General features: G+C 34.7%; 14 protein-coding genes across 19 annotated transcripts; 9 read left to right on the forward strand and 5 right to left on the reverse strand.

Annotated features, from left to right (window-relative positions):
- Positions 1 to 8,271: 8,271 nt before the first annotated feature.
- LOC143464681 (thioredoxin domain-containing protein-like) lies at positions 8,272 to 16,999 on the forward strand. The gene is made up of 7 exons (XM_076962612.1): positions 8,272 to 8,484; positions 9,481 to 9,572; positions 9,751 to 9,856; positions 12,741 to 12,879; positions 13,039 to 13,209; positions 15,703 to 15,828; positions 16,371 to 16,999. The coding sequence occupies exons 1-7, from the start codon at positions 8,337 to 8,339 to the stop codon at positions 16,534 to 16,536; spliced, it is 948 nt and encodes a 315-aa protein (XP_076818727.1). The 5' UTR covers positions 8,272 to 8,336; the 3' UTR covers positions 16,537 to 16,999.
- A 3,179-nt stretch (positions 17,000 to 20,178) lies between these two features.
- Positions 20,179 to 22,652, forward strand: LOC143447363 (L-threonine dehydratase catabolic TdcB-like). Its single transcript, XM_076947431.1, has one exon. The coding sequence runs from the start codon at positions 20,247 to 20,249 to the stop codon at positions 21,225 to 21,227; it is 981 nt and encodes a 326-aa protein (XP_076803546.1). The 5' UTR covers positions 20,179 to 20,246; the 3' UTR covers positions 21,228 to 22,652.
- A 140-nt stretch (positions 22,653 to 22,792) lies between these two features.
- On the forward strand, positions 22,793 to 28,928 carry LOC143447356 (translation initiation factor eIF2B subunit delta-like). The gene is made up of 11 exons (XM_076947419.1): positions 22,793 to 24,295; positions 24,520 to 24,594; positions 24,713 to 24,802; positions 25,567 to 25,712; positions 26,648 to 26,839; positions 27,340 to 27,442; positions 27,549 to 27,676; positions 27,772 to 27,949; positions 28,026 to 28,206; positions 28,266 to 28,354; positions 28,571 to 28,928. Exons 1-11 carry the CDS (start codon positions 24,170 to 24,172, stop codon positions 28,691 to 28,693), a joined length of 1,431 nt encoding a protein of 476 aa, XP_076803534.1. The 5' UTR covers positions 22,793 to 24,169; the 3' UTR covers positions 28,694 to 28,928.
- Positions 28,795 to 34,170, reverse strand: LOC143447330 (uncharacterized). 4 transcript variants are annotated; one of them, XM_076947392.1, is made up of 10 exons: positions 33,830 to 34,170; positions 33,615 to 33,707; positions 33,082 to 33,201; positions 32,681 to 32,782; positions 32,119 to 32,262; positions 31,755 to 31,850; positions 31,321 to 31,428; positions 31,073 to 31,186; positions 29,494 to 29,592; positions 28,795 to 29,385 (listed from the first exon to the last, which is right to left on the reverse strand). In XM_076947392.1, the coding sequence occupies exons 1-10, from the start codon at positions 34,131 to 34,133 to the stop codon at positions 29,096 to 29,098; spliced, it is 1,470 nt and encodes a 489-aa protein (XP_076803507.1). In that variant the 5' UTR covers positions 34,134 to 34,170; the 3' UTR covers positions 28,795 to 29,095. The 4 variants fall into 4 exon arrangements, with proteins under 4 accessions (XP_076803507.1, XP_076803515.1, XP_076803498.1 ...); XM_076947400.1 differs by having other exon boundaries at positions 29,506 to 29,592; positions 31,321 to 31,437; XM_076947383.1 differs by having other exon boundaries at positions 31,321 to 31,437.
- A 6,581-nt stretch (positions 34,171 to 40,751) lies between these two features.
- LOC143451273 (uncharacterized) lies at positions 40,752 to 47,524 on the reverse strand. The gene is made up of 4 exons (XM_076951716.1): positions 47,404 to 47,524; positions 44,125 to 44,304; positions 43,734 to 43,850; positions 40,752 to 40,829 (listed from the first exon to the last, which is right to left on the reverse strand). The coding sequence occupies exons 1-4, from the start codon at positions 47,404 to 47,406 to the stop codon at positions 40,809 to 40,811; spliced, it is 321 nt and encodes a 106-aa protein (XP_076807831.1). The 5' UTR covers positions 47,407 to 47,524; the 3' UTR covers positions 40,752 to 40,808.
- Positions 47,525 to 48,517: 993 nt separating this feature from the next.
- LOC143448356 (large ribosomal subunit protein bL21m-like) lies at positions 48,518 to 51,360 on the forward strand. The gene is made up of 5 exons (XM_076948061.1): positions 48,518 to 48,683; positions 48,977 to 49,125; positions 50,017 to 50,180; positions 50,478 to 50,634; positions 50,842 to 51,360. The coding sequence occupies exons 1-5, from the start codon at positions 48,541 to 48,543 to the stop codon at positions 50,901 to 50,903; spliced, it is 675 nt and encodes a 224-aa protein (XP_076804176.1). The 5' UTR covers positions 48,518 to 48,540; the 3' UTR covers positions 50,904 to 51,360.
- An 8-nt stretch (positions 51,361 to 51,368) lies between these two features.
- On the forward strand, positions 51,369 to 56,253 carry LOC143448338 (1-acyl-sn-glycerol-3-phosphate acyltransferase epsilon-like). Its single transcript, XM_076948037.1, has 8 exons — positions 51,369 to 51,505; positions 51,661 to 51,770; positions 53,338 to 53,449; positions 53,870 to 54,031; positions 54,144 to 54,264; positions 54,546 to 54,651; positions 54,822 to 55,028; positions 55,123 to 56,253. The coding sequence occupies exons 1-8, from the start codon at positions 51,405 to 51,407 to the stop codon at positions 55,359 to 55,361; spliced, it is 1,158 nt and encodes a 385-aa protein (XP_076804152.1). The 5' UTR covers positions 51,369 to 51,404; the 3' UTR covers positions 55,362 to 56,253.
- Positions 56,254 to 57,201: 948 nt separating this feature from the next.
- Positions 57,202 to 61,878, reverse strand: LOC143448347 (splicing factor YJU2-like). The gene is made up of 7 exons (XM_076948049.1): positions 61,735 to 61,878; positions 59,643 to 59,743; positions 58,990 to 59,134; positions 58,769 to 58,900; positions 58,499 to 58,680; positions 58,251 to 58,371; positions 57,202 to 58,150 (listed from the first exon to the last, which is right to left on the reverse strand). Exons 1-7 carry the CDS (start codon positions 61,756 to 61,758, stop codon positions 57,839 to 57,841), a joined length of 1,017 nt encoding a protein of 338 aa, XP_076804164.1. The 5' UTR covers positions 61,759 to 61,878; the 3' UTR covers positions 57,202 to 57,838.
- A 1,852-nt stretch (positions 61,879 to 63,730) lies between these two features.
- Positions 63,731 to 66,545, forward strand: LOC143467194 (GDP-fucose transporter 1-like). Its single transcript, XM_076965021.1, has 7 exons — positions 63,731 to 63,970; positions 64,087 to 64,181; positions 64,271 to 64,467; positions 64,750 to 64,833; positions 65,020 to 65,195; positions 65,298 to 65,495; positions 65,617 to 66,545. Exons 1-7 carry the CDS (start codon positions 63,812 to 63,814, stop codon positions 65,782 to 65,784), a joined length of 1,077 nt encoding a protein of 358 aa, XP_076821136.1. The 5' UTR covers positions 63,731 to 63,811; the 3' UTR covers positions 65,785 to 66,545.
- Positions 66,546 to 73,740: 7,195 nt separating this feature from the next.
- Positions 73,741 to 78,603, reverse strand: LOC143470287 (uncharacterized). 3 transcript variants are annotated; one of them, XM_076968340.1, is made up of 4 exons: positions 76,008 to 78,603; positions 74,741 to 74,821; positions 74,343 to 74,464; positions 73,741 to 74,186 (listed from the first exon to the last, which is right to left on the reverse strand). In XM_076968340.1, exons 1-3 carry the CDS (start codon positions 76,149 to 76,151, stop codon positions 74,363 to 74,365), a joined length of 327 nt encoding a protein of 108 aa, XP_076824455.1. In that variant the 5' UTR covers positions 76,152 to 78,603; the 3' UTR covers positions 73,741 to 74,186; positions 74,343 to 74,362. The 3 variants fall into 3 exon arrangements, with proteins under 3 accessions (XP_076824455.1, XP_076824445.1, XP_076824438.1); XM_076968330.1 differs by having other exon boundaries at positions 73,741 to 74,183; positions 75,984 to 77,937; XM_076968323.1 differs by having other exon boundaries at positions 75,984 to 77,926.
- Positions 78,604 to 78,745: 142 nt separating this feature from the next.
- On the forward strand, positions 78,746 to 96,332 carry LOC143470261 (uncharacterized). Its single transcript, XM_076968297.1, has 13 exons — positions 78,746 to 79,089; positions 79,250 to 79,355; positions 83,162 to 83,331; positions 85,013 to 85,161; positions 85,855 to 85,973; positions 86,142 to 86,323; positions 86,443 to 86,642; positions 86,721 to 86,835; positions 87,115 to 87,306; positions 92,440 to 92,562; positions 93,421 to 93,605; positions 94,376 to 94,477; positions 94,766 to 96,332. The coding sequence occupies exons 1-13, from the start codon at positions 78,853 to 78,855 to the stop codon at positions 94,923 to 94,925; spliced, it is 2,040 nt and encodes a 679-aa protein (XP_076824412.1). The 5' UTR covers positions 78,746 to 78,852; the 3' UTR covers positions 94,926 to 96,332.
- LOC143470271 (monocarboxylate transporter 13-like) lies at positions 88,303 to 92,123 on the reverse strand. Its single transcript, XM_076968299.1, has 5 exons — positions 91,500 to 92,123; positions 90,098 to 90,238; positions 89,007 to 90,017; positions 88,646 to 88,936; positions 88,303 to 88,488 (listed from the first exon to the last, which is right to left on the reverse strand). Exons 1-5 carry the CDS (start codon positions 91,699 to 91,701, stop codon positions 88,334 to 88,336), a joined length of 1,800 nt encoding a protein of 599 aa, XP_076824414.1. The 5' UTR covers positions 91,702 to 92,123; the 3' UTR covers positions 88,303 to 88,333.
- LOC143470279 (uncharacterized) lies at positions 96,195 to 97,782 on the forward strand. Its single transcript, XM_076968312.1, has 4 exons — positions 96,195 to 96,330; positions 96,444 to 96,614; positions 96,833 to 97,094; positions 97,175 to 97,782. The coding sequence occupies exons 1-4, from the start codon at positions 96,258 to 96,260 to the stop codon at positions 97,278 to 97,280; spliced, it is 612 nt and encodes a 203-aa protein (XP_076824427.1). The 5' UTR covers positions 96,195 to 96,257; the 3' UTR covers positions 97,281 to 97,782.
- A 5,161-nt stretch (positions 97,783 to 102,943) lies between these two features.
- LOC143451951 (uncharacterized) lies at positions 102,944 to 108,187 on the forward strand. The gene is made up of 8 exons (XM_076952741.1): positions 102,944 to 103,143; positions 103,349 to 103,539; positions 103,631 to 103,695; positions 103,916 to 104,103; positions 106,094 to 106,298; positions 106,522 to 106,602; positions 106,706 to 106,829; positions 107,068 to 108,187. The coding sequence occupies exons 2-8, from the start codon at positions 103,356 to 103,358 to the stop codon at positions 107,664 to 107,666; spliced, it is 1,446 nt and encodes a 481-aa protein (XP_076808856.1). The 5' UTR covers positions 102,944 to 103,143; positions 103,349 to 103,355; the 3' UTR covers positions 107,667 to 108,187.
- The last annotated feature ends 2,514 nt before the right edge of the window (positions 108,188 to 110,701 follow it).

The following is a 110,701-nucleotide window of genomic DNA, read 5'->3' on the forward strand; positions in this document are numbered from 1 at the left end:
GACCGTGCAATTAGTGGCATTATGTAGTTGCTGATTAGTAGTTTGAGGAGGCAGGAGCGTGATCATAAGAATCGCTGTTATTGTTGTACAGCTGACTGCTGTTTTTAAAAAACATCCTGCTGTTGACTGTATATTGCTCAGTACAGTAAATGACATGTTGCTATTCACGGCGTAATGGAAAGCAGACTGTCATTGCTTGAGTAGCACCCTGCTGTTATTAGTTGCTGCTGAAAACTGGACAGCTCACCGTCTGTTTCATTCAAAGGGTGTTCAAGACGTGAACATAAATTAAGCTATCCTCATCCATACAGCCAATCTTTACATATATGTATTTAAATAAACGAAATGTAAAAAATCCACACAATATTCTTTTGATTGATGCCCACAGTATTTTTTGGAAGATATTATGTGAAGATAGATAAATTTATAGCATTAGCCTGGAAACGATTGAACTAGTGCACACTTTTCTAGCCGTTGCACATATGCACACCCGAGATCTCGGCGAATCCTGCCATGAAATACAGACCCGCTGAGAACCACGTACTAGTTTTTATAAAGTGTAAATTAATTAAAAATTAATCTCCTTTGACTCAAGCTATGTTGTGCACCAGACATGTCCGATTGATTGTATCACCCAAGCGTTTTTACAACTTTATATTAGGCTCTTCGTCCTTGCTTTGTCAGCTCTACTTAAAAGTTTGCTTTGAGTGCACCAGATAAATGCAGCCAATGAATGAAAAAAGGTATCGCAATGCTAAAATTTGCACCACACCAACGTAATATTTATAACAGAGAATACAGTATAGGGAAAATCTGCATAAATCCGATGAATCAAAAACTTTCCTGTATAGCGTTTGTCGCCAACCGATAGCCTAGGCCTAGTTCCGAAGATACTGATACAAACGAAATCAATGAATGACCTGCCAAGTGCAAAAGAGACCTATAAACGTTTGCATTTATACTGTTCTTAGTTTGCATTTATTTACTTTTTATTTTTTTGTTATAGACAGCTAATACTTTTCCAAAACAAAAACAAAAGCGCAAACTTGTCCGAGATCAAGAGCAGTGAAAGCATTCGATTGAGGATTTAAAAAACCTATTGTAATGCAATGTAGATAACAATACAAATTTTAGTAGACTTGATCAAACGTAAAATGTTTATCATAAATATGATGAAACTTTTTTTGTTGAAGGTGGGATGCAATTGTCTGATCAGTGGAAAAGCGTTATTAGTTTTACTTTTGTAATTTTTGCATATTCTTATACTTTTTAATTATTTGTGTGATTTTGATCTTTCTAGGCTAGGCAATTTACAGGGTTTCATATGGGAAAAAGATTCTCCATACAGAATATACATTGATGTACAACACTGGCCACTGAAGCAATTTTCATTCATCAGTTGCTTGAACACACCACCTGCTCGTCTGCTTAATTTTTGCTTTTTCGATTTATGTTTTATGGATTTAACTAATTGTAGGTTTAGTGGCCGTGCTGGTTGTTACCAAAAAATATTAACGTTATTTCTCTTGAGCACGTTTTAAGCTCTTTCGGTTTTGTCACTTTTTTCTGTTCATTGGCGCGTGTTAGTAACAACTGGCTTGATTTTTCGTCCCCACCAAGCTTTTGACGAAAAATAAAAAGATTGATTGATTGTAATCAAAGTAAGATCATTACTACTTCGTTGATTAAATGTTTACTTGCACTTTTATCTGGTTTAAATACTGTTACTAGAATTCCATGAAAGCTATTTGCTAAAATATTTCAAATCAAAATGTGAAACGTATTCTTTAAAGCTAAAGCTAAATTTAAGCTAAACCCTGATTTCAAAATACTTCACAATAATTCTACTGGACGTGATAATTAATCTTTCCTTCTTCAAAAAAGTTGAAAATGACCACTTGCTTCAGCATCAAAATAGATTATGCGATGCCTATTAATAAAAAAATAATACTTTGTTCTGTCTTGTGCACCGTGCACCATCTCACCTAGGGTCTAAAACAGGGGCGGGCAACTTCTTCGGTCGGCGGGGCTGATATGAGAAAATGAAGTACTTGGCGGGCCGGATTCCTGAATCGATACATTAATCGTGTATCGTGGCCGACCGACATTAATCGTGTATCGTGGAATCGTATCCTGAATCGATACATTAATTGTGTAACGTGGCCGAAGGCCACGTTATCATGTAAGACCGGAAACTGTCTGCGGGCCGCTCAAAATCCCGTCGCGGGCCGTATGTTGCCCACCCCTGGTCTAAATGTTTGTTACATGTGTTGATTCAAAGTACAGTAATAAAAAATCGTCTGATTGTTTTGTAATTTCAATTTCGTTATGGAAAAACACGCCATAAACCAGCTCAAAACGTTAATCGGTCATTTACGAATTTTGTTCTGAAATGAATAACTAAAACGCGACAAAGCGTGCATGTTAACGAAAAAGAATTACGTTTAGAAAAGAGTTAACCAAATTTTCTATTATATGCTCCAATCTTTCATGCACAAGTTTCAAAGCGCCAAAAATCTACTACTTGTCACTTATTTTCATAGACTGATCATCTCCAATTTAATGAAACAACAAAGTTCTTAAAAATACGAAAAAATATTATCGATAAAATAATGCGTCTATTTAGGTTATTTAGGTTGCCTTGGAGTTCAATTCGACAACATGTTAAATTTCTTGTGATTATAATCGCATAGTAATTAGTACGGTGGCTTACAACTATCACAGCCCACGCTTTTCGTCCAGCTAAAAAGAAATTCTAAAAAGAAAATCTGACACTATGAGTTTAATTCATGCGTAGGAATTAAGCCAAAGATATTTTTATTTTAAATCTTCCAACTTTGCATGTAACCCTGCGATATTACCATAAGCGCAAACCGATAAAAGCTTGCTCATCTATTAAAACATTAAAATCCCAATGTCAATCACACTGTTAAAAAATTTTTGTAAAATTTACCCCGTCTTGGCAGCACTTTTTACAAAAATTATTGGAAATTTTTCTCTAAAGACATTGTAAATATAACTTACTTTCTTCGCAAATTTTCAGATGTTTACCTGTAAAATCTACGTAGCATGGTTTGTAATATTTACTTACAAAACATGGAATTTTTGTTGGTTTAATGGAGAAAATTTTATATGGTTAGGTGGTATTTTTGATATGAATTTCATTGCGTGATTAAAATGCCAACACACAACTTTTGCACTTAAAATTGAAAACAGACCTTCAAACACATTTACACAATTTATTTTGCATAATTTGAATTACACAAAACTTTTTTAACATGAAACACATGCCCACTAAATGATAAATATGGGAAACACATTATGAAGTAGATCATATCACATGAAAAACAGTGGTGTTTAAAGTAGAACCAAAGCATTTACAGGAGTCATTCAAAATAATATAACAATACTAACTTATATAACTAAGTTGATGTTTTTCATTGATTTAAACTGTACATGTATCCTATCCACGTTCGGAGTCATTTAAATTATTTTTCTTTATATGTCGATCATAGCAAGTGACAAACCAACGTTTATTTATTCAAATAAATCGTTTATAATCCCTGACACAGACTGTATGTTAGTAAAGTTCACGAGTAGCAAATAACTACATAGATATACAAAGTTGAATACTCAGAATTTAATCCTCGCACTTCCATCTGTCAACTTTTATGTTTTACAGAATTTGCATTAGTATTGTAATTTTGTATTGTTTATTTTTCACTTCTAACTGTGCAGAGCAAAAGTTACGATTTTAACCATTACAGTAAAAGCACAATAAAACACATGCTCACAAACAATTAACAAACAAGGCACAATATAAAAAGTCCAAGGGCTTAAAACATACAAGATAACAATAAGTTAATACAATTGTGCTATAACATGACAAGTTAACGTGGCCACCACATCCAAAAAAATAGTTCCTAATTTTCACATACTTTTACACAATATATTTCAAACGATGCAGAAAGTAATGGGAAATGTAAAACATGCACAATAACATTGAAGACACTGATATTAAGAACCGAAACAAAATATACCAAGTAACGTTGATTGATTACAGAGGCAATGAATATCTTTAAGTCCACAACAAATGGATGGTAATAAAACCGCACGAAAGAAAATCCATTCCAGGGACAGGAATCCTGTTTCTGTAGCCAAAAGATGGCACAGTATTGAAGCTCACTAGCGTACTAAAAGAAGAACAACAACAAACAGATAATAAGTAAAGTAAGCCTATTGCCATTGGAAAGTCATGTCTCTGCGTTTCCTTGAACTAAGCTATTATGTGAGGATAATAGATACGTCGACTACGGCTTTAGTAAAGTAACTAACTAACATGTATAGAACTTAATTAGTTTAGTATAGCTGAATAAAACAAGTATAAATTGCCATGAAACAAACAGTAAGTACGGTATGTTTTCTCTCTTCCCAATAAATATCTTTCAATTCATTCACCGTATACAATTAATAGTAGCAACTGTTACTAGAATTCCATGTTCATACGTGTCATCCAGGGAATTGATGGACAACACTTGAGTCTAAGTGCAAGGGCAAAAAAGACTTAAATTATGTGACTTACTTCATAAAAAAATATTTGCAATAATTTTATGATATTAACTTTAATATTTTAATGTTAATTAATGTTTTGTAATTAATAACAACGTTACCACTTCATTACAATACCTACCAAAGATTATTCAAATCGTTGTGTACTTTCCTACTATGAGATTAAACACCTATTGCTTTAGGTTGCACCTAGGGGAAATACCCTTTAACGTTAATCGTACTGTAAATTGCACGTCATGCCAAAGTTAATAGGAAAACAAAATAACTTAAACGATCTTACAATCAACCAACGTTTTCTCTTACTCGTAACTTTGTGTCATGCAGTTTTGCTATAAAGAGCAACGCTATCTGTATTGTATTGTGAAAAGTATGGTGCTAATCTCCTTGTAGACTGGTTAAACAAGAAATACGCTCACAAACAATGAACGAACGGGCATTTGCCATTTCATTGGGCAGTCACTATTTCACCCGTAAAAATCGTACATTCAAAGTTTTTTCCGGAGTTTCTTGTTCAATGTATTTACTAGTTACGTACGATACCTGCAATGTATGGAGACATTTATTGGAAGGCTGCCACTATTTCACCGGGAAAATTCTATGTTCCCAGCTATTTTCACAGTTTCTTGTTAACCTAACTTAAATGTTATGACTAGTAACCCAAATCTACTTTCTAATTTAAATCTCACTCCAATAAAAAATTAAATAATTAAGATCAACTTTTTGCATACCCATTCTCTTTAAGCTGACCACTTTCCTTTATCAAAAGGCTGCGTGACTTACATAAGTTAAATGAAGTCACTTCGGTAAAATATAGTCACTTTGCTATAGGAAACCACAGGAATTTTCAGCTGGACTGGAAATTTAGCACCGCATTAGCGGTTAGTGGGCAGTTAACTCCCATATAGGCTTAGTCGGTAAATGGAAGAATGACAGGTTACATTGTTGAATCCAGACAAAAGTACTGTTTATTCTTAAGAAGAGTGATGAAAAGTGTTGTAAGCCTATTAGAAATGTATATCATGCTAGATTCCAGAATTTATCAGGAAAAAAATATTCAAGCTTTAGAATGATTAAAAGAACATTAACACAAGTTGATTGATTCTGAATTTGTGCTTCATAATCTCTCTCAGGCTATATGTCTGTTTTCGGTTAATGGCTGACAAAAGTTATAGTCGCTAGGACTTCAGGCTATTAACCAGCCAGGGTGCACTCCAAGAGGCACTGTGCCCTTTATTGGCTAAACATTGTTGCACAAAGACGTGTATTGGCTTTTACCGCTTGACCGTAGGTCACGCCGAAGATCTTTGTACCTTACGTTGAATGAACTCTAGCTAGCCAGATAAACTTCTGAGCCGCCATAATAGAAAGTATGGCACCTGCACACACGAGTTTCATCAGCATGAACGCCAACATTTTTTATCTTCACGTTGATTTATAAATATTAAACAAACAATTTAGGCTTCAATGCACGCCATTGGTGTAAAAATATTTGTGAATCTATGAATAAATTGTATGAAATATTTACTTAGCTTATACTGGTATTATTTTTTGTTGGATTTTTGTCTAAGCTATATTCTGCCTCCAACAAGCTTTCAAAAAGGTTGCATGTCCAGTTTAGAAACACTCCAAACTTATCAGTTAAATTGTAAATTAACTAAAACTATATTGTACTAAATTAACTTCTCCGTATATTTATTTATTTAATATTCCAGAAATGGAAATATTTTTTAATTGCTAAAAATAGTAGGAGTGTACTCTTTTTTATGTAGAAAAGCAGAAGCATGAGTGAAGTTTTATTTTCATTGATGAGCGAGAGCATAAACAACACTCTTTCTGAAAGTGCGGTTGCCCAGCTCTGCAAATCACAAAACAAATTGCCTGTGTAACCAAAGGACCTCCGCTGCCACCATAACAAAGGGCAGGCAGAGGGCAGCTGCCCTCATGCTACCGGCACCCTTGATTATAAATTTTTTGATGCTAACTGTTCTGAGCAAGCAACTTGTACTGATTGGTTTTACAGTAGTTTCACAGTTACAGTTTTACAATAGTTAGCCACACCTGGGCACAGGCATTCTCACGCTCTTTTTTCAAAGTAGGAACGAAACAACAAGCACGCTCCTTTTTGAAGGTTGTTTGCTCATTTTATACCGATAACGCTGTGAAGGTACAAAAAGGACACAAATCATTGGATTAAAAAAATTGGCTTTTGGACAGCCGTATAAATAAAATTTTATGTAGTAAAAAAACGACTGCTTTGAGACTAATTTCATGCACAATCTTTTCTCCACAATGTTAAATGCGAAAAATAAAATGCAACACTAAGCATGTAAGAACCATATGATGGCGGCTTGATATAAAGGCTTTGTTTTTAAGCTGATTACAATAGTCGGTGAGGCTGGTGACTGATGGTATAATAGAGAAACCCATACACATTGGCCGAGTTGCCATCAAAGTGTCGTAAATTGCTTCTTGTTGCTGTCATTTTTGTAAATTAACCAATATATGCTTTGAAAGTGAAGAGTATTAATTGTTGAACGTCAGCATCTACGACTCTAGAAAGTTGTTAATCCGCTATGGGATCTTTTCAAGTTACAACCGCCATCTTGTTGTGGGTGGCAAGAATTGGCCACGTATTCAGACGTCATTTTGAAAAAAAACCAGTGTCTAATATTCAAACTGCTGTAAAAATAAGAACTATACAACATATTTTTTCATTTATCGCGTATTTATTTATTCAAAGGAATTCATATGCTACTCACTTGAGAGAAATATTTACAATCCGATTCCTAAACTGCCTGTAATTTAAAAAAGAATCAAAGTCAGTCGACAATTTCTATTGTTAAGTGTAAGCAATGGAAAAAATCTTACCACACAACGGTAACTCGGAAAAGGTCTGTTAATCATGTGGCAGGTTTGACCAAAACAAAACTCTTCAATTTGGAATTTTATGAAATTTTCTAATCTTAACAACAAATCATGATGAGCAATTACAGTCGCAGTTAGACACACAGTTTACAATGTAAATTTATACCATACGAATTTTTGAAAAAGCGCCAGAGAAAAATATTTTTTAATTGCTAAAGAGCGTGAACGGTAAAACGAGCATGTTTTTTTTTTTATAGAAGAGCGAAAGAAGTGATGCTCTTTTTTTCATCAATGATTTTTAAAAGAGCGGTTGCTTAGTTCTGTAGTTAGCATTACTAGTAGTGGTTACAAGCTTAAACTTACCCTGACACCAGACTGCTAAAATTGTAGTGTTTTTGTGTGTAGACTTGACTTCCTGTGTGTGTACTTTTTTACGTGTCATGTAGCAGTACAGTACCATTTCTTGTCAGGTTTGTATCAAATAATATGGGATTCCACAAAATAAAGCGGCACACAACATATTAGCACTTAGCAGTGTAGAAGCTTTGATTTTCAAAACAGCTGGTATTCTGCATGTGTATTACAAAGTTAGCTGTCTGGCTTTTACACATTTTTTTTAGAAAACTTCTTAGTTGTTTACAAGACGATTAAAATTTTACTATAACTTCAACAACACGAGTTTATTACTAGTGCAATGCAATCTTTTTAAAAACTTTTTTAAGGTGCTAATTTCTGAATTTACGCTAAACATTGCCATTTAATATACATTATATCTATCACAATGTAAGATGTTTTTCAAACTTCCCAGTTTCCAAAATTTCATAGATTGGTGTTGCTCATGTTACTAATCTTTAACTAAATATTGTGACTTTGCATTTTTGAAAGCAGACAAAACAGTTATTATGAAGTTTATAATTTGTTTCATTGTGACATTTTTGTCTGTTTTTAATGGAGGCACATCCGAATTTGATCCAAATGCTGTTTCACATACAACCAAAGCAGAACTACTTTCTATGATTGAGGAAGAGAAAGAAGTCTTGGTTTATTTTTGTAAGTTCAATATTCTTAAGAGGTTTAACAAAGAATAGTAAACAAAATTTTATGACATGCCACAAATTGGTTAAGTGTTATATTACTATTTGCTTGTTGGCAAAACAGTCTGCCAATTTGCTAGCAATGAGCAGAACCAGTGAACTTTTGATTTTGTTTTATTTCCTGCTTCTTATAGGTTTTTGCTGAAGTGCTCTATTTTGTATAAATTAGTGTGCATTTTCGTTATTAATGTTTATTGGTAATCAGTTGACAGCATTCACATTAGTGACATAGGAGATGATAAAGCCAGTAACTACGCATGTAAAAGCAAGGAAAAAACCCTGGTCCAATCTCAATACACATTAATATTAATGAAAATGATAAGATAGCATGTTTCAATAACACACATAAATAAGCCTATAATTGCGAGATAATGAGAACGATAATACCTGTTGATGATATAATGACTTGCCACATGACCAACCATTTGGCAAGTGCTTATGGTCAGAACTATGTTTTACAAAGCATTGTAAGTTCCTATTTTTTACAATCATTGCATAGTTTTGTTTACAAATGGATTACTCAAATTTTATTTTGGGAGGAATTCTATTGAGACAAATTTATATAAAACAGGTAATTGCCTAGCCTACCACTAAATACAGGATATTTTATATTTCCTAAAGTATTTTGAAAATGTGTAGCCCTTCTGTGCACTGTACAGCGATTCACTTTTAGTGTTATTATCAGATGTTACATTGCCAGCTAACTAATTCAGTCAGTGCCACCTGTCCATGCAGACTAAATGTAATTAAATGATTTTTTTAGCTGAATGAATGGTTTCCATGCTTTCCATGTCCCACTACAACATATTTTTATGATTTCACATCCAAAAAGTATTTTTGAACCTTCACAACGCATTACCGATAATGTTACAAATATCTAAAAACTGCTTTTACGGTCTATAACTGTAAAGAAACTCATTTTGTTAAAACTACTTCGTGCTACATTTGCCAGATACAAATTTTGAAGATTGCCTTCAATGCAAAGAAAAAATGCCACAATTTCATGAAACTGCTGTCTACCTGGAGAAGTTAGAAGAAGGAAAGGTTTCAGGAAATTTTCTGTTGTATTCTTTTGCATATGCATCTTTTTGCTGTGGTCAAATTCAAAAACATATTCTTGTTTACCCTGCAGTCTTGCTTAAGTTGTATTATTTTAATGATTAAGTTTTATTAAAATTTTATTATGCAAAAATTAAATTTGTTAAGTTTTATTTTTCTTCAGGTGAAGAGCTACAAATTGGCAATTAAGTTTCCAGAATATGGTGTAAACTCATTTCCACAACTTATTTTTTTTCATGGAAAAATACCATTTCGGTATGATAAACCAGGTAATCCTGCAATCTGCAAATGTATACTGTAGATCAGGAGTGTCCAAATTATGGCCCACGGGCCGAGCACATTTTTCTTATTGGCCCGCGTCCATCGTAAAGCTCACACGTACCTTTGTACCAAAGAAAAGTTAAATACAAAGTAAACGTTTGAAGTTTAAGTCTAACAAACTCTATTTTAATAAGGCTTATATGAAGCTGTTCAACTTCAAACTATTCAGGTGCAAATTATTTTTCCCAGCATTTAGTGGTAATTATTAACTTGCATTCGTTGAATGTAAGCTTACCTAAGTTACAGTACGTTATTGGGCAGATGTTCTGTAGTTATGTAAAAATTATATGTATCACAAGAACTACACAATACTGTAATTTCTTATGGTCCCACCTGCCATGAAACACTGTAGTGCCTGTACACATTAGTTAACTGTTAAATACTGTCATGTGTTACATCAAATATAACAGAACCAAAGGAACATTTCGAATGCAAGTACATAAAGCAAAAATATTCATTGTTATATAAGTTTTAATTAAAATATACTGAGAACCAGAATGACTGACAAGAATTTATGTGACGTCTTTCGTATCGCATCACTGCTCCCACGAAGAACATTGAAATATTGCCATCCTTTATCCGTCCATTTTGCTACAAAATCATTTGATTAATTCTTCTATGGCTTTTTGTTTTATATAGCGCTGGGCAGCGTACATTTTGCGTTTGTGGTACATGTTAGAGTTGTAGGGCAAGCGAGTCACTACATTTGTGTGATTTTTATTGCTTTGGATGATATTTATCTCAGCCTAATAATTAAAATTTTCAGTTAGAAAATGTTTATCGGTATTTATTGCGTTGTAAGCAAACCAGCGATCTTCACACATAGTGACTGGCCCGGACACTGGTTAACTAGCACATGGCCCTCAGTGAAAAAAGTTTGGACAACTCTGCTGTAGATACATGTTGTATGCTTTGTTTGTCTTTATTCTAAAGCGAAACGCAAATACAAAAACAAGTTGGTCTTAAATCAAATAGTAGTTGTCAGTCAGTATACTAAAGAAGGGATTTTTACTAATATGCAGTGGTTAAGCAGTTATTGCCATAAATAAGAGGCAAAAAACGCAAAGTCATTGTTAATTTTGACAGAGATAGTGGAACTTATTATGTCACTAAATGAAAAAATGTGCATGATTCAGATGTTTATATCAAGTAGGAATGGAATATTTTTTGTGACCACAAGTAATAGTTACAATTGTCGCGAACTTAAGTGCATAGCAGGAATATTTTGCATTAAATAAGCCTGAGTTAGCTTACCTTTAGTGTACTTGTACTGGTGAATGACAATCCTTGATTTTTGGTGCAAGTCTAATCCGTTACCTGCAAGTGCCTCAAAGACAAGAATGCTTGACCAGTACATGTACTGTCTTCAGTGACATTTCTAAGCTGAAAATAACCATTACCTGCTACTACCTATAGAGACATGTTACTTAGCTTACCACTACTAGTACTACCATACCTAATTCAAACCCCAGTCATCAAGTATGTTGTTTTTACATTGTGACACCATAATAGCTGCCATCATCATCATCTTCCATTCGCCTGGTGTTCAGGCCTGGTCTTCATCCCGAAACAAATTCAGGGTCAACCAGTTGTCTGCAGCGACGCCTCCACTTTCCCCTGTCGATGGCATCCTCGATCTTCAAACCTCTCCTTCTCATATCATCCTTCACCGTCTCTTCCCATGTTTTCTTTGGTCTTCCCCTTTTCACCTTTCCTTCAATCATCTTATGTTGTACTCTTCTTATTAAGCTCTCCTCATTCATTCATAATAGCTGCCATCTTGGTCTTAAATTTGTAGGTCAATTCTGTTTATAATTGCTTAACCGCTACACATTATTAAAAATCCATTTTCTAGTATACTTACGCTGGCAACTTTGGATTATGACCAACTTATTTTTTGTACTTGCCCCTCACTTTAAATATTTAAATATGACATTACAACAGTGTAGCATTTGCAGTATTATTTTGAAATCTTGGAAATTCTATATGATAAGAATGATAGATGGTACAGTAGTGACAAAACATGAAATTGTCACTCTTGACTTGTCTTGACTAATTATTATTTGATTGTTAATTCAAATAAGGGCATTGTTTGTTTATAATTAAAACCCTTGTGGCATAGGAAGAAGGTTGGAATTGATAAATAGTATTTATTCACTAGGCGTAAGAGTTTATTCACATTAGCAAAACCTATCCAGGTGAAGATTACGAATGAACTGCGGTTCTTGGTTTATTAACCTAACACTAGTAGTACTGTACTAAGGTGACAAACAAACTTTAATGTGACAGTTAATTTTTTGTTTTTTGGTTTATTTGAACTACTTCTTCATTAACGTTTTACTGTGCTTTCGTCTGCCACAGTCTGATAAACTTTGTTTGCTTGACCTTTCGAAAGCTTGTTTAATTTGTAACCAATGGTATACTATATATAGTTGGAATCTTACCCTAAATTAAACATGAAACCTGATTTAAACTGGGCAATGATTCCTCAACACTATAGTCCTGTCATCCTGTGTATATGTTCTGTTGGTTGCATTTTAACTAGGTCTTCTGCAGTTAGCCACAACTATACTTTGCCTTAAACCAAGCTTTTTGCTTGTTATTTTGCTCGAAGAAAATTAACACTAATACCATTGTAACCAATTGAAGGAAACTTATTTTCATTTGCTTACTTCAACGACTTACACTTACTACATTTGCTCCCCTTTTTTTACAGATCATGTGTTCAATACAGTTTGGTCTGCAAATGTAATCTGAGTGACTTACATTAGTGGCCAGTGGTAAAATTAAATTGGACCACCCTGTTCTGAATTATGTTGGTTTCTTTTAAAGATGAATTTACGCCTGACAACATTTTGGATTGGGTTGAAGAAGCTAAACAAACACCTCTTCCAGAGCTTAGTGACGAGACCTTTGAACATCTCACACAGGCATCAACTGGAGCAACAACGGGGGACTGGTTGATAATGTTGTAAGTTAGATAAGCTGACATTACTGCTGTATGATTGTCCATAAGGACATACAGATTCTGGTGGTCATGTAATGTATTAACATTGTTATGCTCATAGCACCAGGAAGTATATTATGTTTTGATGCTGGAAATTTTTCATTCTCTCATTTTCACCTTTAGTGCCAATGGGCAACGGCCAGAGTGCATGAAGCCAAATTTACCTGATCTTGCAACAACTGCTGCGAGATTGAGAAGACGAAAAAATGTAGCAATTGTTAACACTAGTGTATGCCCCGTCATTGGAAAAAGATTTGAAATACATCCCCAAAATCACTGTGTAAAACTACTATTGTAAGTTGATTTTTATTTTAAATACAAGGTGTGTTTAAAAAGTATAGTATCTTTGAGTGTAAAATCCACAATATTATGAATCAACTTTATTATATATCCTTCAAAAAACTCTCCTTGGCAGTTAGCACACGTCTCCTTGCCATTCTACCATTGCTAGTAACATCCTTGAAATGCCTTCTATGGTATCCTATGAAGATCCATTGTTGCTTTTCTCATAAATTTCTTTTGTTACTCAAATTGCGTTCATTTCAGCAGTGTTTGCAACTTGGGAAAAACCATAAGTCAGACAGTGCCCAAGTTGGGGGAAGAAAATCCTGACAAGAAAGTTTGGATTAAGTGGTATGGGCAGAAGAATTGTTGTGAACTTGTCTTTCCTTCACCGCTTATACGTCTGAATACTTGTGACACACATGCAGTTTCACAAAGCCGACGTAGAATTTCCGAGTGATATTTATTGATTGTCGGCTTGACATTGCGTATTCCAGATAAGCAAAATCACTTATAAGAAATCACTCCCGGGTTACAGAATCTTCATATTGTTGAGAGCAGGATCAATTATATCCACCAAGTAATCAAGTTAATTTAAATGTATTTATTTGATTGGCAATCAGCCTTTTTAGACTTTTGTGACGAATAAATCGAGTAATTACGTCAAAACCCGGGAATTATTCAATTAAATAATCGATTTTATAGGATTTTGGTCAATTAAGTCAAATAAACCGTTTGACTATCACCCAGTTATGGGCAGAAATGTTGTAATATTCTTTGCAATAAAACAAAGATTCGACAAGAGCACACTACACATTTTCCCGACATCTGATAGAAAATGACGCCCCCTGCTAGTTAAAAAATATCCATACATGCGCTGAAAAGGTGTCATCTCCGACCGAAATATTTTGCCCGCACAAAATTACTTGTAATCAGTCAGATAAGTTTTGAACACACCTTATATTGTTTTGAATTTTTGTGTGCATTAATATTGAAATAGCTTAGCACATCTTTTTGTTAGCATAAAAAAGACAGAAGTTCCAATGAAGCATGCAAGGGGTAATTTGTTAACATACAGGTACATAGATTGTTCTTTCTGCTAATGGTGAATTGAAGGCTATGGACAATAATTTAATTGTCCATATTTTAGATTCAGATAAAGAAAAATTGTAAACCATATAGACAGAATGACTGACATACATACGTATTAATTTACCGTTTAGTGCAAGCTGACCTAACACTTCATTCATTATTTTTGTATAAAAACAATTTTGTTGGAATACAGCATATTTATATTAGCGTATTTTTAGTTGTAGTTAGCTGACATACACATAGTAATAGCTGTGTAATTAGACCAACTGAAAATGAACAAGTTATTTAACAATTTCTTTGTTTTCAGATAGATATGGTTAAGGTTTATAAATATGGACAAACCAATGAAATTTGGAAGTAGTGTGTATTGCCATACTCAAGGCTTTCAGAGCCAGGATTGAGCATAGTGATAGATATATAGTGATAAGATCTCACAATTATCAAGTTTATATTTTTATAAAATGAACTGTTTGTTTGGAATTTCCATTTCCACTACTTCTAAATACAGGGGAAGCTGGTTAACTCAAAGTTGAAGGGTCTGGTCAAATTAATTCCAAACATCTTAAGTTTCTGGTTACCTAGAATTGACAGCAAATAACCGTGAAAATTGGGCTGGGTTATAATAAATGCATTTTAGTAGTCAATCATAGTGTAACAAGAGGGTTTCTTTTAGATTATTTTTGATTTAAAAATAAAAAATTCATCTAAAAGTTTGTTATGGTTTAATTTAAGTTTAATTATGGAATTAAACGTAGCACCGGTAATCTCCAACTGTTGTTACCATTTAGGTATGTTACCCAAGATCTTGCCAGGTCAGCCCACCACGTTATTGTAATAAACTGGTGAAGAACCTAACCAAACCTGTCTAAGATCACCTTACATTTAAGTGTGAATGCTTTTATCTCAGTGTGGTTGCTTTAATTGTCCGGGTTGCACTTTTTACTTTTGCATGTATCTTTATTATATAACCTTTTAACCACATGGTTGTGAGATCCTTGGCTTGTGTTCTTAAATGTTATACACTGGTATCCATGTGAGATTTTTATGGTGAAAAGTCATTAAATGGTAGCAATATTGATTTGAACATTTTGATCGTCAATTAGCTGAAATCTTTGAGAGCTTTGAGTTGTTCGTAGTTATTTACATGTAATGTAATAAGGAATTTGCCAGGACAGGTAAAGTTGTTTTGAGTTATTCAAAATTTTGAATTGACTTAAGTCGAGTTAATGAGCTTCCACTGTATTTGTTTTGCTTGTAATGATAGAAATATCAAGGCATGCAATTATATCTGCTTCAGAAATGTTGCTCTGAAAGGCTAGGCTAAATACCATGTATGATACATTAGTTTTGCTACTTTAAACATTTGTTAAATGATAAGGATTTTAGTTGATTGAATAACATTACCATTTGCAGTTTCCATCGCACAGAAATGTACCACTATGATAAAACTGATCGTTCTTCAGCAGCATTATTAAAGTATGTGTTGCAAGATTATTCAAAGGATGAAGTACTAAAAATTCCACCACCTCTTGATCACAAGTAAGTTGTGTGTTTTATCAGTATGCTATAACATACTCTAATATTGAAATGTTTGCAATGCAGCTAAAGTTTGCTCCCATGTAATTGGTTTATGTGAAATGTTCAACTTTAATATACTAGTTAAAAGAGTCTCATTGTTTTTGTCACTAAGCAAGAGTTTATCTAATATAGATCTTGCATATGTTTACATACAATCGACACTAAATACTTACATTTCATACATTTTTTATGTTCACATTGGCAATACATTCCAATTATGTTAAATTCTTTTAATTTAAGTTTGAATGTGTGTACCAGCGTTTCAAATAATTTAACTCGGGTTTTAATCACTCATTTCTGAACTTTTAACTGAAATGTGAATATGTATAGTTATAGTTGAAAAAAGCATGTTTAAAACATAAAGAATTGGATCAACGACATAGAAAAATGCAGTATTGTAGTTATATAGAATGGATTATTTATAATACATTTTGAAGCAGAAGCAGTTGCAATAGTTTTACAAAAGCACCAATGGGTTTTGTAGCATTTTTTAAATTTTTTAGAAATGCTGAGCTTGAAAGTATGATCGCTGCCTTGAAAGCGCATTTCTTGGAACATGCCAACATCAGTCAGCTGACGTTTTTTAGTGGTGTTGGATTTGGCTTGCTTGGTGTGTTTGCTGCATTGCTTTTCATCTTACGCAGATATCGAAAAAAGAAACTCTTATAGAGTACACATACATACAAATCCTGCAAACTTTGTAGTGATTTTAGCTATAAGAAAATAAGATTTTGAAAATATTTCCTGTGCTATTCGATATTTAAGCAAAAAATTTGTTGTAGTTATTCTGCTTATTATTCAATTGTTTAAGGTTTTTTTTTCTTTTAACGCAAATCAAAGTTAGCTGCCAGTTAAAATTATATACAGTATTCTTTAGTAGAACATAAAACTGCCACAGTTATTTGCAAATTTTTGTGAAATTTCCATTGGTACTTTCTGCAGATTAACATTATGTTTGACTTTTGGTGATATTTCTGCTTTTGTTTACGGAAGCTTGCATATATATCAGCAAAATTTGTTCATTCTAAACACAATTTATTTGGAGACCGTGTGGGACTCCATTGTAGCAGAAACTGTTTTGAGTGTAAAACTATTCCTAAAGTGCAATACAGCATGGTGCAAACTGTTTAAACACTGAGTCTTAAAAAATAATCTTAGGCAAACCCTACCGTAATTAGGAATACCTACAGTTTCAGCAGTCAGCAAATCACTTTGTTCACAGGCCTGTCTCGTTCTGGTCAGGTGGGCCTTTAATCAAGCTCAATTGCTTTAAATCATGAATTACTACATGTTACAAAATTCGACAAGAATACAAAAGAAAACAAATAAAGTGTGGTGATTGTAAATATACTGTAGCAACGATGATAATTACCGCAACTAAGACAGGCAAATGTGCTGAAAGAAGGCCTTGGAAACAGAAACGTGCATTACAATAGTAAAATTTGAGAAAGATATAATTTTAACATTAGCACAGCTACCAAACCCACATAGGCTACAAATAAATACACAATTTGGACATATTAAATTGTATTGTTTTCGTCATTGTCTGTGGAGGAACGAAAAATAAAATTCTAGCCATTATAGTGTAATAAAATAGCAATTCCACCAGCAAACAATGAGCGGTAAAAAACAACAACAATACACTAATTAATTAAGATTAGTGCATCTGAATGGTGAAAAGAAACCCATCCCAAAGATCGGAATCCTGTTTCTGTGGCTGAGGTGAGGGCATGATAGCAGGGCCCTCTGGTGCACTAAACTTATTGATTATCACAACATTGCACAATACATTTCATTAATAAGACATTAGGAATTCCCACGCCTCAACTATCCTACAGAAATTGATGATGTGTTATGTTACAATAACCAAACTAAAAAAACTTTACACACACTGAGCCGATGCGAAGTAGCAAATTTGTTTGAAAATGAAGATGACCATGGAAGCAAAATAATGAAACCAGACCATTGATCTCAGAATTACCTTGAAGTACCCTTACTGACCATGATTTATAGATGATTATTTGGATTCTGTCATGGTAGTTCACATAGGTGAAGTCTTGGTAACCTTGAAACAATAAATAGTTGGAAGGAAAGGATTCTAAATAAATATTAACACCATTACTATATTATTTAAGTTTGCAACAAAAACGTATGAACGATATTGTGTCGGAAACTTAATAACACTATCACTTTTCATGTAAATGGTGTTTAACAAAACCCATAAATTTAGTGTGTTCCTTAGTTTGTTTTATTGAGAAAGGTAATAAATTCCATAATTTAGCTATTCAAGGATTTTTGGATTATGTTATTTCTACAAAAAGGCAGAAAGAGATTGTTTTTACACCAATAACCATAAACGCAGCAAACAATATAACGCAGGTGCGTGAGGTAGTAAGTGATTATGTCATGGACTCGTATAGGGCAATAACCATATTTGGGCCACAGATACACACTCAAAGCAAGGTGCAATCAAAAACTCTTAACTATTAATAGAAAGTAAGTAAGACACTCAGCACGTTGTTAAAGACATGTTGTGTGGAAAAGACGACAAATTTTTTTTAAGTCGCCGATTAAAATCGAAGTATTATAGTATAGTACGAGTCGTGCGAGCATGAATTTCTTTGTGGTCATATTACGTTTCTGATATCTATGTGGCTTTACTCGTTTTAGGGGTTTTACCCTTTTAATAAATTTTACCTATAAAAACCACAAAATAACATGTTTCTTATGCCGATTACAATAGTTCTCTCAGTGTCTATCTCCGTGCATACCTTTTATTCTCAGGTTTCAGAGAACGCTGAAGCTTTTTCTTTGTTATAGCTTTTATCCACAAGCAGAAGTGTTGCAGAGTCTATATATAACAGGGGCGTTCAATAAGTTCGTAGCCCAACCATTAATCATAATGTAAAGCGTGGCAGCAGTACGCACGAGATTCATCAACATGCACGCCAAATATTTTACTCATCACGCTGATTTGTAAAAATAAACAAAATAAAAACTTGTTTTTTGAATGAAAGTTTATAATAAATGAAATGAGGCATCAGTTACCGCCAAAACTTGTGTTTTTGCATGCAAGATTTCTCATTGAAAACTGGAGTACTTTCCGGTTGGGCAATGAAAGAGTTAAATAAAATAAATTTTTCTGCATAAGGTTACTCTTTATTTCTCTATGTAACTTCCATTCAAAGCGACACATTTCTCAAATTTCTTTTTCAGGACTTCTTAACTCTTTTAAAAAGTCCGCTAGGAAATCCTCCACAACTCCTTTTAGGGTATATTTCACTTCCTCGACATCTTTAAGTTTGCTAGCTCCGAGTTGTTTTTTCAAAGGAGAGAACAGATGATGAGGCATTCTAAAATATTGTGACCGTGATCTTTGGATGATTCCATTGACGTGAATAAACTTTGCCTTCAGGATCAAAGTGAGGGACCTAATTTTTATCTTGAGTAGCAAGTCTGTCAATAAAGTGCTTTGGAACTGCTTCACAGAGCATAGGGTCTCTTGTGAAACCTGCTTGTCTTTATGCTTAAAAGTGTACAAACGAGGAACCTATGTTTCAGAATCCTTGAACATGTTGAGTCCATCAAGTAACATATATTCAACTGACCCAACAGACGTGCTCATTTCAAGCAATATTGCAATTCATGTGTGCCTGTCTTTCTTGACAAATTTCTCAACATCTTTTACATTTTTCTTTGTCACTAAAATGGATGGGCTTCCTGCATGGATCTTCATCAATGCTCTCTCGACTAGCTTTGAAAAGAGCTATCCTTTCTTGACTGCGTGCGAAAGAGCAATGCCTCCTTATGTTGGCACCAGCTCCTCATGAATTTGCTTCAGCTTTAACAGCACACTGCTGAACAGAAGACAGTTTTTTTATTATCAAGCGACAATAATTTAATTTAATTAATTTGATAATATTTGTCGAATATATTCAGGTTAGTGTTCATAGTGGCACATCCCTAGTGGATTGGAATACATGAAATATCCATCAAACACAATTTAAGTTGATATCTACACCTTCATGGTTGGGCTATGAATTTATTGTACACCCTCTGTATACTATATAGCCATACTCCAAAGACTGACATAGTCGTACTCAAAACTGTTTTTTATTTGCTTCAGTGGTGTGCTTTAGGTTCTTAATTTGGCACTTAATGACTTGGACAGAACTTCTGCGTACTCAATTTTCAATTGATTTAGAGATTGTGTTAGTCAAACTGCGTATTGGAAATAAATTGGTTCCATTTTTTGAAAATAAAAAAACAAGATTCGCTACTCCCCTAGTTACGATATTTATTTTAGATTGTATTTAATTGATTTTTTTTGCAACTAGGTAATATACTTAATTAAACTGTTGGTTTTCATACTGTGTGTTATGGAGAGAACAATCAATATACAAGACATTCATTCATCAATCAAGCAAGCATATCATAGGATCAAACCATATGTGTATCATACACCATTAGTTCATTCACTGCCGTTTTCAAACAATACAAAAGTTAATGTTTATTTGAAACTTGAGTCGGAACAAAAAACTGGCTCCTTTAAGGTGAGAGGATCATTCAATAAACTTCTTGGGGAGACTTCGGATCTCAAGCATGAGTATGTCACTGCTTCTACAGGAAATCATGGTATGGCGTGTGCTTTAGCATTATCAACTCTTGGGAAGAAGGGTGTGGTCTTTGTTCCGATCACTGTAAATCCAGCCAAAGAAAGTTCATTGCGAGAATATGGAATTGAATTGCGAAAGTATGGTGACGACTGCGTTAAAACAGAAAGAGAAGCCAGACAGTATGCCGTCGCAAATGGAATGGCATACATTTCACCATATGCAGATATGCAAATCATTTATGGGCAAGGCACTATTGCAGAAGAGTTAGCACAAGATTTATCACACATAGATGCAGTGTTTGTTACTGTGGGAGGCGGTGGGCTAATATCAGGCATAGGGTCATATTTCAAAGTATTTAGCAAAGAAACAGAGATTGTGGGATGTTTGCCAGAGAATTCACCTGTGATGATGGAATCTGTAAAAAGTGGCCAGATTATTGAAATGGTATCCCTCGAAACATTGTCAGATGCATCTGCTGGAGGTATAGAACAAGGTTCACCAACGGTTCCTATTTGTCAAGTAGTGGTGGACCGATGGGTGACAGTTTCAGAGGAAGAGATTGCAAATGCCATGCTGCTTGTGCTTGAAAAGCATCATAAGGTTGTAGAAGGAGCAGCAGGAGTTGCATTAGCTTCTTTTTTAAAATGTACTAAGGAATATGAAGGAAAAAATGTTGTGATTGTTCTATGCGGCTCCAATCTGTCTATGGATAATTTAAAGTTTGTTATTAGTAAATCTAAATGACTTTTTGCTTTGTTGTTAGTAATTGTTTCACTGTTCAACATACCATTCACGATGTTTTTAGATTGGTCATTAATTCTGAAATATATTCTCATTGCTCATATCAAATATCTATGCATCAATCAATCTTGTCAAAATTAGAGATGTACCGATGCCAATATTAAACATTGAAAAACCGATATACCGGCCACTATATCTTTTGGTTCTTTTTTGCCGATGCATCGACCAATGTTTTGTATAACCTTTCACTTTTATCTGAAACTACTTTTTCGCCTTTTATTAGATCTCTTTAACGAAGAATGTTTACTCACAGTATCAAAAAAAAATTTCTAAATGAAACAGGTATACTTTATATACTGATGTATAAGACTTTATATACTGGCTACTAATGCAACGACATAAATAATGAATAGAAGTTGAATGTCAGCCAAAAGCATCTCAATTATTGGTACATCAAAGCTTATGATTTTCAACAACATGTCAACAGACTTGAACAATTACTTCGTGTGTAAAATTCTTTAATTTTGTTGTTTTAAGATGATCCCGTGTGATCTGTTTATCACAAGAACAGAATTTGACCGACAAGATCTAAATTTCTATTCCACATATTTGGTCGGGCGTATAAACGTAAAACACCGGTAAGAATCAGCATCGGTACATCTCTAGTCAAATGTATTTTTTGTTTAGTTTTTTATGTTCTAAGACTAGGTTATATGCTGTAATACAAAATGGTTAGATCCTAATTTGTATCGTTTTAATTTATTTTTCTGCTTGACAAGTTTTCCAATTTAACTAGATTTGTTCCATGTTCGACATACGCACATGATATCTCTGTAAAATGCAATATTGTCATGGCATCTTACCCAGCTTTAATTTTTTCTAGGAGGATATTTGACTTCTTTAAAGCTCCAAAACAGTAGTTTCAATAAGAAACATACCAAGTCATTGATTATGTTTCAGTTTGAAAAAGCTTTTGGAACAAAATTATTTGAATCTCGAGTACTATTTAAGTTTACAGTTGTTTGAGATTTTAGTGAGATGTTTTTAAAAAGAGTCAGAAGCAACTTATTTTCTGCCAGCAATGATATTTACATTATAACTATTTAATATTTAAAAGTGAGAAACAGTTGAAAATGAAGTTCATATATCTCTAATTGAAATGTTCTTTATCTGCTGTGCTCAAATAATACATTATTTGTTGGTTCACCACTGCATTCGCCCAATTTATGTATGTTCTAATCTCTAACAAAGTTTGTAATAGAGTGTGTTGTGTGTTTAAGCAATGCAATTATATACCAGTTCACAATTGTATAAATGTTATAAAATTCTTTATTACTAATTACCACACAAACGGCCTTGCTCTGATAATAACGTGGCAACCTATTTCTTGTGGAATGAACATTTAAAAAACGTTTTGATTTTCATTTATATTCAGTTGGAAGTTTAATTAAATTGCTTATTTTTAGGACATTGCAGCATGTAACATCTTGTGTTCTCAAAAAGGCTGTAGTTTAAAGCATGGCTGCTTTAAAGCCTTTAAGTCTTTGTTTTCTTGCTATATATATATATATTTGAATCTATTTGGTATTATAATATCTCGGATCTATTATCACAGATGATAGTAGAAGCAAAAAGGAGATCAAAACAAGCATTGCTCAGTCAAAAAGAGCCTTTCAAGACATTGCATATATACTTCAAAACAATAACTTGCAATTTACAACCAGGAAACGAGTGTTGTCACACTACAGTATATTCTTCTTATCCTAGAATATGGATGTAAAACATGGATGCTAATCAAGGCAACAAGAATCTATCTAAATGCAGTTGATATGTAATTACTTCGCAAAATACAGAGAATCTCCCAGATGAGCCATAGTACTAGCTCAAACCGGTCAACTTTGAACTCTACCGAACAATATCATGAGACAACAAACAAGCTTCTTTGGCCACATCATGAGAAAAGGAAAACTAGAACGCACAGTGTTCTGCAGAAAGATTTTATAGGGAAAACGTGCACACATAAAACATCTTTTTATTTTTATTAACAATCTAAAGAAATATCTTCGCTCTAGGGTTGTACTATCCGGATATCGGTTTAACAATGAAACGAAGCAATTTTAGCTATCTGATTTTCGGAAAAAATTTTGTCAGTTAAACAGATAACAAATGCGTAAGGCTATTTGTGCATTTTTCCCTTTTTATGCCTTTTTAGCAAATTTTGAACTCCTCTGTTTTCTGAAACAGAAAAGTCTACCAGTAAAAAAGTGGTGTTTGACTCCATGTTGAACTTAATTTACAGCTCTTTGTCCTCTATTAGACTCTACAAGACATTAAATGTTGAAGGAATTTGTTCTATTATGTTACAAACAATACACAAATCGATTGAAATGCGCAAGAAGCATCATGCGCAGAGGACTGGACGGTTTTATAAAGAAACTAGTTTGAGATCGATTGTACACTTCTGAATTCACTAAATGTAAAAAAACTACAAATAAACATTAAGAATTTGTGAAATTTTGGACACATGAGGTTTTTTCATAACAAAACTACGCCATACTTGAACGTTTTTACAATCGACACATTATGTTTCACTAGAAATTAGGATAAAAAGGTTGCTTTGTGCTTACCGCTTGTAATCTGGTTAGCTAGAACAGAAATTTCTGGATATATCCGTTATCCGGATAGTAAATATTATTGATATCCAAACTATCCCTACTTCACTCCGCTACTATACAAATTTTTAATTGACAAATGGAAAAACATGTCCACGACCACGAGGGCCTAAGTCTGGATCAGATATGACACGTGAAAAAGAAGAAGTATTATATTTAGAGTTCTTCATTTGTGATGATATCAGATGCCTTTTCAATTAACCCTATCATTAAAGTTTCAAATTTTATTTGGATAATTTAACTACAGCAGTGGTTAACTGAGCTAACTGAACAATGCAATCTGCTGATGTTGGTGACCCAAGTAAAGCAAACAAAGCTGTAAAGAAATCGGTTAAAAAAGAAAGAAGAAAAGAGAAGATTTCCAATAAAGGAGATTCCAGCAAATCCCAGCAGCAACAGGTTAGGAAATCAAAAAGATCATCTGCATGAGAGTAGGAATTGGAATTAGTATCACTAGACTGCTTCAATGCTTGCGTTTCATTAGAAAACGTTTTATTAATCAGATGTTTTGTTTCAAACTACCTATAACCATTCTCAATGTTTTCTGTTTCATTTTTGTATGGATTTGAAAATCAGCTTTATTTTTGGAATGTATATACATTGTGTTACTTTAATTTCTGTAGAGTGTTCAACAGTTTGATGGAGCTGTGGCTCCTAAGTCTAAAGCAGAATTACGAGCTGAAAGAAGGGCAAAGCAGGTTAAATTATGTAATTTTGTGTGATTTTGTATTATGTGTGTTTCAATTTTTATGGAGTGACAAAACTGTCGAAGTGTTTGTTATATTTGCATGGTACAATTTGTAAAATTGCAAATAGGAAGCAGAGAGGGCCGCAAAAACCTTAAAGAAAGAGGAGCAGGCAAAGAGCAACAAGGCAAAGGGTCCTCAAGTTTCTGCCAATCTTCAGGTTTTGATAGAATTAGGAAACTTTATCGCGTTTGACCTTTAGATAGATAATTAGATAATTACTGAAATGTTAATTTCAACATAATAACTAATAGTGATTCACTTTGCTGGCATTATGCTCTAACTTTAAAACCAGTACGTCTAAGTTTGAATAAATATATTTGGTAACTGCTCTTGTTAAAGTATTGACTAACAAATACTTTCATTCATATCTGTAAGTTTGTGTTATTTACCCATACCACTATCCGTAAAAATGCTTCATCATCATAAAAGTGGATATAATTCCTGCACTTGTGATATGGCTAACATGCAATGCCTTTCATATTGCATCAAATTCATATCCTTTGTTGAACTTATACACCTGCAGCATTTTACCTTGCATAGCAATTTTCAGTTTGAAATTAAAAGTAGTGTTTCTCTGAAAATAATTAAATAATTTTAGCATGTTGCAAAAACTGCAGTTAAAGCTTGTTATAAATTTAAAGTATATGTTTGCTGGAGTTAAGTTAGTAATGTTTACGACAGTGCGTGAAAGTTGGAGCAACTTGTAATTCGAAGCAAAAATAAAATAGCCAAATTATTTTTATACACACATGTAGCAAACCTTTCATATCTGTCACATACATTCTCAATACTGATGATATGCAAGTAAATTTATACTGTGTATTATGAAAACATTTTGGCTAATCTATTCCTGCTTTTCAATGTTTACTAATTATAGTTTCAAAATAATATTTTATGTTTAAATATGTATATTACACAAAGGTTGATGACCCAAAAGTACAAAAGAAAGCTGCCAAAAAGTTAGAAAAGCAACAAGTCCCACAGAGAACTGAAGGCCATAAAAAAGTCACTTTGTTTTCACATCTTCATCAGTATGAAAGGAGTGTGTCAATTACAAAAGACATTGGGTTTGTGAATTTGATCTGTTGAACTAGGTTGCGTCAATTGCTTTTTACGTTGTACCATCAATGTTAAATAACGGAAAACGTGGTTAATTTACCATCAACAGTTTATTAACCGTATAATAAGATAACAGGAGTGGAAATTTAGGAATGCAATGTACAATTGTACAAAATGAAATAAAAAAAGCAGAGTTCAAAATTCAGACTGCATGAATATACTGTTTTCAATTATACATGCATGGTGTAAGGGTGTTCCAAAATTCAGTATACACCTTTATATACTCTCTTAAAAATTACCCAGAAAACTAAGTTTATCCAAATGTTTAACAACAAGAAAGGAGTCATCGAAGTTTTATTTGTGAGGTTTCCCATTAGTTTTTGAATACCTCCACTTGAAATCTCCACTTTTAACGACTTTCAGTCACCTTCTAACGTAGGGCTCATCTATGTTTTGCAACATCTCTTCTACAACCTCGCTGCAGTAACAGAGCTTGTTTCCAAAAATTTGCTATGGATTAAGTAAATATTTGAACGCAATGAACCAGTGTGAAAACCATAAATCTTTCCATATTTGCGTTGGCTGACATCAGAGACCGAAAAACTTCTTTCCAGGCAGAAATTTGCAATGTTGTTTTAATGGCACTTGGTAAACCGTGTAAAAAACTGATACCAAATCACTAGTCAAATTCTTGCGCACTTTAAAACTGATCTGTTTGATTTATATGCCAACAAACCTTCTTCGAAGCCAGCGTTATAAAATGACACTGGTCTAAAGTTTCTACAAACGGTACTTAAAAAAAAGAAGTCTATATTGACTTTTGGGGTGCACTATGTATCATCTGTTTTGGTTGTTCCACCATTGTTGTGAGATCACATTCATGTATCATAATTTTCTCAATATTGTATTACAGTACTGCACTTATATACAGTGGTATGTTTAGATTTGGCTCCACCGGTATTCATCCAGCTATAATTAAACTCGGATTACAATATGCTGAGGGCATAATTACAGGCTCCAATGCAAGGTGTGCAGCTTTGATGAATGCAGTCTGTCATCTTATTGCTGATTACGAAACTCCACCACAGAAAGAGTTGGCCAGACATTTGGAGTCTAAACTTAAACCAGCTATAAGGTACCTAGCAAACACAGATGTTTAGGAGGCATATGGGTCAAAAAATAAGATTTCTCTGATTCTGTTAGAATCTTACATATGGCTTTAAGAAACCTGTTTATACCAATCAGAGGGAACCATGGTTGGTTTTGATTTTTAAACTGGGAATTCCCCTAGCTGCTGGCATGTTTCAAGGTTCCAGTTGATGGGATGTGGAGATATGTGTTTATAATATCAGACAAGCCTAGTTCACATGCAAAATGTCAGGGATCCCCATGCACGATTTTTGAGTAATTGCATTTTTAATAATTTTACAACATAAAGAAAGAAATTGACCCCCTTTTGAAACCCATACGCCTCCTTCAGGGCCATATCACAGCATGTTTTCTGTGTATCACTGTGAGGAACAATTTAAAAAAATCCACGATGGGAATCCCATCAAGGAATATTTTGGGCATTTGATGGAGAATTTGCGTATCAGGCTGTGATTTTTAAACATTGCTGTTTTTCACTTTTTTCAGCTTTTTAAACCAATGCAGACCTCTTTCAGTATCCATGGGAAGCGCTATTAAGTACATGAAAATCAAAATAACTAAAATTCCAAGTGACATGAGTGATGATAAGGTAAATGTTGTTAAACTTACCAAGATAATTTGGAACATTGATATCCATTAGCAAATTATAGCCAGATAAATATTTACCTCCTTGATGATGATACAACTGTTTTTAGGCAAAACAAGAGTTGATTTCCGACCTGCAAGCTTTTGTTCACGTTAACATTACGCTTGCAAAGCAAGCAATATCAAACTCAGCTTGTTCCAAAATTAGTGATGGTGACGTTGTAATGATATATGGCAGGTAAGCGCTTTGTTTTTTACAAAACATAACTCAGTGGAATAGTAAAGTGACAACATAATGTTTTTCAAAAATTGTAATATTCATCATCATTCCAGTTCTTCATTAATCATCCATGTACTCAATGCTGCATTCAAAACCGGACGAAACTTCCGAGTAGTTGTTGTGGATGGTCGTCCAAAATTATCTGGTATAAGGGCTTTGCGACACTTGTGCCGGGCTGGCATAAAATGCTCTTATGTACTTATATCTGCCGTTTCCTACATCATGCCAGAGGTAAGCTCTATTGTAATTTATGAGATGCCAGGTATGATGGAAGAATTTTCATCAGGTAATCTGCAATATAACTCAGGTAACCAAGGTATTTCTTGGTGCACACGGCCTTCTCTCCAACGGTTATGTAATGGGTTCCGTTGGTACTTCGCTAGTTTCGATGGCAGCGAAAGCTCGAGGTGTGCCTGTTATCGTCTGCTGTGAAGCTTATAAGTTTTGCGAACGGGTGCAAACCGACTCTTTTGTGAACAATGAAATAGGTAAGTTAACATTTCCGTTTCCCTGTTTTTCGATCATTTCAGCTTCACTGTTTGTGTAGGTGACCCGCGTGACTTGCTTGCGACCGATGGTTCATCTAGCGGCCCATTAATAAAAGAAGATGCGTATAAAAATCTAGATTCATTAAAGGTGATATTCTTGTTATAGGCTGCTACTTTCTTCGGGAATTATACATTTTAGTGCATTACATTTTTTAATTATACATTTTATAGGCAACAAATTAATTGCTATCTTTCCTTGTAAGAGTAACTTAACCAGACATGATAATAACTAATCAAATCTCTTTGCAGCCTTGTTGATAGTAGATTAGTGGTCGATTTGAATAATCGTTTTTTAAAAATTTAGGTTCTTTATTTGACATACGACGTTACGCCACCGCAGTACATGGCCATGGTTGTCACTGAACTCGGAATGCTTCCTTGCACCTCAGTCCCTGTTGTTCTTCGGGTGCGAAGTTTCGATACGTGACAGTGGCTTGTTATTCTCTTTGAAATTTGCTTTGTTTTACTGTACACGGTGTTTAAAAATTTTGTGAACTGGGCCTGCTGGAAATGTAGTATGGAAACGAGTTGGTCGTATGATTATATTAGTCGAAAGAAAGCGGACAACAATTTCCGCTAATAATTGTGAAGGCGCATACGTGGCGAAAACTTGGTTGTTAGGTCGTGTATAGCGTTTAATACAAATCAACAACCAAAATTGTCATGCATTGAGTAACATTGTCGCTACATTCGCGTACCATATCCAGTATCAAGAAAATGTAGGCTACTTTAGATGTAAAATTGAACGCATTTTTTACAGTACATTTTCTTTCAGCAGTAAAAGTTCAATACGGTTCAGTACTACAATTAAAACTTCTTATAAGTTAACTCAAGCACATTTGGTGTCGGATTGTGGCATTAAGGTATACCCATCACGCCTACGAGCCCGCTGTCGCCCGTGAAACTCCTTATAAGCCCCAATAACATACCTAAAACAATTTCCTAAACTGCCACAATAAAGTAAAATGAAAATCACGATGAGAATTAAAAAAAATGAAAATATCCACATCGGGCTTAAACTCGAGTATTCCACCATCTTGTTAATTTCTTTTTGCAGCGTCAGAGCATCTTCTTCATTTACAACCTGGTTATCATCGGACGTGTTTTTGATTTCTTCATCTGAAATGGTTTTAATTGAAGCAACATGTAACGTTTGTTAACCAACATGATATTTCATGATCATTTTTCTTGTTTCTGGATACAAAAATGAAATCCATATGCGGTTACCTTTATCCTCACCATAATTGGCCCCATCGGAATCATATATGGATTGCTCGTCATTGTCGTTAGGAAAGAATTTTTCGGATTCATTTTCAACCGTAAGCTCTTACAACAAATGTTTTATAAAACGTTTATATGGAAAAATGACATAATGAAACAGGCCCACTGTAAAATACACATTACTGTCTACTCGGAACTCGCAATACAGCCCTGATAATAACGTGGATGATGGATCTTTAGGTAGGATTAAAATCACAGTTAAAAAACTAGCAATTTTTAGACTGGAGCGTATTTCAATTTTGCAACTATCATTTTACAGGCTAGGCGAACATGCTCATATTATATTGACTATGTGATTGGCCAAGGTTTGTAGGCTAGTTGCAAGATAAGGTAGAAAGCAATGCCTATAATACGAAGGGATTTTCTGTAAATTGTGCTTTTCAACCCATGTCGACATGCAGCATTATAGACTCTTTCTTATGTAGTTTTACTTTCATTTTCGTTTTGGTCATTGCCAAAAATGCTACCTAGTCCCCACCAAGTCTTGCATTAAATTGCTTATCATCTGAGGCAACAGAGTCTTAATATAACGCATTTAATCAATAAAAGATGTTTGCACCAAATGATTATTGCACCCAGGTCTGTTTACTGAAGTTCTAAAATCGCAATATTTTGACCGGTATATTTTTTGATAGGTTTACTATTCTCGTTTTGTACGAGGGAAAAAACAAAACCGGTAGCATGGTGGTTAGCGAATGGGCCCGTATGGTGGAGCTTTTAGGTTTGGGGTTCGCATCCTGTTTATTTTAGACTTTTTATTTAAAATTATGTTGAGGTATTTGCCGTCTTAAGTCATGAGCGGTGAGAGTTTGAGTCGGAGCGAATTAGTTTTAAACAATTTTAAAGTTTGGAAAAAATAGTACGTTATATCATTTTCAGTTGAAAATTATTATTTAATTCAACAGACCTTTTCCGATTTACGGCCGCCATCTTGTTTATGGTGACAAGATTTTTTCAATCGCCTGTACTTAATAATGGAAATTGTTGAACCACTTTGATGTTTTTTTAAATTGCAAGAGCTTTGAACATCGGATTGTAAAGATTTTTCTGAAGTGGGTAGCATATGAATTATCTTTACACAATAAAGAAAAAAATTCGAAGTATGTTGCCTAATATTTATGATAATGTTAATATTTATGATATTAGACAACAATATTTTAATACTAAGCCTGGCTTAGTAGTTATCACGAGAAGTGAGAGGTTTGGTCAGAGGAGATTAGTTTTAGGTTAACTTAAAGTTTGGAAAATTTAGTATGTCATTTTAGGTTGAAAATTTGCTTACATTTCATTTCACAGACTAACCTATAACTTCCATTTACCGTATTCGTATTTTCCTACTTCGGTAAATGGCGGCCGGTAAGATAAGCGTCAACTTCATCGGTCGCCAGTTACCGAAGTAGGAAAATATCAATTGTGTAAACTGTTAACTGTTTACTAAATTAGCTTTTTCCAAATTTGGTAACCGACAGCAAGTGAAATAGATGCTGCCTTTATTTTATTTTCGACAATAATTAAGCAGAGTTACCTTCGTCGTCTGTTGCAATATCTTCGTAACTCTTTGTTTCATTTTCTTCAATCTTATCATCGGTTAGAAACACCAACTCATTGTTTTTATATTCATAATCGTCACCTTCTCCATCTGAGGCAGTAGAGTTTTAATATAAGACATTTAATTAATAAACCATGTTATCACAAAAAAGTATAACCAGGTGTCTCACATTTCTCTTTCCGATCACTATTTAGTTCATTTAGATAATGATTGAGCTAATTTACCTTCGCCGTTTGTTGCAATACTATCGTAACCCTTTGTTTCATTGTTTTCAATCTTTTCATCGGTTAGAAACACCAACTCATTGTTGTTATATTCATAATCACCACCTTCTTCAGTTCCTAGAAAAACAGTTTATGAGATATACTATAAATTGTATACAATATTCAAACTTTTAATAATTTTGTGATTTAAATTATAGCTTAGTACCCATATTCTATTGGTAAGCAAACCTCTAGTTTAAATATTTTGTTAACTTTAAAAGCATGAATTAGCATAATGGATATCATCACGTCAAGTAAAGTTTTAAAAACATTAATCTAAAGTTAGATGTTTAGCGTATTCTAAATCAAAAAGTTTTAATTTATTTTGGTGTTATACAAATAATGTTTGCTGATCAAATGCAATATAGCTTATGTAAATACAACAAGGTTTTGACCTTCGTTATTATTATAATCATTTGATCTGTTATTTGGTTCACCACCGTCTTGATTGAGTAGAAAATCGTTTGAATAATAATCGTTCGAAGTGTCCTCTGGAATAAATCAGTATCTTATAAAGCAAATTTTTTTACCGATTCTAAAAATTGACGTGAAAACACTGGTGAAGGAAGTAAAGTTTATAGTTGCTAGTTCAAAATAATAGCTGTTAATAGATCAAATCTATTTGCTGATAGCTTGGTTTTAATAGACCTGTATATACACAGAAATGCCTGATGAGCGGTTACATCAACAAGTATCGCGCAAAGAAAGCTTCCAGGCTTAAATTATTTTGAAAAAGCATGGCCTATACAATAGGCTTACCAATATTATTTGATGCATTAAATTGGTCGTAGCTTTGAGTTGCTGATTCACTTGTAGGGCTGTTGATGTTGTTTGTTAAATCTGAGATCAAGTCATTGTTCTCGGTGCTTTCGTAAGACGTGTCCTCCGGATTGTATTTAGACTCTAAAATAATAAACTTTCATCCTGTTTTAGGCTTTTACAGAGGTCTCAGCACACAGAAGTTGCATTTATACAGGAAACAAAATTTTTCTTCCAAATATAAAACAAAGCGGACAACAGTAGGTTATTTTATGTTTTTGTAGGCCTGCTTCTAACGCAGTGGTTCTTACGGCAAAAAAGCTTTTCATTGCTTTTCCTATTCCATAACTGTATAACCTTAGGCTATAAGTAGCCTACTTAACTTCCCATATATCAAGAGGGAAATTTTATTCCGTAGCAAACCTTTCACATGTTACAAATATGCTGGCGCAAAATTTCGACCTGATAAAAGAACAACAGTATATGTGTATGTGGTCATCCCACATTCTGAAATATTAAATAATGTTAATAGTAACCTATACACAAAGTGGAAACAACATACCTTGTGGATTGGCAGTGGTTTCACTGTAGCTTTGGACGGTTGCTCGTTCGTTTACTTCGTCTTCAATGTCGTTACCGTCATCATTTTCGTAATTATCATATGCTATGTATTATTTATCATATTTTATCATATCCCTTCATCATATGCTATGCATTATTAGGTTATTGGACAACGCAATCAAAAACTCAGTAAATTGAATAGCAGTCACAATAACCATTCACTCAGGCAACTGAAATATAAACTCAAATAACTGCTGCCTTAATAATTAATCTGCCATATGCTTGTTTGAATTTTCAATTTTTTCCGTTACTATTTTCTGTTTATTACTTAATTGTTAACTAATTTGATTAATAGGTTATTGGCAGACGAATATAGCCTATATAATTTATATTATTCAACACCTGTTTCGTTGGCTGTCTCATAATAGCTTTCAGTTGTTTCAGTACTATTTTCTTGGCTTTCATCAATAATAGTATCAATTCCATCATCTTCAAAACTGGAAATCTTATTCTGGAGATCTTCTATTAATATAGTATCAAAAAAAACACTTTAATAATAACCTGTGCAGTGTTTAGCAACAACGGTTATGCCTATGGTATAGGCCTATGCTAGTACGGTATCATTAACTTTAACCTCGAATTGCGAAAGGTGGTTAAACAGGGGATGATTTCTCTTCCCTCAAACCCCAGTTCAAGCTAGCCGTTGTGTAAGTTCGGTTTGATATACGTATTTTTCATTTGTCTTTTTGATGATTTATATTGTCTAACTTGTATTATAATTAAGAACTGTTCATCAGGGCCACTGAAGTTGAACACGATTAAACATCCTTAATGACTCGTCTAAAGGCATTACGAAGGTAGAGCGCGGTTGGGTATCAAACACAAGCAATTTATAGGCTACGTTTCTATTACTATCACCGCGGTTGGTTTAATACCAGAATTCTCTTCCTCTTGCTTATCTGGTTCACTTCCTTGTTCGTAGTTAAAAGCTGGATTTTCATCCGATTGATAAGAGTCTTCAGTAACACCTAAAAACATTAAACTTATGCATAATTGTCACTTAATGTAGGCCTATTACTTATGCTAAAAGTTAATGGTGATGTAAAATAACATATAGCCTATGCTTCTACCGTCGTTTGTGACAAAGTACCTTCTAAACTTTCTTGAGTCCTGTTATCATCCGGGTTAAAATCATTTGGTATTAAGTTCGGCTCATTTGTATTTTCTACTAAATTTTCGTCCACTTCAGGTTCCCGGTGTTTCGTAGTTTGGTATGATTCATAAGACTTTGCTTCAATTGTTGTATTTGGAGGAAATGTAAGTGAAGGATCTTCGTTCCCTATATCTTCGTTTATCTGATCATCGAGGACAGCATTGTAGGGAAAGCAGGTTGATAAAGGAAGCACAAAACAACACACGCCCAGCAAATAAGCATACAATTCTATGCGATACATTTTCAGATGTATTTCATCCTAAAAATAAGCAACATAGCTAAGCCTGATATATTAGCCTATATAGGTCTATGTTAAATTAACTCTCTTAGCAGGCTGAGTAGCAAACATTAAATTCGTTAATCTGTTGAGTATTTTCATTTTTATGGCCAACACAACAATAGGAATTTCTGAGCAACAACAAAATTTTCGAAGTGCTTTTTTTCTCTGCCTCTATTTCACCAGAAAAGTCGTACTTTCGACGATATTTTTACAGTTAGTTGTTAACCTAACTTGAATGTTATAACATAGCAACTTAAACCTAACCTAAATCAACCATTTTCACCTAATTGTAAATCTAACTTTAACTAAACCTTAAATAGCTGAAATCGACTTTTTGCATACCGATTCTCCTTATTTAACCGCCTATGTTTAACGATGGTCTACGTGACCTACTTTCAGTGAAGTAGTCACTCTCTAAATATATTACTACAAATAAAGAAAAAGGTAAGATATAACCTTCCACTCAACATCTTTTAACTTCACACTTTTTGTCTTCTAAGTCTGTGTATAGAGTTAAAAGTAAAAATAAATAACCAAAGTAAAATAAGAAACAGGATATAATTTGGCACTCTTAAGGCTAACTTTATATTTTTCGACGCGAGCTTTCGCAAGCATAAGCTTGCTTCTTCAGGTGTATTGTACTGTGATTTCACAGGTACAGGTCAGATAATGTTTATTTTCAGCATAGGAACGTCACGTATGACGATGCATGAACTGCTAAAGCAATCTTATTTTTACCACAATTACTGGTACCGAACTAGGTTAGGGCCAACAGCCAAGACTGCACGTTAGCATCTACATTAATCACTATAAATACACCAACGATAAGCTAGTGTGAGCTAAAATGTACTTCCTGTTATACATTTAACTACGCATTAATTATAATTATGAGTATTTTTTGTCGACCACATGAAACATTCTATCCATACTTGATCTAAATACCCGAGTCATCCCTATTTTTCCACTTATTGTGAAGTACAGTAGTAAGAACCGCTATCTACATCGTAATTTAGCGATGAACTTCGCGCTTTTCACCACTTCTGTATGGCAAAAACTGCTTAACCATTACATAATATCGCAAGTCTTTTCTCCAGTGTAGTTACTGACAACTACTCTTTGATTTAAGGCCAACTTGTTTTTGAACTTGCCCCTCACTTCAAATCTGACTACCATCACGAATGACTACCATCGTGACTACCATCACAAGTGCTGACTACGGTCGCCTTGCCTTCACGCCCAAGGGCTTCGCTTTCTACTCAGCTATGATGCCGTTAAAGTAGATCAAACTAATTTTCTCACAGACAATGTATACTTTCTTTTCCATAAGTTAGATTGAAGATGCAGGCGTTGTCCTTATTAGTTGACAGCAGTCCAGAAGCTTATAAAAAAATTTAAAACACACTGATCTATTAGTATGAATATCTTGAAAATAAAGGAAATGCTTTATTGTGCATAGGCAAAACCTCGACTTTGATCACGTGCAAGTACATAAATTTAATTCTTTGCGCTGCTAAGTGGATTAATCTTGGCTGAAAGTCGGCACTGAACAATGAAGATTAACTATACACAAATCGCACTGTAGGCCTACCATCAATAAACCCATCTGAATGAAGCGTCAAGTTCTGCGAGTTTAAGTAAGACCAGTTTTACCGGTCTTTGGCGTATAATACATCATCACGGTTTTTCGCACACTGCATTTCAGTAAATAAAATCACACAAGTCTGACTTTAGCCCTATATACCGGTGCATAATTAACGTTTGTTGGTGAAGCTAACAAATACAATCAAGTCATAATTTACTCCTAAATTTTAAACTATATTATCGAGATTTATCTTCGCTGTTTTGTATTTGTTCACACCGTGATGAATGATAATGGTTTTACAAAATTACGGATTCCCTTTGTCGTTTATATGGGGCACTGCCGCTTCAAATGAAACACTAAAACTAATCCTACTTGCTGCAGATTAAGTTGCCTAACCTGCCCTGCAATAAATTGTATAAAATAAGAATTGTATTGAATGTTTTTATGATAAATTAGTATCCTTCCAACATTCAAAAAATGCAAGTAAAACATAAGTAAAAACCTTAACAAAAACCTCGTGAAACAAAGCATATTAATCGATAAAATGGATTTGTGCTAATATATGTTTAAAAACTGCAACTGTGTCCTTTACAAATCAAAACAGCTTTTCGCTGTTGACTGTTACGAAAATCTGATCTCGCAAGTCTGTATATACTTACTTCTAATGACAAAGTAGTTTGAACGATTGAACCCGGATAGCGCATTTCAGTGTCAATAGACTTTCCTGCCTTCAACAAATTTTACACCGCGTCTACAAAACGTGTATCACCATTGGAAGTTTTCTTTTTTCGCGTCAACTGAGTTACGTAAAAACTGTCCCGCCTTCTTCTCAAATATAGACATACATTAGTCACACGCTCACGGTAAATCCTGCTTTTAGGGGCAATTAGATGGCTTGAGTAAATTTGAACACAAATAAATCTATGTTCCCATGTGTTGGTGAACAAATTAGATTGTATGAAAAATAGGTGGCTACTTTATTATTTTCTAAAACGTATCCACTGCGATATATATACTTTTACTTGACGTTATAACCAGAATAAGCACATTCACTTTCAGTCACGTTTTCTAATTGTAGATACAGGCATTTTTCACCAGAAAATCTGAATCGTAGCCTTTTGTACATGATCTTATGTAAGGCAGACGCCCATGTAATTTCCGAGTCTGAGTAAAAAACTTTAAGGCATTTCATATAAGCTATTTCTTCTAACAACAAAGAATAAAAGTCACAAATACTGGGATAAGACCCATAGTATATTGAGAGAACTTGTCCTTTTGACGGAATTATACTGGCCATGTCGTTTGTACATTGGTGTAGTAGGATATTATTGATAAGTTCCGGTAACAATCCTTATTTAGTAAACTTTGCAGCTAAATGGTCTAAAAATTACAGTAAATAAAGTCTCTCTATTTTCGCAGCAATCACACAGACTCTCTTTTGGTTTTCTTAAAACCATAATAAAAAGACATCCGTGTCAACAGTAATGGCGATATGAAATGTGTGACTGCATTCCAACGGTTTGAGAACAAAATGATTTTGATTCTTGTCATTAGTCTAAAATCGTCCCACAAAGAGCCAATAAAGACCATAGGTTATGATTTTATTTATACGATTTCAAAAAATTAGCCAAGCTGTACTAATCTAAAAACGTTTTAGCTGTTAATATAGCACCATATTTCCCGTCAATCATACACAAGTCTTGTTACAAAAGGAACAGGACTGAGCAGAACGCTGTGTTTAGCACATAACCTATAAGATTGAAAATTGGATGCTGTCAGATTTTTATCTATACCCATTGCTTAACCAATTTGTTGAAATCTCAACCATCTGCTTTTCTTGTGCGCAATTTCCCAGTTAGTTATAGCCTGTATAGAACTTGTCAAGCAACCGTGTTTTATAACTCTATATCGCTGTGAACTATGAACAGAGGCATAGGCATAGGTCAACATCAAATTTTACCGAAAAGCTAAACATTAAGTAAAATTTTTGTATAAAACTGTTTTGCAGCGTTTTATTAAATCATTTCTCTACAAAACTAAGTTTGAGGAGCACAGTTCTCAACTTCTTCATCATAGACATGCTTCCATCACTCACAACATGCTGAGTTTTATAGCGTATAAGCCCCTTTCACTTTGCCACGTTTTCCCGTTTATTAATTGTTCTTAAGCATTTTGTACTGTGTTATAACGGTTAGAACACATTTCATAAAATGAATAAAAACAAACGACAAAAACAGAACAAACAAACGGATACAAATCGTTGTCCTTCGCACATACAGTATACACATTGCAAGAAGTGAAGTTGTGTGAGAAACGCCGAATAGGAAGTAAGCACAGAATGCCAAAACGTGTGCGAGTAGCCTACAAATAAAGCATGGCGCAAATTCAAAATAGTATGGAATGACAGTCTTTATCCTTCAACTGAGTAAAGTCTTCGCAGGACTTAAACCCCTAGCGTTTATGCAAGTTTCGATTGTCACATATTTATTTTCTTTGGTGGCATTGCACTCATGGCATTGCGCCCAACGTAATTGCACACACACGAAATTGCATCCACAGAGGATTGCACCAACAGCAAATTGTATCCACACGAAATCAGTGGCGTACCTATGTATAGAGTTTTCAGTGCCGAGTACAAAGGCAATGTTTGCTCCAACACTTGTTAAGATGAATAACAAAAACAAACGCGGAAGGATTTTGCTCAATTCCCACGTTTTACCTCCACGTACAAAATTTGAGAAGCGCAAATTTGGTTTTTATGCCTCAAAAAATGCTTTAAATGAAATGCATTCTAATATTTATACGTACAATAGCAATAGGCCTGATAGTTGGCATTTATGGTGTACAATTTTGTAACGCCCTACAAAACGATTTTGTAACACCCTATATAATAAATTTGATGTTGTGTAACTCACTTATTGGAACTATGATGTAAAAAATACCAATGATCCTCAAAACTGTTTTTGTGAAGAGACATGGTTCAATAAAGCCCCCTTAATATATTAATGCGAGCAGCATTACGCACTTGAACGGTCTTATACTGACGGTTCTATTAAAAAAATTCTGCCCTATTTTGGCCTCCCATATTGCTGAGTACAGATGTCCTCGTATGTTATACGTTGATAAAAAAAAACTTTGCTTTATTTGCTTGAAAGTTATATTTACTTTATCATCATAATTAGTGAAAGTAAACACAAAACGTGAGATGTATAGAATCAGTATAGAGAATGGCATATTTTGTCAGGTCCTACTGAGCTACTGTACGATTAAATATGTATTGTTTGGTGGTCGACCAACTCAACCCGGGTCAACTTGACCTCGGTAAACTAAACCGCGCTAATGCAAACTTGCGACACAAGAATGCAATTGTTTTTGAAAATTCCCCGGAGTAAACATCTTTTTAATTGCTAAAAAGAACTTAAGCGGCAGAACGAGCGCACTCTTACAAGGGAGATCAAAATCACGATTGACGCTTTTTTTCTTCACTGACAAGCGGCAGCGTGAGTGAACTTATTTTTAAAAGGTTGCCCAGCACTGAGTTTAATTTGAGTTGTAAAGTTTTTCGGCAGTGCTTTTTCTTTTCATATTCTTAGTTTTCTATGTTGTTTTATTGCGCCGTATACGCACAAATTGGATATATAGTTAATCGAAATCTGATAGTGATGATGCTGTACTAAACATATGATATGATGTGGTTTTATCACAATAATTGATTAACCAAAATCAGAGCTTCTCAACTGGCTGGCCACGAAATCTGCCAAAATGTTTCAGTAGGCCTACCATAATAATGAAATCCGTGAAGTGAGCCATTGTGATTACCCTGATGTTATTGCAAACGCAATTTAGAAATAGGTTTTTAATTCTACTGTATTCTGTGACCGAAATACATTATCAGTTCAATGAAACTTTATCAGATATACTAATGAATTTAAGAAAATGTCAGTAGAAATAACTGCGAGTTAAAAGTTGAGTAGCAATGATTTAGACAATTTAGTGTTACCGATTACGTTGTAAATATCTGCGTTTTTTTTTCTTTGCCACAAAACAAGTCATATTTCTGCTTCAATTGATACTACATTCAAGTGAAATGACGTTTCCCGATTAAATCCACTGCGTTTGACGTGTTTATTTAATTAAGAGAAATTTTTTATTGATCCGTTGTTATCTAATGTGTACAGACCGTAGCTGAGATAAATAACGCCAGAAGCGTGTTTGTAATATGGCTAATAACTTTTTTACATTTTCTTGATTGCTCCGTAATGCATGTAGCCTATTTACCCTCGAGGCCTTGTTACCTTTGTCCATTGAATTTGTGGAAATTATTGTCATGAACTGCTGATATGTTCGCGACTAGCTGCGTGAGGACAATTTCTGCGTCCCTCACAGTAAAGACGAAAAATAAAATAAATGAAGCACTAGTGATTTGGTCCGGTTGGATTATGAACTCACTGATGGAAATTGTCCAAAAACGAACCAACTTATTTCAAACGTATATGATGGCGTGGGACGCGGTAAGTTGCACCTATTTGCTAACGTGTTCTTAAGGGAACTATTTCAGTCATACTAGCAAGAACGGTGGCAAGTTAAATAAATATCCGAGTTAGGCGAAGACGACTTAACCGGACTTAATACTACAAAAAACAATAGGCTTTCCGCGCGAACGACTGCCATTTAGACAAGTTTAATTGTAGTAACATTGCCCTCGAATGATTTCAAGCAATGAAGTATCTTATCGCGCTTGGATGTGTGTTCTCAAATTAAAATGTATCGAAGTTGAATTTTAACTATAGATCACTCACTGGTATGTGGAAAAATCTACCCAGACAATTCTAAACAGCATGATTTGTACAGTGACTGCATATCGCATTTTGTTTGCCGAGTGCAAACATTTAACATTAAATCTTCACAGAACGAAAATCCAATAACTTTCCAGCAGTTTGTTTTGTCCGAAATGCCCCTTAATAAAGCTTAATTTTACAAATACTAAACACACCGTACAAGTTTTTTCAAGAGGTTTATTGTTGTGGTGGGATCGAAAAGCAACGAAGGCCATTTTAGAACTGAATCATTTGTCCCTGCAAACAATAAGAACATGGTAGTTAAATAAACGCATAAATGTATTAGCCAAAGTAAAGTTACTATTTTTGTACACCCAACTAAAACAGCAAAAAATGTTTTTGTCATTATTTTGTTGCAGTTACTGACAATCATACACAATAGAGTTATTCTACAAATGTCCCAGCTTGCTTATCCTGCATTACGTCATAACTTAGTAGTGTAGGGTAACATAATAATTCAACCAACAAAATAAGTTTATCATGAAAGAAAGCAATAATTACTGGAAAAATATTATAACATAAGATAAGGTGAGGAGAGATGATTTGGCTTGACCCCAATCGTACTTTCACTTTGTGATTATTTCTTTAGTTTTAAAGATTGCACATTGAAACTTTCTGACTTTGTGCGCATACCCCGGTGGTATAACCAACACAAACCACAGTTAATCAAATCATTTTTTACTACGTCTGCAAAAAAAGCAGCATCATGAACCAATGGGGTCAAATTGACCCCAACGGAATCACAATCGGAAAACTGAGGTTGCAAGACGATTTTCGTATATAAATCACCATAATTATTAATTGTTATATATTATACATAACATAATTGTTGGTTTATTCTAATGCTTATGCATCTTTTGTTGGAATGTGTGATTGTACTATTAGCAAGAGTACTTCAAAATGATTTTAGTTTAGAAGTAAACCAAAATTTCATAAGGATTTTAACTGATCAAGCACGTAACGTATATGTGAAAGCTTATGCCAAAACTAATAAAAATGACAGTTTGAAGTACTATTTTGCTATCCTGCATGAAATGCAAGCATATAGGTCGTAGAACTACAGCAAAATTAAAACAATGCAGCATGGGGTCAAATTGACCCCATTGGTTCACAACGTTAGTTTTTTTCGTGGTAGACTGAGGGAGTAATAACACGGAGTAGAAATGGCTACAGCAAATGCAGTTAAATACCTATTTTATTTACATAACGCTGACTATTTTCAAATTAAAATCAAATCACCCTTCTTTACAACTTAGGTCAAATCGAATGAAATCAAGAAATTTAGCATAAAAAGCCGCTCAGTTGGTGAGCTATAGTTTAAAACGATCATTACCAGACTATAGCAAATAGTCAGCGTTATGCAAATAATGAAGTATTTAACGGCAATCGTTGTGGCTATTGCTACTCCATAGTATTTGAAAACCATAACTGAAAAGAATAAGATCAAAAGTATATTGATTAATTAACAATAGATAAACAGTATATAAAAGGTTTGGGAAAATAATTTTTTTGACATTAAGTTTTTCTGGAAATTCTTGAAACGGGAACATTTTGTTTCAAAACTATACAATGAGTAAAGTTTATCATAGGGAGTTAAATGTTTTGGTGCAAACGTTTTAACTGTTCCAATTAACCAAACCAAATAAGCATTACAGCAAAACCCACAAAAAAAATCAAGCGATAAATTAAGTTGTCATGACTTGTTTATTTTCCCATTGCCTCCAGGATAAAAGAATCAAGCCTAGCAAGGTCCCAAGCAATTATCATTCTACCATTCGATTAATTCCTCTAACACGCCACAGATGACATTTCCTTTTTAACTTTCTGTGTCACCTTTATTGGGGAGCACAACTTTTGATATATATTTAGTTTTATGTTTATAATAAAATAAAGGTTTATACGTGTCGTATTTAAAATTAGCACAATAATGAACTGAAGGAGCATGTGGAAAAACAGAAGATTTTTTTAACTTCAATTAACTTGGATCGATATTGGAGTTCCTTAGCCCTTTGATATAAGGTATCCAAATTTTCTTATGAAAATTAGTGTATTCAGTGGTTATTCAGTGAGGCTTATGTCTTTTTGTGTAGCTTATATTCAAGGCAATTCATTATCCCATAAATTTCTTTAACAAACCATTAGACATTCTTAAATAAGGGTAATTAAGTTAAACAATACGTGCAGTAACAAACACGCAGTCACAAAGTCAGCAGCCGTAAACAAGGTAAGTTTCTTACATTATAATAAAGCAATAGCCAACGAGGCCTGCAATATGCAGATGTTAGGCAGGCTCAATAAACGGAAAAAAAGTTGAACCAAAGCAAACTCCAATGAACGTAGCAAAAGCAATGCTGGTTGGAATAATACTGTTTTTCTACCAGAACATTGTAGAAGTAAACTTTTTCTCGTGTCAGATTTGGTTCGAAATAACTTTATAGACCAGAAGTCGGGAACCTTATTGGCTAAGGGAGCCATGAAAGCTACATATTTTTAATTGTATTTCCGTGAGAGCCATATAATATTTTTCAACACTTAATGCAACTAACGTGTGAATTTTTAAGAAAAACCAACAATTTTAGAAACGGTAAATGTCTGAATTTAATCTTTAATAACATGCTTCTTACTGTTAATGCGACTTACAATTACAGAAAAAGTTTTATTCCAAACAATTGTGTTAAGAAATGCTAGCTTAGATTTATCTGCGAGCCAGATGCCGTCATCAAAAGAGCCACATCTGGTTCGCGAGCCATAGATTCCCGGCCTCTGTTATAGACCATACTTGGCCTCCAGGAGTAAATTACCAACTTCTATTTCTGAGCTATGGGCAAGATCAGGGTGTCTCTAACCAGGGGCCACGAGCAGATGTCTCACTAGTGAGCTATAGTGTACTGTAGTAGAAGACAAGGAAAAGCGGACACAAGTTTATCCCGTTTTTGTGCTTGCTATGCAAAATTAGCGGCGTGAAGGCTACTGCTCACACAGTTGTGAAGTAAAAAGTGTTTTACAATCGATGAACAGGTGGCCACGAACCATGAAAGGTTGAAAACCACAGGTAAGATAGTCAAGCAAATTTTCAATTTTCTACAGAGTATCAACAAGCCCATGTCAAGATGTTATATGGTAGGATACTGGTGAACGTACCTTTCTCTTGCGATCACCACCCAGTTCAAAGTGCTTGCACCTTTTAATAGGAAGCTGTTTACGACATTTGCATACGGTGCATTCCATCCTTAGCACAATCTTCTTGGTGGTTTTAGCCTAAATTACAAATGTTATCATTCGTAACTTAGTTAACAGACACATACACAAATTAATCTTTGTTAAGAAAAGTTATAATTTATGCCCTGTCCTTTTTAGACAAAATCATAGTAATGCATCCCAAGTTCTAACCTGTGAGTTTTATCAATAAATTCCAAAGCAATACAAAATCAATGTATTAAAAAACATGTTTTTGAACTGTGCAGCTATTAAAATTTAATTTTTGAAATAAATTTTTTATTTTAAGTACACAATTAAAATATAGAGATGTTACCTTTTTATGAAAAACAGGCTTGGTCTGTCCACCGTAACCAGATTGTTTTCTATCATAACGGCGTTTTCCTTGAGCAAAAAGTGAAGCTTTGCCAGTTTTGTACTGTGTAACTTTATGCAAGGTATGCCTCTTGCAACATTTCTTTTTGCAATAAGTTTTCCGTGTTTTGGGAATATTAACCTAAATGAATAATAATTGATGTTACTGTTAAATTTGAATGGAGTATCTTTTTCAGAGAAAATAACTAAACACTAATGCAGTAGTGGGCAAACTGCGGCTTGTCGGCATGTTTTTTGTGGCTCTTCTAGTCGAATCGTAAATTTCCAAAAAAATTGTGAAGACTACCAAGAACATGAACGTATGAAGTTTATGAACGTTTCTCTCTTTTTCTTTTATTTAGGCCAGCATTTCGTTTATGACGTAACAATAGACATAGAATCCGAAGAGTTAGTTAACAGCAAGTCAACGCAATTTATTGCTAAGACAGTAAGCTTTAGCTCAGTTTAGTCTACTTAAATACACTGCAAAACGAAAACGATGACATCTAATGCTAGCAAGTATAGTCTTTAACAAAGATGGGCAAACTGTGGCTCGCCGACATGTTTTTAGTGGCTGCTCTAGCTGAATAGTAATATCCAATATTGTTCATTATCGATGCATCGTTTACTGTATTTGTATTGACACAACTGATTTTGCTTACTTAATTTACACTGAATGCATTTTCTTTAGTATTACAATTATGATGTATACAGGAAGCCAGATGTTTTTGCTATTAACCTGTAAATATCCGATCAGTTTACGACGTATGAGCAACTAAAAGCTAAGCATCGACGCTTTGAGACCAAGTCGTTTGCAGCGTCATTTTCATGAATATAATGACAAAACCAAGGAACAAACTTGACTGTGAAGCCGACCTAAGATGTGCATTATCTCGAAATAAACGTTCTCAAAAACAACTGCATCCTTCACATTAATGAAAGTTAGTTGAAAATGAATTGTTGTTTTGTTTAAAGCTTTTTTATTTTGAAATGGGGTGAGGCGCGGATTTTTTAGGTACCGTCAAGGGGGGCGTGTGCCAAAAAGTTTAAGAACCCCTGATCTAGTCTTTTTTGTTGCATTTGCATCGGGCCAACTAGCATAATACTGACGTTGCGTCATATATGAGTGTTCGTAACAGATTATTTTCTTACCCGTTGGCTGCTACTTATTAGCTAGCTTGGAGTTAAAAATACATGAACAACCATGTCCTGGTCGGTGTGTCAAGTGAATGATTACTCTGGCCACGCATGAGAAGCGAAAGGCTTTTGTACCACAAGAATGTTGTTGTTGCGCTCACTGGGATGATTAACCTTTAATTGTTTTGACTCACGCAAATATCTATACACTTCCACATACAAAAATCGAAGCTAATTGAAGTCTTGGACTCTGAGATTCTTATGTCAAGGTTTCGTCGATTATCGCAATAAAAAAGTTAAGTTATGAAGCCAATTGTAAAGCAACCAACCAACCACGTAGTAGGAAATCTTTATTTACTTATTAATTATTGTATTGCTTGCATTGGACATATTACATTAGTTTATTTCACAATGCAACAACATGCGTGACACGTCGAAGGCGAGTATTTCATCACAAGAATAAAGGTGTAACCGATAGGCCAAGAAGGAGCTTTGTCTGCAAGTGGGCCTGCTCCTAGAAGTAGCTCATTTTTAACGTTTCTCCCTGACGTCACTAAAATCCAGGACATGTCCGGGAAAAATGTTTGGCAACCCTAATTCAGTACGTGACAATATCGGTACATTCATATTATTAATGTAAACGTAAAATGTTAACACGGCTCTTTTACAGTCAACTCAGACCAGGTCACTTGTTATAAACTGTAATTCCATTCCCTTATCTCTTACTGTCGTTTTCGCTTTAATTATAAATTTCCATCAGTCCAACTGGAAAATATGGCTGTTTTCAACAAGAAATGGTGCAGGCAAAGACACAGTTTGGTTTGATGGTTTGTACTATAAACTCTTATTTCTTAGCTCATTTACCATAAATTGACTCTTTGAGTAACTAACTTTGCCTGCTTTTTTTTTATCATAAATCAGCATAATTGTGTAAAGGTTCGGCATACATATTGATGAGTCTTGTGCGTGCACCCTACTTTCCATTATGGTCTGTCTATCTGCCCAACACTAATTAAGTGCATAATTTTGGTCATCAATGCACCCCAAGTGCGCTACTTAATCTAATAGTACAGCTTTCGAGTGTGCTTTGGACTGACTCTGCAGACCTGGCCAGTGTGCATTATGTTCGATGGGTATGCCAAAGGTCAGTTTCAGCAATCTTTACTAAAAAGGAAACACCGTGCTTTGTTTCGTCTGAACAAAAACAGAAGTGTAACATGAATTTGCAGTTGCCATGGTTTCATACGGTTGCACCATGACATGATTTGCCATGTACCTTTCTACTAGCCTGCTTTATTCTTCATTTTCTACTCAAAAAGGGCTGCACCTTGTCGAGCAAAAACATGAGAGGTGCTTGGACCACAAATTGCAACGCACACCAGAAATTTTGTTTCGACACCCGTAAGTTCTCAGCGCAAACTGCCATGCTTTACAGTCTGGCCTGTTATCACACCAAATTTGCATCTTTGCACACATAATTCCTCATCAAGAACTGCGAACGATCCAGTCGGGTGAGTGGCTTCACTATTAATAGAATAAAAATGTCAACTGCAAACCTGGAAGAAACCAATATGGGCTTGATTCTGTTCAACACAAACCACAATCAAGATTTAAGTTTGAGAACAATCTGTCAGCAAGTTAGACCTACGTAAATCTCATTTGTCTGTATGTTTAAAAGAAACATTTATGCCAAATAAAGATAGTAGCAAAAAGGGTTTTATTTTATATTTACTCCAGGCAAGAGTTTCGTAAAAACTTACACCCTACAGTATAACTTAGTTAGAAACAGTCTTTCCAAACAACAACAGCCAAGCCAATAAAACTAAAATACACTAGAGAAATGTGAATTATAACATTGCTAATATAATTAGTACAGGATTTGTTTACCGATTTTAATGAAATTTGTTTTATAAACCTACGAAGGTTACCAGTAAATTAGCCTAATCCTTAACACAATTTAATAAAATGTTTGTAATCAGAAAAAAATCACTCTATTCCTTATATACACGAATACTGCAATGGACGCATTTACCAACTTTACTCTTTCAATTAAAATAACCCCGTTTCAAGATGTAATAAGATAAAAAATTGCCTTTACACCTACCATTTTGCCGTTGTTCTTCAAGAGGAAAAGAAAACCAAAACTAACTTGCCCAAGACTTACACTAACCACAAGGTGGCAGTGGTGTGTACAATTTATCTATAGATATCTTATACATACCAACATATAAGTTGTTGCAATTGCAACTTAATAGACATCTTATAAGCATTGGTATTACTATGTTGTTGCTCAAGCATATTCCCACAACTCGTTCAACAAACAGAACAGAAATAAAGAAGATCATCATAGCCAGCATCAAACTCTTTGAGAACTTGCTTGAATATGCGGTTTTTTAGATCTCTTTTTTTTAATAAATGTAATGCAGTCTGTGATCACCGATACCACATGATCAAACTTCACAGATTTTGCACAAAAGCTTTGCTGGTGAATACTGCAATGACAGAAAAGAAATCTATCAAAAACTTTAGAAGAAAGATTATATTTAGAAGATAGTGTTATAAGTTGATTATAGTTATTTGGTATTATAAATTTCAATTAGATAAAATCTATGTTTTAACTTTCAAGGAACGGATTAGAGTAAAACAGAAATAGCATACATACATATTCCTTTATTCCTTGGTCAAGTTGTGTTATTGTCCGGTTTATATCGTGCTAATCGGGATCTTCTGTTATTATTGTTGCAGGATTTAGTGTATTAAGGTCGAGGTAACAAAACAGCGAGGGCGTTTTTCTCCCATTTTAGGCAGCATGCTCTTTTACATTTTATAATTAAAATTATTAATGGCGATACGAGAGGGATAATAGCATGACATTTAAAACAGGTCATTCTCTGAGGCTGAGAGGTGTTTTGCAACAGCTGAACCCTCTAGATCCGCCACCGGTTTAGTTTAGTTTTAATATAAACGTCTTCTAGGTTTGGTGGCCATGTTAATCTTCCGTTGTTGTGGCACTGCAGTACAGTAATTTACACATTGTATTTTTTAAATCCTCAGGGCTTTGTTGAATGTTAATGGCTGTACTTCTTGACTGACCATTCTACAACGAGTTTAGCACCATACTTTTTGCTCACCACAGTCAATGGTGAAAAATAAACAATAAAATACAAAATGGTACATATGCTGCAAACTTTTTTATACCTCTTGTTTTCTCTAGGGCTATAAGGAATCTGCCATAATTATAATGATTATTAGTAGTATGTTTGGTAGAATTTGCAACATTAGATGCCTATGTGGAAAAAGTTTCAGTACTTCTACATTTGATCACCTGTCATGTGTTTCACGGTTTGAGAAATACAACAGCCGAAGTATCAACTCAAATAACAAGTACCTAAGTTATTTTTGCTTTTCAGTACCTTGATAACATTTATTGGTAATGATGTAGTGTAATGATTTCACAAATATCATAAGATCTATACATATATAAGCCATTTGAACTCATTTCTTTCAGTATGGAACTAGTGATTGGGTTATGTAATGATAGAGCTTAATGTATGGTTTTTGGTTATGAAACATCATAGTTTTTTACCTTAAGTACATTGCATCGCCTTCTTCCTGAAACATTTGTTAAAATATGTTTATTACAACAAAGTATAACCCAGCTGTTTCAAACTCTCTAGAATTACATTCAGCAAAAATTATCTTGGATGCCCTTTAAGAAAGCAACACTTTGATGCAACTGAAGCAGATTATTTGAATGTACCTTCTGCATACGACCGATATGTTTTTCCAGAACCTCCAGAACTTATCTCTGAAGAAGAACATAACAGTTAGTATTTTTTACTTTTTGGCACTGGTTGCAGAGTTTGCTTGGAAATTGTCCATAATTCAATTAGTCTTGTTCAAAAATTTCTCATTTATAAATCATACAAAGCTAAATGCAAGCTTTTGTAGTCATATAACCAGATGCCTTGAGCTCATATATTGGCTTATGATCGATTAATTAAGACCAGAATTAACATTCCTTTTGGGAGTAATAAATAGCTCGAAATATTTTTCAAGAGAATTTGAGGTTATTGTTGCCCTTAAATACGTTTAAAATTATGTAAACGTTGGTACAATCATTAAACTTTCAAGATACTTAGACATGTATGTAATTTTTAAAGCATTTTACAAAAATATTAGGCAATAGGAATTGCTGCAGGTATATATACTCTTTTTCTTTGTTTAAATTGGCTTACATCTTTTTTCTTGCAACTAGTATAAATATATAAATCATCAGATTGTGTTCATTATTATTTAGCAAATGTTCTATTGCATTTGATTGTCGAGAGAGTGTTTTAATTTTTACGACTATTTCTTATCACAGCTTGTTGGTCCTGTAGACGACATTTGTAAAAAAGACGTGAAAACCATTTTCCTAAAGGTTGAAAGAAACTGGTCTAGCTTATGCTGTATGACAACCAGCAGGGCAATATGTTTGTTTAAAACAAATTGCAATTAGAAATACCAATTGTGGCTGTGTGTTATTTCTGTTGCAAACATCGACAGCCCATTTTCTCAGTTCCTATATTTTAAAATTTATCATAAGTTGCTAATCATCTGTTAGTTTTGACTATAACGCTTTAAAAATTTTTTAGCTAGGTGTTACTGCTAAAAACACACCTCATTCCAAGGTTATGTCCTACAGTGAGGGAGTGTATAATTTATTGTTTTGCAGTTATTGCTGAAACGGTTGCTGATTGCATCACAAATGTTAGCCGAGGCCGACTTTTCGCTGTTGTCTATGTGGCAGGGAAACAATACAAAGTTACGGACTACGACCTCATTCGCACGGATGGCTTTATGTCTGCCAATGTTGGTGACAAAATCAGACTAGAGAAGGTGCATGCTCTAAATTTGGTTAAAAGCTAAGTACAAATTTGGTTAAAAGCTAAGTACAAATTCGCTTTGTGTTGATGTTGGCTATTAAAATAAAAGTGTGAATAGTTTACACCATTATTATGGATCCAATTATTATTGGTTTTGTATATTTAATAAAGACATGTTCCAACATATTTCTTTTTTGGTTATTTTTTTCTGTCATTTAATAAAACCGTGTTGGGATGACTACAAGTGCTTACCTAACTTATAAATAACGCATACAGATTGTTGTCATCACAAGTGCTTTGTTTTTACAAGGTCCTTTTGGTGGGAGGAGAGGATTTTACATTGGTTGGCCGTCCCCTACTTAAACGCAGTTTGGTTAAAATTGAAGCAACAGTAATTGAAAAGACACCTGGTGTGGATAAAGTTATTCAATACTTTCGAAGAAAAAAAAGTTTTGAAAAGAAGTATAGTAAGTGACAGTTTATGTTGGCGCAATAATTTTTAATTTGATTCGCATACTTACACAACAAACTTGTTAATTTTAATATATTTTTTGTTACTTTTACTAATTCTACGTAACTGTATATAATTATATATACTGGGACAGAGCTACAACAATTAACATCTTTGCTATATACTAAATGGAAGTGGAAACTTTGATGTTTTTCTTTTATAGTTTACACACCCTCACACACCGTGCTTCGTATAAATTGTGTTGAAGTATACTCGAATTTATAGCATCAAATCATCTAAAACAGTCACTACAAAAATAATGGGATCTTACTCCAAGTTTCAAAAGAAGTATCCCATCATTGAAGACCAAGTTTGCAAGTACTTCCCTGAAAAATCAGAAAATGGACCCTAGCCGCTGCATTGGAACAGTCTTTTTGAAATTGATATGCGTTTCCTTTTGTTTTTACCGAATTCCCTTCACTTCGTCCCAGAATTAGTTAACGTAATTAATTGATGGTTGATAAAAGTAGCTCACAGCTGATTACTATTCATAGCCATTGTTCAATGCATGCACATTTGTACATGTTCAATTTAAACCATGGTTACAATTATGGCCACACACTTCTATAGATCGTTTTTTAAACTTTTTGAGTATTTAATTTTACACTGTACCACCATTACAAAATTAAAATTAAAACTGTACTTATACCAACCACCTTCATTGAATGTGGCTTTTTTTCAGCTTTTAAGTTTTATAAGTTATGGCTATATTACTCTGACCACCACATGGCAAATTTTGTGAGCAAACTAATTTCATCATTTTTGGTAATTTTGTATGTGCTTATCATTGCAACATCTGTGGTACCGTACACCATTATATTATGGAGGTATGTAATTTTAAGTTTCCTAATGATTCAAAAGAACTTTTGTTTTTTAGTGGTTGTTCTAAATCAATGCAGTTTAATCCCATTGAGTGCACTATATCATGAAGTTGTTGTTGTGAAGTCATGCCCGGTCTAACCTGCTTTGTTTTTATTGGTAGCTGGATAGTTGTATCGGCATTTTTACCTATCACATGGTTCCACAAGGTTGAAGATAGATTATGGGGCTGGTACCAAAGAATGATAGTTTTCTTCTTTGAACACTGCACTGGTAAGCAAAAAGCATTTTTGGTTAAAATGCAACAAATTAGTACAGTAGAATTCAGTTAACACATCCATCTCGGGACAAGCCAATTTTGGATGTAATAAGCAGTGATTGTAATTACTGTTTTTTTCTTTAACCTGCACTTAAACCGGAGGTCGGGAACCTATGGCTCGCGAACCAGATATGGCTCTTTTGATGACGGCATCTGGCTCGCAGATAAATCTAAGCTGGCATTTCTTAGCACAATTGTTACGAATAAAACTTTTCTGTTATTTGTAGTTTTGTAATTTCTGTACCATGCAGCACCAGAAATCGCATTAACAGTAATTAGCATGTTATTAAAGAGTAAATTCAGACATTTACCGTTGTCTAAAATAGTTGGTTTTGCTTAAAAATGCACACGTTAGTTGCATTAAGTGTTGAAAAATATTATATGGCTCTAACGGAAATAAAAATTAACAATATGTTGCTTTCATGGCTCCTTCGCCAAAAAGGTTCCCGACCCCTGACCTAAACTAACCCCCGGAGGTGAAAATGCAATCAATATATTGTTTGTAAATAACACAGGAAAATCTTCACAACGAGTTTTTTTAGGTGGAAATGTCTTCCTAAGAGGGTCATCGCTCATATTTTTGTTTTATGAGGTTTTCGTTATAATAAGCCATTATTTGTGCAGTAATAAACCCGTTATGTTTGATTCTCGGGTTCTATTCTAAGGGTGTTTGCATGATCGAGGCACTTAATCGATAGCCCTGCAGTCTTGTCACCTCCAGCTGTTATACTCAAAGAGCCCTATTGGATAGGGTAGCCGATAAGCCCAGAAGAGGATGAAATGTCCCGGGCAAGCATGCATTCTCAAATCAACCGCCCACCTTTGGGACAAACAGTCGCCATCATCGTTAATGTGCCATTGTAAATCTATATGCTTGCTACAATTGTTTGTGTTTGCTGCTAAACCCCTTATCAGCCAATGGCTCGAAAATCCAATAAAAATAATAATGAACCCTTTGAAGAATAGTTTTCCTGCATTATGGATTGAAATTGGATGTACTTAGCCAGCGGTTTGCAAACTTTTTTGAGCATTACCCAAATCTGAGTTTGGTAACATCCTGCGACCCAAGCCTCAAACAGCGTATTTTAACATACAAATGAATAATGATTTTATGGATGATTTTAGGCAGTACAGACAAGGAGTGATAGTGTGGTCAACTTTCTATAAAACAAGGTATTTTATTACAAACAATCATTTGCATCGTCTTGCCACAACCAATACTTTGGAAATCACGGTACTACACGGTAGCTGGATGTATTAACAGTTTTTTTTTATAATGGGGAATGAGAAAGACAATTTTGTCCCAAGCAATTTGGATGTAATAGGCTGTTGGATGTATTAACCGAATTCTACTGCATTACTATTGGTAATGCTATGGCAATCATCGAAGACTGTCATTTCATATATCTAAATGTTTTTGCATTAACCAATGCTGACATGTATGGAATATATACTTTCTAGTTGTTTGTTACCATTGTTCAAATAACGATATTTGTTGAGAAGTAATTTCCTCTATTGCAGGCGTTGAGGTTTTTATTAAGGGAAACATTCCACAGACTGTAGAAAATGCTCTGGTCATAAGTAATCACCAAAGCTTGTTGGATTGGATTGTTGCAGACTTTATTGCCTTGAGGTTAAAAAAGATATACCAAGTGATATAAACATTTCATAATGTATCAAAGTATGTGCAGGCTCCATAATACATATTTTGTACGTACCGCTTTTCACGTTTAGTGACATTTTGCTTTTTAACGCATAAGAAAAATAAACCGTTACTGACGTAAAGCGTCGAACAGGGTCAAGCGTTACATGATAAATGTGGAAATAACTAAACTTGTGGTTAAAAACAAATTTTACAAAATAATATAAATGTTTCAGTTATTTTGAAAATAATTCTCTAGCCACAACATACTTCTTTATTTTCACAGCAAGTTAACGTTTGGCTTAATAAGGGAGTCAAGCTTTGTTTAGTGAAAACGCTGTCAGCACAATCCTAGAAAATGATTAGGCCAAATTACAATCTGCAGTTCCATAACTTACTGTTTATTTTCAGACAAGGAATGGTCGGTAATATGAGGTATGTTTTCAAAAACAGTCTAAAGTATTACCCACTGTATGGCTTTGGATTTGGAATACATGGTGGTGTTTTCGTGAGACGTGATGGGCAGTATAATGACAGAAATATGTCTGAGATACTCCAGAAATTGATTAAAAGGTGATTACAAAATATCTATTTGTAAAATTTAAAGCACTTTATTTTCTTTTTATATTAAAAAACATTTACTTGTGCAGCTACTACAGCATTTATTCTACGCTCTTTCTTGCAGAAATGCTTCCCTTTATTTCCTGGTGTATCCAGAAGGCACCCGGTTTAATTCAAAGAGAAAAGATATTTTGGAAAAGAGCCAATCATTCGCCATCAAAAGTGGTTTAACACCATTGACTCAGGTTTATTGTTCGCATTATTAATATATTTTCAACTTTAACGTTTGTAAATATCTCCCATTTCTTTGCTTCACTTTGTTGAAGGTGTAAACATATGAATGTTACCACGTAACTGTTTTAAATGGTGGAAAAAGTGTAACTTTATATTTTGTGTTTTTATTTGGAACAATGTAGATTTTGCCTCAAACAAACTTAAATCTATAGAGATTTTTGGTAATGGTATTGTCTATGCAGAAAGTATGCATAAAGCGACACTTTTAGTCTTAGTTGCACATTTTTGGCAGGTTTTAACTCCAAGAGTGAAAGCATTTGATTCGGCCCTCAATTCACTTAATACGTACATTCATGCTATTTATGATATCACAGTCATTTATGATACATCTGGCAAAGGTGACTACAAAATGTAATGCATTGGTGGTGCAGCCTTTGGTCTATTTTGTTGAATAACTACAAAGTTGGTTAAGATGAAAGATTTAGTTTTGTCTGTTTTTGTCTAATTTCAACCTAGCTTATTTTTATCGCTTATATTAACATGTTTAAGTTACTGTATTTTTCTGTAGATATGAGACCACAACCTCCTTCAGCTTTGCAGTTTTTAGCAGGTCAATGTAAACGTGTTTACATACATTTTGAAAGAATACCAGTTGATGATGCTCTGCATAAAATAAATACTATCAAAGAAACTGATCGTGCTACCGCATCTATGAAGTGGCTTCATGGGCGATTTGAAATCAAAGAGAATATATTACGAGATTTCTATAATCTGGGTACATTTGTTACAATATAATTTTACGTTTTTTCAATAAATTTTTATAGTGTTGAAATTGTCTATCAGATGCTATACTAACATAATTTTCATAGATGAAGTGAGCAATGGCGCAACTGATGGTAACAATAGTGCAAACAGAAACAAACAACAGCGCCATAAACTAGGGAAAAGAAGCAAATTGCCGTTGTCATATACATTTCCTGCTGCAGCTGCTTTTGTCCTTGTAAATGCCTTTAGTTTGTATTTTCTTTTAGGAAGATGGATGTATTTATTTACATGCACAATAGGGATGTTTTTTTGTGTATTGTACGCTCATTTCTTTTTTAAATAAGTGTTCTGAATTATATAACATTTTAATATTAAGAAAATTGCCAAGTTACATGGATAATATGTTCAAGAGATTATATAAAAGAGATTCACTTTGCCACTATACGTGGAGATATGGTAGTTCAATGTTGTATACACATTACGCAGTTCTTTTTGCAGTACTTTTGTTTTTGTTGTGTAGATTTCAGTAATAAATAAGTGTGTTGTATTTCGTATTCTTAAAAGTGTTTATTGTCACTGATACTTATTTGCATGGTTATTTTTGCAAAATAATGTGGCCAAGGAATTAATGTGTTCTCGTACAGTGCAATAGCCAATTGATTTATTATACAGCCAAAAATATCTGTTTTTCATTTCCTAAAAATACCAATGTGCAGTTGCATTTTTTCATTCATATTTAATGCATCTTAATGGACTGGGATTGTAATGTGGTAATATTTGTTTCACTCAATCGTTCAGAACTGTACTTTTTTGATTAAATTATAAAGCAAGCCCTTTGTTGTCAAAAATCAAGGTTGCCATGGAAATTTCGTGCATTGACCTTTAGATTTCACAAGTAGTTCAACATTTAATCATTTATACATTTGCAGATAAATGCTGAAATCTATTGTCTACGCTCTTGTGATATTAAATAGATTTTCTTTTTTTGTTAGATGTTATTTACCTGTGATTGTGTATAATTGTTTTTATTAAAAAAGATCTGATCTGATAGTAGGATGCTTGGCGTTTTGTTGTACTATCAATTTTTTTGACGAAGTATTATTAATGGTATCATCAATACACAAACTTTAACAGTAAATTGATTTTGTTAACTGTGATCATCTCAAACCATTATAATTGTAGTATTTTGTGTTTTCCTTAGCTAATTATATGAAGTAAACACCATATAAAATGTAGCTGTGTTACTGTTTGTACTATACTGTGCACCCTTTTTCGGTTTATATGCACTTACTACAGCAGGTTAATAATACACATCATTCCTTAGAGTACACTATAAAACCTAGCGCTCATAGTATTTGTAAAACAAGTTTTTTTTGTAATATAACGAATATGGTATATTATGAAGTATACCAAGGGTTTTAGAGCAGCTATGTTCAATCAAAATGTTGATATTATTTAAATAAAAAGTTATTCAAAAACCTTCATACAAATTTTGATGGAATTTAAAGAATAAGTTTATACAAATTTTGATTACTTTAAAGAAAACTTGCACAACATTTTGGTTAGTTGATGTTAGACATAAATGATTTTAGGCGAATGAAATTTGGAGATAAGGCTGGAGTGGATAGTACAGTATAGCAATGTATGTATAGCAGTCTGCAAGTTTGAGGCTAAAATTATGAAATGTATAAAAAAGTAAGGATGTATAGGCACATAGAATGCAATACAACTATACTAAAATCACTACCGAATATAATTGCCAGACAGATATGTGTATTTGCAAAAGCAAGGATACGACTTGTGCACGTTTGAATAAACATGCCTGGCTATTATTATGCTTAGTATTTGGTTATGTTTTTCTAAAAAATTGGCTGGGTATGTTTAAAAAAGAAAAACCTGTAGTCCATTACATAAAAGCTAAGGCAATAAATACTGAGGCTGCGCTAAAGCTAAAACTTTTCCATGCCTTTTCTCTGGGCCCATTTCTACAACAGAAAAAAGTGTTTGTATACAGGTAGGAACAGTATAAAAATTGTGCCGTATGTAACTACTGAAGTAAGGTTTGGTCATTGATACCGTTAAACTATTCTTAACATTTCTTTTTTCTCAAATCAACTTTCTAAAATAACAACTAAAGAAAAAATAAATTAATTTCCTATTTACCAAGTTGCTACAGTGGAAGGCACACTACTTCACCATTTACTTGTACTACACAGATCGTTACCAAATGCAGTATGGTCACGAGCTGATATGACGTACGTGCACAGTACACACTTCCTGAAGGCTACTTTAGATCATTTATAGACAGGCTGACTACAAAACAATCGATCTTCACTTAAATGCCAGCTCATTCGATGTGTTTCTTGTGACCAATTATATCAAAACAACCGCTTGTTTTCTGCTTTCTTTTCATCCCTTATCAATCATAATCATATTTTCAACACAGTACAAAAAAATTGGTAAAAATAGCAATGTGAGAAGCTTTATTGCAGACAACCAGCGGTATGTATCTTATTCCCGATTGAGAACAACTTGATTTAGGCGATTGATCCAACCGGTGCATCCTCAATATTTATTGATAAAACTTGTACAGACATTGCCTCAACTCTCTGACATACAAAATACAGAAAACTTCTCCACAAAATATTGAGATATTCAACACAATTTCAGTGCTGAAGTACACATTACTCCTTTACATTTGTCCAGGTTAAGAATACTTGGAGACAAAGCACTAAAATCTATTGCTTTGTTGCTCAGTTATTAATATGAAATGATGAATATTGAGCAAATGAAGCACACTGTTAGCCAATTGGTATGTTATCAGTCTGAATCAGATCCATTGCTGGAGCCACTTCCATAACCCCCCAATAAACCCAAACCGCCACTGGTATTTGATTTGAGATCTAAAACTATGGTATTGGGATTTATAGCTGGTTCAGTTGTGCTTCCCTCTGAACTCTCATCTTTGCAATTTGGGGGATTGCTTCCTGTTTCTCCAACTTCTTTTTCAGGTTTTGATTCTAAATTTAAAGTATGGTTTGTTTTCTTGCGCACTATTCCAAGCAAAGCGGCAGTTTTCTTTCTCTCATCCTTTCTAGCAATCTTCGGGGCACTTGTTGATGGTTTGTTTTCCTGTAAAGTATAAACATAACGTTTATATTTTGAAAAGTTTGACATTATTTCAGGAGAAAGCAGAGAAAAATTAGTCAAAAATGCATTATGTATTACGTACATCTACCAATAAATCGGAAGCCGGTCTCTTAGTTGAAACATTTGCAGCTGTACTTGTAGTAGGGCCTTCATCATCACTGTCATCTTGCAATCTTCTTATCATTTGGTTGTTAAAAATTTTTCTAAACCCAGAAAATTAGGTATTGGACAGCTCAGAAAAAACAGCATGTATTTTCATTAAGTTATCCGAAGTAGTTGTCATAAAACTCGGATTGAAATCAAACATGAAAACATGCTTTAAGTTTTTACCTGATTTCTTCATTCTCTTCTTCCTTTTCTCTTGCAACTCTTTCTTCTTCTGTTTCCTGGCGATTTCGCAACATTCCATCATAGTCTATTCCTGCGTGTCGTTGATTTAGCTCACGGAGTTCTTCTAAGCTTTCCATCATCTCCATTTCACGCTTAGAGTCCCTTGTTCTAATTTCCAACATCTAAGACATCGCAATGGTTATAAAGGTTGGATATGTTTCAAAACTGTGCTTTGAAAACAAATACAAACAAATACATTTCTATGCGAACCTTCATGGGATTTGCTTCATCAGCCTCTCGCTTTGCTTGCAATCTTTTCTCCTCTTGATCAATAAGTTTTTCAGCTTCAAAGTTCCTCGTGGCCCCATGTTCCATTGAGTAGTCCATATTTTCAGGATCAGTCTTAACAAAGTTTTACACATAAATGAATAATAACAATGAATAATAAATGAATTGAACCCTGGCACCATATACTTACAGTATTTACTTACCTTGAAAGTAATTTCTGCGACACATTTTGTGCATTTAATGTAAAATCTATAAATCCGTAATCCTAAAAAATTTTCATCCTGGACTGTTTCCATTCTTGCATTAAATTTAGTCCCCTTGTATATATAGTTTCCACAGGTTTTGCACCTGAATAATATTGCACATAAAATAATAGCTATTAATTTGGCACAAAGATTATAGCCTAATGTTAGTAGACTAGTAAACGCTTCTCTTTAAAATACTGTATTGCAAATTAAACTTTATACAGATATATGTGCATTTTTATGATAGCATAAAAGAATTTGAGAAGAAGTAATACAAAGAATGCTAAATTTGTTTATTTTATTAAATACATGTTAATCTTAAAGACATGCATAATGCAAATGATTTAATGCAGTGGTTCCCAAACTTTGTAAGTTTCCAGCACAGTAATTTTGATTAAAAATAATTTAATCAATGGGGAATGCAACTTTTGTCACCTTCGAATATTGTTTAATTTACTAGGTCTGGCTCTTATTTTTATGAGGTTGCTCTTCTTACAAAATTTGGAGCTCACGATGTTCTTGGGACCACCAGTCAGTGCAACAGTGAGCTGCATCATATCCTTAGGGAACCTCTGTTTAATGAATTTTGTTTTATATTTTAAAAGGCAAACCTCATATTAAATGGGGCCATCACTCTGATCACGTATTGTCTGTCTTTTGCCCTCTTAAGCTTCGGAATCTTTGATGGATCATAATCTGGAGGATAGTATTTCTATATAAAACAACAATATATCTTATATCAGAATACATATATATACTTTAAAACTGATAATTTTGCTGGCAAATTAATTGTTGAAGAAAGGCAATTTGGTAAGGAGAAACGTAAAGCTGGGCACAACTGCAGGAGCGATGTCGAGAGTGATGCTCTTTTCAAATTAGGAGCAAATCCATGAGTGCATTCTTTTTTAAAGATTATCTGGTCATCATCCTTTTTTTGCTCAAACAACTAGTTGTCATCATAGTGTCATAATTTGCTTCATGTTGCCGTTATTTTTATAACTTAATAGATGGGCCTATATGCTTTGAAAGTGAAGAATATAGAATTATATTAAACAACAACGCCTACAGTTATGAAGGTTTTAAAAACTTTACTCGTCTATTAAACATTTGTGGCAGATATGACAAAAACAAAACTCTTCAATATCAGATTCCAAAAAATTCCCCAATATTTACAACAAATTTTAATAAGCATTTATTAAGCTAGTACAATTAGACATACGTTTTACAATGCAATCAAAGAAGGCGAAATTGTTTTTGAAAATATGTTAATATGAGTAAAAATATTTTTAATTGCTAAAAAGAGTGGAAGCGTGAACAGCTAAATGAGCTCTTTTTGTAGAAAAGAATGGAAGCACTCGTAAACGATTGTCTTTTTTTTATCGGTGAATGAGAGAGTGTGAGCAATGCTCTTTTTAAAAGAGCGGTTGCTCAGCTCTGGGAGAAAGACAAGCATATCTGGAACGGTGCAATTTCTTAATATCAGTGGGATTAAGGTATGAGTTAGTTCTGAACCAATATGGAAAATTCTGCACATATATATGACTCGGTAAGGTGCATACCAAATTTTATCAAGAACACAAAACTTTGAAATTAAACAATCAAGGCAAGTTTGCTTGCTTCAACGTCAGCTTAAAATAAATTAAGATTTGAGTAAAACAGTATCATAGCTTAAAACAGTCTTCAGCACAAAATATTTGCGATCAAGCAGTAAAGTAATATACTGTGGCACATAACGTGAACAGAAAATTTATTAACTGAAAGTTCTGACGCCTCAAAAAGGCGTTGTTCTTCCCAGGAAGCACTCAAAATCAGAATGGCAAAAAAATTCTATTTCAAATGTGGGTTGTAAGCTGAACTTAAATAAATATAAAAAGCATCTTCATCCTCACTTCAGCACGTGCTAATCGAAGCATACTTCAAAAGGTCACCAGGATAAACAAAAACGTAAAATGTTCCAAAAAGTTAATAAAATTCTTTTATGTAAATTCAGGATAGGCTACTTAGTGTGGCCTTGACCGCCGCAATACTTAACCCAAACTGGAAAGTAAGGCTATTTTAAAAGAAAAACCATGCATGCAAAGACTCAAATTTTGGAATAATGGCATGCAATAAAGCTTGAATTCTTTGTTTAAGTTTTTTTTTTGTTTACTGGTATCAGACTATTTGTGGGAAGGACAAAATTCATCGGGTCTAGTATGCAAGTGCACAACCAAATAACGTGACAATTTCGGTAGCTGGGGTCTAGAATACAAAGGCATCTTATGATTGTGCACTTGTATACTAGACCCGATGAATCTCGTGCACGCAGGTGTCACATTTTCCACTATTGCTTACGATCGAGATTATGTAGGCTTAAGTCTATTCTGAGAAAAAGTCTTACTATATCATATCAAGATGGTAAGCCTTGGCAGTTGACAATTCATCAACTACTGTTACTTTTCGATGCGTACCCTACATAGTTACAAAAATTACTTGCTTGTTTTAAGCCCTTGGGCTTTGCCACTTTTTTCTGCTCGTTAAATGTTTGTGAGCATGTGGTTTTATTGTGCTATAACTACAACGGTTAGCATCGTAACTTTCGCTCCGCACAGTTAATCGCGAAAAATAAACATTACAATACTGTCAAAACTAAGCCTACTTCTTACACAAGAGCAAATGACATAAAGATAGATTAGAAACATGATGTTATGCTTTCATACTCACGTTTAATACTTTTCTTTCGGACATGATAGAATAAAATGTTGGTCCTGATTTTCTAGTACCTTCAAGATAATTCTATTCGGCCAAATATACTTCACACAAAAAAATAACACCATATATCTCCTGAAGGGGACAGTCCCATTGACAAAATCGTTTCTGGAAAAGCATAGATATTGTATAAAAGTGTTTCTATAATATCTATGCGGAAAAGTCATTGCTAGGTATATTTTATTCCCATATGCTATGAGTCTGTGCTAGACATTGGCAAAGGTGAAGGAAAATTTTGGAGGTTAAATTTCCTTTCTTTCTTCGGCACTTAACGTGTAAAAAAAATTAAAAATATCATCATAGCTACAGATGAAAGCAGGTATATTATGTGACTTATGACCTAGCAGAACTCTCCCTATGAAATTATTTGCACACGCCATATAACGCCTACAATGTAAATTTTCACTTGTTTCACCGGCATCAGCTTTGTTCAATAATGTGTTAAAAATATGGCAAATACTATATATATTGATTTACAGTCGAATGTTGCTAACCAAAGAATAAAAATGAAGAAAAACAAAAGCATCTGCCATGGTAATTTTGAGATTTTTTTTTGCATTGAAGGGAAACATTGCAGAACCTAGCGGGCTATCTGAAACAGTCTAACGTGGCGTTTCATTTGACTGTTGCTGGGTACAAGTAGGCTATTGTTTAAATGTTTGTTGTGCAGTACAGACGAAAGACTGGAAAAGTTTTACAAGATGATAGCAGCCTACTCGCAACTAGGTTGAAAACACAATTGAAAAATTTTTGTCTCAATTCAAATTTAGTGCTGAAATATTCTATAGTGAATGGAATAAATTTTGGCAGCGTCTATAGGCCTAGGCCTATATTTTGATAGATTATTAGACTATTTTATCCGAATGCTGCAAGTTATCGAATTTAGAAAAAGCAACTTCATTAAACGTCCACTGAAGTAGGCCAAGACACTTGCACCTGCAGCCGGGTAGGGTAGGAAGGTAGGAAATACCAATACAGCAATTGCCAATTAGGTCAGTAGCCTATATTGAAATCCAGTACCCTAGCTTAGGCTATATGCTAGCCTAATTTTCAATTTAAAATGACAAAGTAGGCTAACTTTTCAAAAGTCGAAATCAATCTGAAACTATTCAGACCCAAACTCTTGCTTCCCGTAACTAAATTAAGCTAAGCTGTGAATTGAAATTTATGCGAATTTTAAATTTTATTGACATAGCCTACTAAATTTTTAATGAACTCTAAGTTGAACTAGCAGTCTATAGTGGAAAGTGTGGCACCTACACGAACAAAGTTTATCAACATTAATTTATTAATTAGATTAATTAATTACATAAACAAACAATTAGACTTCAGTGTACGTCATCATGCGAAGATTTGTGTCTTTGCATGCATGATTTCTAGTCTAAAACTGTCATACTTTTCAGCCGGGCTAAAAGTTTAAATTAATTCCCTCAGACCCAAACTGTAACGTCTCATCACTAGGCTTACCATAAATTATGGTTTGGCTGGGACATTCCCAGTTGTTAATCATTTTCAGTCAATAACAAAAAAAATTTCCATGGCATTTTTTGTTGTTGAAATTTTAAAAACATGATTTATTTTAATACCGTATGAAAAATGTAGCAGTTTGGGTCAGTGGGTTATCATAAAAATTGATCTGCTCCTTCAAAATAACTATTTTCAGTTTTAAAGCTAAAGTCATGAACAAGGAAGTAGTATACAAATGCATCACATTGCCATGCACTTCTTTACTAGGCCCTAGTTTTGAACCAATTCCAGAAATTTATATTTTAATCCTACTGTCATTGCTATGGCAATGACACGTCATCGGTTTTTAGGACAGTGTTAGCACACTGCCCTAAGTTGTCTAAATGTTATGCAAAATTTAAAATCAGTTTTCGGATGTCCATGAGTAAATGCAATTATTTAATGATAACATAGTATGTTCATAAAAATGAGCAACTAAATAAGAAAACCTCAATTATGAAGAAACAATTCATAGATTTATAGAGGAAAAGCTGGCTACCATTAGTTAGATTTTTATACTGGTGGAATGTCTGACAGTGGTGCAAAAGAAATGAACAAATCCGATGAAAAACATGCAACAAAAAAAGACTCCCTCATGTTAAAATATTTGAAAGTTGCTGGAGCAGTTTCCTTGTATTGGACTGTCAGCATCACAATGGTGTTTCTGAATAAGTATTTGCTCAAGGTACTATATTTACATTTCTCATAAATTTAATTTAAATTGTTTCAGAAATATAACAGTTTTGGTGTATTGAAAAAAAAAATTGCCAACTTTTTATTAGTTCTTATGTTGTTTTTTAGAGCGATTTACAGTTGGATGCGCCTATGTTTGTGACGTGGTTCCAGTGTGTTGTCACTGTTTTCCTTTGTGCAGTCTGTGGCAATATTTCTGCAAGGTTTGCAACAACAACATTCATGTTAATCTTAGCTTTACTACAAAAACTTACGACTTCTAACATAAATGTAAATATTTCATCATCAACAGGTTTCCGAATTTAATTACTTTTCCATCTGCAAAAGTCGATCAGAAATTATCAAGAGAAGCACTTCCCCTTACTGTTGTCTTTGTGGGAATGATTACTTTAAATAACTTGTGTCTACGAGAAGTTGGAGTCTCTTTCTATACAATTGCAAGATCTCTGGTTACAATTTTTAGCATCATTTTTACATACTTCATTCTTGGTTAGTAAGTCTAATAAGTCACCCTAAATCCCAATGTCTTACACTCTTGTCAAGAATAATTTGATTGTTAGTGACTTGGGAATTGTGAACATCCGAGTTTTTCATTTATTTTTCTGTAGATATAGAAAAGGATGTTGCTGACAAAAGTGTTATATATTGTCTCAAAACAGTTTTACTGGAAAATGAAAAATTGTAACAATAATGAGATGTATCAAACATGTTTTTAGAATTATTATTATGATTTGCACCTACTATTTATATGACTATTTTGTATCATTTTAGGCAAGACAACTTCAGCTCGTGCATTGATGTGCTGTGGTATTGTCTTAAGTGGGTTTTTTCTTGGAGTTAACCAAGAGGCATTAGGTATAAATGTACATGTTCAAGTACTGCAAATTATCATAAGAGATTAACATATAAACAGATTAACATAAGAGACTGTATGTTGTAGCTTTAGCATAGTTCAGATATTTTTTTATGAGAAATACTTCTCAACACCATTGTAAAAGTTACATTGATGACACGTGCTAATACTTTTATTATCGTATTTAGGTGACATGTCTGTTAAAGGTGTTATTTATGGTGTTGCGGCGAGTGCATTGGTAGCTCTCAATGCAATTTATATCAAAAAAGTTTTACCCGCAATGGACAATAACATATGGAAGCTAACGTATTACAACAACCTAAACGCTATTGTAATATTCATCCCTCTGGTTCTTTTGTCAGAGGTAAATCATTAAATGAGATATTTTTTATGAGATTAGTGAAGTGATGTCTTTTTCATCCTCACAAATATGCAAAAGGTATATACAGCAATACTTGTTTTGCAGTTTTCTGAAGTTTTATACTTTGAACATCTCTTTGAATTCCACTTTTGGTGTTGTATGTTTGCTGCTGGCTTTCTTGGCTTTATCATGGGTTATGTTGTTGGGTTGCAAATTAAGGTCACAAACCCAGTCACTCATACTGTTAGTGGTGTGGCTAAAGCATGTTTCCAAACTGTACTAGCCGTAATTTACTTTCAGGAGGTAAAATAGATTTATCATTACCGTAGTTCAGTAGTTTAATGCAGTTTAAAGTGTAAACTTTATAATTTCTTCAGTCTTCCAGTAAAGTGTTAAAGCATATTCTCTTATGTGACTGTTGTAGACAAAAACTGGACTCTGGTGGTTTTCCAATATGCTGGTGCTTACTGGTACTGGCTTATATTCGGTTGTTCGGAGCCTGGACATGAAGCGCCAACATGATCAGCAAAGCTCAAAACATTCAGATGAAGATAACACCAAATCAAGTGAAAAAAAGTCTTTGATTGCTTGATGAAATTGCCTACTATGTTTATAACTTCACTGGCGAACACACATGTATTTACAGCTATGTATTTTAGAAAAAAGTGAATGTGATTTATTTATACTATTATAATACTATGCTAATGGCGTGCTTTTTCTTAACCATATTTTGTGTGTAGTTCATCCTTATATTATTTGATTTTTCTTAAGTTGGATTTGCTGTATAATATATGTAGATTTTTTATAGTTGTTTGAAAACATTCAGCCACATCTAATCCAGTGAGGAGAAATATTGAAAAATATGTTACGAAATGCATTTATTTCTTGCCATTTCCAGACACTTTACTGAATCTGAGTATCATTTTTCAATAAGTTTGCTACTGCATTTGATAAACTGACAGAAAGCCCTGTTTTATCTTTTTGTTTTAACACATTGTGGTTCCACAAATATTTTAGTTATGTTCAAAAGTTATATTTTCTGGTTCAGTAACGATCTACATGAATATATACTTAAAATACAATAGTACACACTACACCAGCTAGAAGGTATTTGCATCTGGAATATTTTGCACTATGCTTTTTGGTTTAAGTTTCCAAGAAGCCTGTTAATCGTATCCTAACACAAAGGTGTGTGGAAAAATGCAAATCTTTTGTGACTGAATGTACGATTTGTATGAATTTAGTTTGGCACTTCTTTGTATCTTGTATCCTGTTTCTTACAATATTGTATTTATACTCGTTCTTGTATGTGGTTGATGAGTCATAAAAGGATTAAATGTAGTTCAATTCTGAGATATTGCGGTAATCCCAACCACGTAAGTATTAGCACTTAATGGTGACATCTAGTCGCGGGTTACTTAATGCCAACGTGTATGAACCTAACTGCTTGGGGCTATTCAATCAAAACCAGTTATTCAGCATTTCCTACGCTACATTTACAGGAAAAACAAGGTGCACATAAACAAAAAAACTTCTGCTACTCGGAAAACCGCGTTATGCTCTTGTGATGAGAAAATGTTTTTGCGGGCCCTTATTTAGTCACTCGAAATTTGTCCAACGGTCGTTAGTTCTGTAAAAAGAAAGTTTTTGTGAGCTGTAGTTTTTTTTTGCTAAAATCAAGTTTTATGTTCACAAACATAACTTTATTTCAATAATAACTACTGGACTTCGTTAAGGTTTCTCGCCTAAGCAATTTTCTGTTCTGGCGATGCCCAAATGTGGGTTATGTATGTTTTTCTAACCTTTGCTTCGTTTCAACAATGTGGTTTTCAAAAAAATCGAGCAGAAAGTTAGATAACTAAGCGTTGTCAGTTTCACTCAATTAGTTTTAACTTCATACTGGGCTAGAGTTAGCTTTTGGCTGATAGTCATGGAAACTAAAGAGTACTGGTAAATTTTTGTTTGTTGTATCATATAACTTGCTGGATTTTATAAATCGGACTATGTTTGTGCAACCATTCTTTAAACTTAAAATGTATTTCGCATTCGAAGATGGTGTGATAGCCTCCAGAGTCGTAATGGCTCATTCGAGACACTTTTTCCAAATCCTTGACTCGACTCTCTTTCTAAGAAAGTACAAAAATGATCTGACTCGAGTCGCTACTAGAAATGAGTCGACTTGACCCCAATTGTTTGTTTCTGTTTCAGCATTGAGATAAAACGAATATTTAGGGTAGGAGAGGGGTGGATTAGCCTGGGGGGGACTTGGCCATTTCTGTTACTAGTAATTCTTTCTCGCTTGTTTTGAAATGAAATGATTGTGGTGACAAAAATCTTTAATTATATTGAGCAGCACTTTGCTACAATTCAATAAAGTAAGTACACTAGATTAGTTAGGCTTCTACATTTAACAAAAATTTACTTGCAGTGTATTCGTAATGTCTGTTGATGAATTGGCCAAAACAAAGCTAATTATGTAAACTGTTTAAACGCTATCAAATACTCAAATAAAATGATAAAAAAGGTCATGATTTTATGTTTTTTTCTATTTACTATTTACAAAAAGCTAATTTGCCACTCTTCCATGTATGTTTTCTTGGCCAAATCACCTCAATAAGTCACGTTGAGCCTGCGGTTTGTTAATTTGTAAAGGCTTAAAAATTTATCGACCATGATGAAACATTGGTTAGAAAACTGGTCTCGCTTAAAATCGCCACATGCTTTATATAGCCAATCTTTTTTCGGATTACGTTAGATATGGCATTACTTAAAATTAAGCTCATGCGTTTTAATTATTTTTCTCGTTGTTTATTGAGCGGTTTACGAATTAAAAATGTCTTTTTTCCCTTTTTGGGTAACCACTAACCATGGTAAACCAAGATGGGACAATACTGTACATATAAATCCTTACCAGATTTTTGCAACGTTTAACTGTCAACCAGGCGAATGAATTACGTATTGCCGTTTCTTTCCATGGTTTATCTTTAATAAACATAAAAAAGGAATTTTTTTTTCCTTGGCAAATTATTATAGCAGGCAAGCTTTCTTAACTTTTGCATGGTATATAGGCATCAACGTCAAAGCATTTTGTTTCCATTTCAAGTATAGGAAGCTTTCATAGTTTACTGACTTGTAATGAAATGATTGTTTATCGTTCCTTTGCTTGTAAGGACGACCACTTCAATTACAAAGTTTGTCTGTAGAATTGTTGTCTGTCCTCGATGATAAATGAGTCTCAGGTCGTTGTTTCGCTTCTCTTAATCTTAGAATCAATTGTACACCATGACAACTGTATAAACTGTTTATATTGTTTCTTGTTTAAACGATTACATTAAATAAGACATTGGGACAGCTACATAATAAAGTCGACCACTTTCTAGGGTTAACTTCGTAGACTGTAACGCATTGAACAACTATGAATAACAACACACGCAATGCAGGCATGCACGACATTTTTGTCACGACTTAATACGATAAGCAGAGAGGAATCGATTACGTAACGCAATGCTTTGCTTTGCCGATTTCCGTAAACAAGTATTCTATGCGGCATTCAATTTGCAAGCAATTTTATAATATCATCACAGACTAATTTTGAAGATGTGTACTTTTCAAATTCATTTTTTTCTTTCTGTAAGGAGATTTCTAAAACATGATAGGCGCGTCGTACTTTGTGGACAAACAAAATTATCTGTAGCCTAATATATTTCTTGACAGACGGAACGTCGTGTTTGTTCTAAGACGTGTTCTAAACGTGTTTAGCGTTTTATATTTTTTCGTTCGTATCATAATAAATTTGTAACCTAGTCATAAACCTGGTCAAATACAAACGTTTTGATTCAAACTAAGTCAAATGTTATGAAAATCAATCGCAACAACATGAAGGTATAACACTAGTTCCCCACAAATAGACAGATGTGTCCCATTTTAGAATAGCCATGTTACACTGTCAATAAACCGTTAACCGTCACGAGCAAACATATGTGGTAGGCGTAAAAAATCCCTGTTTCTAGTTTTAGAATGCTATGGAAGTTTGCAAAGCAATAGTGAAACAAGTAAGCCTAAATAAATGAGAAAAACGAACACAGAAGGAGCGAAGTGTCAAAGAATTTGCCTACTTTTCGCATTTGGTGAATATTTAGGTTAATATTTGTGTGGGTGCAATCCCGTGTGGATGTAATCACTATGTAACCAACCAAACCAACATGAAGATAGCAAGTTAACGACAAAACGTCAGCTGGATTCATCTAAAAAACAACACGACTATATCTACACTGATAGCTAGCTGCTGTAATAGAATTTTTGATCGCTGTTGTCATGCATTTCCAAGGGCATGAACAAACATGAAATACTTTGTATCGGAGCAATTAAGGCCGATTGCCTTGGAAAGGAACATGAGCCTTTCACCGCGTAAAGAGCAAAGCAGAATGGACGTGGTCTTTGTTTTTTCCTCTGTATAACGCTTAAGCATGATCGTGAGATGGCGAAACAACCGAATACTCACGTCTCAAGTGTTTTGTATATGAAGTAACTAGTGCATCAATATCGGTCATAATTATAATTGGCAAGATTTGTTATTGTACTGTACCGAATTTTTAACGCTAACTTCTTCGTCATTTAGTTTTAATTGCCATTTTGAACATAGAAACATTTCAGATTTTTTGAGCTACGCTTCCGATCGTTTCAACTTCATTTTCACCCAAGGATTTCCCTGGTAAAGCGTGTATTGTGATGTAACCTTATCCTCGATATTTTTGTTGGGGGGGGGGGTGTAATATATCCCCCCCAATATTTGTCACGTTGGGTGAAATTTGGAAGTCGAAACATATTGAAAATTACGATTTATGTCATTAATGTACAGTGTGTTACCTAAAAAAATCAGCAAACTAATTGGATTTTCGAGATTAAAGCCAGTACCCCATGGTTCACTTCTTCGAAGCGGCTCACATGTTGTTATAGAGCAGTGGTTCCCAACCTTTTTTGGTGTCGGGGCCGAATTTCAAACTTGAGAGTACGTATGGAGCCGCATGAAAACACTCAAGTAATTAAGCATGAAATCATGTACCAACGAATAGCAACACTAACAAGAAAAATAACACAAATCAATTTAATGTCCGACTTGGCATTGGCTTTCAGCTTTAACAACTTTGTCAAAGCGAGGCGAAATTGTGGTTTAGGATTCAGGAGGCGATTTATGATTCACAATAAGTAGACAATGGACCGTTCACAACAGTATAAAGTAGGCTACAAGGTGTAACTGTAAGATGTAAAATGAAAAATTTGTAAACAATTTTGACCTAACGCTATAAATTTTGACCAATTTTTGAATTTTTTTGACAAGTCAAAAAATAATCGCCCTAATTAAGTTATTACAAATAGATTTTTTATTTTTTTGTGGGATTTTCAGGGTTCATTGAGAGCCGCAAGAAAGCTACCTTGGAGCCGCGGTTGGGAACCACTGTTATAGACAGGGTTGCCATCAGTCTCAACTCAAAAATAAGGACGACTAGAAAACGAACGAGGAATACCACCTTAAACAGTGTACAACAAGAGAAAGCAACCAAAGTTCCTAAAAAAAAAAAAAAAAAAACAAGACACTATCTGCATGTTCAATTTTGGTATCTCTTTGGTACAAAATGGTATCGTAAGGTGACAAAATGCCCAAAATAAGGACAAAAGTGCCCACCTCCGCCCTAAAAATAAGGACGAAAGTGAAAATAAGGACATTTCTTAGAAATAAGGACAAACATATTTTCTAAGACACGGACCTTTAAAATAAGGACAAATCTTATAAATAAGGACGGTATGGCAACCCTGGTTATAGAGTATAGACCAGAGGTCGGCAACCTGCGGCTCCGGAGCCGCATGCGGCTCTTTCAGCCCTCTGCTCTGGCTCCCGTGACTTACTTACTTACTTATTAGTTATTACTTAAAAAATGAACAACGCTCACGCCCATCAGTTGAGAGCTTGCAGTCCCAGATGAAACTCAAAGTGTCATCTTATCAAGCTAATGTAGATGTGCTGTGCAGTGAAATTCAGAAGCAAATATCGCATTAGCTGGGTGGAATAAATGATTATTTGAAAGTGTTGTGTTTAATAGTCGGGTTTTGTTTGTTGAAATTACAGAATATTCGCATGTACAAAGCAAAAATTTTAAGAAATTCTGCATGAAGTGTAGGCTATAATTACCTTTTGTTTTAGTGGCCAACTCGACAGTTACATGTTATGGCTCCGAATAGGTCTTAATTTAAATAAACTTGGGAACATTGGCTCTTTTAATGCTAAAGGTTGCCGACCTCTGGTATAGACCAAAGATGGACAAACTGCGGCTCGTCGACATATTTTTTTGTGGCTCTTCCAACTGAACAGTAATATCCATGCATTGTTTACACTTTACAGTATTAGTATTGACACTACTGATTTTGCGGCTCGCTGGTGTTTGTAGTTTACCGCAAGTGACTCTTTCATTGAACAAGTTTGCCCACCCCTGTTATAGACCAAGAGACAGAAAAAGGGCATGGTGCAATAAAAACGTGGGATATTGAGCTACATTCCTCTTGGTGGTAGGTGGCGGTGTTATTTTGGGCGACCTACCACTTTTTACAAATGCTACAAAATACCTTCCTTGTTGAATTTTTCACTGTTCTTTGAGCAGATAACTTAGTTGAACCGAGTTGTTCCTACATTTAGCGTTGAAACAATAGCCTACAGTTAGCGATTGCAACAATATCAACACGTTCTACATTAGTATGGTGCGGATTTTTACCCATCTCGGTGCAGTTGAAAGTTGTCAAAAAAAGAAACAGAGCGCTGGTAACTTCGATCTCAACCTAGGCTAGAATAGTTTCAAGACCGATAATACGAAAACGTTATTCAACAACAATTAAACATGCTGTGAAAACTAGCCAGATTTGTGAGCTTGGCCATTTTTCAGGGGTGGTTCAATATTTTAACAAGTGGTTGGATAACTTTTAGCTGCCTTTACATTGGTACGCCTTTCGTTGCTGGGTCTATATCATTCAGCATTTTTACATTATAAAAATTCTTAAATACGTAATTTCGTGAACATACTGTGGCGCATAGTGCCACAAAGTCATGCCGCTTGACATTATCCTTTTAACTTTTTGGCGCATTCCTCACATATAGTTATCATTATGCGTGTTATAGGCTATAAATGCTTGTGCTGGCAAGATGTCATGGTGTGCGAATTGTCATAATTAACCCTTATTCCTACGGAATTCCCGTGTAGATCTGATGATAATGTTATTTGTGTTCTGTTTCTTGTGTTTTTCATTTTTGGAACATTGATTGTCTTCTCCTGTTTGCACTGCCTAAGGTAGTATTCTTCTTTTGCTTCCTGTTCGTCCTTATTTTATGAGTCCAGACCGATGGCAACCCTGAGAATACACAACTCGGTTTTCATTGCTTCCGAATTACGACATTCGTACTACAACGCTCAATGCGTTAGTTCTGATATTGTGAGTCTATTATTTGCAGTCTATCGAATGCAGCTTTATTCTATGTTCTGAAAACATTAACCGTTTCGTTCAGAACCTGTAATAAATGACCACAATGACCTGTAATAAATGACATTGACAGTTTGGTTCTGGAACTGTTATGCTTAAATGGCCATCAAGGGTTAATAAATGCGCTATCAATGGAGTCAGATTAGCGAACAACCGATCAAGCAATGATTAAAAACTGTTACCAACCTCAACAAGATGCTCAGTTAGCAATGTCTAATGTTGCACGAGTTCGAATAAACGTTGTAGTTGAGATTTTAACTTACTGTTTGTCTGCAATTTGTTCTGGCAGAAAAGGACACGTAGCCTTCATGGAAGTCAGGTGAAGCGGATTTTACCACCAACCAGAGATCGCTGCAATACTATATTTCTTAATAACATAGCCTACCATAATGGCGGGTTTGCTTTGGTAAAAATAAACACCGTCATAATGGCAAATTCATTCATATGTCAAAAACGACTTTTTCATTACCACGCTTCCCAAATATTTCATTTAAAGTCTAATAAAAGGTAAAAAGTCTAATAAAACGTAATAACATAACTACCAACATAGTTTTTGTAGACATATTAAATAAACTTTGGGAATCATAAGCCAGAGGAAAGTTTAAAAATTTACTCGTTTTTCAAAATAAAAAAAGTTGGGAAGTCCTGTCACAAACCTAAAGGTTTTGTGTTAATACTGTATACTGAAAAATTGTATTTTCAATTTTAACCTCTTCAGGGCTTGTCTAAAAGCAAGGAAATTCGTCTATAACGGCTTCCATTACAATGTTAATATGCCTATTAAGTCACGTTTGGTCGGTCCCGGTAAAACTCCCATACAATTAAGTTTGCTCATAACGTCGATTCGCGTATAACGACATTTTTTTTAATGTTCCCAGACATATTCAAATTACATTTCACTGTAGATTATTATTTAACAATTTTTTGTATAGTCTATTTTTTGGGTGAGTTTCGCCAGATATGTGGTTTTCTTCACTAACAAACTTGACTGCTGGATGATAAAGTTCTTTATTGAATCAAAAGGCAATTTTGGAATGATTTATTATGGTAATTTGTTTATAACGTCAATTTTTTACAATCCCCTTCAGATAACGGTATAAGCAAATTCTCCTGTATCACATTTTGCAAAATGACTAAATCATAGTGTGAAATGTATAAACAAAAAAGACAAGTGGACAGCACAAAACACTTTAAATAAATATGCATACACATATCGCAACATGGCGACATTAAAAGACAGTTTCACAGTGCTCATGATCTTTCAGAACACAAAGCTTACCCGCATATAAATCACTTTTTTAATAATCTGTCGAGTTTGAAAGGGTGCTGAATTTGTGAACATTGCTGTCCAGTTTCATCTTGCCTTAAAGAAACTGTGCAAAATCTGCTATGTGCCCTCATTCAATCGCTCAGTGAAGCTATATAATTCGGAATAAGCCATACATTTCTCTTCACTTAGACCTGTTCCTACTAGGGAGCAAGAAAGTATTTACAAATGGGCAACCATGTAATGAAAAAACAATGCCAATGTTTAGATTTTACTAGCACCAATCCATAATAAACAAGAATATTTATAGCATATTTTTGTATACTGTACTTGGTGAAATCTAAAATGAAGCAGACCACCTGAAAGACATCACTAGACTTCATTGTTGAATGCCAATAGATGATGACGGGTTCAAATACTTCGAACAAAATCGACGATCATGTTTGTCATACTCTGAAGGGTTCAAGGTTCTATAGTAGTGCTGTGAAGTGGATACAAACATACAATTAATATGATTTGCATCTACTAACACTGCATGCCAACATGGCAAGCTCAGCGACTAGTTCACTGGGATACTGCATTTACAAGAAAATAGGAAATTAAAAAAAGACACCCCAAAAACAATTTCTTTTAATTATCATTATTTGAGTTTGATTAGTAGATAGATAAAAATTGGATTTAGACCAGTAGGCACTAGGCCACTGTATTATAATAATTTCCAAATTATTTTTACACTTGACCAAGAATAAATACAAACCATGCACATTTGAGAAGATTCTGATAATGACTTCATAACATTTCTGTAAGCACCTTGAAGTTCTGAATTAGCCAAAGGAACCTAAAAGGAAATTTATAATCTCTTTTAAAAATCTGTAGTGTTGGGGATTGCTGTAATCAGTATCACATAGGCCATTGCAGTGGTTCCCAAACTTTTCCTACTAGCGAACCCCGGGATGCAAAAATTCCCTTCTCATAGATTTCCAATTTTAAAGTTGTTACTTGATAAGCTAATTATGAGGAATTAAATTATTACTCGTGCACCTGCTTGTGACACCAACTTGGATTCTACCAGGTTGGAAACCACTAGGCTATTGTAATAAGCTACATAATAGCAGATGTTCCATTACTTTTGCATTCCCATATCTGGATTTAGTAATGATTATGCCATATTTTCTTTTCTAACACCTCATAACTACTGTCTAATCAAGGCTTCCTTCGTTGAAGAAATGCAAAACTACAAAAGACCCGAGTTACTGCTCCTACAAAGTAACAGTTACAATGCTATCTTTCTACACTTTAAAGCAAACGATATTCTAATTATATCTCAAGTCTTTCAATCACGGACAGGCAAATTCATGCATAATTATTACACAAATCTTTTTCTCCAAATATTTGATAAAAATCCAAACAGTACATAAATATAACACTAGATCATCACAGGACAACTTATTCTTGCCCCAAACCAAAACAGTAAACGGTAAAAAAGTTAACATCTTGAGGACCTAATTTTTGGAATAAACCACCAAACAATAAGAAAAAAATTAAGTCTTACAATATTTCTCATATCAATTGAGAAGTGGACTTGTGTAAGGAAAATGCTGTTCGTATGATTGTGAATAGGTTGATCGATGTATGGTTGTTGATTTCTTTTGTATCCTATTGTTATTGATTTGGTTAAAAGAAAATGTTCTGCTGTTGGTTCTGTGGTGTGTTTCTGTTTTTGTTCTGCAGCCTTGTTTTAATTAATTGAGTTTCAGATTTTTTTCTATTCGTTACCATTGTACTTTTATTGCAATAGAATCTGGGGCAACTGACCTGGATGACCGTGAGGTCTTTTCGCTGTCCCACACCAATCAATTGTATTGAATTGTATTGTGATACTTTAGTTTTACTTTGACACTCTCTAACTTATACTAATTCGTCAATAAAAGTAAACCACCTATTATATCTTTACAGTTTTAAACAAAACCCTTAGATTATATAAACATATGCCAGCCTACCACACTTATTTTCACTGGGTATACCGCTTTGCCTCTGTTTGGGGGTGGCTTTGGAAATGCTGCAGGGCGGGCTTGTGCTCTTTGTAACACTATTTTTGCTTGTTTGTTTGATCTTTCCAAAGTGTTTGAAGTCCATAACCACGCTATTTTGGAATTTTTTTCATCCATACCAAACAGTTGCTACGGCCTAAATAAGCCTAATCCTATAAAAAAGAAACCTTTAAGACATTTTTTTCGGTTACTGGTACCATCTTATAATAAACAAAAAAATGATTCTTTGTAAATTGCCAAACGTTCTGGGTGTTCGATTGACGATTGCAAAGGTTTTTCTCAGGTAAATAGCATACTGGCCTACATTTCTTTACGCATACAGATGGGGCGACCAACCTTCATACATTTCATATGACTGTATGATGATGGGGGCATGTTGTGCCATACAGATCGAGTATAGTGCAGACTTCCTATTTTCGAAAATCTACTTTGCGAAGCTTTGCATTGTGTGTCGATAACGCCCTGTTTTCAAACATCGGCTTAGCCAACCATTGCATTGCGTATCGATGACTTCCTGTTTACCGTTTTAAGTCGTGATATAAATATTGTGTCTGTCTATTTTGCGTGCATTATTATTCACAGTTATTCAATGCAGCAAGTCTACTACGATAAGCGCTGCAACATGGACGTCTTTATGCTGTTGCTGTGGCAATGTTTTGTCTAAGTGTATTTGTTCAAAGAAATTTCAATATAATCAGTATATACAGTTGTCATTCCTGTCTAACCATTGTTGAATTCAATTTGAAGAAGTTCAGTGTCAAGTTAGACAACTTTGTTGTTATTTTCACAAGACAATAAGCCGTTAAGGTGAACAATTAAGTCTGAGAAAAGCAGACAATGACCTTATGAGACTCATATATTATCACCCGCAATAAACATTTCAACAAGCAATTATTGTAGTGGAGTGGGTCAACCTGTCAAGTTAAGGTACCATATACCCACCCTTTTCATTACAACTGTTACAAGGGATATATGATCGTTTGAAGGGATTAAATATATGTTATACACACATATATATATATAACACAAATAATGGCATAAAATTTCATTTGCGTTATGTCATATATTCTAAGAAATTTTAAGACATCTTAGCTAGTCAATTTGTCTGAGACATGACGCAGAGGTTTCAAATTTTAGCAGATTAATCCCAAGGCAATCTGATTTTATGAAACAAAAGCAAAATTTTATGCAATCTAGAACTTGTGAGTTCAAATTTTTCCAGGGGATCAAGCCCCCATAGGCGTAACCCGATAAGATAGACCACTACATCTCCAGTGCTCCAACCGATCGGCTACTGAGTCAATTGTTTATCAAGAGTTAATGTTAAAACTAAGATAAAAACCAGTGATGGTCAAAAAGTAACCACTTAATTAAGTTACTCATGTAAAAGTATTCTAAGCTGGGCAAAAACTCTTTTAAAAAGAGCGTCGCTTGTGCTTTCGTTCTTCCACAAAGAAACAACCGGACCGAGGATAGTCTTTGCACGACTTTAACTAAGTGATGATTCCTCATCGCTCAAGCCCGGTTCACGAGCTAGACTTTGTGCAAGATTCGATTGCCGCACATTTTTTTTTTCTTTTTTTGATTTGTCTTCCCCTAATTTATAACTTTTTACCGGGTCGACTGAACAGCAGTATGCGTCCTTATTGCCTTGCCCAAGGACATTGTAACGGTAGCGCCACTGGCACAGCGAAACGCAGGACACGGGCCACTATATTGCAATATTAAGAGTCCAACGTTCTAACGAGTCTAACCGTTCAGTTAGCGAGCCGACAAAGTCCGGCAGTTTTCGACAAAAAATCTTGCGTGCGAAGACACAGATTTTACATGATGATAGGTGCTGAAGCCTCAAGTCTTTGTTTTTTTTATAAACTGGCGTTGGTTGAAAAAAACATTTTTCTTTCCTTAGGCTATTTATTATAAATAAGCGTGAAAAAAAAAAGTTTGGCATAAACGGTAATGAATTTCGTGCCACATTCAGGTGCCACATCCAGGTGCCACACTTACAGGCCAAGACAACACCGTACAGGTGGTACCATTACTTTAGAAGTTTAGAAATACCTGACCTGATTCATATCAGCGGGTGAGCGTTGGGTCTAGTATACAATTGCACAACCGAATGACGTCAGTAGCTCGGGTTTAGCATGTATCATACAAAGGCATCCTGTGGATGTGCACTTGTATATTAGACCCTTAGCATTATGGTACCGAACTTAACTACTAACTCAACTACCCTCTGGCAGCCTGAGGTTAGATTGAATTCAGTTTAAGAACAACTCTTCTTTAGCAATTTCTCTTGCCATTATAATACTGTCCATATCTTTAGGTCTCTAATACTTTTGCACTCTGACTTTAAGGCTTGAATGCAAACGAGAAGAAGCTATGAGGTAATACTAAAACAATTATGACATTATAATTCTTCAATACTCCATCTTGATATGGTAGTGCAAATGTAAAAGAGACCCCATCTTTGTCACAACTACATGTACAAGATACTGTATCGTATACGTCAGCAACCAGGGTAGATAAACTTAATATGGTATATCTTTGAGGTAGCCTATAATTGTACCTATAAATGAATTTAGCGATACATATATGATCAAATATACATCAATTTCAGAAAGAGGCTTACCGAAACAGACTATGAAATTCTTGTTATCCAAACTCCAAGTTTGTACTTTGGTCTTCATCAAATGTTTTTTTAGAATAGTTTAAAATTTTACAGAATTCTTTTGTTTATAGACCTAGTACAACAAAACAATATTTAATCAAAGTATCAAACATATCATTAATTTGTATTTGGCATGACTGTCATACAATGGCTTTCGAGTTTGATGGTCCTGAAATTTCTTCATTAGTTCAGCCGGTGGACTATAATGTGCATGACTTTCTTCACTGCATACCAGCGAAGAAAAAAGAGGAATTAAAATGTGTATCAGTTGCATCCAGTTCAGATGTAAAATCATCACTTTTAAACATAAATCAAAGTGATGTCTATTTTCACAAACAATTGGATGAAATAGCACTATGGTTTGAAAAGTGGACACATGCACAAGTATGTAAAAAGCTTTATATTTGAAACCTTTTTTGCTAATTTTTATTATATCATGCAGCTTCTTAATCATAATTTTGTTGTCATCCTACTTTGCTCAAATGCATAACTTCTATTGACTTACGTATTATGACTTATTGCTTCTTTTCTTCTTCTTCAACAGAGATGCTCAGTTTTAGAGTATCTGGTTGCAATTAGTGGTTTTAGCCAGTTTCAGCTGCTACATACAACAGTTCAACCAATTTTACACAGAGATTTCATGTACAATGGTAAGAATAAGAATTAAGACCACTGGTTGTTTGATTATGATGGACTCAAAACGATTTTGTGACGTCATGCATTTGGCTGTCAGCTAAGCAAGTTGGCTTTATTGATTGGCATTGGGTTTGATGAATTTTTAACATTTTTCCTGAAGATTTTTCACTGGTTTCTTGTAACTTCTGCTTTTGATCGTTTTTTTTTTAAATTTTGAAGCGAAATCTTTCATAGCACACCTTGGATACAGGTAACAGACCCTCACAATATGCATGAGAATTCCAACAAAGCATTTTATTGATGGAGGAAATGTGTAGGCCTAATGAATGACTTGATTAATTAATTATTATTTATGCCAAACGTAAACATTAAAAATAATGACAGTAATTGTCAATATTGCACTAACAGCAATTTCATAAAACCAAAGAAAATGCTGATAACAATGTCATAATTCTTCAGTAAAAACACTGCTTTCAATATACACTGTATTATGTATACCAAACATAGTTCCTATCCTCTGTAGTAACATGAAAACTGCTGCCGTAAGTCAAGACCAAAGCTCTAATCAACATTATGTCTTTCTTTGTACAGTATTTTTGGCTTTTTTGCAGTTTAACATAAGGTACATAATATTATACATTATACATACATGTTCGAAATTTAGTTACACTTTATCACTTACAATATTTGCAGATTTTAACCTTTTTGGTCAAACATAATAATCTCACCTAGTTTAACTTTGTTTGCTTTGCTAGCATTCATGGTCGTTGATGTAATCAGTGAAACTAATATGATAGTGTACGTGGTCACATAAGTTTTTACATTCATTCTGCAGTACCTTTATAGTATTCTACAATTCTAACAGCAATAGTAATGACAATATTGTATTAATTCTAACGTCATTATTATAAGACATTTTATCATGGTATTTTGACATTGAAAAATTATATGTACGTGACACAACACGCGGTTGTACCAAAAAGAGTGCATTTTGGAGATTGCATGGTTGCTTGTTCTAAGTGGTGTGTAACAACAGTACAGGGCCGTCATCAACAATTTGATTTTATTGTACAGAGCAAAGTGAAAAAATGTTAACTTGTCTTAAAAGTTTATGCAAAGCTTTTATATACATTTTATATGAGCATTATTAAATACTGTATTATAGGAAGGATATTTAGGAGAGCAGTTATTATAAGATTTATGTACTTAATCTTGTGTAAGAGTAAGATCTACTGTATTTAGTATTTTGATAACACCAAAAAAGGGATAAATATTGAAAATTCATCAAACTTAATGCTAATAAATAGGGCAATCTGACTGAGATGCCACAATGTTATTGTAAGTCATCATCATGTGAGTCTTCTATAGATAGACTATTAGTAGTTATTTAGATTTACCTACCTCCTAAAATTGTTTTATGATCATTGTTTCTGAAAAAATGCAAATCATTAGAAAAAGTTTTGCATGATTTGTTCACATGTGTAACATACAGTATTCAAAATTTTATTAAAGCACCTTGTTATTTATTGAGAATTTTATTATGTATAATTTACATATCATATACGTTGTATATATCAGACTTTGGTAGTCTAAGAAAGGTTAGGCCAGGAATGTATAATGCAAAAACGCAGAAATTCCAAATTTTGTAATTGAACTGTGGCCCCCGTTTTGTAAAATATGTTTAATTGTTTTCATTGTGGTAAACCATGCTTTTTTGCAAAGAACTGAAAGATTAATTTACACCAAGGGTCGGCAACCTACGGCCCGCGAGCCGGATCCGGCCCGCCATGCGAATTCGCCCGGCCCGAGACATATTAATTAGTTATCGCAAGAATACGGCCCGCTGTTTCTTATTGAGTTCCAAACTGCAGTGTTAGCACTGTTTGAAAAAATTGTGGTATTGTTACGCCATAAGTACGTCATACTAGTCTATTGTTACGCCATAAAACTGGTGCGAAGGCGGTAGACTAGTATCTCGTACTAAGTACGAGATTGTTTGTAGAGTAGACTAGACTAGTGGTTATAGATACAAAGAGAGATGCGACATTCGTTCTCTACAAAATAAATTCAGGCTATTCAGTACTCCGTTTGATATGGACGCCATACCATTCCCGAAAAATTTCAAATGGACCGTATTGAAATGCAATGCAGTGACGAATTGAAGGCAAAATTTCATACAAAGGGCATATCGCTGCTTGACTTTTACAAAAAGTACCTCCTTGAAAGTGGTCTTTATCCCAGCTTGACCAACAATGCAAAAGAAATGGCATCGATGTTTGGTAGCACGTACACATGTGAACAAATATTTTCAACAATGAAATTCACGAAGACTAAGCTAAGATCACGCATTTTCGACGCCCATTTAGAAAATGTTCTGGTTCTTGCTTCATCTGACTTGTCACCAGATGTTGAAAAACTTTCACAAAGCAAACAGCATCAAGTGTCACATTAATGCTGTGTTGTTGAAGTGTGAATACATATATTTTGCTCATTTTGTGATTGGTATGATTGAGATTGCAGCAATGTAGCGTAATATACTGAAGTGAGTGTGAATTATAGTATTAATGAAAATTCCTGCCCGCCAAAGAGCTGTACACTCGACATTTGGCCCGTGACTAGCAAAAGGTTGCCGACCCCTGATTTACACACATGTAAAATCTTTGTTAATCATTTTAATGGTTTGTAATTTCGCCGAACTACAGTGCTTGTTTGCTAACATTTGCCTTGAACTAAACGCGGAAAAGTGGCCTTCAACAGCATGGCAACTTGCATCACTGTGAGGTTACTGGCTTGCTGCTACAAGTTTCACAAAATCACCACAAATGCAAAGTCTACCCCGCTCAGCATTATAAAACATTTCAAAACTTTTGTTATGTACTGAAGTGTGAGTTGGCTACTTTGCTTGGGGTATTATAAGTGAGTGGCAGCAAGCCCAATTGCTATGGCTGCACCTAAGTGTTCATTTAAAGCAGGACGAACATGAAAACCACGATAATATTTAACCAAAGTAGTAGTTAAAACTTGAGAAAGAGCAAAGAGCCCCTCTTTTACCGCTACATTATTTCAAAATGTTAAATTTGGTTTTGACTTGACAATAATAAAGGCAAATTCCAGAATGCTTGAATTCAATTTACGTATACCACTTCACCATTTTAGTAACATAAGAACACTGACTGATTCTGTCCTTGTAGATATGACTTTTACAGATTATTACGGAATGGTTATACACTGTGGTACAAACACAGTCAGAAGTATACTAGAAGTTGTGTGTCATAATTGTCGGGATTAACTTGTTGTATTGTGAATAAACAATAAAAATGGATTGTGTAACAAATCGTATTAGATTTTAACGTAGAATTTTTCCAAGAGCTTGCTTACCACTTTCAAACACTTTGCGTGTCCTGTGTTGTACACCACTGGGTTAGGCCTACGATGTTAATAAAAGTTTCGAAGTATTTGTTTGTTAAGTGTGTGTGGTATTATTTTAAGTCTTTCAGTACCACACTGTAAAATGACACTTCACACTGTTTATCCCATATATCATATTACATTGTTATCTTTTTCTTTGAAGATGTTTTACAAACCCTGACAATCTAGATAACATCATTGTGGGAAGGGCATAACTTCTTATTTTCCCAGCAATGTTTTGTAAAGACATTTTTAAAGCATTTACAATTTTCATTAAACAATTTAAATGTCTAATTGTGTTACCATGATCATTGTTTTGTGGCTTAATGTTTAAGTACATACAATTCAGATAAATTTGTTTTTCTTATATTTAGAAAATTTTCTTAGCAAATGGTGTTTGCATTTTTTGCAGCCCGAGGAAGATTTCCTGACGATTCTTTTATGCCTATCAGTACTGAATCCAGCAGAGCAATTCGTCAACGGCTTGTGAGAAATCGACTTATCAATAAATATCATCGAACAAAAAGTGCTTATGTTAGAGATGAAACTGATGTCAAAACATATTATGGATTCTTGCCACATGTATGTTTAATGACATTTATTCATCTACTTTTTTGCAGTAAAGTTATAATATATTTGGTCTATTATAATTAGTGCTGCATTTAATTGACAGTAATTACGAAAATTACATATGTGGTTTGATAGAGCTGCTACTAAGAACGTTTTGTTCAACTTACTTTATCACACAACCAATTTTCTACTATATTTTGTGCACACAAAACATCGATGACTATTTTTTTTATCTGTCTGCACTCACTATGTCAATGCAAGTGAAATGCGTGTGATTTTCTGCGCTTGGTTCTTGGCCACCATTGCCGTTTTTTTAAAACCAGGCAATATCAGAAAACAATGTAGTGTGACATAATAACCGTCCTTTGGTAACTATTGCTTCGACCATAAATCGAGTATGGAAAGTATGGCAGTAATATCGCTAAACTGTTAAAGCAATATCACACTTCATGAAGCCCACGAGGAATCTCGCTTTCACGTCTCATGCTAAAATAAATCACATACTATGTTAATAAAGTTACGATGTGCAATTAATTTTGGGAAAATGTTTATCAAAAATTAAGCCTAATTGATAACGACTATAGTAAATGTTTATTTACATTTCAACTAGCTTTTTACATAAAAACAAGAATAAATGGAAAAATGCTTTATCAGAAAGGACGATTTTTTCTGAGAAATATTCAGTGATTGCCACCTAAAAGAAATGCACATTTTGCGAATCTGAAACTCAATATTAAGTAATTACTTGTGATATATATATATATACCTGCTTTGCCAATAAAGGAGGCGAATGGGTTTCAAAAAAGGGTCAATTTCTTGATGTAGTAAAAGTACTCGAAAATCTCAACATGGAGATCCCTGAAATTTTGCATGTAAACTAAGCTTGCTTGATACTGTCTCATACTGGAATATGAAAAATCTTATATATCTACTTTCCATTACATAGGCCCAAATGAAAAGTGGATTTTTGGGCCTAAAACACACATTTATCAAAGTTGCAAACTTTTATCAAAGTTAATGCACTCGAACTTGAAACGATCCAACTCCTAGAGCAGGGGTGTCCAACCAGTCAGAGACTAAGAGCCTCACTTCTTATTGTGTTAACCGCAAAGAGCCACATCATAAACATTATGATTTATGACGCTGTTTCTTATTACGTCATAATACTGCATCAGATATTGTTTCAGTTTCATCATCTTTAATCTGGGTCGAAATCTGATGTAATCACTAATCAGTCATTATTTAGCAAACATCAATTGAACATTCGCCAGTAGAGATTACTTTTCTATATTATTTATCTGCCTAAAATGGGTAAATGTGCTCTCTTTCGGAGGTTCAATATGAAGAAAAGAGCTGCAAAATACCGGGCAAAGAGCCGCGGGTTGGCCAGCCCTGTCCTAGAGGAATTCCCAGGCTAAAAAACGACACCAAGCATGCTGCCCTCTGCCTGATTTAAACAGTTTTTTTAAGCCCAATGTAAGAATCTAACAAAAACAGGAAATCTTATTTTCTGACCCAAATGCCTCCTAAACAACAGCGATCCAGTACTACCATAAAACAACCAGCACGGCAGTAGGAAATTATCTGTTCCCTTACAGACTTGTGGCACTTAAATTAACTAAATAAAATTTGAATTATGTGCAAGACTACCTATGATTTATTTACTTTATTTAAAATGCAAAAATTGTTACAGATAAAAAACAAGCAAAGTCAAAAGGAATTGTTTAAAGATCCTGTTGTTGTGGAGTCGAAACTCCGCCTTCCATCATTACATCACAGAAGAAGTTTAACTGATCCCATAGATCATATGGACACAACAGTAGATAATCCAAATGCTAGCTGGTATGTACCTATACTGTACTGTAAATGGGGATGTTCCAATCTGCAAATCAGAGTCCAAGTATCGTATTTATTCGAATAGAACTTAAAGGTGTGTCTTCTATATTTTGGAAGCATTTTGTACATAGTTTCTATTCAACGGCACCTTGTACTTTTTGCCGTAATAAATTTATTTGACCAATATCTTGTTAATTTTATGCATAATCTTGTTAACAGTTATGTACATCTAAGGGAGATTAAAGCTCTTCCAGTCTTCTTTGTTGATAAGATAATGTTTTCCACTTCCATGTAATGCACTTTTAGTTTAAATTTTATCAACGCACCTTCTATTTCAGGCCTTGTAATTAAGTAAAGACAATACTCAGTCGAGCATTGGTATTTTTCCACTGCCCTATTCAAAATTGCTAAAAAGGCATAAAATTGTAAAAGCATACTAATAACGTTATGCATTTGTTATCCGGTTAACCAACACAATTTTATCTGGATATCAGATAGCTAAAATTTCCTTGGTTAACCAGTATCCAGATAGTCCAACCCTGGTCATGACTGAGTGGTCAGGCTTGATTAAGACCAAGGTTTTTCATTTATATTCTCATTTTTAATAGTAACTATGTTGTTACAGTATTAGGACAATGCTATATATTGTACCAGAAACCTTTTATAAATCTCAGTAATTTTACTGAATTACTGGATTAGGTTGACTACAATGCAAGTTCGTCGTCATTTACAGGAAGAAATGAATGATGTTCAAATAAGTGAACAAGTGTATCCTCCAAATGCAAAAAAATTGTATCAGTGGTATAGTAGCTGGACAGGTACGCATGCAAATTTCACTGAGAAATATTTTTCCCAGTTTTGGCATCAAGAATCATTCGTGATTATGGCGTATTATAATATAGTTAACAAGTTAGCAACTACTCTGTATTAATTCGCAACAGATACTTTCCATATTATGTACAACATCGGTTTGAATACATTTGCAGGGCCACAGAGAGCAACATTTTTGCAACTTGCATTGAAAAAATTGGATTCTCGCCAGTTGTATTATTTGTCAACTTTCCTTTCTGTTAGATCTCATCGTGATGTTCTTACATTGTTACCACCTCGTCTTGCTCATCGAATTCTCTCGTATTTATCACCTGCTGACCTCGTCAACTGTGCTAAGGTATTTCATACAGAGCTTAGTTTGCATCTTTTGTGGGGACTTGGTGTTAGTTCAATACTAATTCTATTCCGTAGTGTTTTTAATATAAAACAAATAATTTTGTTATGATTTCATGACAGGTATCACACGCCTGGAATGAACTTTGTGCACACAATTTTGTGTGGAAACAAAAGTGCTCAGAAACACAGCTTGATATCCGCCCAATCCGGACCCCGCGATTTGGTGGTTGGAAATCCGCATTCAGAAGGGACACTTTATTAAAACAAAACTGGAAAAAGGGACACTGTACTATGCTACATCTTATAGGTCATTCTGACAGGTATGCTTCTAAGATTTAAATTTTTTGTAACATTTGTTGTGTTTTGCTTCTATTATTTAAGAATTCAAATGTTTTCAGTGTTTTGTGCTTGACATTTAACAATAAGATCATTCTGAGTGGGAGCAAAGATTGCACAGCCTGCATTTGGAGCATTTCAACTGGACGCTTGATTCATACTTTTGTTGGTCACCAGGTGCTTAAAACTGTTGTAAAGTTATTACATTTGGTTGCTATACACTACAGTATACAAAGAAATAATGAGTTGGAAGAATAGTAAAAAATAATGAAGTTGTGAAAATGTATTTCTGGATTGAAACATTACATACTATGAAAATAAATGAAGTTTTGCTTGTTTAGATTTGGATTTTATTCCTAATTACAGCCAGATATGGCATTTCTTTCCCTCGTTTTTGTATTGCAATTTTTCTGTAAATCTTTAAAAGTTTTACCTTAGAACTATATGTTTTTATAGAAAGGCATTTGGGCTGTTGCCATAATAACCAATCATTTGGTGGCAAGTGGGTCATATGACAAAACCGTCAAGGTATGGGGATATGGTTCATCGAGAGCTAGTTGCTTACGCACTCTGTATGGTCATCAGGGTCCGATATGGTGCATGGTATCTCAAAAAAAATTTCTAGCAACAGGATCACAAGACCGAACTGTGAGTTATAATGCATTTATTATTGTAGGTTGTAGACACTGTATGTGTTTGGATGTTTTGACTTAGTGGTTTGCTTTTTTACCACTTACAAAGTTTGAAAAGTTTGATGTTGTATATTTGGAATTGTACAGTTAATTCATGATATATAAATTTGCCCATATCCAAATAAATGGAGCAAGATAGAAATTCACATACATCTCAGGAAGTTGCCTACCAAAAAAGCTTTAAAGCAAAACAATATTTTGACCTTTAGATAGGCATGTGTAACATCATTTGGCTCTTTCCAGCTCAGTATTTTTTCCCTTATACCTATAAAGAGCAATCCTCATTTTGAATACTTGAACTCAAATGTCTCAATTGAATTTCTAACATTGAAAACCACTGTTTAAATAACAGCCATAACACATTTTTAAATAATGGATATGTGTAAGTGAACATACAATATTTTCTTTTGAAACGGCATCAAGAAAACTTCAGAAATTAAAGTCATTAAAAATAATAAAAATTATAAAATTGTATACGAATGGTACATTCATTAGTGTGCATTCAATTTCTTTTGGATCTAGTCCATACTAGCTAAGAAATCACTGGTTTGCTAGGCCTGGGATCTGCTTTAGTCATTGTTCCTTTGGTAAGACTTTTATTGCTGAGGCATGACCACAGATTTCATTGGCATACTTTACCATGTGCTCACAAACAAATTACTTTCAGTCTGAAGACAAAGGCAATTTCCATTAAAAAGTTTGAAATCTTACTAGCAAGACAAAGTAGAGTGCCACCATAATATCAACTAAATTTATACTGGATAAATATAATCGCTGTGCTTTTCCTCTTTATCCCAATTTACCATTTTGCAAGTTTAATCTCAACTTAATGGAACATACAAACGTTTTGACAGCAATATATGAAACTAATAACAATAATTAATAAAATAACACACTGCAAACTTTTGTGGAAATCATGGTAACTAACTAAAAGAATCTTTCAAGGAAAACATTTGTTGTGTTGATTATCAAGTTTTTATTGTCTATTTATTTTTTTGAAATATAATGTCAACTTTTCTTATGCCGTATTTTTGTGTTAAGTAAAAGAGAATACATGCTGTTCCGCACGATAAAAGTAAAACAGCACCAGAAAAATAAAACACAATGTTGTAGTTTCCACTAACATCAGCGAGGTATCCTGTAAATGAATGTTGCTATAAGATCATGATCATAATTGTTCTGTATTCAAAAATGTTAATTATACTGCCATGTGAGGTTGTTTGCTATACATGTATGCAAAGATCATTAGATAAAGCGATTGTATGTTGTGTTAGGTATTATGAACAAGCACTGACCTGTTAGAGGTGGTCCTGTAAGTAAACCGATACCGCAGAAAAAATGAAAAAGTCCAATTGCATGATGGAGGTGGTCTATTGGTACTAATCGTGTTAGTATGGGAAAACACCATGAAGAGTTAAGACCATTTGTAATTCCATAGACACCCATGTACATTGCCAGTGTTAGAAATCCCGTTGCTGAAGGGGCTAGGATGTTTACCAGCCCCATTACAAATTCTGCTCCTCCAAATAAAATAATTTCAACACCTTTCCTCAACCACCTTTGTGACAAACGGCTAGTTGCAAGTCCTAAATAACACCATTTAAATGAACTTCAAAATATTGAATGCCTAAAATTTTTATTGTCAATGATATTCACCTGTTATTGGTCGTATGATACTGTCAAAAACAGCAAAGATGACCAATAGGTATGCTCCTTTCACTTGGCCCAGCCCCAGTTTTTGTGCATGCACAACAATAAAAGAGGTTGGTACAAGTCGAACAAAGTAATCCAGCGACCCGGTGAGAACAAACAGCATGAAACGCCATTGTTTGAGAAGCGTGATGTAGGGATAAAAGAAGGTATAAATTCTGGTGAGATAATTTATTTTCAAAGTTCTGTCAAAGTGTTTCTCAGGAGTTTCTATTTTTGTTGACAAAAATATATTTGAAGTTCTAAGCTCTGAATCCATCACTTCAATTTCTTTGTTTGACAGAGTCTGCAATGCACTGTTTTCCTCGATTTTTGCATCAGGAACAAGTAACTGTGCAAGGAGCTTTTCATTTGTTTCGTGTAGCATGATTTGTTTTGCGAGTGGTGAACAAGTACAATTAGGGTTTTGATATGGTTTGTGAAAAGTTGGAAGTTGTGGAAGTGAAAGCGTAACAAGTTTTTCATTTGAACAACCACTTAAAGTTTCGTCCTGATGGATTTGGGTAGTAGATGCTGACATAACTTTCAAAAATTGTGTTGTGTCAACGACTGGGTATTTTAAGCTGTCCAGGATGTTTTCATCAATAATCTTTTCAACTCTATTCTTTTTTTCCTTTTGTGTCAGGATGGGGCTGTTGCAAATGTTTGATACTATTTCCTTATTCAATGAAATGGAAATATGGTCTTCATCGCCAATGCACTGTTTAGAATCACTAGTTATTTCCACTGGTCTCAATAAAGACCCAGCCACCATTAAATTCAGACATATACCAGCTGTAATAAGAATGGCTCCACGCCAGCTATACTCTTGTGTAAGGTATAGCAACATGGGTGGAAATAGCATGCCACTGGCAGGGGCACCTAATGCAGCAATTCCATATGCCAAGGATCTCTTACGATTAAAATATACACCAATTTGTGATGAACCACTGCAATAGGCAAAACCAAACCCAATACCTGCAAAATATCAGCAAGTATATATTTGTATTCAGTTGTATTGGAAGGTGTATGATGTGCTTTTTGTGAATTTTGCTTACCTGTTAAAATACTGCCAACATATGCTACTGAAATGTTCGGTGCTTGAGATATAAGGATGGTTCCAATGCAAGATAACACCCCCCCTGTCATCATTGTAACTCTTTGTCCTGCCAAGCCTGTAATTGCACTTCCCAGCAAAGCTTAAAGTTGAATAGAATAATGTTACTGGCGTTATATAAGATCATATTTATACACACTTTCGTAAAGATTTCCGTTTGTGAGTAATAGTTTCTCACAGTGTTGCTATAAAATAAAACTCATTTTTGTACGACCCTTTTACATCACACTCTGTGTGCAATGTTTTTGATAGCCGTGCACTGTTTTTAAGTCTTCATTTATGCAAGTTACAAACAGCAAGGCTTATGATAGATTGTGCCAATAAAGGAAATGCAAACGGCCCATTGTGAAATAAGTGGGACATTTATAAGGTGATTGCGTAAAATCATTAGCTTTTTGTTCTCAGTATGTTTGCTGCGGTTGTGCAAACAAACCGCAGCAAACATAGGCGACTTATGTAAAACGGCAATTTTTGTAAATCAATTATTCATTTTTGTTTGTTTTTCTTTGGCTGCTATAGTACTTAACTTATGTCTCATATATATGTTAATACTCATGACTCCATCTATGAAACCAAGTTTTTAAAACACATCTCAATAACTAGTAACCTACCCTTTTCGGAAATGTCAACATATTTAATGTTTTTTGTTACATTCTTTTTTGAAAACCAATGTTTATATACATGGCAATGTGTTAAATCCGCACGACTGAAGCCAAACACGTCGCGTTTGCAAATAAAATTAAAATAACACAACTGGTTTAATTTGAGCTTAGAAGTGAATTACTTTGTAAACTTCAGATATAAGGAATTTGATAGTTTAATTGGCTAGAGATTTTACAGTAGGATTCTCAAATTTAGTTTGGAATTCTGTCTGCACTAGTATGTTTTGTTTTCATGTACGCCTAAGAAATTTTGTTCTTGTCAGAGTTTAAACTGCAGTTAACAAACATAATAACTGTCAAAATATTACACATATACAATCTGAAAAAATACAGATGTGTTTGTAACACATATTTTGAGAATGTGACATGACAGTTGAACACCTGCATAATAAGGCTTAAACAGGAATTGATTTCTTAACATTATATGCGATATATCGCAAAAATTCAGGCTATAGACATTTCATTTATGTGCAGTTTTGTCACCTTCACCTATCTTAATGCAACATGTTTAAATTAAACCTTGAATATAGCAAGTTATACCAAATATATCATTCCGTAATATTACCAATAACTACATCGTGGAACCCCTGATATTACTTCCAGAAACCCACTTTGGGAACTACTAGTCTAGGGATGTGGGGGAACTAAAAGATTGCCGATAGTGTCAGCCGGTAATCTTACTTCCACAAGCCAAGAATCCGGTTATAAGCGAGGTAATCCATGATGTTGCTGAAATTGTTGATTGAAAAGTTTCTTGAAGATTGGTGAACAAGACACTAATTCCTCTAGCAACTGCCCATGCTATAGCATAAGTAAGAAATGATGTAAACGTCACTGCCCATCCCCAGCCTCCATCTGGTGGATCCTTGTATTTCATCAACATTTTTATACAATGTTAAAAGCAAACTGCAACAAAATAGTAGTTGTTGTTCTGAATGGTGTTTACTGTGGCTTGAATGAGTTTTTCCTATGAAGAATTCATTGATCTAACCCTTTTTCAATGACTGTCATCCTTTAACACGTTTATGATAATTGTCCTTAGGTAACTTGATACTAACTAAAATTTTTGTCCAAACATGTAAGCAGATTATAATCAGAAATAATGAAACCGTTATGCCCTCCACTTTAATCTTAGTGGATTGTATCAAATGCTTTCACTGAAGTTCCCTTTTACATCAATTACTTGGCACTTATAGCTTATTTTGCACTTTATTTTTGAAGGTCTGCTTAATGTGGTCCGGAACCTCTAAAAACCTCTACAGTCTACATTATGTTTAAATCAAAATTCTATGCTAAGTACACAGTTATTTTGAAGGCATTGGTCTAATTCTGTACTGCAGTAGTTGGTTATGTACTAGATAACTAGAACATCTTCACTGCCAATACGCGCTGAACTTACTCAAAGAGCCATTTCAAATAGACTTAATCAAGCGTAACAACTTGCTTCATGCAGTTATTGTAACCCGGTAGCCAACATCGTGATAGTAAGTAGCTCGTATTATTTTTAATCGTGACGTAAAGTGTTTATGCCTTGTCTGTTGAGGGCCGACGAACACGGCTGCAGCGCGAGCAATTTTGTTTGCAATTCGCAAATATTTAATTTTCGATATTTGTTTTGCAGATAAAACTATGGGATATACGTCACTGCACGTTATTGCGTACGATGAAGGGCCATACGTCTACCGTTTTCTGCATGGATTGCGATCAGGATATGACCAAATTATACACCGGATCCGCGGACAGGGTAAGTAAGCTATAATCATTTTACAATATTAAATAGTTCCAGCTGCTACTGATTTCCGAAGGTGAATCAACTATTCTATAATTATTCTGAATATTGTATATACTCGATGGAAATTTTCACAATCATTTGCAAGTAACGCAACTCTTTCTATCTGATCATTGTTGTGTTGACTTGCTAGTGTTGTCTTTGTTAAGTTAATAATTTCAACTAACATAGTTGCAGCAACTTGCTAGACACCTTTTTGACCATGTAACTAACGGTAGGATCTACTCTGTTACTAGTACTGTAAACCATTAAACATACGACACTAGCTTTCCCTGGATCTACCACACTTCAATGATTGCTCAATTCATTCAGGCAAATTCGCTTCAAAAGCGAATTTACCTGAATGTCGGACAGCTTTCTAGCGTAACGAAACTCTAATGTTGCTCGGTTTGGTCCACTGTAACATATTGTAGTATGGTTTTCCCACTTGTTATTGTCTGCTAGACTAGTTAACTTAATTTAACTAGTTAGATGTTGTATGACAAGCATTATGAGCTAGTTAGCTAGAAAATTTTGACCGATGAATAATTGCTGCAATTTATGTGTTAATACGCTAATCGTTTTTTGCAACGCCTCTTGGCGCTTAGCCATAAATCTTTGGCCGTAAAAACTCTTGCCGTAAAGATCTTGATTTCATGCGGTGGTCACGTTCCTAAAAGTAAACATTGAGTAAATGTTAAGGTGATGTGACCTGCGGCACAAAGTTCGTTGTTGGTCGTTATCCTGTTCTTCATAATACGTGTTGTACAAATCTGCGTTTAAATAAAGAATGTTGGCAGCTACCCAGCTTGTTTAATTCTGGTTTTCTTTTAGAGCATTCGAGTTTGGGATGTGGAAGAAGGTCTCTGTCTCCGTGTGATTTGGACCGGGGAAGCGAGTTCTATCATGTCTATCAGCTTTAGCCAGGGCTTGCTGGCTTGCACATCGGGAGGACGGGTCAGTATTTGGGACCCGCAGAACGGAGCTTGTGTGCGGTCATTCAACGCGCATAAAACCAGGTGAATTGTGTTACTGATCTTGTCGTAGGAACAGCTTTAGCATATGGTTGTCATGTGTCGGATCTTCATTATATGTGCCTTGTATATATTGTAATGCTTCAAATATATGTAAACCGCTTTGCTTCATTGTTTTTGCAATTTTAGCCAATCCTTGTTTTCAGTTAGTTGTGAATAGCTCCCATCTACTATGATTGTTTTGAGATTTCCTTTTCGGTTGCTCTATCTGCTATACTAGGGTTGCCATACCGTCCGGAAAATTCCGGACATGTCCGGAATGTAGGGTTGAATTTTGCGTCCGGGAGGAATTTTAAAAAATGCTCAAATGTCCGGAATTTTATGATGGGCGTTTTGGGGGAATTAGAATTGCGGGAATAATCCTGTAAATCAAGGGTGTCCAACACGTGGCACGCGACGTGTCTGACCTAGACCCTAGCCTAGAGATCACCAGAGGTCAAATCAGAAATAGCCCAATAGCCTAGTGAATTCACGACACTATGTTCAAAAATCCACTCCGGTATACAATGGATAGGCAAAGCATTGCTAGTGTGACGTCATATTGACAGACAATGTGTTCATACCTCATTTTTAAAAACCGCTAGTGGGCACTAAAGAGTGTCCGGATTTTAGGCCACGAAAATATGGTAACCCTATATACCTCATTGCAAAATTCCACATCAACATTTTTAGTTAAGAACTTGTGATAAACGCTTATTGATGAATCAATCTGCTCGTGGTTTGTTGTAACAATTTCATCGTTTGTTTCGTCACAGAATCGAAAGCATCAAGCTACGAATGGATGACACATCAGCTAGATCCGGTATTGTCATATCTGGCGGACAAGACGGCCGCTTGAAGTACTGGAAGGTGTTCGGGTAAGCTCCGTTGGACACGACAAATTTTATTTGTCCAGTAATGCTGTGCTTGCAGTTGTTAATCCCGTAAATATTCTTGCTGCGCATTTTTGCTTTATTTTTCAACCTTACTTACTATTGAATGCCATACCGTAGCTTTTGCTTTGCTTACGGCGACAGTGAATGCTTGAATAGAATCTATTACGTTGATTTCCATTTATACTAAAATGCGATGTGAGACACTGGGGTCGGTTATGCACAAACGTTAAAACCTATACGTTTTAAAGCATAGCTGCACATTTTTTGCAGATTAGGTCCAGTCATTAAACTGAATGAGCACAAAGATCAGATAAATTGCGTCTGCGCGGACAAAACTCGCATCGTTACTGCTTCCTATGACAACACCATCATAGTATGGGACTTTAGAGAAGCCAGGAGTGCCTCTCGGGCTTCTACAAGTTATGGATAGTTTTTATCCTACGTTCCAGGGCCTGCACGAAATGCGGAAATCTAGCATCACGTTCATTTCATCAGGCAGCACTGGCTAATGAATTGGTTTATATCCGGTTGAGTTTCCTAACGTGTTGCCTGTTTTCAGTTTGTGCCATTAATGTACCCTCTTAGTATTTACGTTGAATGTTTTAGTTAACGTTACCGAGTTGCTGAAAATTCAGTAAAAACTGCATTTTGCACTAGGCATAGTATTAATAATAAGAGAGGCGTGTATGATGAAGCGAAGAAAGCTAATTTTAATTTGCCTAAAGACTTTATATATGAATCACGCCTTGCCTATATGATTATAATTGGTTTTTGGTTTTACAGATTTTTTGACTTTGATCACGAATTGAGTGTTCCAGCTTTTAATCAACTTAATTATCACTATGATGTTACCTACTTTTATAATACCAGTTTGATATTGTATTTGCACTATTTTATATCTTGGTTCAATCCAACGTCCTGTGCCATCTCGTTTTCTACATCAGTAATATTCATTGTTTTCTCATTGTAGCTGATCCATAGAAGTATCCTATAGTGTTTGTTTGTAGAAGTTCTAGTAGCCTGCTGTATTTTTCCATTGCAGCCTGTAAATTATTTTCACCCAGAAGCCATAGTTCATTTAGTTCTATCATTGCCTTTCATGTTGCGTGAATGGCTTTCAGGTGAGCGATTGCGATTGCCTTCATAATAAAACTAACTTTTCCTGTGCCGATACAACTTGCTGAAACGTTTCGCTGATGAATAAGATGTGAGAGTTATTAAGTTGTCCTTGGCTGCTCACAAGGGCATACAACCTTGCAAGTCATGGTATATCAGTTAGACACCACTGGAATTTCAATGGTGAGCTTGTAAATTTCATTTCCTTTTGCATACAGTTGTTTGAGCAGGAAGCTGACAAACTAAATAGCAAGAAAAAGTTGCCGAAGTTAGATGAGCATGCGGTTGGCCGCCGTGATAAAACGTTGGATCGAATGATTCAATGCTCATTTTTAGATAGACGTTTTAGCCGCAGGACAAAGTGCGCAGGACTGTATGGAAAACTTACTTTAATAGCTTGAAAAGCTTCTTAGTAAAATGGCAATAGGTCAAGTTTATTATGACTGTGATATACTTTATTTGCATTACATTACTGCTTGTGTCGAGAAAAATGGGATTTAGAAATATTTGAAAAGACAAGCATTTTCCATCTGGGAAAATTACTCTATTTCGTACATTGCGTTTGACCGTATTCTTCCATTAACTTACACTTCGAATGTATTAGTTAGGCTATCGGCAATAACTTTTCTTGTGCTCCATTGAAACCATGAAAGTTTTAATTGTGTTGGTTCTGGCCTTTCTGTTGTGTTCTCTAGCAGATGCAAAGAAAAAGAAAAATGGTTTGTAAAAACAGAGATTTTCATAGTAGGCCAGCCGCGTGACTTACACGAATGAAAGTTATATAGTTTGTTTACCATGAAAAAACATGAAGACGATCTAGTAAACATTTCAGGTAATAAAAAGAAGCAATCTCTTAAAGTATGTGATCCTCCATTGTGGAACCATGAATTAGTAGACAACTGGCCGTTAGCTGGCGTTTTGAACACAACTCAACCCAAATTTGAGCTTGTTGTAAAGCGTATTGGTGATGACGGCAGATACATTCCCAAAAAGCAATACGGCGGTATATTGCATTATTACTGTTATCCTTCTACACTACTTAATTAAATGATAAAGTCATTAATTTTGAAATAGATCAACTAAACTTTTATATGTTGTAGGCTACTTGTGGTATAGCCTACCATGCTGCATGTTTTTTTCAATTAAAGGGTCAATCCCAAGCCTAAGTTGGCGCAATATAATGCAGTAAATAATTATAACTCTTTGATTTGTATTTTGTAGTTGTTGTTCGAACTCGCAATGGTAGAGGGAAAATCCTGAAAATGACTGGCTATTATATCTTTCTCGATGTTGAAGGCAACCCAGATCCTAACTGTACCAGCTTGGGCTATTTCAAAGGTTCAAAGCTAAGGAAAGCTGGAGTCCCTACCGTTCAGCCTAAATGCTCAGGGCCACTTATTATGGACAGAACGGGACTAAGAGCGGTTAAACGTGCCGGAGGTGGAAAATGGCGTGCTCCACGTTGTGGGAATATTATCATGCGGTAAGTTAAACGTGCTGAAACTGGAAAATACAAACTGCACTTTAAAGTTTTAAACTGGGCGATTTTGCTTAAAATTGCAGGGCAATCGTTCTGGCTGCCGATGGTAAGCAATATCATGATAATGATAGCGTCGATCCTCAGTATCAACTTTTGACCAAGATTCTACGTCCGGCTACTTCAGATTGAAACCTGTAAAGCAAAAGAAATTTTCTGAAGCTACTTGATTATTTTATATGTTTGTGATAAATAATAATGATCTTATCCTCCATTATCCACCACAAGGTCGTAGTTACGGTTAAATTCTTACAGATGCAGAGATGTCAAGTACGTCCAGAGTTAAGCATGTTGTTAGATATACAGTTTGGCACTAAAAATATTTTGTGTCATAATTTCAGAAAATTTACAGGGACAAGTGCCTCATATACCCCAAAGTAGCTACGGTCTGGCACCATGTTAATACCGAGTATCGTAAACCTTTCACCTAAACATGGAGGCTGAGATAACCATAATGATGTAAAAATGATTGAACTTTTTGTTGAATCCTTTGTATACAAGTGTAATATAGCGTTTTGTGAAGCGTGATTTTAATATGTAAAATGTTTGTGTTAAACGGTTTTTAGATTTATGCTGTGCTCTGTCATTTAAAAAGCGATCAAACAAAAATGTTATTGGTTGGTTCAGTACTGAAGTTTTATTGTGTTTTGATTTGGAAAAAGGACTTAACTTAAGATGAATAATTCACAGTTTGCTTTTGAAAAATCGTATATAAGGAAACCTTTGAATATAGGTTTGCTAAAAATTTCTCGCTTGAAACATATTAGTTCTTTTGTAGGCCAATATGATTTATTGGCTAAATATTGACCATTGTAGATCTAGAAAAAAATGGCAGAACTAAGCACAAAAAAAACATAGATATAATTGGCTTATGATACTTATATAGAGTAGCACATTCACAAAAAACAAAATATACGCGCTTTGTTCACTTCAGAAATGAAACTTAAGGCGGCTTATTACAAAGATTATTGTCAACCTGTTTGAATTTTTATCTTGTTCAAAAAGTGTAACGGCAAACACGTTTTAGAAATTGCAATAACGTTAAAATTGCTTTCGATACATCAATGTTACAGCATGTTGATAAAAAAGCAAAGATTATATCATGTCAAAGTTTTAATTTTTGTCCAACACATCAATATAAGTTATGCACATTTACACCATAATTTTATGCACCAAGTAGTTGCATGTTAATATGACAACCAATACAGGAGGAAGGATCATAATACGTTTTGTTTGTAGGAAACTAAAAGGTCAAACTATAATTCAGTTTAAAAATCTATAGAAATATTCAAATCTAGCTGAATACTGTTGTCAGCTTTCAATTTTATTTCTACCTCATTATCAACGACAATAAATAATTTTTTTTGTTAGCAACTCGTAAACCTTAACGACGCCGCTGGCGTTGTATTTAAAAAGACTTTTTGGTTAGAATTAGCAGGATTGCATTGTCATCTGCGTATTAGCAATTCAGCTGATAAAGGTGGCTGCTGTGATCATTCCACAATAGACCTTCAGAGTGTCGAGATAAGCAGCTGAAATTTAATTTTTGAGAGTGAATCATGCACTGCCGCAGCACCCAGCCTACAGTTAAATCGTGCTTTCAACCGATCAGCAAACTATTATTTATAGGAGATAAACAAACGGTTTGACAGGAACGAAAAGCGCTCCCAGTTTACTGGGAAGACTCACGTTTCAATTTGCTGATATGGTTTAAATACCGGTATTAGGTACGAAAGGGCAGTGATAGTTTGTAAGAAATTGTAAAACAAGGTTCAACCAGATTTATATATAAATTTGGTTTTTAAACTATAAATACAGCAGGGGAGCAGAAGGCAATACGTTTTGAGTTAATAGTATAGTTGAAATACTTCCTAATTTAATATGCGTAAAGTTCTGGCCTCGGTGCCATACGAAGGGCATTGTTTCAGAGATTTTCTTTACACAGTGTGTGGCAGTGCCGCTATGGTTTTTATTTTACAACTGGGTTTTTTGATACGGCTAAAGCCATATCATGTCGATCGGTAATAAAAATGTAAGTAACATCGACACAGTAACACCATTCGTAAGCCTGCATTATAATGATCTGTTGAATGTTAATGCTGTATCTTTCGAATTGCGATTCTGGTCTACGCACAAATAAAGTCGCCTGTTTAAATAACACCCTTCCCCGGGGCAGCTTAACGTTAGATTTAAAGTGCTTATTTGCCTAATAGTAGCAGCATAAATCAAAGATAATCTCCTTGCAACCTTTCCGCACAATTTGACACGCTTTCAGACTTTATAATATAACATTTGGTGGAAAAAATGCAACAGACGACATTGTCGGATGTATGCATTGAAACTGGACCACTGGCATTATGAAATGTAAAACGATTGATTAACCAGCTTCACGCGCAAAGTATTGCAGTTTTGGACTTGGTGCACAAATAATATGTCAACGAATAACGTCAAAATCACCTATCGTATAGTTTTGCCGTGGGCTGCAATAATATGTAATTACATATGCATTTGTTTAAAAACATGTTCTAAACAAACTCAACCTATACACCGCTTAAACGTAATCTAAATATATATGTAGAAGACCTCTCGAAAACAAGCTGCTGGTCATTGTGCTAAGGTGCCATAGGCCGCTGTGACTTTAGTCACTAAAAACTCTTAATTATTAATGAGTTTTTGTTTGAGACTTTGTGTGAAACATCAGTCATTAAAACAAAAAAATGAACTTACTAATCAAATTCTGGCTATTTTAGTAAATTACATGATCGAAGTGCTTGCTTGCGCTTCCTCATGGGGATGGCAGGAGCGTGGGAATGGCATTTCCAGGCGCATTACACACCTACACGCGATGCCGGAAAGGGAGAACAAACCAATAGCAATGCACTGCTACGAATCAACACGTGCTGGCTACGACTATACCGGACAAAAACATTTTGCATTCCCACGCTCTTAAACAATGCCCGCACTCTATGCATTATGCAGCAAACGGCTTCGTACGCGCCTCCAGGGACCCTACTAACATCGTGGTTTACAACCTGAAATGGGTGCGTTGAATTTCATTTGACATACACTATTTCCTATAGCTACAGTTTATTGATCGGCCATTTGGAAATGAAGTTAATGATGTCTGGCTTTGTGTACTCGATGAGTGTGAACGTAATCTATACTAGTATCCAAGTTAAGTAAATTATACCAACTCCTTCTCTTCACTTAACAATTGCGGGTTGAGATTAACATCTTTACCATGTAATTGCACACAATTAGCAAGAAGCATATCCGTGTCAAGCGATGCAATAAAAATTAACCACCCCAATGGCTACTGTATTGCAAAGGTCACAGCGTGTTCGTAACATCGGTCATTCTCAGTGATGCTTTTTCAAGTTTAAGTTGGTTAACGTTACCACCAACATCCGAAAACAATTTAACGTAATATTACAAAATCAATCGTTCAACAACTTTTTATTTCAAATAATTGTAATTTCATGCCCGTCGCCACCGCTAGAATTTCTGGTTATTTAATAGAATTCAACAATAAATGAGATTTAGAAAAAGAGATTATCTTGCTAAGTTACAAATTATTACAAAAATGAAAAGAAAACCACAATCTGTTTTTATTCTCTTATATAATTGTTTAATGCATGCAAAATTAATTGGGACATCTATAAACTTATTAGTTTCGTGATTTATCTGCTTTTGTGTTAAGTTAGGTGATGTAAGATAGACAACGATTTACGTTAAATACGTTAGAATGAAACGACGATTAAATTCATGTTTGGCGAATGTTTTAAAATTTAAACGAACTTTGTTCTGTTTTATTAAACTGTCAGTCACATCCGAAACCCGCCGGGAATGATTGAAGTTAATTCGCTTTTTTATTTAGCGCCAATCTCTTTTTTCGTTTTTGTTTACTCTGCGCTATTTCCTTTTTGTCGTCACTGTTGTTGCCATTCTGTGTCAAGCAGGTTTGGTTAGGATATTGCCAATGAATAAAGAACTGGAATGTAATGATAAAAAAGTACGTTTTAAATCGAAATTGATATGCGTATTTCATTTTTTATTACCCTCTATCTGTATTTAACTGCATCACATACTTACCAATTATCTTCATGAAATATTAAAGACTTGTTAGCTGAAGATATCATAAAGTATGAGCAGAGTTTCTGGCTTACATACGATGAGCTGTATAACAGCGCACCCACGAGATAGACGAATCAGTTCAGACGTGACGATTTTCAGTCGCCCGTAACGAAAGGCACATGAAATAAGCAAGAAGTATTTTCCCTGTCACAGTTTAAACATTATAAGGGAAGACAGACTTGGTGGCTGTCTTTTACTCCTTTGTTCGTTAGTAGGGCTTTAGTAAAAATGAAGTTGTTGTTTAGCACCAGCCAGCCAGTACAGTAATAGGTTTCGTGTTCACTTGTGCAGGGCGTTGCATCTTGTGTTAGCTTTGCGTCTGATCTGGTACACTGTGCCAAAATTGGTCAGTTGTTAAGGTAGGTTGGTGTAACACACTTAGACGCATCGATTTTCTCTAATGAACTGTTACTCAGGCGATAAAGTTGCCACATTGTTTTTTTGCGGAATGCGTACCATATCGATTATGCTAAGCTTTTCTCGTTATTACTCAGAGCACAATCAAACAAAGTTCGTGTTTAATATGACCACATTTTTTCGCGGTCCTGTTATTGCAAATAGTGTACGGGTACTGTCCAACAAATTAGGAAAATCTTTCTGTATAAATAAACAAGTACCAAAAAAAGCTTTAACACATCGGCTGTGTCAAAAACAATTCAGTGGACCGTATTTCGTGACAGTCAATCTATAAACAATTGGTAGGGTTTTTCCTTACTAGTAACATGAATGCTCGAGGCATCACAGGCCAGCAGAGTACTAGGGTTGAAGGTAATCAAGGTATTATGTTACAAAAAAGGTTTACGAGTCCACCGATAAAGCGGCGGTGATATGTAATATTTTATTGAAGGGTTCAGTTTGACCTGTTTATATAGTTCTTACCGCAGAGTGTTTGACTGCAGTGTGCAGCTGTAGTGGTACTGTTTGTAGTATATGGCAGGCATCGTTATAACATGACAAGTGAGAAAAGCGCGAATCGAAGCCATATCACGAACGTTATCTGTGTCGTAGCAAAGCTATTTGTTGTATAGGCTTCATGTTGTTGTGGAATAGGCTACCACTTTAAAAACATGTGGCAGTGATAGCACTCTTGGTATAATTTGGAAATGATGCCGAGTTGATGTTTATAGCTTCTGGACAGTACAGTACATTTATAACTGGTCACAGGTATAAAAATAGAGCCTATTGTATTACGAGAAAATGTGTTATCAAACCAACCAAGGAAATACTTTGGCTTCCACAGATATGGCAAATCTGTTGTTACCACCTTGTAAGTGTTAGACCTGGTTGGGGAGAGGTGAGCGAACAAATTAGAAGGATATGAACAACTCTTTTTCTTCGTAATATAACATTACAAACTGATAAGAGCAATGTTTGTGAAGGCAACTGTCAACGTCTCAACGAAGTGCCGCGTTAAACCGCCATTTCTGGTGAGGTGTATCGCCGACATCATGTCTAAAAGCCACGAAACTTGCGGTTAAAAGCTGAATATAGAAGATGAGATAAATTCATGAGTTGATGCCTATACCTCCCCAAAGAAAAGCAAGCATTTACACCAGAGATCTTCAATTGTTTCTTGAATTTTTCAACTTCAATTGCTGTTTGTTAATATAAGTCGGTTGATTGACACATTTCACTTTTGTGTCGTTTACTTAGCTATTGTGGTTATACAGATTTAGTCTAAGAAAATAACATGCATTGTTTCTTGGTGTAACCTTTGAATTGCTGGTCTCATGCTTAGCCTGTAAAGAGTGTCCTGTTTCACCACTGAACGCGCGTGGCGGCCACGCGTTCTTGAAGCTGCCTTGAGGAAATTTGAATTCGTTCTTGGCGTGAAAGATCGTAATCGACATTTTCTAACCTAGTAAGTTTGGCGGAACCACTTTGTCTGGGATTGTTTTCTAAAATTGCGCTCTGTTGTTTTAGAACTTTTCAAGTCTGCTTTATATTTATATGACTTCAAGTTATGTGACAATTATTCAGATATAATTCCATTTACAGTTTGCTTTAATGGTAAACAATAAATACTGACGTGAAAAGTTTAAATTTATTACGATGTTACTATTTAGGTATATTATGCCCTCGTTGCACAAAGAAATTAGCAAAAAGGGATTGGGAGGAAAAACAATGTTGCTGAAGAACATAAAACGGCAAATGCAAGATGTAGACTTGTGGAGAGCGGCGGCCGCCGAATTTCTTGCGACGTTCATTTTTATGTTCATCGTATGTATCACTCATATGATACCTGATATGACGAGCAGTAAGTATATGTTACATGTTTTAAAACTATCTTTTCACTTTATTTTAAAATTACCAATTACATTTTAATGTTGATCTCTCCGGCTTTTAAGATAGCTATTCCACGAAACGAAGCAGCGAGCGAACGACCATTTCAGCTGGGGGCGACCCTTTGCAGGTATTTAACTTCTATGAAGACCATTTCTAATACAATTAGGCTAGAAGTCTATAGTTACCTTGGGGGCCCATTGTTTTTGTAACACGTATAGGTTATCGGTTATGTGTGACGTTTCGCTGAAATACTAGACAAATGAAACGTAATAACTTTTGTTTAATTACTGTAGTTAATAGAAGGTTGTAACTGGAAATTATTTCAACCTAGCATTTAATTTCTATAGACGAGCGTTGGAATTGCTCTTATCTACGCCACCCTCATACAATGCTTTGAACATATCAGTGGTGGTCATATGAATCCAGCGATATCGGTTGCCATGGTAATAGCTGGCCATATTACTATGTTGAAAGCTTTCTTATATTCAATCGCACAGCTTACCGGTGCATTCAGTGCCGCCGCCCTTTGCTATGGGTTTGTATTGCAAATTTATTTTAGTACAATTATACTTGGACTTTATATTACAAGATTTGGTATGCATTTGTATTTATGGCGTTTTAAACTAATTAGAGCGTTGTTTACTAAAATACGTACGTTGGAAAAAGTTGCTCCATGTCTCCATTGTATGTGAAGTTGCCACTTTACATAAGTAGGATATGTGATATTAACAAAACCTGACTGCAATAGAACTACATACATTTATACATTTATACCAAACGCATAACATCCGTTACATTGCGTTATTGAGTGCTCGCTCTTTGCCACATGTCGAAATAACTGCATTTTACACGCAGCGCTGTTAGCAATAAACCTGAAGCATAGTAAAGTTTTGAAAAGCCTAACGTACTTTAGACCGGAAGGGTAATCGTTAGAGCGGATAAGTACTTTACTATAGTTCAACATACGAAATGAAGTGCTCTTGACTATCTGGAGCATGGAAGCGAATTTAAGCAATCGAGTTTTTTTATTTCCAGTACTCTGATTGTTGATGGCTTAGCGTTTTGTTTTTTCTTTTTATCAGCTTTCGTGTTTCGTTTGTTTATCAAATTGTTTGCATGCGTGCGCGTTATCGAAAATTGTATATAAGATCTGTTTTCTTTTGAAGAAGTTAACCAAGTTTCGTAATATCTCATAACATTTTACTTGCAGCCTGCAAGACAATACAGTGTCTGACGATTATAAACATTTTAAAAAGTTCAACAGTAGGTTCTCCTTGTCCTGATCGTTTAAAACTTCTGGTTATAAGATGCTTTGAGAATACAATGTTAAAATGCTCACTGAAAATATATACACGCGATACACTGAATTAATTAAGAATGCTATTTTACTAAACCTGTTAGCCTACCACCCTTTAAGTTCGTACGAAAATGAAGCACTAGCAAATGAATAATGAGTTTTCTTGCTACTGTTTTCAAATACACATTGTTACAATGTATAATTGAATATATTGATAGCCAATTACGGTCTATTCCTGTTTCAAAAAGCAAGATTAATTACATATTTTATAATTTAGTTTAGTTTAAAGTTTCGGTATAGTTGTGTGGGAAAGTCTTTGCTTGGTTGGTAAAAACATGCTTTGTAAACTACATATAATTAAATGACCCGGGTATAGTGAAGGAGTACAACGATTGTAGAATTGTGATTTATGAGGTATAGATTACCTGGCATATTTTGTGATGGAAATATCGTTTCGTATAACAAAAACCTAGAAGTAGTGTATGGTATATTACAAGAATTTAAATATGTCAGAACGTAAATGTGTAAAGTGTTTGAGTATTACCCTATAATGTCTTATAAATAGTTAATCCTAGCGTACTACAGGAGTAACAACGAATCAAAAAACGAGCCTAAACCGTAATATGTTCTAGTATGAGATTAACAATGCATTACTTTTCACAGTAAATATTAATCATTAGCAATAGATGTCGCCGAGTGGTTGGCACAAATTAAAAAAATTGCACTTACGTGTAATTCAATCCAAAAGCGCGGTGCTTAGATATTATTTGGTCGTAACGCGAGTTCTTAATGTTTGGACCAACGTCCATGGCGTGGCTGAGCACTATGAAGCCTGAATTTTTGCCATGTTTGTACTTGGAACTTATATGGGCCACTACTCATGCGAAACCTTTAAAATTAAATTCTCGTGCGGAACTGGAACGAAAAATGTTAATGGTTTTGCAGATGGCTTTGTTACACGGAGCATGTAACCCAGTCGGCACTGCAGGAAATTTAATTCTACGGTTATCGATATTGAGCTGTTTTGCTTAAGTTTTTAATTCTTTTTACCTCACGTTGCTACTGCAATACTGTCGTCAAGGTTTCTTAAAATAAGAGACATAAAAATGAAAGCGGTATTTCCAACATATTACAGGCATATCTTTACTTCGTTCTGGATTTATGAATTGCATGTGATGACTATAGGAGTGTAATATTTCTTCCGCAAATGTTATTTTATTTGCTGCAGCATGATGCCGGAAAGATCAGAGCAATTGCGAGCTGTCGCTCAACTACACGAAGATATAACTCCGCTTCAGGGATTTGGACTGGAAATCCTTCAAACAACATTAGTCACAGTCACGTGGTTGGCAACCTATGCAACCAGCAAGACTCAGCTTGGCTCTTCTGCGCTACCTGTGGGCATGGCTTACCTCGCTAACAGTTTATGGGCGGTGGGAACTTCTTTCAATTTATGACGCTTGCTAATTAACAGCCATAAAAACTATGTTCGATTTTATTTAAAATTAATTATATAAACGTTTGTCTTCAAAGAACTGTTTACGTTTTTTGGGTTTGAAATTCTATTCTGCGGCAAATCAGTTTTCTTGTTTTTTTACATTGAAAATATGCAAGCCCTGAGACCAGTTAAGTTTAAAGTATGTTTGAAATTTACAGGGTCGTCTCACCGGCTCTAGCATGAATCCAGCACGTTCGTTACCACCTGCTTTACTTTCAAAGTATTGGAAAAATTTGTGGGTAAGTGATTACTGATCGAGAAAGGATAAAATAAAAGTTGGCATTGATCAGATGAGTGCTGTTGCTGTCAATGATGCATGTTTTGTGTACCAAATGTTTTCAGGTTTATGTTGCTGGCCCGTTGGCTGGATGTATCGTAGGAGCTGTATTGTACACTCAAGTTTTTATCACTTCTCCCAAGACAGAACGTACTAGAAAGCTTACTGAATCTGGCCGAAGTGCAGAAGGTAAAGTCACTGAAAGGCACGAAACTACTTGCAGTTCACTTCGGGTTGAAATGGGCATATCGAAATTTTTATCATAAGCCTGAGAAATGTATTTGTACCATTTAAAGACATCTCTCGAGCCCTGGTTAGGTTTACTTGCCGGTTCGTATTTTTCGAATGGGACAATTATTCTTTAAACACAACTGATCTAGGGTACCACTAGAGTGCGTTAAATACTACTATTCTCTGATTTTTCCAGGGGAATCTGTTCAAAGCGATCAAGATGCAACTGAAATGATCCCATTGAATCAGTTAAACCAGCATCGGATATCTTCAGCGTCTCAACAGCCCATTAGAGTTTCCATAACAAACAGGCAAAATTCTTTTGCGTCAACCACAGTTGGTTCCCAGCCAGATCAGAATCAGCAATGCGTATCGCAAAATCATCAGCAAATGCCAGCGCCATTATTATATCTTCAGCAACAAGTGCATTCCACCTCAACCCCAGCGGTACAAAACGTGCTGCAGTACAGCACACCTCGTCCAGTTCAACACCATCCTACCCTGCCTGCGACCGAACGAAATCCAAATGCGAACACTAAACCAAGGCCAGTACGGTATCATTCTTCATCTGGAGACGGAATGGTTTTGTCGCGCAATTTTTCCAAGCCGGCGTCGCGTCCTCATACGGCATGTGGCCCTCTAGTGGGGCCCAGTTCAAGGACGAACGAAAAAACAGACACGATAATGCGGTCGCGAAGTCATGCGGCAACGCCAGCTTCGAATTTTCGAACGCTGAGCTTATCTGAACCCTTCTCTCATAGCTCGGACGCATTGATAAACAACAGCGTACTTTGAGGCTAACTGCATTGCGTTGTCATATTTCTACGCAATGATGATAATGCAAGGGAGTTATTGCAATTCCAAGAGAAGGGCAAGATATCTACGACTAGTAGAGGATGTTCAATGGTACAAGATGCAGTACAAGGAAGCAAACGAGGTCAAACGTGTGTGGCAATATGCTTTTTCAAGCTCTCCCATTTATCTCTTCTAATATAACTTACACTTTTCTGATATAAATCAGATAAAACTGTTTTTTTACTTTTTATATTTGCAGTTCACTTGTTGCAGCGGAAACCTGCTTTATATTTCTTTGTGCAACAGCGTTAATGTGTACGCAGTTGAACTCTATACATTATGAACGAAACCATTTGTGCTCAATTTATAGTTTGGTACGCAATTTACTTCGATTTAAAAGTATGATATAATTGTATCGTTACAATAGACAAACTTTTTCTTAAAATTTCTAGTTTCATATATTTTTTTGTTCACTCTTAACAAGTTACTTTTAAAAAAGAACAATAAGATGTTGCACTGTATTATTTTTTACGTTTAATGTTTTTATTGTCAATATTTAACAAAATAGGATAAAGTAAGGCTGTACATTAGGGACACTATAAGCTTCCAGAACAGAATAATAAAACTGGAAATGGCGAAACCAAAGTACGGTAACTTATGACATGAAACCGGCAAACCAAAATCCTTTGAATGAGAAAACAACGGACTAGAATTTTCTAAATAAACAGGGCTGCTTCAAACAGAAGGTAAGAGTGCAAGAATACCAACGCGTAAATAGCCAAAATGAAATCAGCAAAACCAATTCATCGAATTGAAGAACTTAATTCAAGAATTAACCTGAATTTACTGTTTCAGTTTGTTGAATTAATGCCTATATGAAAATTGTTATCGTCAGAATTTTAAAATTCCATTCGACTAGTTTTCTCTAATACTCATTATCCGTTTTAGATTTTTCGAGATTATGTACTCATCTAGTTTGGAATATTTCTCAAATATTTGCATATAAGTTAATTTGTTTTCCGACATATTTTTATGTTTTTATTACCTACGTCAGTCTAAATATAAGCCACCTGCTTATGAGTTGGTTATACATAGACTATGTGCTTTTATATTCTATGCATGTAGGTCGTAGTATAAATCAGATCTCGTTTGGCCCCCTGGCTAAATGTCGGGGCATGAGCCGGTCAGCCGCAGTGGTTCGTGCTATCATCCAAAGCTCGCATCCAGGCCATATAATCCGTGGGGAGCATGGGCGATGGAACAGTCGGATATAACATGGCCTGAGTTTTTCGCTTGTTCTATAGCAGTTACAGTGTGACCGGAACAAATGGTTGTCTTAATTTCAGTTGTCAGACTTGCTCGTTTGCTGCTGCAGAAAAGCTTCCAGTGGAGCAGATGGAATGGCTCCGTTCCACAGCGAGCAAGAGAATGAGTGGCTCTGTCGTGATGAAGGCCAGCAGGTTGAATGCCCCCGAAGAAGGGAAGATTGTCTAATGTTACAGGTCACAGACATCCAGTCTCAGTGTGCTGCAAAACGCCTTTTATTACAGTGTCCATTAGACCGCAGTATACTCAGCGGTGGAATATACAAAGGCTAGTGGTGTTGTACGAAAAGTAGCTAGCAATTCCAGAGCCCACTAGTCGTCTTGTTAAGGCATCCCGGGATGTACTGAAAGTTCCTTACGTATAATGACGTGGGCTACGGTAAACTCATTTGGGGAAAAATCGCCAAGGATGTTTATTCCGTCAGGTGTTTCTATGACTTTCAGAGGTTAAGCAATAAATACTTTCTTTGCCAAAAGTCTAGATAACGTGCGGTCCCATTTACGTCAATAACCATAAACAACAACCAACCGAAAATAGACAAGACATGCTTTCCGGACACGCACAGGTATTAAAAATATTATGCATTGTTTAAAATCTAAGAGTTTGTAAACAATTGGTTATAATCGATGCAATTTAAATCATGCTGTATTTATATACGTTATATTTATGTGCGAGTTATTAATATTTAGAACTATAGAAAGAATTGGCCAAATTTAATCGTCTAGCCGCAATTTTACACGTTTCAGAGTTCAAAAAATTTACGATTTCCAATTTCAAGCTTCTTTCTTTCTTCTGTTTTCAAGCTGTGTTATATACAATATACGTACGTCGTCCAACAGTACACTGTAGCGTGTAAGTCTTATTAATTATATAGCTAGTTTACAGAAAAAAGAAAAAAATAAGCACAGGCTATTATATCTGAAATGATTTGCATTGAAGAATTCTTTGTTTTCGCGTTAAATAGCAACAAATTCATCAAATCCTTTGCAATCCAGAGAAAAAAAATCTGACATCCTGTAAACTTTTGTCACCTAATTTAACGGACTATTATCGTGGCACAGGCCAATTAAAAAGCGACACAAAGTTGCAAAAAAACGAAAAAGTAACCAAGTGAAGTGAGAAGTTAAATTAAACACAACTAATTCAAGTGGTAAAATTTATACTTTCGGGAAAACTTTCGACTTTCAGGCAGCAAAGCAGTAACCGTTTAAATAAGGAAACAAGAGCAATTACATGTAAAAACATTTTAATAACAGCGTGGAAAAGCAATTACAAAAACATCTGTGAGTTACAATAATGCAAGTATTTATAGCCTATTATATTATACATAAACGTAAAAACAGCTCGGGCAGTTATATTTTTTGAGGATTGCAGATTTTCCTTGTCACAAAAATATGATGTCAAAACAGTAAAATAATTAGTGTTGTGTTTTATACATCCTCCAATGTATAGTGCCGTTTTTATGTAGCTTTTTTCGATTGTCCGGACTCTTTGACAATGCAGTTCAAAATTTTTTCCAAGCGCAGTTGTCTTTAATTTTAGTTTAATTACGACGATTAAAGAAGCACTAATTGCAAACAAATTAACCATTTTACCTTTCAACAGCTTATCGCTATATATTGATCAGGGAGGGAGTTAATAATAATTAATATACAGAATAAATGAAAGGGAGAGGAAATAGTTTTTCAGTTTTGTTAGTGGCGGTTAGG

The sequence above is a fragment of the Clavelina lepadiformis genome, chromosome 1 (genome assembly GCF_947623445.1).
Source record: "Clavelina lepadiformis chromosome 1, kaClaLepa1.1, whole genome shotgun sequence".
Taxonomy (NCBI): Eukaryota; Metazoa; Chordata; class Ascidiacea; order Aplousobranchia; family Clavelinidae; genus Clavelina; species Clavelina lepadiformis.

Excerpts from the sequence above, each read along its gene's own strand:
- LOC143467194 (XM_076965021.1), top strand. The coding sequence starts at position 63,812 with ATGTCTGACAGTGGTGCAAAAGAAATGAACAAATCCGATGAAAAACAT. Across the intron at positions 64,468-64,749 it reads TTTTACATACTTCATTCTTG|GCAAGACAACTTCAGCTCGT; the intron begins GTTAGTAAGTCT and ends GTATCATTTTAG. Across the intron at positions 65,196-65,297 it reads CTCTGGTTCTTTTGTCAGAG|TTTTCTGAAGTTTTATACTT; the intron begins GTAAATCATTAA and ends CTTGTTTTGCAG.
- LOC143470271 (XM_076968299.1), bottom strand. The coding sequence starts at position 91,701 with ATGTTGATGAAATACAAGGATCCACCAGATGGAGGCTGGGGATGGGCA. Across the intron at positions 90,018-90,097 it reads TGTTGGCAGTATTTTAACAG|GTATTGGGTTTGGTTTTGCC; the intron begins GTAAGCAAAATT and ends GATATTTTGCAG. Across the intron at positions 88,937-89,006 it reads TATCATACGACCAATAACAG|GACTTGCAACTAGCCGTTTG; the intron begins GTGAATATCATT and ends GGTGTTATTTAG.
- LOC143448338 (XM_076948037.1), top strand. The coding sequence starts at position 51,405 with ATGGCAAATTTTGTGAGCAAACTAATTTCATCATTTTTGGTAATTTTG. Across the intron at positions 53,450-53,869 it reads GCAGACTTTATTGCCTTGAG|ACAAGGAATGGTCGGTAATA; the intron begins GTTAAAAAAGAT and ends GTTTATTTTCAG. Across the intron at positions 54,652-54,821 it reads TTATGATACATCTGGCAAAG|ATATGAGACCACAACCTCCT; the intron begins GTGACTACAAAA and ends ATTTTTCTGTAG.
- LOC143447356 (XM_076947419.1), top strand. The coding sequence starts at position 24,170 with ATGCAATCTGCTGATGTTGGTGACCCAAGTAAAGCAAACAAAGCTGTA. Across the intron at positions 24,296-24,519 it reads GCAAATCCCAGCAGCAACAG|AGTGTTCAACAGTTTGATGG; the intron begins GTTAGGAAATCA and ends TAATTTCTGTAG. Across the intron at positions 27,677-27,771 it reads GTTGTAATGATATATGGCAG|TTCTTCATTAATCATCCATG; the intron begins GTAAGCGCTTTG and ends TCATCATTCCAG.
- LOC143464681 (XM_076962612.1), top strand. The coding sequence starts at position 8,337 with ATGAAGTTTATAATTTGTTTCATTGTGACATTTTTGTCTGTTTTTAAT. Across the intron at positions 9,573-9,750 it reads AGAAGTTAGAAGAAGGAAAG|GTGAAGAGCTACAAATTGGC; the intron begins GTTTCAGGAAAT and ends ATTTTTCTTCAG. Across the intron at positions 13,210-15,702 it reads CACTGTGTAAAACTACTATT|TTTCCATCGCACAGAAATGT; the intron begins GTAAGTTGATTT and ends TACCATTTGCAG.
- LOC143470261 (XM_076968297.1), top strand. The coding sequence starts at position 78,853 with ATGGCTTTCGAGTTTGATGGTCCTGAAATTTCTTCATTAGTTCAGCCG. Across the intron at positions 79,356-83,161 it reads CAGAGATTTCATGTACAATG|CCCGAGGAAGATTTCCTGAC; the intron begins GTAAGAATAAGA and ends CATTTTTTGCAG. Across the intron at positions 86,643-86,720 it reads CTTATAGGTCATTCTGACAG|TGTTTTGTGCTTGACATTTA; the intron begins GTATGCTTCTAA and ends AAATGTTTTCAG.
- LOC143451273 (XM_076951716.1), bottom strand. Across the intron at positions 43,851-44,124 it reads AGCCTGTTTTTCATAAAAAG|GCTAAAACCACCAAGAAGAT; the intron begins GTAACATCTCTA and ends TTTGTAATTTAG. Across the intron at positions 40,830-43,733 it reads GTGGTGATCGCAAGAGAAAG|GGACAAATGATTCAGTTCTA; the intron begins GTACGTTCACCA and ends TATTGTTTGCAG.
- LOC143447363 (XM_076947431.1), top strand. The coding sequence starts at position 20,247 with ATGGAGAGAACAATCAATATACAAGACATTCATTCATCAATCAAGCAA.
- LOC143470287 (XM_076968330.1), bottom strand. The coding sequence starts at position 76,151 with ATGGATGAAAAAAATTCCAAAATAGCGTGGTTATGGACTTCAAACACT. Across the intron at positions 74,822-75,983 it reads ACCCAGTGAAAATAAGTGTG|GTTCCTTTGGCTAATTCAGA; the intron begins GTAGGCTGGCAT and ends ATTTCCTTTTAG. Across the intron at positions 74,465-74,740 it reads AATCTTCTCAAATGTGCATG|CACTACTATAGAACCTTGAA; the intron begins GTTTGTATTTAT and ends TCCACTTCACAG.
- LOC143448347 (XM_076948049.1), bottom strand. The coding sequence starts at position 61,758 with ATGTCCGAAAGAAAAGTATTAAAC. Across the intron at positions 58,681-58,768 it reads ATGAAGCAAATCCCATGAAG|ATGTTGGAAATTAGAACAAG; the intron begins GTTCGCATAGAA and ends GCGATGTCTTAG. Across the intron at positions 58,151-58,250 it reads CTTCCGATTTATTGGTAGAT|GAAAACAAACCATCAACAAG; the intron begins GTACGTAATACA and ends TATACTTTACAG.
- LOC143448356 (XM_076948061.1), top strand. The coding sequence starts at position 48,541 with ATGATTATTAGTAGTATGTTTGGTAGAATTTGCAACATTAGATGCCTA. Across the intron at positions 49,126-50,016 it reads CTCTGAAGAAGAACATAACA|TTATTGCTGAAACGGTTGCT; the intron begins GTTAGTATTTTT and ends ATTGTTTTGCAG. Across the intron at positions 50,181-50,477 it reads ACAAAATCAGACTAGAGAAG|GTCCTTTTGGTGGGAGGAGA; the intron begins GTGCATGCTCTA and ends TGTTTTTACAAG.
- LOC143447330 (XM_076947383.1), bottom strand. The coding sequence starts at position 34,133 with ATGTATCGCATAGAATTGTATGCTTATTTGCTGGGCGTGTGTTGTTTT. Across the intron at positions 33,708-33,829 it reads GACTCAAGAAAGTTTAGAAG|GTGTTACTGAAGACTCTTAT; the intron begins GTACTTTGTCAC and ends TAATGTTTTTAG. Across the intron at positions 31,438-31,754 it reads TGATTATAATAATAACGAAG|GAACTGAAGAAGGTGGTGAT; the intron begins GTCAAAACCTTG and ends CTGTTTTTCTAG.
- LOC143451951 (XM_076952741.1), top strand. The coding sequence starts at position 103,356 with ATGCCCTCGTTGCACAAAGAAATTAGCAAAAAGGGATTGGGAGGAAAA. Across the intron at positions 106,299-106,521 it reads TCGCTAACAGTTTATGGGCG|GGTCGTCTCACCGGCTCTAG; the intron begins GTGGGAACTTCT and ends TGAAATTTACAG. Across the intron at positions 106,603-106,705 it reads AGTATTGGAAAAATTTGTGG|GTTTATGTTGCTGGCCCGTT; the intron begins GTAAGTGATTAC and ends AAATGTTTTCAG.
- LOC143470279 (XM_076968312.1), top strand. The coding sequence starts at position 96,258 with ATGAAAGTTTTAATTGTGTTGGTTCTGGCCTTTCTGTTGTGTTCTCTA. Across the intron at positions 96,615-96,832 it reads TCCCAAAAAGCAATACGGCG|TTGTTGTTCGAACTCGCAAT; the intron begins GTATATTGCATT and ends TGTATTTTGTAG. Across the intron at positions 97,095-97,174 it reads TGTGGGAATATTATCATGCG|GGCAATCGTTCTGGCTGCCG; the intron begins GTAAGTTAAACG and ends TTAAAATTGCAG.